We start from the raw sequence: 144,179 nt of genomic DNA, 5'->3' as shown, positions 1-144,179 counted from the left end.
TGCACGTCCAGCACGAACGCTGGTCCAACTGAGGCGCCAGGTGGAAATGGCATGGCAAGCCGTTCCACAGGACTACATCCAGCATCTCTACGATCGTCTCCGTGGGAGAATAGCAGCCTGCATTGCTGCGAAAGGTGGATATACACTGTACTAGTGCCGGCATTGTGCATGCTCTGTTGCCTGTGTCTATGTGCCTGTGGTTCTGTCAGTGTGATCATGTGATGTATCTGACCCCAGGAATGTGTCAATAAAGTTTCCCCTTCCTGGGACAATGAATTCACGGTGTTCTTATTTCAATTTCCAGGAGTGTATGTTTATTCAAAAATGGTTCAAATTGCTCTGAGCACTATGGGACTTAACTGCTGAGGTCATCAGTCCTCTAGAACTTAGAACTACTTAAACCTAACTATCCTAAGGACATCACACACATCCATGGCCGAGGCAGGATTCGAACCTGCGACCGTATTGGTCGCGCGGTTCCAGACTGAAGCGCCTACAACCGCCCTGCCACAGGTACGAATGTAATGGGCTATCTACCGAGATTTGCGACTGGATTGAGGTTGTTTTTTGTAAGGAGAATGCAGCACGTTATCTTGGGGGAAAGTCATCGACAGATGAAGTAACTACGGGAGTTCGGGTGGACTATTGCTATTCATGTTGTATATTAATGACCTTGCGGACAATATTAATAGTGACCTCAGACTTTTGACAGTTATATATAATTAAGTACTGTTTGGAAGACAACAATGTGATGCGAAGATCTCCAACTTGCTTTAAAAGTTCAGAAATGTAAAATTGTTCGCTTCACAAAACGAAAAAAACTTAGTATTCGACGATTTTAAAATCAGTGAGTCGCAGTTGGAATCGGCCAGCTCATATAATACCTGGGTGTAACACTTTGTAGGAATATGCTTAACGCTGGTGGCAGGCTTCGGTTTATTCGTAGAATAGCGAGGAAATGCAGTAAGTCTATAAAGGATATAGCTTACGCATCACTCGTATGACCTATCTTAGCACATTGCTCAAGTGGGTGGGACCCGTACCTAATATGACTTACAGAGGATGTTGAACGAACACAAAGAAGGGCAGCACGAATGGGCACAGGTTTGTTTGATCCATGGGTGAGTGTCACAGTGATGATGAAGAAATTGAAATGGCAGAATATTGAAGACAGGCGTAATTTATCTCACGGAAGCCTACTAAGAAAGTTTCAAAAACTGACTTTTAATCATGACTCCAGCAATATACAACAACCCCGTCCGTATCGCTCCCATGGAGATCGTGAGGACGAGGTTAGATTAATTACAGCACGCAGGGAGGTACTTAAGCAATCAATTTTCACGTGCTCCATACGTGAATGAAACGGAGAAAGGGAGTCGAAGAACTGGTGCGGTGCAACGGGACGTATCCCATTCCATGTACTTCGCAGTGGTTTGCAGAGTATGGGTGTAGATGCAGATTCAATTTGTTTTTCATGAGATACGTCTGCGCTTATTGCAATAGAGGACACGCATACCGTTCTTTTACTCTGGTAATGCATTGCTTCTCATGGTCTAATACAACATGCACCTTTTCTATCACTAGTCAAATTGCTACCGCCCCAGGATGAGTGCCTCACTGATAATGAAGTTCACTAATAATAATTTGTAAGCTAAAGTGCAACCAGGAGTACTTCGGCACAATTATTTAAAACCCATTAAATACTTTTTTCGCCTACGACAGAGTAAAAATCTGCTCCTCTTGTGGCGTAATACAGAATGATAATGGATATTTTCAGCAATAACTGCTTTAAAACACAAATTTTGAGAAATTTAGCCAGTATGGCTTCACATGTTAAGTTCAGGGTCAGTTTATTGTGTAATCACACCAGTTCTGCTAACTTCTGTATCTGCAGTTGTGGATGCACCAGTAAAATGTGTAGGAAGAAAGACATTACTCTAGAGACGTTTCGGTGTATGACATTAATAAAACAATAGAACAACATCAATAAAAATTGCAGTGCTGCTCAGTTAAATGTATATATTGAATGTAGTTGTTTAATTCAGAGTGAAGTTGCTAGCTAAAAAGAAGCAGTCAATCTTTTCAAAATATGTCACAAAAGCGTCCGGATTGACAACCAACGAGAAGCTATTCGGCTTGAGTGCAAACATTGTTCACTTACTGTGACAGTGAGTCTGACCTTAAATCAAGACGAGTTGGTATCATTGATCACTTACATTTATATCTACAACTACATAAACTGCAAAAGCACTGTAAAATAGCTAACAGAAGGTACTTAATATTCCTTGTAACAACATTCTTCATTACAGTGATCGCTTTCGTCAACTACAAGATTAAAATAGAGTTGTAACTTTATTTAGGAAACTGTTTAACACTGATCTACCCTTTCATCGTCATTTGTCGAAATCAGTATCTTGCACTCAGTTAGTGGCCTCATAGTGCCAGCTTAACAAATGATGCCACGCCACAAAAAGAGCAAGTTTTTTCTCTCTCGCACGCGGAAAAGGTATTCGAAGACTTTTAAACAACCATGTTCGCATTTTGTGCCATGTTTTGTTATCACTATCTCATTCTTTAACAGAGTGAAGTCGAAATAATTGTGTGACGTACATTGTGTTAGGTATTACACTGTGCAGTAGACGGAACCGTAAATCTAGGGATTTCACTATGCAATACAATGACTTAAGAAGCATAATGAGCTTATTCCGCAAATATTAACTAAGAACCGCAATTAGCATGTTCCTCACTGTACACACCCACAGCTGACCTCGTTATAGCTTTCACCACAGGTAGTTCACTTTACACTGAGGGTGTAGTTCTGTAATTAGGTTGTTCCCTACTATTGAGACCCACAGTTGTTACGTCAACCAAAGTGGCCGTGCTGTTCTAGGCGCTTCAGTCTGTAACCGCGCGACCTTTACGGTCGCAGGTCCGAATCCTGCCTCGGGCATGGATGTGTGTGATGTCCTTAGGTTAGTTAGGTTTAAGTAGTTCTAGGGGACTGATGACCTCAGCAGTTAAGTCCCATAGTGCTCAGAGCCATTTGAACCGAAAGTGTAAACACCCAGACTAGGGTCATCAACTTGATGGCAAACAACAATCATCTGAAGGTACTTGATCTTATACGAAACGCTTAAAGAAATTTTTAATGCGCGAGACCTTATCGTTTGTTTATGGAATGCTAATGAAATTACCCTAAAAAATACGAAATTTTTAGATTTTTTTTAGAAGACACAAGATGGACGCACCGCTTATAACGGAAACTTCTCAGAGGTCAACGCAAAAATTTAGATTAAGGAATGTATTATAGGACAGATAGGCCAAACATACAATGAGTTGGAACTGCAGTGTTCTTGTTGAATCACGCTTACAAATCACCGAAAAACCGTACCAGAATGAACGAACTTAGAAGCAACAGTGGCATTGACTGAAACAGCACATAGACGAACAACGTTCGTTGCAGCATATTTCAGCACCAATCAACAATTATTTTTACAGTTCCGTCTTGATCACACAGATTTTTTACACTTTATTACCGGTTTCTGTATACTGCGGTCCTACCATTTACACATATTTCAGCTAAAGTACTAGACCAACTGTTGCTCACTGCGAGTCAGTCTTTCTGACAAAAAATCTTGTTAAATTTAAAATAGTTAAATGACAATATATATATATACACACTAAGATGGTATCTCTCCTTTCGGACATGTCCGAAAGAACAGATATCATCGGTGACCATGCAGCTCGTTAGAATGAAATTACAATGAAATAAACACCCTTAGCTTCTTACAGGCGTTGACATAGGTCAACGGGGACAGATGAAAATGTGTGCCCCGACCGGGTACTACGAAAGTAGTGCGTGACAATACTTTGAGAATGTGGGTTTCGCGGGAGGCGTGCGAGAGATAAATCCTTGCAGTCGCGCTATCCTCTGTGTTCTCGGTGGCTCAGATGGATAGAGGTGTGTGTGGTTTGAGGTTTTCGGGCGCTAAACACCTTGGTCATCAGCGCCCAAACGCATTGAAACAGGAACACATGCAGTGAAGAGACGAAGACGGACAGCGAACAAGGAGAGCGGCTAAAAGACACAGAACTGACGCAGTTACAAATCCTCACATACAGAGGCAAAACAAGAGGAGAAGAAACGCACTAAAAAGGAGAGGAAACACAAGGAAAAGAGAACAGAAATCGAAGTGAAACAAGTAGGTAATCGTGACTGGCGGACCTCTTACTTAAAGCCTGGGTGAGCCAGTCACCCAGCAGCACATTAAAATCCTCTCCCTAAAATCCGAGGCAACAAATTGGACAGGACACAAAACCGAAAGACCTTAACCAGAGTCGTTGCGTCGTCTTGCAAAATAGAGGGCAAATCCGGTGGCAAGGAAACCACCGCCCTCTGGTCAGAGAATAAAGGACAGTCAAGTAAAAGTGGCGGACAGGAATCTGGACGCCACAAGCACTGCAGATTGGGGGGTCCTCCCGCCGGAGTAAAAAACCGTGCGTTAAGGGACTGTGCCCGATGCGGAGGCGAGTGAGGAGAACTTCATCCCCCCTGCATGACTGGTAGGACGTAAGCCATGGCCGCGTGGTGGAATTGACCAGACGCAGCTTATTTTCACTGACTGCCAGCCACTCCTCTCCCCATTAACGCATAACACGAAAACGCAATAGGGAGGTAACAGCATGGAGAGGGACGGCACATTCAACAACGTGAGGGAGGGAACATGCATCTCTGGCAGGGATAGAGCGTCTGCCATATAAGCAGGAGATCCCGTTTCCGAGTCCCGTTCGGGGCACACATTTTCATCTGTCCACGTTGTATGTCAACGCCTGTAAGCAGCTAAGGGTGTTCATTTCATTGTAATAGTTAAATGACAACACAAGTTCTAAAACTTCCACAAGTTCTACTATTTCACCCTGACTAAACATGTACATACTTCTCTCACTTTCCTTATGTCTGACAAATTTGTTCACAGTATTTCTCTTGACCTCAACTATGTTATTATCTGCATGAATCTTTTCGGTTTTATGAATGTTTTAGCTGAAATATTTGTAAATGAGCTAGAAAATAAGTTTTTGAAGAAAATCCTGACGTCTGAGAGAAAATTGTCTATTATAGGCGATATGTAGACGATATACTACTGTACGAAGGTGGCGAAAGTGAAATACGCGAGATGGCGGAAAGATGGGTGAGATGTACGATAATTTAAAACGCAGTGGAATTTTAAGAAGGAAGTAGAAGATTTTTGGATCTAAGATTAATTAAAAGAGATGGAAGACATAAGGTTAGCATATTTAGGAAGGCAACGGCCACAGACACTATTACAAATGCGAAATCCTGTCACCCAAAGAAGCATAAATGGGCATACTTCAGAAGTTTGATCAACAGGATGCTAAAACTACCACTTACCCCTAATGACGAGGTGGCAGAATTAAGCGTGATTAGATAAGTAGCTAAGGCAAACGGATATAAAGATCGTGTTGTAATGAAACTTTGTTACAAACTAAAATAAAAAATATGTGACAGGAAGGAGTCAGTAGAACCAGAGGACAAAAAGTTAGTTGCTATGACGTACAATGGTGCGTTTTCCGACAGAATTCCGCAGACCTTCAGAAAAACGAAAATAAAAATTGGATTCAAACGAAACGAACAATTGGTTGTAAGCTACGACACAAAGTCGACGACAGCAATAAATATATTGGGCTCTGTTGTTTATAAGATCAGCTGCCAAGACTGCGACAATTTTCATACCGGTCAGAGAGGAAGGAACATACGTGTAATCAGAACGAGTGCTTTCGGTACACATTTAGACAGAGAAAGATATTTAGTAGGAAGCATACACAATATGAAAGTGTAGCGTAGCGCGCCAAAGAGGCGATTACTGAACCTACTCGAAGAAATAGAGATTTAAGTGCACTGAAAGCGACAACCGCAATTACTGCTGAATGAACAGAATGAGTTCAGTCTAAATGCTGATTTTGATACATTCAGAGACGTACTAGTTTGAGTAGCGCAGCGCACTCCAGCGGACTGACGTGTGTCGGCCGCCCACGACGAGAAGACTGGGCCTTCCTCCGTAAGCTCCGCCACAGGAAAACAAGGATACGACGACATGTCGCCATTGTGACCACGCGCTTGGTATAATATCGACTATCGATCGACTATCAGGCTGGAATATTTTTTAGATATTTTATTTTTACACGTTTTATACTAGCTTATACAAGTTGAATGTTTTACAGTCAGGCTACTGGCTGTATTATATTAGTATTTGTATTTCTTACGGTATTTTAAATATGAATCCAATTTCACATCTGTAACGGTTTATTGCAGACACTCGTTTTGCCATGGGAGGTAATTTAAAAAAAAAAAAATTAACTGATGACTGTGAATGCCGCAATTTAATAATAAGATTGGCGACACTCGTTTAATATGCGCTCTAGCTAAAGTGTCTCGGCTGGCATTATTCTAAATACCAGGTGCAATCTGAGTATTACCAGCACGTACCATGTACTCACATGACGATGAGTTACATCAGAATATTTTAATTGTATGTATGGCTGCTATACGTAGCTATAAACATTTTATAATGTTATGTTTTATGTGTCACTAAGGCTTGTTACATTTAGCGTTAACTCATTCAACCAGTCGCTTACACAATATTTATCTTTGTAACAGGTCTGATGATGGCAGCATGACGAACTCGGTATTAAAGTGTAAAAAATATTTGTGATCAAGACGGACTTGTAAAAATAAAGTGCAGACTCATTTACAGACTTTATGTCTTCAATTAATAAATCAACAATCGAAGAGGAGTTATCGAATTACGACAATTATCTCGAGAATTAAACCGTCGCGCCGTCGAGTGGAGAATCGAAAAGTGGGAAGACAAATGGACCAGTTTCTCCCACAAAACAAAAGAGGAGTGGACCATTGAAGAAGTTTTTACTGACAAAAAGCATCAAAGCCTGCTATCCAAGGCCCAGCCAGCTGAGTCTTTGACCTGTTATTAAAGTGGAAATATTTGCAGACGCTTACGAAGCACCGAGCGAACAATCGCCTCTACTGGCGACCCCGACTGAGATCCGAAAAAAAATTAGGAACTTGAACATAAAATGAGCCACAGGCCCAGAAGCTGTAACAAAGAAACAGTTAAAACGGCTAGCAAGAAAACCGATAGATGTCTCAAACATAAATATCTCTCGACGCAATGGAAAAATCTGGAACTGTATTAGTATCAAAGTCGAGTAAAGACTCAAAACTGTCCCGGAATCATTGACCTATTTATCTCCTTGCAGCCTTTCCCAAGTTTTCGAGTGAGTAATCCTACAAAGGCTACAACTTCCACAACATGAAAATGAGATTATTCGACCAGAGCAGTTTGCATTTCAGACCACAATATCGGTAGAGACGTAACTACTACGCATATCCCAAAACATCGCATCCAACACGAACAGGAAGTACTACCTGGTAGCAGCTTTCCTAGACGTAGAAAAAGCTTATGATATCGCCTTACCGTAAAGTTACAAGATCCAAATTGCATCCCAGACTCCTAAAGACGAATCATAGATGACTTTCTCTCAAACAGGAAATTCTTTGTAAAAATTGACAAACAACATTCAAGCATAAAATCATTGGAACAAGGAATCCCTCAAGGTTCGGTATTATCGCAGACACTTTTCATAATTTATGTAAACGACATATCTCTGATACCCAACGCAGTATTGTCTGAATTTGCATACAACACAGATGTACTTGCAATAGCAGCTGCGATGGCAAGCATGCAAAGACAGCTAAACACTATATAAGAATGGGCACGTGAAAACCATGTCAAATTAAACTCGAAAAAAACGCAAGGAATAACATTTACGAGGAAGAGACCAGAACTATGCCACATATTAGTAATATGTTGTTGTTGTTGTGGTCTTCAGTCCTGAGACTGGTTTGATGCAGCTCTCCATGCTAATCTATCCTGTGCAAGTTCCTTCATCTCCCAGTACCTACTGCAACCTACATCCTTCTGAATCTGCTTAGTGTATCCATTTCTTGGTCTCCCTCTACGATTTTTACCCTCCACGCTGCCCTAAAAATGCTAAATTTGTGATCCCTTGATGCCTCAGGACATGTCCTACCAGCCGATCACTTCTTCTAGTCAAGTTGTGCCACAAACTTCTCTTCTCCCCAATCCTATTCAGTACCTCCTCATTAGTTGCGTAATCTACCCACCTAAGCTTCAACATTCTTCTGTAGCACCACATTTCGAAAGCTTCTATTCTCTTCTTGTCCAAACTATTTATCGTCCATGTTTCACTTCCATACATGGCTCCACTCCATACAAATACTTTCAGACACGACTTTCTGACACTTAAATCTATACTCGATGTTAACAAATTTCTCTTCTTCAGAAACGCTTTCCTTGCCATTGCCAGTCTACATTTTATATCCTCTCTACTTCGACCATCATCAGTTATTTTGCTCCCCAAATAGCAAAATGCCTTTACTACTTTAAGTGTCTCATTTCCTAATCTAATTCCCTCAGCAACACCCGACTTAATTCGACTACATTCCATTATCCTTGTTTAGCTTTTGTTGATGTTCATCTTATATCCTCCTTTCAAGACACTGTCCATTCCATTCAACTGCTCTTCCAAGTCCTTTGCTGTCTCCGACAGAATTACAGTGTCATCGGCTAACCTCAAAGTTTTTATTTCTTCTCCCTGGATTTTAATACCTACTCCGAATTTTTCTTCTGTTTCCTTTACTGCTTGCTCAATACACAGATTGAATAACATCGGGGAGAGGCTACAACCCTGTCTCACTGCCTTCCCAACCACTGCTTCCCTTTCATGCCCCTCGACTCTTATAACTGCCATCTGGTTTCTGTACAAATTGTAAATAGCCTTTCGCTTCCTGTATTTTACCCCTGCCACCTTTAGAATTTGAAAGAGAGTATTCCACTCAACATTGTCAAAAGCTTTCTCTAAGTCTGAAAATGCTAAAAACGTAGGTTGGCCTCTCCTTAATCCTTCTTCTAAGATAAGTCGTAAGGTCAGTATTGCCTCACGTATTCCAACATTTCTACGGAATCCAAACTGATCTTCTCCGAGGTCGGCTTCTATCAGTTTTTCCATTCGTCTGTAAATAATTCGTGTTAGTATTTTGCAGCTGTGACTTATTAAACTGATAGTTCGATAATTTTCACATCAACACCTGCTTTCTTTGGGATTGGAATTATTATATTCTTCTTGAAGTCTGAGGGTATTTCGCCTGTCTCGTACATCTTGCTCACCAGATGGACGAGTTTTGTCAGGACTGGCTCTCCCAAGGCCGTCAGTAGTTCTAATTGAATGTTGTCTACTCCCGGGGCCTTGTTTCGACTCAGATCTTTCAGTGCTCTGTCAAACTCTTCACGCAGTATCATATCTCCCAATTCATCTTCATCTACATCCTCTTCCATTTCCATAATATTGTCCTCAAGTACATCGCCCTTGTACAGACCATCTATATACTCCTTCCACCTTTCTGCTTTCCCCCCTTTGCTTAGAACCGGGTTTCCATCTGAGCTCTTGATATTCATAGAAGTGGCTCTCTTTTCTCCAAAGGTCTCTTTAATTTTCCTGTAGGCTGTGTCTATCTTACCCCTAGTGAGATAAGCACCCACATCCTTACATTTCTCCTCTAGCCATCCCTGCTTAGCCTTTTTGCACTTCCTGTCGATATCATTTTTGAGACGTTTGTATTCCTCTTGCCTGCTTCATTTACTGCATTTTTATATTTTCTCCTTTCATCAATTAAATTCAATATTTCTTCTGTTACCCAAGGATTTCTACTAGCCCACGTCTTTTTACCTACTTGATCCTCTGCTGCCTTCACTACTTCATCCCTCAGAGCTACCCATTCGTCTTCTACTGTATTTCTTTCTCCCATTCCTGTCAATTGTTCCCTTATGCTCTCCCTGAAACTCTGTACAATCTCTGGTTCTTTCAGTTTATCCAGGTCCCATCTCTTTAAATTCCCACCTTTTTGCAATTTCTTCAGTTTTAATCTACAGTTCATAACCAATAGATTGTGGTCAGAGTCCACATCTGCCCCTGGAAATGTCCTACAATTTAAATCCTGGTTCCTAAATCTCTGTCTCACCATTATATAATCTATCTCTAGGATTCTGCCATGTATACAACCTTCTTTTATGATTCTTGAACCAAGTGTTAGCTATGGTTAAGTTATGCTCTGTGCAAAATTCTAACAGACGGCTTCCTCTTTCATTTCTTAACCCCAATCCATATTCACCTACTATGTTTCCTTGTCTCCCTTTTCCTACTGTCGAATTCCACTCACCCATGACTATTAAATTTTCGTCTCCCTTCACTACCTGAATAATTTCTTTGTTATTATACGAACACATAAATTAGACGAATCAGGTTAAATATCTTGGAGTCACGTTGGACAACAAGCTGATCTTTAAAACACATATCGTACATAAAAGAGGGAAAAATGATAAAAAAACTATTGCATACACCATTCCCACTTATGGCCAGCACTGAGATGGGAGTCCGAACAAGATTAATACTCTGTAAAACAACAATATTACAAGTTCTATTACACGGTTGTTCAACTTCTGGGGGAACAACTTGCAAGGCAATCCGACAAGTGCTGCAAGGAGAACAGCACCGATGTTTCAGAATAATGATCGAAGCCCCTCGGTGGACTAGAATAACGGCTTACATGGTGAAATCAGTGTGCCAACAGTAACACAAAAATACAGGAAAAAACTCGTAAAATGTTAGAAGAAACGGATGGGTTAAGAAATACAAGACACCTAGACTATGCTGGAAAAGTAGAACCACGAGAATGGCACAGAGTGAGAGTTCCCAGAGGCTTAATAAGGAATAGACTAAAAAAACTTGTAGCAATCACCGTATTAGGTTCAAAGGGGGACAAAAGCACAAATGTCCTAACTAAGCGAAATTAAATATAATTATGTCAAAAACAATAAATGAACGAATTCCAGCCGCCAAAGGCGAGAAGAGAAAGAAAAATTTACACTGAGAGAGATGATGTATGGTTGTTCGCTACTATTGAGAACAACGATTATAGACGTTACACTTTTAACAATAGGTAGTTCTTTGTGCGATATAATAAACACTTGTTGTTCGCTGCTATTGAGATCTACGAATACACTAGCTACATTTTTCAGAACAGGAAATTTGCTGTGAGTTATAATACATTCAACAGATTGTAGTATTACTCAATCATGTTGTTTGCACTTGCACTTGTGCGTTGTGAACTGTGAGGTCATTTTGGAAAGCGCTGCAACCTCTGAAGAGGGTAGGGTGTTGTTCTTACAAGGGAACCTCCCCATCGCACCCCCCTCAGATTTAGTTATAAGTTGGCACAGTGGATAGGCCTTGGAAAACTGAACACAGATCAATCGAGAAAACAGGAAGAAGTTGTGTGGAACTATGAAAAAAATAAGCAAAATATACAAACTGAGTAGTCCATACGCAAGATAGGCAACATCAAGGATAGGGTGAGCTCAGGAGCGCCGTGGTCTCGTGGTTAGCGTGAGCAGCTGCGGAACAAGAGGTCGTTGGTTTAAGTCTTGAATTTGGTCCTCTTGGCATCTGACATTTATCTGAAGCGTGGTGTCCTGCACATTCAATGCAGCGTGCTGGTAAGGAAAAGTAATTAGCGATATGAAAAACCTATAGTCACCATTTGCATTGTTCCATTATATCTCTACCGTTATTCTACTATTACAATTATATGTACGTTAAATTTATCGCAGTAGGTTGTTCGCTGTGTAATACAATAAATTGAGAACATAATTACAGAAAATATAAATTTTTCACAGTCTGCTATTCGGACAAAGTTATTTAAAACCCTTCAAATACATTTATCACCTGGTAAGGAGGAAAAACTTGCTCTTCTTGTGCCGTGACATTAAATGTTTGTAGTTTTACGATAACGCGATCTTTCCAAATTTTACTATAAGCTTTCTCTACATCTAGGAAAGTTTATGCCCTGTAATGGCCTCCCTAGCGGCGCTGTTTCAGTATTTGGAAGTCTATGCCAAGATTCAGGTTCGGTCGTCCACCATCGCATGATTCTCGGGCAAACAGTACTCTGCATCCACTGACTTGTTGAGATATATCAGTCGAGTGTTCCTCTGGTGTTCACGGCAACGATCTTCAACGGTGCGCACTGTGTGTCCAATACAGGTGTTATCACACAGACATGGAATCTGGTATATGCTGGCACTCCGCAAGCCGAGATCATCGTTGACACTTCCTAATACTGCTCATCTTTTATTGGGCAAGCGAAAGAAGGTTTTTACTCGATGCTGCTTTAATATGCGTACCAATGACGAACTCATAAACCGAGATTGCGGCCTTACTCTTAGCAAGCCTTAGAAACCAGTACTGACTTATTTAAGAAGACTCTCAGCAAACAAAACGATCTGGCGAGCAGAGCGCATAGAGAGTTTCCATCACCGTAATCACAGACTCTGACGCTAGGGTTTTCGCGAAGGCGAACGTGTGACGATGGGCGCGGAATGCGAACGGAGCCGCTAGAGAGGGTAGAGGATATTAATCGTCCGCGAGCCCTTAGGAGCTCAGTTAGACAGGACATTGGTCGATGGTGACATATTTGATCGCCGAAATATTTTCTTTGGACTACATGAATCGGCAGTCCACATGGACTGTTCGATCGCCGGCTGTTGTGGCCGAGCGGTTCTAGGCGCTTCAGTCTGGAACCGCACTACCACTACGGTCGCAGGTTCGAATCCTGCCTCGGGCGTGGATGTTTGGGATGTCCTTAGGTAAGGTTTAAGTAGGTCCAAGTTCTAGGGGACTGATCACCTCAGATGTTAAGTCCCATAGTGCTCAGAGCCATTTGAACCATTTTTTTTTTTTTTTTTACTGTTCGATCAATAAATACGCCATCAGAAATCGAAGAATCACATCGTATACCTTTACGGCGAGAAGATGCATTGCGGTATGAAGAAATTCGACAAGCTGCGCCAACGAAGATGCCATTTGCCGAGTGCCCTTGCGTTTCTGAAGAGAGGTCGTGCCCAGCATGTTGTACTGAACTTAACTTATCTCACACATCACACCGATTCTGCAGCAGCCACGAGAATTAAGAAGCAGAGAAGCCTTGCTTTGGTACTTGACAGAGTGCCTTGAGTACAATTCCCAACAATTGTTTAGCCTACATTTACAACTGGCCAAACGCTTTAGCTCCTGGATCTGGGATTGGGTTGATGGTGTTAAATGAGTGGCAGACGTTCCCACCAACAGAAAGGCCGCAGGACGTCAAATATCAAAATTCTCACGTCTGTCTGACAAACCGTCACTGTAGGCCCCGTGCCAGATTGTCATCAATCTGACTGACACGGAGGTGAATGACGCTGCGCCTTCAGTTCTGAATAGGGACATAACTTTTCACCCTCCCCTAAGTGCACATCGGTTGTGGACATCTTCAGCACAGTTGAACAAGTTGCGGCGCGACTACTGCCTGAAGCAGAGGAAGAAGTATGGCGTGAAACGTGGCGTGCTCTGAGAGAGCTATGCCCACCCGCAGAGAACGGGCGGCTATTCGGGACCTGAGAGAGTGCCATGAGATTACCTGCCGACAGAGGCAACGCTAGTGTTGTTCTTTCCCACAAGGACTACATTGTGGAGATGTAGAGCCTAATAAATGACGATCCTGCGGGGAGATCAATGCCGACCCCACAAAGAAGGTGAAGAACAATGTCAGAGCTCAAGGACACCTTGAAACTGTTACCTCCAGGGCCTGTATCGCGAAGACTTCATGGAGTCCCTAAAGTTCAAAAAGATAGGGTGCTGTTGCGCTCCATTTTCAGCAACTTTAGCGCACCTACACATTTGCTGGAGAAATACCTGACCGAAAAACTAAGCAGTTATGTGGATAAAAGCACTTATCAGTATGTAATTATGTGGATTTTGTAAAACGCTTATGCAACTTCAGGGCGAAAGACAAAGATACCTTGTCGAGTTTTGACGTCGTTTCGTTATTCGCCAGGGTACGTCTACGAGAGTCACTAGAGCTTATTGGTCAGAAATTTGACGAGAACACCACCGACCTATTCAGCCATATACTGACCTCCACGTACTTTCTGTTTAATTGAGAATACTACGAACGTCCCTGAAGGAGTCACAGTAGCTAGCCGACTTTGGCCTGTGGTAGCCAATTTGTAAGAGTAGAATGTTTGCCGTCCAAGTGGACACCCACGTCTTTTTTCCACACGTTCGTCATGTGGCCACACGGAATAGACAAACTCCTTGAGTTCCTTACACATTTGAACTCCATACACCCCAACATCAAATTCATTACTGAGACCGAAGCAGGAGGAAGATTACCATTCCTGGACGTCATGGTGAAGGGAAGAGCTGATGGTGCCCTGGGCCACGGTGTGTACAGGAGAAAACGCGCACTGACGTGCATTTGCGTCCAGAGAGCTGCCACCACACTTCGCAGAGGAATGGTGTACTAAGAACGCTAGTCCACATGGCACGCACTATGTCAGACGTAGAGAGTCTGCCCCAGGAGCTGGAAAACCTCAGAACTGTATCCCGGAATAAACTGGTACCCAGAATCGCAGATTAGGCGCGCTCTCCGGCCCACCCACCTATGGAAACGGAAGAAGAGATGGAGAAAGATGCAGCCGCTGCCTTTTGTGCCGTACACTGGAGCACTATCGGGAAAAATCGGGCGCATATTGAACAAGAACCTAGTAAAAACCGTCCCTTGCCCGCGCAGCAAAATACGAGCATTATTGGGAAGTGTCAAGGATGATCTCTGTTCGCGTACGGGCAGCATAAACCAATGTGCGGAGTGTCGACGTCACTGGGAACACAAGAGGAACACTCGACCGACGTACCCCAACAAGTCATCAGTCGCAGAGCACTGTTTGTTGGAGAATCATGTGATGGAGTGCGACTGTACCAGGATCTTGGCACAGACTTCCAAGTACTGGGATAGTGTCGCTACAGAGGCCATCACACGACAGCAGCTTTCCTAGATCTAGAGAAAACATAACAATAAAATCTGGAAAGATAACACTAACGTAAAACTACAGACATTTGATGACACGCCACAAGAAGGCAATTTTTTTCTCTCTAGCAAGCCAAACATGTATTTGAAGAGTTTTAAATAACTTTGTCCGTTCTACCATTGAGATCCGCAATTATAGCTGTTACAGTTTTCACAGCAGATACTTCACTATGCAGTATAATAAATTCAGTATCTTAACATGTTTCACAATCAAGCAAAATTATAGGTAACGTGTTTAACTGAATTTATAACACTACACAACGAACAAACAATTGAGAAATATATGACTTGCATAATTACAGTACCCCATATATTATTTGGACAGCGAACAACCAATTGCCAAAAATTTAACGTATATGTATATATAAACATATATATAATAGTTTAATAATAGAAAAATAGTTGCAACGTAACAGAACAAAGCAAAGAATACCAACAATTTTTTCATTCTGCTAATTATTGTCTCTTACCAGTAGGCTGCGGTAAATTTAGAGGACACCAAACTTCAAATAAATATCCGATGACATGAGGTCAAAATCCAACATATGCAAATTGCTAAGAACAACACCCTGCCTCCTTAAGAGACTGTAAAAAAATGGTTCAAATGGTTCTGAGCACTATGGAACATCTATGGTCATCAGTCCCCTAGAACTTAGAACTACTTAAACCTAACTAACCTAAGGACAGCACACAACACCCAGCCATCACGAGGCAGAGAAAATCCCTGACCCCGCCGGGAATCGAACCCGGGAACCCGGGCGTGGGAAGCGAGAACGCTACCGCACGACCACGAGATGCGGGCTAAGAGACTGTACTGTTTTCCAAAATGCTCTCACCATTCTCAACGCACAAGTACTAACTATCAGTAACAGAACAGCCCAAGTAATGCCTGCAACAAGACCTGTGATCATAAAAAGCCCATGTGCGTTTCTCGGACTGTCAAGAAGAAAACTGCGCTTCCACGACAACAAAACACACACCCACAGCACCAGATGTATGGACATGAAGATACCTACAAATCCAAACCCAGAGCCTACAATCAGCTCCAGTATCCCTCTTCGCAAAATTTCTGAACAACCTGACTGGAGTAATGGTAAACAACCAACATTTGAACGAACTGGGGAATATCCGAATCTTTTAAACAATTATTAATGGGTCAGTCATAACACCAAAAATTAAGGCCATACTATGGGGAATATTAAAATTTTTCGCACCTCGAAATGGCCAATAGCCACGTCACGCGCCTAGACCGTATATTTTGCAATGGATCGCAAACGGAGTTACCAATCAAAAAATGGAACATGGCGATTTTATTATAAGACACAAGAGCGACATACAGTTCGTACCGGAAACCCATCAGAGGTCAATGCAAAGATATAGATTAAGGAACGTGACAGCTTACAGGACTGATAGGGCAAACACGCGTGGCGGGGGAACTGGAGTTTTCTTACGAAACACTCTCACACTCACACACACACACACACACAATAGAGTAACCCTGTCGCAATTAACGAACTTAGCAGCAACAGCCCTCGGGATTCAAACAGAATATGGAAAAATTGTAGTTGCCTACCTCAGAACTAGACTAAAAATCATCGAAGGAGGCTTATCGAGAACTACACCAATGCACGATCAAGTGAAGAATCGAAAAGGGCGAAAACCGGATGGACGACGATTATCTCGATAACTACAGAACTCGCGCATCGAGTGGAGATTCGAATAGTTCTTCCTACAAGGCAAAGACAATTGGAACATTGCAAGATGTTTTCGTGAACAAAAACCACCAAAAACTGTTATCCAGGGACCTTCTGGCGTAGTCTTTGATCTGTTATTTAAATTGGAAAATTTTGCAGAGCCCTCCGAAACGAATAATTCTATCTATAAAACGAGAAATTTGACGTATATACTGTATAATCACATTTCAAATCATAATAACGTAATAATAGAATAACAGTAAAAACATAACGAAAGACAGAGGGTTCTCCAAAATACAAAAGATGCCAACAATGTTTTCATACCGCTAATTATTACCAGCACGCTTCGTTCAATGTGCTGGACACCACACTACAGATAAATGCAGATGACAAGAGGCAAAAATCCGAATATGAAAACTCCAAAGAACAACACCCTGCCTCCTACAGAGACTGCACTGTTTTGCAAATGCCCTCAGAATTTACAATGCACAAGTGCCAACTGTCTGTAACAGAACAACCCAAGCAACGGTATCATCAAGACCTGTGAACATAAAATACCCATTAGAGTTTGCCGGGCTGCCAATGGGAAATACAGTGCTTCCACTTCAACAAAACGTGTCTCCAGCATCAAATTGTATCGACACGAAGACACTTACAGACCCAAACTCAAAATCAACGCCAAAATTTGACTTAGCGAATATTCTGAACACCATGACTGGTGTAACCAACTTCGTGGAAAACAACTATTATCAGAACGCTCAAATGGTTCAAATGGCTCTGAGCACTATGGGACTCAACTTCTCAGGTCATTAGTCCCGTAGAACTTAGAACTAGTTAAACCTAACTAATCTAAGGACATCACACACATCCATGCCCTCAGAACCCTCATCACGCAAACTTTCAAAAAAGTTATTAGTGCGCCAGACTTAAAACTAAAAATAATGGCCATACTAGAGGGAATATTAAAATTTATCTCACCTAGATATAGCCCATAGGCGTGTAACGTGGAACACCTTATATTTTGCATATGGGTCGCACACGGAATTACCAATCAAAAAACGGAATTTAGAGATTTTATTACAAGACACACGATCGACACATTTCTTGTATCGGAAACCCATTGGAGGCCATCGCAGAGATTTAGATTAAGGAACATGACAGCTTATAGGACTGATAGGTCAAACAGACGGGGAGAGGGAACTGCAGTGTTCTTACGAAGCAACCTTCCACACAACCGAGAAACTCTGTCACAATTAACTAACTTAGATGTAACAGCAGAACTGATTGAAACAGTACTTGTAAGAATAACATTTGTTGGTGTATATCTCAGCCCCAGTCCACAAATAATCGAAGAGGGCTTTTTGGGACTTACAACAACCAGCGATCGAGCGAAGAATCGAAAAGTGGGAAGTCCGAATGGACGACGATTATCTCGATAAATACACAACACGCGCATCGTATTGAGAATCGAAAAGTTTGGATGACCGAATGAACTAGCAAAAAGAACATTGGCAGATGTTTTCGTGAAGACTGTTATCCAGGGACTTGCTGGCTTACGAAGCACATAATACTGTTGTTATACTGAATAACGATATCCCAGTTGCCGAAGACAATAGAATAAGGCAAAGAGCAGAAATCTTCATAAACATACCGAGCAAACAAGCGCCACTACCATAGGCCATAGATAACGTAGACTGTGCTCGACGTCATTACACTGAAACCAACATCTGAACCACGGAGCAGGACTGAGTATGCCGAGTTTCGGTTGTTATGCACTGTGTGGAATAGGGGTGACAGTTATAGCTTTTCTCATTTAAAGTTGAAATCAAGCACTGATATTAACAAGAAAACCGTTTGACTTACTGTTATTACACAAGCAGTAGCGCAATTCCTAAAATTAATGCGATGATTATCGTTTTTACACGTCGCCAGGTGAAACGTACTGACAGTTCTGTTTACAAGCAACAAAAATACAGTTCTTCAGTGAATACTGTTTTTGTTGCACTGTGAGTCTTTTAGTACACCGTTTCCACAGGAGTGGAGCACAAAATATTTTCTGACTGTTCCTCAACAAAAGTGTGAAATGTTTAGTTACAAGGGTCAATCCAAGACAAATACACAGTTTTCATTTTGCATGTGTGAAAGTTTTACAGTGTGTAGATACATCCTTCCCGCTTGTTTTCAAATTTAGTTCAACCTGTTCCCCTGAACGGCGCCGGCACAACATCTCTTCAAGATGGCTGCTACACTTGACGTTCGTCAGAAGCGACGTGCTGTCATAGAATTCCTGTGCTGTGAAAACGAAATAGTGGGAAACATCCACAAGACGTTGAAAAAGGTGTACGGAGATGCTGCTGTCGATCGCAGTACAGTTAGTCGCTGGGCAAGCAGGTTATGTGATGAAAGCGCGCACGGAAATATTGAGGGCTGTCCTCCAGACAATGTGCAGAGAGTTAACGAATTGGTGACTGCTGACAGATGCATCACAATGAACGAATTGTCACGCTACGTTGGGATAGGGGAAGCAAGTGTTTGGAAAATACTGAAAGTGTAGGCGTTAAAAATGTTTGTGCTAGGTGGGTTCCCAGGACGTTGACAGTGGTTCACAAAGAAACAAGAAAAACGGTATGCAGCGAACTTTTGGTACAGTACAAGAATAGTGGAGATGAATTTCTTGAAAGAATTGTGACAAGTTATGAAACATGGCTCCATCATTTTTCGCCAGAGACGAAGAGGCAATCAATGGAGTGGCATCATGCAAATTCACCCAAGGAAAAAAAAATCAAAACCACACCTTTTGCTGGAAAAGTTATGGCTACGGTCTTTTTCGATTCCGAAGGACTCTTGCTTATGGACATCGTGCCAAGTGGAACCACCACGAGTTCTGATGCATATGTGAAGACACTGAAGAAACCTCAAGCTCGACTGAGTCGTGTTGGACCACATCGGGAAAAGCAGGATATTTTGCTGTTGCACGACAATGCACGGCCACATGTCAGTCAAAAAAACCATGTAAGCGATCACAAAACTCGGATGCACAACACTGAAACACCCGCCTTACAGCCCTGACCTGGCTTCATATGACTATCATCTCTTTGAAAGACTGTCTTCGTGGAACAAGGTTTGAAGACGATGACGCCCTTGTGCACGCTGCCAAACAGTGGCTCCAACAGGTTGGTCCAGTGCGGGTATACAGGCGCTGGTTCCAAGAGGGCGTAAGGCAGTTGAGATGGATGGAAATTATGTGGAGAAATGAAAATATTGTTCCTAAAGGATGTATCTACACACTGTAAAACTTTCAGACATGTAGAATAAAAGATGGATTTCAAAAAAATAGTGTGCATTTCTTTTGGTGTGACCCTCGTACGTTTTTATAAGAAAGGAAAACCTTTTATAACCAAAGCGTCCAGTTTTTAAAGCGTTTATATTTTATGACATTTGCCACTTAGTGATTCTGGTATGTTAAGCAAGAGGAAGGTGCCAGTTTATATTAAAAGAATCTCCTGAGGGAACTTAACTGGTTCAGTCAACAAAAACAGATGTTGTACATATAATTAACAGTCTACATTCATCTTTAGTTGCGTATGACGGTGTCAGAAGCAGATCTGCACCATGAAGGACTTTCGTACTGGCTTATAAACTCACTCAATACCCTATGAAAGTGTTTAGTAATGCTGTGATAAGTCGTCGAGGAGCAGAATATCAACTCACCAGTCTGAAGATATTCTTGGTACACATTCAGATTGGTACACTTACTAGCGCTGATTCCTCTGACATTTTAATAAACAACGACTATGTTTACACATCTCATCCAGTTTCTTACGCTTTGCATTTGGCTGCTAAACTGAGCAAAAGACGGGAGTACCACACCTGGCAAATTTCACCATGTTCTAAAATTTCTAGTACCAGGAAATACAGAGGTGGCTTATCTATTATATTTTTATTTGTGCAAAAGAGGCCAGAAATGTCAGACAAATGTCTATTTTTAATGTGAAAACCCCTATTTTAACAGATCAGTTACCTTGGCTTACCAGAACATAAGGGATGATGTTTTCCTTCAGCTTGTTTCAAACGGTCCTACCCTCATAATCGTATTCATTTTTAAGATGACTGAACTACCTCTTTTTGTCTTCCCCCACAAGCAGAGTTTCCACTGCAGCAAGAATTGTGTTACATAAAGTTGGTTCTAGAAGATCTGTCTTCAGTGATACAGTAATAAATTCCCACAGTACAAGGATACAAATCACGTATATGTGCCGTTTTTCAGTAACAATTTAAGAACTTGTATTATTACAATCAGCAGTTTCATTATTATTTTGTGTTAACTGCTAACTTTAGAATTCAGTTCAGCTTTTTGACACAAGGTCAGGAAGTGAAAATGTTGTCATCAGAAATGTACTCCCCCTGACAGTTTACCAGAAAAAGCTGCACCCTTAACACACACTACTAGCATATTAGAGATCCTAAAGAAGTTATGAAACTGATAATGACCCTATTAAAAAAAGGGCTTTTTACCTTATTCTTCCGAGAGGGCAGTTCATCCATAGCACATTTTTTTTTTGGAGGCGAGGGGATGGGAGGTATTGGGCGTTCGTGTTGGCACATTTCTACTCAACTGCATATGAAGTTTCTGGGGCAGGGCACTTTAAGTAAATAAAGTGTTTTGTCATGAGTCGTAAATTGTCTCTATTCATCAGAAGTGAGCAGCAAGATTATTGTGTAAAGCAGATAATCACACATTTTGCAGAACTCTTCTGAGGCTCTCGGCTCTTGGAATTCTTGCTTCACAATACCTGCACTCCTTAACGGTTTTCTTGCTGCCAAAAAGAGGTAGTTTCAGCTGAACTATGATGTACTTAAAACAATACAAGGCAATCAAAATCATTTTCATGTGCACTTTGCATTCTTGCCCAGTGGTATAAGAGAAGTAATGGATTCTGGTACAAAGATGTGGTATTCAGAAAGCTCCCATCTAACATAAAGTCGGAAATTGGGAATTTCTACTAATTCAAATGGAAAGTATACTTAAATTAGCCACTCTTTTCGTTACTTGAAGATCTGGAGTAAATAATTAAAAAGTTTTGTTGTCTACTTTGTAGCTATGGATGTGTGTTATAAAGCTATATGTTAAATAGTAATGCATTGCAAGCAAGACTTTGCAGATATGATTATTATTTTGTTTGAAAAATACAAGTTTAACCAAGTTAGTATTAAGTTACCAGTGGGAAGCAAACAACAAGTATTTAGTAACTGTGGATGCAGTAGCTTTTTCGAAGTAGCAACTTTCTTGTTACTTTGATTAATTAGCTGCTGTATGTATGAGCACAACTATGCTGCATAGAGACAGGTACATAAATGTTAATACAGATTATCAGCAATTTGCTTTTTGTTACTGTACATCTTGACTCATTCTGCATCCCTGAGAGTTCTCCATCTGCAGCGTAATTTTGTTACAGGTTAAACTTTGTGCTTTGTATTGGTAACGTAATTAATGACCTGCATATATGGTCAGAGATGCCTTCTTTTGACCCTACACACTTCACAAATGAATGAAAATTTCAATTGTGAAAAGGAACTGTTTCAAAATCCTTGCAGAAGAATTTCCATAAGTTGAAAAGTTACGTTGAATGTTGGTCCTTGGACGTGAATCTTGACAGATGACTAAGATTTTGAGACGACTAATTGTTAACATCTAGCTCACTACACAAGTATAATAAATATATTGCGCTTCCTATCTTGATATCGTTTGGGTATCTGTACTGCGCTAATTTTGTGTAAATACTCGACTTTATGCACATAAACGAATTTCCTGTCTTACAAAATCATACTAAAACATTTCACACACATTCTTGAGGAATCATTGGAAAACTAAAGCTGGATGGGAAATTGTTATTTTGTCTTCCACTCCTGTTAACTACAAGAACTCACAGTGGGGAACAAAAAAAGAACTACTGCCGCTAGTCACGTGACTTAGATTTTAATTTCAAACCCAAATACGGCAGAGACAGGGACATGTTCGGTCTATGTTAAATACGGCCTATAACTATTACTAACGACACCGACGGAGATCTGAAAAATAATTATGAATTTTGGCATAAAGTGAGCAACAAGCCCAGACGGCGCAAGAAATGAACAATTAAAACAGCTGCCATGGAAACCGATAGTGCTGCTAACACGAATTTACAGTTTATATTTCAGACACGGATATTTCAACACACAGTGGAAAACATCTAGAATAATTGTACCAATACCAAAGCCGAGTAAAGACTTAAAAACTGCCCTAAAACCATCGACCTATTAGCCTCATTCCAATCTTATCCAAATTTTTTAAGCGAGTAATCCTATAAAGGCGAAAACAACCACTACTTGAAAATGAGATCATTCGACCAGAACAGTTTACATTTCAGACCACAGTATCGGCAGAGATGCAACTACTACGCACACCCCAAAACATTGCAACAACATGAACAGGGGGTATTACGCGGCAGCAGCTTTGCTAGATGTAGAAGAAGCTTACACTTCTGTCGCAGGCGGAAAAGATATTTCTAATAACTGCATCCATGTTCATTCAGTCATACCTCGCAGAGAGAAGCAAAGCGAGAGTAGCGTATGTAGTTGCATGTCGCAAAGGTCAAAGATCGTCAGTAATTGTTCGAAAATACAACAACAAAGCGAAAGTAGCGTATATAGTTGCAAGTGCCAAAAGTCAATGATCGTCAGCAATCGTTGGACAATATATCATCAATTAAACTCGCAATTCTACCAGTGCACATGACAGCGACAATCTGCCAGCTCCGCCCCCTCCCCCCTCCAAGACCCGAGGTGCACAATGCATCAGCACAACGTAAATTACCCAAATCGTCAGAGCATAAGGGCAAAGAAATTAACAACTCAGAAGAAGACAAAAATTACACGGACTCTCCCCGAAGATGTTACCAATGAATCTCAGTCTGGCATCCGCTTTACCGACGATCATTCCATTTTAAATCACTCCTAATGCCTACTCCGAGATAATTTATGGAATTTACTGCCATACACTACACTACATACACTACGGCGCGACATGTATACAACAGGGTGTACCCCAGAACAAGAACATTGACTTTCAAGTAGTCACTCCGAAAAGAACCTGAACAAAACGGAAAAACACAAAGGCCCAATACGACAAAATGAAAAAAAATAGCTACAGAACTCGTCAATAAATTAAAATCACTAGTAGTGGCACTAGAGCAAAAGGAAACAGGCGAGAACCAAATCCAAGACAGAAATGACATACATCAAGAGGAGACGAGAGCAAACTAAAACCAAAAGGAACTAATAACAAGAGTTCCACCAATAACGATTGCGTACACCGGTCACTGCCTAACCACTAACACAGAAATTTAAAAAAGCAAAAAAGGTCTAATTAAGTCATGTAAAATGTCATTTTGAAACAGTTGCAGATCAAAAACACGCTCTTTAGTTGTATTTTTTTCAAACAAATAAAATTCGGTTTTACACCCACCAGCCTCCAGCTGACAGAACCTTAAAAGTTGTGTTCCAATATCTGCCAGCTGAAACCCCGAGACAAACATCGAACAAGAACTCGAGACACTTGGTTCAAATGGCTCTAAGCACTACGGGACTTTACATCTGAGGTCGTCAGTCCCCCTGGAACTTAGAACGACTTAAGCCTAACCAACCTAAGGACATCACACACATTCATGCCCGAGGCAAGATTCGAACCTGCGACCGTAGCAGTCACGCGGTTCCGGACTGAAGCGCCTAGAACCGCTCGCCACCGCGGCCGCCCTCAAGACACTCGGATTTCAAAATGCTTCAGTGTACCAGTCTACAACACGAGACATAAACACGAGCAAGTTAATACCACAATCGGTATACAGTGTATCGCAGCCACCACCACCAGGCAACGAAACCATCTACGATATAAACCACATTATGGATACGAGAATAACAGTAGAAACATACCGAAACACAGAGGGTGTCCCCCCCTCCCACGCCTCCCCCCCCCCCTCCCCCCTCCACCCCTCACGCTCCACCAGTGGAAAAAATGCCAACAATTTTTTCATACCGCTAATTATTGTTTATTACCAGCAGGCTGCGTTAAATGTGCAGGACACCACAATTCAGATAAATGTCAGATGAAAAGAGGCCAAAATCCAACATGTACAAACTGCAAAGAACAACACCCTGGCTCCTTCAGAAGTTGCCGTGCTTTCCAAAATGCCCTAAGAATTTATAATGCATGAGCACAAACTATCAGAAGCAGACCTGTGAACACACAAAACCCACGTGAGTTTCCCGGACTACCAAGAAGAAATACAAAACTTCCACAACAACAAAACATTCGCCCCCAGAACCGAAATGTATGGACAGGAAGACATCTACAAACCCAACCCAGAACCAACAATCAACTGCAACATTTGACTTTGCAAAAATTCTAAACACCCTGACTGGGGTTTCTAATTTAATGGCAATTAACTAACAATTGAACATACTGGAACTTATCTTGAAAACCTTTGAAAAATTTATTAATACGCCAGGCGTAACTTCAAAAATTAAGGTCATACTAGAGGGAATATTAAAATTTTTCACACCTCCAAATGGCCAATAGGCATGAAATGCGGCAAGATCTTATATTTTGCTTAATTATCGCAAACTGAATTACCAATAAATAAACGGAACTTGAAGATATTATAATACGACACAAGATCGACATACTGCTTGTAACGGAAACCTATCTGAGGCCATCTTGAAGAACATGACAGCTCATACGACAGGTATGGCAAACAGAGGGCGAGAAAACTGCTGTGTTTTTATGAAAAACACTCATACACCATAGAGAAATACCACAGCAGACTTAGAAATAACAGCAACAGGGATTAAAACAGCGCACGGAAATACATTATTTGTGGTTACATATGTCACCCCAAATCAACAGCTAGTGGAAGAGGACTGTTTCACATTTTTAATGCGTATGACGATATTGTATAGGGGGCAAGGGGAGGGGGTAACTGCTAAACATTTTGCTAGGAACTCGCGGAAAACCAAACCCAGAGACAAATTACATAAATTGGAAGACCAACTCTAATGCATTAGCTTTGGCCCGGAAGAACTGACTCACTTCCTGGTAGAACACAAACGTATACCGGATGTCCCTCAAATAATTATGATAAAGAACCTATGCATAAACCCAGGACAAACTACAATCAATGATTTAACGCCAGACAACGATCCAATTAAAGGTGTACTGGCGGAAGCATTTGAACCACAATTCCAGCACCAAAAACCACATAATATGGTGCCAATACAGATACTATCTCAATAATAATAATGTGACACCAACACTGGCACTAAACAATAGACAAGAGATAGAAGAAGCGATAACCACACACACAAATAAAATTCAAACAATGTGCAGACGAGCCACGATAACATGGACAAGTGAAAACCTGCACTATGAAAACTTTCCCCCTCTCCTTCAAGAGCTGAAGACCTTAAAAAAAATGTGCAAAAAAAGTGGCACAAATTTCAAAACACTATCGATTCGTTATTTAAAGTGGAAATATTTGTAGAGACTTACGAAGGTGCAAAATACTATCGATATACCCAACAACGATAACTCAGACGCCGAAGGCAATAGAAGAAGGCGAATAGCGGAAAATATTAGAAACACGCCAAGCGAACAAGCGCCACTAGTGACGACCCCGACTGCTATCCGAAAAGTAATGAGGAGTTTGGGCATAAAGCGAGCCACATGCCCAGATGGCGTAACAGATGAACAATTAAAACAGCTACCAAGAAAACCAATAGTACTGCTAACACGAATTTTCAATGGATGTCTCACACACGAATATTTCCCGAAAAAATGGTAAACATCTAGCATTATACCAATACCAAAACCTGGTAAATCTTTAAAACTGCCCCAGAACCACAGACATAGTTGCATCTTTCCAACCGTATCCAAATTTTTCGAACGAGTACTGCCGCCGATACTGTTCATAATTTATATTAACGACATACCTCTTTTATCCAATGTAGTATTGGCTCATTTTGCAGACGACACCGACTTACTTGCAAATAGAAGTAGAACGACCGCTGCGGTAACAAAGATGAAAAGACAGCTGAAACACTATAGAAGAATGGGCACGTGAAAACCATGTCAAATTAAACGAGGAAAAAAAACGCAAGGAATAACATTTTCGAGGGAGAGGCCGGAACTACGCGACTTTTAAGTAATTAACGGAACACACTTACATTGGACTAATCAGGTTAAATATCTTAGAGTCATTTTGGACAGAAAGCTTATCTTTAAAACACATGTCGTACATAAAAAATGGAAAATGATAAACCTAATACATACACTATTCCCACTTTTAGCCAGCGCTGAGATGGGAATCCAAAAAAATGATACTGTGTAAAACAACAATATTCCCAGTTCTATTATACGGCTGTTCAACTTGGGGGACAACTTGCAAAGCAAACCAACAAGTGCTGCGGAGACTCGAGGACCGATATTTCAGAATAATGCTCAAAGCCCCTAGGTGGATCAGAATAAACCATTATATGCTGAACTCAACATGCCAACATTCACACAACAAATACAGGAAAATACTCGAAAACTGCTAGAAAAAATGTACCGATTAAGAAATGCAACCCGACACCTAGAATATCCTGGAACAGTCGAACCCTGAGAATGGCACAGAGTGAGAGAGCCATAATAAGGAACTAAATAGACCAAAGAAAAACCAGTAGCAATCACCATATTAGGCCCAAAGGGTGACAAAAGCCCATATGTCATAATAAATCGAATTGAAATAAAGTTATGTTAAAAACTATAAATGAAGGAAGTCCGGTTGCCAAAGGTGCAATCACTGCTAAGCAACCAGAAAAGAAAAGAAAAAAAAACACGCTTGTTCACTATTGTTGTGAACTGTAAATATGCACGTTACATTTTTGACAATATATAAATCACTGTGTAATATAATAAACTGAGAACTGTACTTAGTTTGTGCACTGCTATTCAGAACTACAATTACACACGTTATAGTTTTCACAAAGGTCTTTCACTGATAGTAAATTTTGAACTGTAATTATACAAGTTACAATTTTCACAATCTGCTTTTCACTGTGTAACATAATAAATTTTGTTAAAACGTTATACATAATTTTGCTTGATGATTGACATAATAAATGTGTAAATATTGTTGAAAGCTGATAATGTGCTTGAATAAATGCTTCGTGGACTACTTGCTGCGTCATATCTATCGTTTAGGAGCTATTGTCAGTATCTTCCGTCCCCATCATCAGATTAGATTTCAGTAAGACCGTTAGGTACTTTACTTGCCCGAATTACATATGGAGATATCACTAGTCTTCCATATGCTACCAGGAATTGTGCCGATGTCTAAGACTGAATAACGGTAGTGATGCTGATTTCACTATATAGTAGCTGGTCAACTAGATTTCTCTCTTCCCTTTCAACATCAAGATTCCACTTCCATGCAATACTAAAGGTGTAACCATCGCCTCAGTTACAGTTTTTGTTACACATTGTGATCTCAATGCCTTCTTTGACTACAGAATCGGAGTAAGTATATGCATGGGATGCTATTCCTATATTATAATACATTATCGTGTTTATTCATGGGCTTTGCTCAGCAACAGCAACTCTGTCGAAATTTCCATATGTGATGTGGTATCAGTGCTCTGAGACGCTTTCTGAAGTTCTTAGTATTAGCTACTATTTTCACACAGCATTCTATAAATTTCGGGTACGCTGTTCCAAAGACTATCTTTAACTGGATGCGGCATTTCGGTAAGTTTCTTGGGTGGTTGGAAAATGGACTGAACAACCCATGTAAGAAAGACTGCCTACTTTATTTGTTTTAACTCCAAACATAAGAAGGAATGCTACGGGCTGATCATCTTGTGATGACTGAGTATCTCTTGAGTTTTTGTTTCTTAGAGTTGATTAACTTAATACCTCGCTCACTACCGATATTCTGCCAGAATATGTTTCTTAGACATCTGATTTCGGAATCCAGGTGTTCCTTGCCATACAGATCATTTTTCAGTATGAATCAGCATATTTAAAGCTTGTGGGCATAATGATGAAAACTTTGTGCATTGAGATGTAGATTAAACGTGTGCTACCTGTCTGAAAGTATCACGTTTGTATTTAGTATGAGGCCGTGAGAAGAGCAAGTGTCTCCCATCTCACAGCTGAAAACAGTATTTCAAAAATATAAAATAACTGTGTATGCTGTTAACACTTACATTAATAAATGATATGATGGGCTAATCATTCATAATTCATAATTATGAAACTGTTGTAAGCTTCTCCTTATTGACATAATGAACAAACTATTCATCTGGCATATGTCAAGATCCTTCTAGAAGTTCTTTAAACTCACAGAAGCTGTTTGTGAACCCTGAAGTATGTTTAAGAGGTACATGGATGGTGATGGCATTAATAAAATATTCATTAGCTCACAGAAGCTGTTCGGAAACCTTTTAGTATGTTTGTGAGGTACAAACTACGTGGATGGTGTTGTGACAGCCGAAAGAGAAGTAGTTTTACATTTGTTCCTGTTTACCTCACGCGATATCGTCGAAAATGATGAGATTTTGCCTTTCGAAAACACATAAGCATTTTAAAACCACAGCCTTTCGTTATGTGGGAAGAATATCATTCCTAGATTTGTTGTACCACAATGGTACAACGTACTGAATCAGGTAATATTATGCCATTGTGCATTGCTCCCAGGGGCTTCAACACTGATGATAGTGAATGGTTTGCAGTTTGGTCGTTTAACTTACTTCATTATCACTGTGGTGTCACCGCCAGACACTACACTTGCTAGGTGGTAGCCTTTAAATCGGCCGCGGTCCGTTACTACGTCGGACCCGCGTGTCGCCACTATCAGTGATTGCAGACCGAGCGCCGCCACACGGCAGGTCTAGAGAGACTTACTTGCATTCGCCCCAGTTGTACAGCCGAACTCGCTAGCGATGGTTCACTGACAAATTACGCTCTCATTTGCCGAGACGATAGTTAGCATAGCCTTCAGCTACGTCATTTGCTACGACCTAGCAAGGCGCCATTATCACATGCTATTTATCTTGTGATGCATGTACCGTCAGACCGATGTTTTCATCTTCAGCTGTAGACATTGAAGGAAATAGTATACAATTATCTGCCATAAATAGATATGAAATCTTTTCATTAATGTGCCTTCAATAGTTTTACGTTTTACTTGACAAATTTTGGTGTGCAAATTTAAAACAAATGCTTAGAGTGAAATATTTAGAAAACACTTTTGAGGGACCGTCAAACTATAGTAAAACTGATCTCTTAATGATATTGCTCATACATGTTGAGAGGTTTTCAGCATGTATGGGTTTATTGAAAACATTTTTCAACCAAAATATCAACTCCTGCAGAAGATTTTAACAGGTATTGATGATCTGAAATACAGAACATTTAATGATAGTATGTCGTCGTCACTTCCTTACAAAGTGAAACAACATTCAGTATTCTTCTTTGGGGATATCATGCATGATAAATAGGAACATATACTTTTACTGTGACTGCTAAACCCCAACAACATACTTTACATCTCACTGACATACCCAAGGTTCTAGAACCGTTAATGTCACAGGGCCTGCAGCATATTATATGTCAAATAATCAAAACTGTTCTCCACCTAGAAGACCGTCAACACATGGCACATATAATTTAACATGTACTGCAGGTACTTCATAAAATTCCATATGGTCCTACCATGGCCATTCTGGAGGAACTTGAAATTTATGTACAATAAGAAGACAACCACAAGATATATTGAATAAATAGATGGATCTTAAAGATCAGCATTATTTTCAAAAAAGTTATTGACATATTAGGAGAAGAAAAAGAATAAATTCAAAATGCTGTCTGCAGCCAATGACGATGAACACCATTAAAAAACGTTAAAACAATTGCTCGTATAAATACAATGCAAACCTATGTCAAAGTGTCAATACAACATATACGAAAATGTCATAATTTACGAAAAATTAACAATAACAAAAATTAACCGATGTATGAATGTCAAATGTAAACGCCTACCCGGTAGATACCTGTAAATTATTTGCATCTACGATCGCTAGAAACACAGACTACTACGAAATTACAGCAGTCATCGACATATTATGTGCAATCAAATAATGTATATATCAACTGTATAACAATGCTTATAGTTTGTAAAAATGTGACTGTAGCTGCAGAACCGTTACATTACTGTCATAACATTAATTACCACCTTAATTCAGCAAATATATAACGGCGGTTAATATACAGATGCCAACGATGTTATATGTATGTCAGTCCAACTAGAAAATATGCACTACTTAACTAACGATCCATGCTAACTGTTCTAGTTAAAAATTGAAATGTATAATGAAAATAATGTCATCCACATTGTACCACAGGTCACTCGATAATGACACTTTAGCCGAACCACTTCTGTAGCGAAAGGGAATGAATAAATAAATATAAATAAAAATTAATATCACACAGCAGCGGATCTGCACATTCCTTATAAATGGTTTCGAAACAACATGTGCGTTAGAACGCAAACTTTATTAATGCATTTAGATAAGATAACAAAACCTTCAAACATGTAAATGAGGGACGTGTAGATAAAGACTTGGATTTCAATTAAATAAACAAACATAGTTCAGGAAGTTGGAATCTTGGTATATGTGGATTTCTTACTATAAATACAGCACAAGATCGATACAGATATGAGTTTTAATGAATACCTAATCATTTGTTAACATATGTCAGACCAGAATTTCCTTCATTGTTTTACTATAGATACATGTGGTCACACACATGGTAATTATATCCATGATCGATCTCGTTTCATACCTACATGGCCTTTCAGAATGATTGACTTGGGTAAGAAAATTGGTTCTGACAGGTTGAAACACGTATGTAACGTAGCAGCGATAGTGAGGCATGATAAAATCTTTGACCAGAGAGCCTTTTATCGTGGTTAGTCTGCGCTTGACCGCGCGAGAGTTGCGAGCAGCACTCTGTCGGTAGCAGTAGCTCAGTTCAGTCGTCGGTAGTAGTCGGTCGGTAGTAGTCGTGCAGTACAGTTGCGAGCAGTCTGTCAGTGGGCAGTCTGTGAGCAGTGCAGTATGTCGGTAGTAGTAGTCGAGTACAGTTGTGTGTGAGGAGTCGGCGGGCGTCGACATGGCATTCTGGTCAAGATACAGGACGAGGTATATTATATTTTAAACAAGGTAATGAATCAGCAATGCTCAGCTAGTAATGTAATTTAACTGTAACTAATTTGTGCAATAATCGCCCCAATAATAATTTTGATTTCAAAGCAATTTTCAACAAAAGAACCAGTTAATTGAACCAACGATTTCCTTCCATTTCCTTTAAAGTAAAGTTTCAGTTAAATTTCAAAAAAAAAAAAAAAATATTATTTGCAATGCATTTCCTCCAAGCCGTGGCTAACAATAAGAGCAGAAATTTGACATGCAGTTTCACTGAGGTAAGAAATTAATTCTGTTTTTTTTTTTTTGCACAGGGCCAAAGACTGATATTTCGGATTAATTGAATTTTCATTGTCACTGAAGTTTCATTAGCACTGAATTATTTTATTATATTTTTTGTGGGAGCTTACACCAGAGTCAGATTGCGAATTTCACATTTTTATTGCCTCTGTCATTAAATTCAATTGCTAGGGAGGTTACACTTGGCTCCCATTTCTATTAAATATTCTCTTTTAAATTTTTGTGGGGAGGTTACACTTTCAACACCCAGTCCACGATCGTATTTCGTTGAGAATCTTTTGAACAACAGTCAGATATCTGCTCTTATTTGCTTAGATATAATTAGGATTTAGCGCAACGCTTTTACTAATTTTGTGACTTTCTTTCCACAGATCAACGGCAATTCGTTGCTCTGTTGTATTTGTTTTGTGAATAATTGTGACTATTGTAAAAATGCCGCGAAAGACTGAATAGTGTATCGCGAAGTATTGTGAATGAAATTACCGACTTAAACAACGTGACCGATAGTAATTGTGACACGCAGTGTAATGATGGCAATCCTGCATTCACTAACAATCAGTGCATTCCAACCATTAATGATGACTTTTATCTTAATGATGAACAAACGAACTCGGTTATGTCCTCTGTTGATTTGACGACAATGGATGACGCGGGACGCTCTATTGTAATGAGCGCTGCCCAGCCTAACACAACCGGTTTACTAAATTTACGTGATGAACACACAAATTTGTCTAATGAAAATGAACAGGATACACAAAGTATGACGGATTTATTTAATTCCGAAATAGGGACTGACAGTGTATGTTTAACTGGCAAACCTTTTTGTAAATCTCAGAATAACCAAATGGTTACAGAAAACGAGACAATTCCAGATCCACCACTAAACAGCACAGAGAATATAAACGCTAATTTTGACTTGGTACGAATTATGACAAGTTTGCTACAACAGCAAAGTGAGAAAATAGACAACAATTTCAAACAATGGAGTGAAAAACAAGACAAACTTAGTGAACAGGTCAAACAACAGAACGAAAAACAAGACAAACTTTGTGAACAGGTCAAACACTTAAATGAAAAACTTGACAATAATGGCGAAAATCTCAAACAACTTAGTGAACAGAACAAACAGTTAAATAAAAAATTAGACAACCATTTCAAACAACTTAGCGAAGCAATTGATAAAAGTTTCGAACTCACAAACGAAAAACAAGACGACCTTAAAGAATAGAACAAACAAGTTAGTGAGCAGATTACAGCTGTTACCGTGCAATGTCAGGACAGTAAAGAACAATTACGTGAGGATACTAAGGCTTGTGCTAATAACAGTAATGAAGAAGTTGGCACTGTTGCACAAGAATTAAATAGCACACGTGTAGGCACAACAGAATCACATAAAGATGACATTAATGCAGTCACTGAACAATGTTCAACAAACGCAACACTGATACACGAAATTAATGCAGTCACCGAACAATGCCCTAAAAACGCAGCACAGATTCGCGACGAAGTTAATTTAGAGTCACTGGAAGTTTCACACACTGTGAATACGGAAGTTGTTAATAAAAGTGAACGATACAACAACCAAATTGACGAAAGTATTAAAGTAACAGAATTAACAATTATTTCAGCCACCAATACGTCACAGAATCCGCTACTTTGCTAACATTTGTCAGACTTACGCAGCGCGTATAATGTGAGCAATTTACAGAGACTACGAGACGTAAAATCCGAAAAGCCACGCGACTTAAAATCTGAAAAGCTATGCAACTTGAAATCCGAAATGACACAGACAAACAGACTTTCACACAAACCTGAACGTATTCTCAAATTCAGTGACGAGAACGTAGATTACGAGCAATTTTTTTCCGCCAGAAAATGTAAGGAATTTAATAATGGCAGAACACAGATACACGATTTGCACTGTATACGACAATTTGTTTTTGTGCTTTCACCGCTATTGCCTGTAATGCAGAAGCTAGCTTTGAACCAGATGCGACAATTTATTTTTGTATTTGCAACAGCATTGCCTATAATGCAGAAATTTGAATTAGCACAGATACAACAATTTGCCTTTGGAATTTTACCGCTATTGCCTGCAACGCAAAAGCTGAAATTTATTTGCAGTGCGTAAAAGACCTCAGGGGATTCATTACGCTTTAATGAATATGTGCCGTAGTGTGCATAGGGCCCCGAGCTGTAGTAGTGCTGTTTCATCTTTAGTTTTCTGCACTGCTGCCTTCTCTTCTACTATCCTTTATATCTATCAAAACAGCTCTTTATCTATTGCTCTATCTAGAATTAAGAAAAATGACTAAAGAAAACTCGATAAGACAAATTTTTACGGAATGTGACAATTTTCATTAGGCACTCGAGGAACGACAACTACCAAAACTTTAATAACAGCCAAAATTCTAATTATCGATACCGTCAAAATTTTCAGCAACAGGAACCACACTTTAGTAACAATAGAGGTGTTTCACAACAACAACATCAAAACCAGCCGGTTAGCATACTTAATCAACAATGCAGTCTACAAGGTCAACCAAACTTTAATGTTTCGCCGCGTGCATGTACAGTCCCAGATCCAACAAATAGTAACGCACAGCAGCAAGGAAATAACTACGTATAGAAAACACAGTATTTGAATTCCTATCGCAATGCACCGTATAGAAGTGACTATCATGACTAACGTAAAAATAATGAGCACAATTTTCAGCGTACATTTAATAACAGTCGATCTTTTCAGCAGCAAGAACATCAGCAACAACACATTATCATGAATGATCCACACAATAGGAGTCATCCATAGCGTAATACGTCAGGAAGAGTTAACAGAACAGTTCAAATAGTGGATATGCCACAGCATCCTCCCGTGAAATAAATAACAGCACGTACGATACATTTTGACCACGTACAGTACAGGTTGCATATTCCAGTAACGTAAGCAATAATTTTCACACGCAGAATCTTGTTCACGAGAATGTTATTTGAAACATGCTTTGTTGAATGCACCACTTTTATCGCACCCAGATCTTACTAGAAATTTTTCCATTGCCAACGACAGTTCTAACACGGCTTTAGGCGTACATATTTTCCAGGAAATTGAAGAAGATGGCTCAACAGTAATTAAAAACATCGCATTTGCAAGCCGCATTCTGTCACCTGCTGAACGAAATTATTCTGTTACAGAACTTGAAACACTATGTGTTGTATGGGCTTTTACGAGATTTCGGCACTTTCTTTATGGCAAACATACCACCGTTTACACAGACCACAGAGCGATACAATTTTTACTTTCAGCTAAATTCACTCACGACAGATTAAGCAGATGGAAACTTTATTTACAGGAATTTAATTTTACAATAGTTCACATTCCCGGCACACAAAATGTTATAGCAGACGCACTATCGCGTTCTCTGAGCAACAATCAGCAAGACGTAGCAACCAACTTCTGCAAAGCAAATTTCAGTGTCATGTACATTCAGCAAGTTGCATTTGAAAACTTTATTTCATCGTCATTACAGGACATAGCACAAGAACAAAATAAAGGCAACGTGTGGAAAGAAATTAAACACCTTTGGCAAGATAAGAATAATGTTACGATTAGAAACCATTACACTGTACGCAATGACATTCTGTTTCGCCGCTCTCATCCTGACAGCAACAATTGGTTATTATGCATTCCTGACGAACTGGTTAACAAATTAATCTGGTACACTCATTTAAGTTACGCACATTACTGAGCAAGAAAATGTTTTCTTATACTGAGACAGAACTGTTATTTTTACCGACATGGAGAAACGTATACGACGAGTTTTAGCGTCTTGTAAAATTTGCCAGAAAGCTAAATCAGACACCACTTCACATATTCCTCCTTTATATCCCATTGTACCTGTTAAATTAAGACATATTGCCGCAGTAGACATTTTTGGTCCGATTCCGAGAAATAACAGAGGTTTTTGCTACATCTTTGTCGCTGTTGAGCTCACTTCAAAATTTGTTACTTTCACTCCGTTACGCAAAGCTACTGCTAAAACTGTTTCGAAAGCATTTGTAAAACATTTTCTATTTCATGTAGGGCATGTGATGAAAGTAATTTCTGACAATGGATCTCAATTTCGTTCTGGCATATGGACACGCATGTTACGAGCTAGAAACATTTCTCCGATTTATATATCCAAGTACCATGCTTCTTCGAACCCTTGTGAACGGTTAATGAAAGAAATTGGTAAGCTGTGCCGAATATACTGCCACAAAAGACATATAGATTGGGATACACACATACTCTCATTCCAAGATGTAATTAATTCCATTCCAAATGAATCCACTATGCTATCTCCGTCTGTTACACTGAAAAACGTTGAACCACCAAACAAAATTAAAGAATTAGTAAACTTCCCTAAATGTCGTCGACTAAGACACCACGAAATAATTGACATTGCGCTGAACAACATCAAACGTGCCGCAGAGCGCCGGAGAAGACAGCAAAAACAGGTTTGTACACGCCGCGACTTTCACGTTGGACAGAAGATATTAGTGCGTACACACTATTTATCCAGCAAATTAAAAGGTAAGTGCAGTAAATTTGAACTTCTATACGCAGGTCCATATCGGATTCGCAGCATTCCTCATCCCAATGTTGTACACGTCGAAACATTGAGAACCAGAAAATCGAAAGGCAACCACCATTGGTCAAATATTAAACCCTTTAGTGAATGAAGACACTGTATGATTCAACACACTATGATACCATTTACTAATGCAATTATATTCACATGACTAATTACTGATGATTATCGTATTTTTTCTTGGCAAGTGCCCGACAAGGTAAGGTTAGCAGGTCGCTTTTCTTGTCGTTACACATCAGACCGTGCACATTTCCCATTTTTTTGTGTGTATGATTGTATTCCAGTTTTGTTTATATGCACTGTGAAATAGTTAAGATATAACACACACCAGTTGACTTTGACATTTTTTTGCCCTATGATATCTCAACATCGTGACTGTTTTACATTTTTCTTTTTGCTGCTGCATTGTGATATTCTCTGTACATTTTGCCTCTGAACACTGTCAATGTCTTTGACATATTACGTTTTCTGTCATGTTATGCTGTATGGTTAACTATGTCACCATAAACCAGTTATTATTTAGTGGGTATATGATTTAAATGCAAGACATTAATCTTTGTTCATCAATTTCAGAAAGAAATGATGCGTGTAAGAAATAAATTCAACATAAATGGGAATTTCACCTATGGAATAAACGAAAGAAGATGCAATAACTTTATGAAGAAGAGTAAATGGATCAGGATTAACAAGCATTAACAAGAATATACTATACTCATCATAGAATAGCAGTCTTAACAAATTTTTTCTTTCAGAATACAAGGCGATTTATGCAGGCTGTCAGACAGAACTACACATCTTAGTTTTAGTGATGAAATATGCTAGAGATAAGGTATAGTTGTGTAATGAGTAATGAAGTGATATTTTTTTGCAGATGATAATGAATGCTGATGAATAATGATGAAGGATATGCTGTTATGAATAATGAAGTTTTTTCTTTATAGGTGATGATAATAATGAAGTTATGATAATATGGATAATGAAGTGGTTGATAATGAAGTTTTTTTCTTTGCAGATGAGGATAATGTTGAAGTTATATTTATGCTATGTAGTTATTTAAGTATTGTTGCAGTTTGCTTTGACAGCAGGTGTTATATTGCATAGTAGGATGACGGAAAGTTTTGGAAAGGACAGCTATGGAACACATTTTTATACACATTTCACTACCTGTTAATTCGAAGTTCACTACTTTTCAGCATAGTATGTGTTTCTTCTTTCAGGTCAATAATTCATTTTGTATTTTTTTCCAGGAGAAGCTTTTCATGATACTTACTAAACCTGTTAGTTATTATACCTGTTCTAGTACTTGCATTTTATTTTTTACCCATTTCTGTCTATCATTTATAAATGTGATCACATATACTGCCTTGATACATAACCTTGCTACAGCTGACTCATGACGAATGACGTTACCTATCCTCATTTGCAGCAATAGGTCAAAAGCAAATAGTGTTATGCCTCAGCAATTAATTATCGATCCCAACGCAATGCATTGCTAGCACACAAAAAATATATATATAAAATAATGCTTTGTAACTGGCTAATAACTGCCATTGTTTATTGTAATGAGACTACTTATAATGCCCATGATTATTAATGCTATGACTGTAATTAACTGATTTTTAATAATGACTTCTTAATGATCTGAATAATACTGAATGATGAACAATGTTTTATTCTATTCAATACTTGCTGGCCACTGAGTGCCAATAATTAATGTCACTAAATGAATTGCGTTATTAATTATGCCATTAATTAGCTCCTGTTTTCAATGATGATTTTTCATGTTCTATTACTGGCCACTGAGTGCCAATAATTAATGTCACTAAATGAATTATGTTATTAGTTATGCGATTAATTAGCTCCTGTTTTCAATGATGATTTTTCATGTTCTATTACTGGCCACTGAGTGCCAATAATTAATGTCACTAAATGAATTATGTTATTAATTATGCCATTAATTAGCTCTTGTTTTCAATGTTGACTTTTCATGTTTTGGTAAATGGCCAATGAGTGCCAATAATTTGTATCACTCAATGTATTATGTTAATGCTAGGCCAATAATTGACTCTCCTTTTCAATTAAGACGTCTGATGAACATTATTCTGTCATACTAAATATGCTTTGTAACTGGCCAAGGACTGCCACTGTTTATTGTAATACGATTACCCATGATGCCAATAATTTAATTTTATGAACATTATTCTGTAATACTAAATACATGGTACAGAAATGTTCAATAACTAGGCTATGAATGCCGCAAACTACTACTGTAATTCTCAATATTATGTGACTTAATGTCCTTCACCTTATGAGCTAACTACCCTGAATTACTGGAATGTCGATTTGTCCTGTCCATCCTCAATGATCATGGAGCACTATATTTGGTTTTTGCACTAATTCTACATTGGTGTGCCTTGTAAGAGCGTGGTGTTGACACGACGTGCTGTCCACCACCGTGAGCGATGAAGACGTTATTATAGTCGTACTGTTTGGTGTACCTAGTGTACTGCCAAAATGAAAACATGGAACATTACTACGACAGTTCAGTGTCTTGGGTACGCTGATAAATTCTGATGAGAAAAGAACTTCCAATTGTGTCACTTGGTGTTGTACTTCTGTGGAAAGATATGGACTTTCAGAACAGCTGTGTGCAATCTAAAGTGCTACAACCATGATGCAATCCTTCCCTTTCCTATCCTAATAGTGAAAATCATTTTTTTGCTAACATCATTTATGTTCATGGGTTATACATTTTTTTTCGATTTGCTGAACTCCAGTGCGAGTACACTTATGTCACTTGTCAACATGATTTTTTTGCCATTATGTTTATTTGTTGTGAAAATGCTAAAGACATTTTTTCGATTTGTTCTGAAATACAGTATATGTGCACTCTTGTCTTTTGTATTGTATATACATTTTTATTTTGATGATATGTTCTGAACTACAGTGCATGTGCACTTAGGTTATGTGTTAATATGTTTTCTACTGAACTTCAGTGCCTGTGCACTTTTCTCATTTTTCAATATGATTTGTACTCATTCTGTATGTTCAATACTTCAGTCATTTGTTACTCATTGTATATACGTTTCCTCATTTGCTGATATGTTCTCAACTGCAGTGCATGTGCACTCATGTCACTTATCAACATGATTTTTGGCCATTCTGTTTATTTGTTCTGAAAATGCTAAAGAACTTTTTCAGTGCGTGTGCACTTTGTTATTTGTCAAAAAATTTGTATATACATTTCTCTGATTTGCTACTATGTTTTGTACTCACATTTTGTCTTTGTCTGATATATTTTGTACTCGGTGCATGTGCACCATATTTAATTTATGTACTACATTTGAATATTCTGTAAATTGTAAAAATTTCTTGCGATGGCAAGTCCAAATGACTCACCATCGCTGCCTAATTTTTGCCCCCCCCCCCCACCCCCCCCCCCCAGTGGAGGGTTATGAAACACGTATGTAACGTAGCAGCGATGGTGAGGCATGATAAAATCTTTGACCAGAGAGCCTTTTATCGTGGTTAGTCTGCGCTTGACCGCGCGAGAGTTGCGAGCAGCACTCTGTCGGTAGCAGTAGCTCAGTTCAGTCGTCGGTAGTAGTCGGTCGGTAGTAGTCGTGCAGTACAGTTGCGAGCAGTCTGTCAGTGGGCAGTCTGTGAGCAGTGCAGTATGTCGGTAGTAGTAGTCGAGTACAGTTGTGTGTGAGGAGTCGGCGGGCGTCGACATGGCATTCTGGTCAAGATACAGGACGAGGTATATTATATTTTAAACAAGGTAATGAATCAGCAATGCTCAGCTAGTAATGTAATTTAACTGTAACTAATTTGTGCAATAATCGCCCCAATAATAATTTTGATTTCAAAGCAATTTTCAACAAAAGAACCAGTTAATTGAACCAACGATTTCCTTCCATTTCCTTTAAAGTAAAGTTTCAGTTAAATTTCAAAAAAAAAAATATTATTTGCAATGCATTTCCTCCAAGCCGTGGCCAACAATAAGAGCAGAAATTTGACATGCAGTTTCACTGAGGTAAGAAATTAATTCTGTTTTTTTTTTTGCACAGGGCCAAAGACCGATATTTCGGATTAATTGAATTTTCATTGTCACTGAAGTTTCATTAGCACTGAATTATTTTATTATATTTTTTGTGGGAGCTTACACCAGAGTCAGATTGCGAATTTCACATTTTTATTGCCTCTGTCAGTAATTTCAATTGCTAGGGAGGTTACACTTGGCTCCCATTTCTATTAAATACTCTCTTTTAAATTTTTGTGGGGAGGTTACAAGGTATCACCTTGCATCAACTGACGCTGTATTGGGCGATTGCGTGAGGGAGTGGGGAGGGGGCGAGGGCGTATATGCGATGGGTTCTTGGGGGGGGGGGGACTGGACTTGGGGTGGGTGGCCGTGGTAGGGCTGTCCGCCATTGCTTCTGGGGGTGGGCGTGTTGTGTAAATTAATAACATGACATCCGAAAAATGTGGCTGTATCCACATATCATGGAAGTAGCATTACTCAAACTATGTTATGACCATTTTAGTGCACGTGACATTAATGAACGATGAGGTTGATACTCTTTTCTCCCCTCAACAGACTATTTTTTTTTTCCTTGAAGTGCTTCTGCCTTTGACAGCTGGACTTCCTACATTTAAAGTTTTTAACATAATATCATTTCATTTCTCTTTATTAGAACATTTGGGCTCTTGTCGCCCTTTTAGCCTAGTATGGTGATTGCTACTAGTTTTTATTTAGTCTATTAAATTCTTATGATGGCTCTGGGAAATCTTGCTGTGTGCCATTGTCGAGGTTCGACTATTCAAGCATATTCTAGGTGTCTGGGTGCATTTCTTAATCGTTCCATTTTTTCTACATCAACATATCTACACATATACTCCGCTAGCCACCTAGCGGTGTTTGGCGGAGGGCACTAGTCGCGCCAACGTTATATTTCACCCCCCTGTGTTCCACTCGCGGATCGCGCGAGGGGAAAACTACTGTCTGAACGCCTCAGTACGAACTCTAATTTTCCTTTGAATGGTGAACTTTGCGCGATTTGAAAGTTGGTGGTAATAATATATGCTCTACATCCTTGGCGAAGATCGGATTTTGGAATTTAGTGAGCAGCCCCTTCGGTATAGCGCATCGTCTATCTGCAAGTGTGTCCCACTTCAAACTTTCTATGAGATTCGTAACGCTCTCGCGATGGCTAAATGTACCAGTCACGAATCTTGCCGCTCTTCTTTGGACCTTCTCAATTTCTTGAATCAAACCCAACTGGTAAGTGTTCATTACTGACGAACTATACTCTAAGACTGGACGAACTAACGCATTGTAAGTAATTTTCTTTGTTGTAGGACTGCATCGCTTCAGGATTCTACCAATAAACCGAAATCTAGAGTTCGCCTTACCCGTTAATTGTATAATCTGATCATTCCATTTGAGATCATTTCGAATAGTCACACTCTGATACTTGACGGGTGTTACTGCTTCCAAACGCTGGGCATCTATTTTGTACTCTTACATTAATGGGGATTTTCGCTTTGTTATACGCAGTAGGTTACACTTGCTAATATTGAGAGATAACTGCCAGACCTTACACCACGCATTTATTTTCTGCAAATCCTCGATAGTTTGTTCACAACTTTCGTGTGTTACTACTTTCTTATAGACTACAGCATCATCAGCAAACAGTCTGATGCCGTTGAAAATACCATCTACCAGATCGTTTATGTAAACTGTTGCATTTCTTTCGATGAGGGGCATTAAAATGATACCCGGTCACTAATGTAAAGTAAGGGTATCGATTTTATTAATTCAAAAAATGTAGTTGTACACAGTACACATACTGAAAAATAGTCGCCAAAACTGTTGGCACATTTATCCCATTGCGACCCTAGCCGGTCGATTCCATCCTTGAAGAAACTGGTAGGCTGCTTTCGAATCCAGGCCTGGACTCAGTCACACATTTCGTCTGCCGTTGTTAATCGATGTCCGCGAATAGCTTGATTCTGAGGTCCAGACACATGAAAGTCATACGGTGCTAGGTCGGGACTGCACGGTGGGTGTTCCAACGTTGCCCAGCGAAACTGCTGCAATGTCGTCTTCACCGCTTGGCCATGTGTGGGCGGGCATTATCATGCAGGAGGATATCGCCATAGAACAACATTACTCGGCGTTTCGACTTAATGGCTCGTCTAAGGTCCTGTAAAGTGGCTTGATTACGCTGGGCATCGATGGTCGTTCCCTGTTCCAGGAACTCGACAAGTAGTGGACCCTTGTGGTCAAAAAAGAAGGACACCATGACCTTACCAGAACTGGTATGCACGGCGTTTGATTTCGTTGGAGGTGGTGAAGTCGCATGTTTCCACTGCTTGTTCTGACGCTTGATTTCCGGTTCAAAATGGTGACACCATGTTTAGTCACCTGTGACAATACGCGACAGAAAGCCGTGTTATTTCTCATGATAACGTTGGAGATGACTCAAAGACGGTTCCATTCGAGTATTGCGCTGTTCGGCGGTCAGTTGATGGGAAACCCATTGCCCACAGATTTTTCGGAAGTTCGTTGATGCATTATGGTGTGGGCGATGCCCACGCTAATACCCAGTAACCGATGGATCTCGTCCACGGTGATTCTGCGGTTGTCCAAGACTAAAGCATTCACTTCCGAAACAATTTTCGATGTGGTGACACGATGAACCTGTCCAGGACGAGCATCGTCTTCCAGTGACTCGCGCCCTTCAGGGAATCGTTTGCACCATTCCACAACACTTGAACGACTCAGAATGTACTCACCGTACACAGCCTTCATCCATCGATACATTTCACGGCCACCAGCTCCCTAAGCTGCCAAAAATCTTATCACTCCTCGTTGTTCCTGCGTACTCCCCTGCATGTTCGATAGTGGACAATGACTTGTGTGACCACCTTCTCTCCGGCGTGAAAACACACTGGCGCTATGCCACATCAGACGGTGCGCACGCGTCAGTCTCTCTGTCAACAGATGGCGCCACCATACCCGCAGTTACATGGTGCCACCTTACGTGTAAGGCAAAGGTTTCATTTGAATGAACCTCATATATTGTAGTGACTGCTCCCACAACCTCGGAACTCATAACAGACTTTTACCTAACTTTAAATGCGAACATTTTAGGTTAGGCTTTACCGTGATTGTCACTGACATTAAATGAAACAACAAGTTTACTGTTATCAGTCAGCGTTTTATTTATTTCCACGACTCGTTTCAAAGGTTTAAACCTACATCATCGGGTGGATTTACATTAGTTTGTATGACATTTGTTAGTGTGTTGTGTTACGATTTTTTGGAGCAACTTGTGGCATTTCCTACCTAATTTTACTCCAGTCATCCGGGTATCTTCATTCTCTTCGTCTGTTTTATCTTTGTCACAAATATTGGCATCTTTGACATCCTCAAAAGACCTTAGCGTCACTTACAGTAATTGAAGAGAAATTTTCGTTTGTTTGACGTCTATGGTGAGCGTTCATAGCTAATTTCCACAGACTTTTTCTGGCTCTCGTGGACTAATAAAACAAAAGAAATCTTCTCTGATCGCATCTTGGCAAATGTATCTAAGAAAAATTTTCATCTGAGTCTTTAATATCCCGTCGAATCCAGTACTGTAGAATTTGTTTTCTTTGATTTCGTGTTATACTTGTGACTTAATTTCTTCCCCATAGCAGTTAATCAAATCGTTTTATAGACTTTTACTAGGAAACGCATCTCTTTTGTTGTCAGAGCTATACTGTGCAGGTAATTCAGTATCCCCACATTCTTCGATATCAAATTTCACCAATTCTTTAAAGCTTCCTTCATTTGATAGCCTACAGTCTTTTGAGAAAACAGCCATCATCACGATAGCCTCTGAAAGATGTTTTCTGCCTGCCAACGTTTGGAAATATAATGAAAGTTTTTTTCGGTTTCGCTTTGAGCTTTTCATCCTGTATGTGGCCACTTGATTTTCAATCGATTTCTCTGAGTTTTTGTAAGAAATCATATACTCGTTAGCACCTTCTTAGACTCTGATGATAAACCATTTTGCTGTGGCATTCCAAATAACCATTTCTTCCTAGTAACTTAGAGAATTTGGTTAGGGATATCATCACTAGTGTGTCTAACTTCATTCCTCCTTGATTACTACCCTTACAACAGGTGCAATAAAAGTACACACTTTGAAAAAATAGGCCATGTTTTGATGACGACAAAGATGGCCATGAATTGTATCCATCTAAGCGCTCTTATTTCAATTATCGCTTTTCAACCTGAACCGTAACTTGTAGGTAATGAAAGTGAAGAGCAGCTGGTCTGACCACCTTGGACATACGAAGTGTTGTTCATTTAAGGGTTTGAATCCTCAACATGTTCTCTGGTCTGCAACCTGAAAAGCATACGTAGCAGTAAAATCATAAACACTATGTGTTGACGTTTCCACCATACATGTAAGAGTGGCGTTCAGTAACTAATGTAACAATTCCTTCCTGAAAGCACATTAGTTTTATTCATATTTCCAATACACAGTATTTTGGCTACAAAACCCTATTTTTCAACACAATCTCCGTCCAACGCGATGGCCTTGCGCCACCTTACTGGGAAGACCTGTATACCTGCATGGTACCACTCTATTGGTTGACGTCGGAACCAACATATTGCTGCATCAGTAATCCCACCATCATCCATGTACTGTTTCACACGGAGCGTATTCTCCATTGGGCCAAACAGATGGAAGTTGGAAGGTGTGATATCAGAGCTGTACAGTGGATGGGGTAGAGTAGTCCAATGAAGTTGTGTGAACTCCTCTCAAGGGTGCAGACTTGCGAGAGGCCTTGCGTTTTCATGAAGGAGCAGTTCGTTCACATTTTTATGTCGCCAAACATGCTGTACAGGATGGGCGGATGGGACAGTGGTGGGCGTTTTGTAAAGGTAAAGACAAAGTTTCTTTTGTAATGCCATTTATTGGCAAAAGCTAAGCTATAGGGAATACATTGTCGGGCCGAGGGAGGTGAGGGCGAGCCAGAAGGTAAAGTATGACGAAGGTTGGTGTCTGCGAAAACTAAGTTCACAGTGCTACAGCACGGGGAGAAGCGAGAAGATCTGCACTGCTACAGGGCGCGTGTCAAACTTGCAGGAGAGCAAGAAAACAGAGCGGGCCGGACTTCCGCTACCCTGATTGGTCTGGATCGAGAAAACCGTGGGGACGGCATGGAACTTTCAAGAGCACTTCTTGGTCAGCGATGCCTGGGACGGCATTACTTTATCAGCTCACGAGGGAGGCGTGTGATCGAGATTGCCTGCCTTGATGCTGACTTCCTATTGCTAGACCGCGGGACAAATGGTTCAAATGGCTCTGAGCACTATGCGACTTAACTCTGAGGTCATCAGTCGGCTAGAACTTAGAACTAATTAAACCTAACTAACCGCAGGACATCACACACAGCCACGCCCGAGGCAGGATTTGAACCTGCTACCGTAGCAGTCGCGCGGTTCCAGACTGTAGCGCCTAGAACCGCTCAGCCACAGCGGCCGGCTTCGTTGCCTTTATAGTATTCTGTTAGGCAGTCAGGAACCCAGTGAGCACATGCCCTTGTGTATCCCAGCTGGTGGACGAGCGTATCAGCACTACAAGCAAAGATGTCGAGTTGCGCAGCGAGCCGTTTGATTGTGATCCGTCGATCACCTCGAATGAGAGTGACCACTCGGTCCAACTTTCCAGGAGTCAACAGCGGTGTGCGGCCGGCCGGCACAAGGGATATCGGATAAGTCTGCCAGTTTTTGCGTGACCTTGTTGCGGTGATCACTGATGCCTCGCTCAACGACTGACCTTGCTTGTGTTCATTTTCGGGTGTCCGTAGATATTCTGCAAACGCCTATGAATATCTGCGATGCTCTGGATTTCCGCCAAAAGAAACTCAGTGACAGCTCTCTGCTTGGAACGCACCTCCGTTACTGACACCACTTAGAAGGCTCCGTATAGCTTCGCCACCTATAGAAACTTCATGAAACTGTAGGGGCTGAAGCGTGAACATTCCAAAAGTCCTACAATAAATTATGTATTTTTTCAACCGAAATAGGCAGAGAAAAAAATGTGTTGCGTTACTTATTCAACTTCCCTTGTAAACAACAGTTAGCACGCCGAAATTGCTCTTGGTATAAATGAAAGCTAAGATGGTAGCCCTGTTGGCGTACATGAATTGCCAAGGAGGCACTTAGAATTTCTTACTGTGTTGGAGTTTAAAGGAACTACTTTCTACACTTGCGCCTTTTGAGAATATTGGACTTTCTGTAAGAAGTAACTCGCTGCTTAAATTTCCTATTTATAAAAGGTACGCCACGGCGTAATTGTACTTTGCAGTTTGAATTCTAATTAAAATTGTGTCTAATCTGGTTATTCAAGGCCAATAGTAAAAATTGTAATGTTTATCCAATAAAACGACAACAGAATTAATCAGTGTTCATGTCAAAAACTGTATCCGAATTTATTATACGGGGTGAAAAGTATTTAAACCGACAAACTCTGGGAGGTTGTAGGGGACATCAAAACAAATATTTTTCTTTAATGTTGGTTGGTTGGCTTGGGGAAGGAGACCAGACAGCGAGGTCATCGGTCTCATCGGATTAGGGAAGGAAGTCGGCCGTGCCCTTTGAAAGGAACCATCCCGGCATTTGCCTGGAGCGATTTAGGGAAATCACGGAAAACCTAAATCAGGATGGCCGGACGCGTTTCTTTAATGTCATTTTTACCTACGAGAAGTATTTAAACCGGTAGAGGAAGATTCCTCTGGCGGCAAATTAATTAAACCAATAAGCACTTTTCCATTTTTTGTCACCAAGAGACAACACATTAACGCAACCCAATTTCAATTAAGCTAAAGTAGATTTTCAAAAACGCCTCTATTGACACGTAAACAAAGTTTACACCAAATGGTTCAAATGGCTCTGAGCACCATGGGACTTGACATCTGAGGTCATCAGTCCCCTAGAACTTAAACCTAACTAGCCTAAGGACATCACTCACGTCCATGCCCGAGGCAGGATTCGAACCTGCGACCGTAGCGGTCGCGCGGTTCAGAACTGCAGCGCCTAGAACCTCTCGGCCACTAAGGCCGGCCAAAGGTTACATCGTCAGATCATGTTCTCTCTGACACGGGCAAAAGCCCCAGGAGTATCCTGAATTGTTCCTGCTGCTGCTATCCAGGCAACCAGATCCTCCTCTCTCCCCACAGAAAAAAGTCCAGAGGGGACATATCTGGGGATCGAGCAGGCCATGGTACAGACCACTAGTAAACAGAGACAATGCATTACTACACTGGTGGATAGCAGTTTCCTACAACTGAAGAGCGTAATACGGCCTCCACCGGTTTAAATAATCCTCATAGGAAAAAATGACATTAGGGAAAAATATTTGCTTTGATGTCCCCTACAACCTCCCAGAGTTTGTCGGTTTAAATACTTGTCACCCTGTATAAGCAGTTATTGTCCATGAATGAAATTGGCGGAAGTTGGAGTTCCTGATGACCAATCGTTCAGAAAAAAATAGCATTTTTGACGAGCCCGGGAGAGACGTGAGCCACTGGTATTAGCGTAGTTTCGAGGCTGCGTTTGGCGAGTACAGAATGGTAATCCGGCTGTTTTAGACTTTCTTTCGGTCTCTACTTAAGCGAAATAATGCTCAATATCCTGTATTTAATAATATTTTCATAGAAGGCATGAATAGGCAAAGGCTAAGGAAAATTTAGAGTTGCAAGTTAATTTCCAAGAAAGGACTGTACTTACAGCATCCTCAAGTACTCTGAAAATAAATTTCCAAAAATGTACCTTAACTAAAGTGTTAAGAACTTCGAATTCCGTTAGTTTTATTTTGATCTTCAAACAGCCATCGGCAGCTGAAGCGACACTGCGAAGTAAATTTTTATTATTATGTAATGAATTTGATTAAGAAACTTTGAAACTGTTCTTATCTCGTCGAGAGAGAAAAAGACATCGCATCCCGAGAAGATTGCATTGAAATACTCGTACGTTCCACTGTACATCACCGGCTATCCTCACCAGTATTTGGCATATGATGCGTTACTTGTGGTTCGATGCCAAACTGTACGATGACAGAGAGCGTTTTATGTATGTAAACCAAGTTTGTCTCTCTGTAGAAACTTTAAAACAACCACATAATTGTCAAAATTCGGCTCTTATAAGGTGTGCAAGATGCCGAGGAAACTACTGCTGCCCCTACTTTCATTACATTTCGGGTGCGCAGCCGTATAAATTCAATTTCTTCTTCTAAAACTTCGGTCGCATATCGTTCAGCCGACTTCAGAGTGAACCAAAAGACTGACACTCCAGCACTCACTCCATCCTTTCAAACTCCTGGACCTCACCATCGCGCGTGCGGCCACATACACATAGGCGCCGGAGACGTTGATCGGTGGCAAAGAAGAACAATGTGGATGAATTATGCCTGTGGCTGTGCAGTCGACGTAACCATGTCGCCACGTCTTTGTAGGCTCACTACAAAAAAATGTCCGATTCCATGAGTTAGCCAACCTGAACAATATGCAGATGAAATATTAGAAGAAGAAGCTAAATTTTGCGGCCGCACACCCGAAATTTAATGAAGCAGTCATTGCACCGCGAAAATACACTGAAGCGCCAAAGAAACTAGTACAGGCATGCGTAATCAAATATAGAGATATGTAAACAGGCCGACTACAGCGCTGCGGTCGGCAACGCCTATATAAGACAATAAGTGTCTGGGGCAGTTGTTAGATCGCTTACTGCTGCTACAGTGGCAGGATATCAAAATTTAAGTGAGTTCGAACGTAGTGTTACAGTCGGCGCACGAGTGATGGGACACAGCATCTCCGAGGTAGCGATGAAGTCGGTATTTTCCCGTACGACCATTTCACGAGTGTACCGTGAATATCAGGAATCCGGCAAAACATCAAATCTCCGAGATCGTTGTGGCCAGAAAAATATCCTGCAAGCACGGGACCAACGAAATCTAAAGAGAATCTTTCAAAGTCACTGAAGTGCAGCCCTTCCACAAATTGCTGCAGAGTTCAACCCTGGGCCATCAACAAGTGTCAGCGTGCAAACCACTCAACGAAACATCGTCGATATTGGCTTTCGGAGTCGAAGGTCCAGTCCTGTATCCTTGATGACTGCACTACACAAAGCTTTACGCTCGCCTGGACCCGTCAACACCGACACTAGACTGTTGATGATTGCAAACATGTTGCCTGGTCGGAATGGTCTCGTATCAAAATGTATCAAGGGGATGGACGAGTACGTATATGGAGACAATCTCACGAAGCCATGGAATCTGCATGTCAGCAGGGGACTGTTGAAGTTGGTGGAGGTTCTGTAATAGTGTGCGGCGCATGCAATTGGAGTAAAATATGACGTCTAGATACAACTAACAGGTGACACGTACGTAAGCATCCTCTTTGGTCACCTGCATCTATTCATGTCCTTCTGACAGACTTAGGCGATTCCACCACGACAGTGCGATACCCCACACGTGGCTCCAGGAACACTCTTCTGAGTTTAAACACTTTCGCTGGCCACCAGACTCCACAGACACGAACATTATTCAGCATATCTGGGATGTCTTGCAACGTGCTGCTCAGAAAAGATGTCCACCCGCAACCCCCCCCCCCCCCCCGCACTCTTACGGATTTATGACAGCTCTGCAGCATTTCTGGTGTCAGTTCTCTCCAGGACTACTTCAGACAATAGTCGAGTTCGTACCACATCGTGATGCGGTACTTCTGCTTGCTGACGGGGGACTTACACGATATTAGGCAGGTGTACGAATTTCTTTGGCTCTTCAGAGTATATAGATATACATACTGCTTCTCATGTTTTTATGTTGAACGTCACTCCAGACCGTGTAAAATAATATAAAAATCTAATTTCACGTGCGATGTGTAGGTCTCACCATCTCTTCCTGAAAATATATTTGCAATTTCAAATTTTATTTGCCTTTCCTTTTCATGCATTTCATGAAATTATTAATAAATACAATATGTGTTTTGATTTATTTGCAAATACTGCATAGACCATAAATGTGGAAGAAATTTATGATCACGAGTAGGCACGATCCCCTTGCAAGTCACTGTCCAGAGACCTAATACCAGTTTCGGGTTGTCTCTCCAACTTCCTAACCTACACATTAACGGGTACGATATTATGTTAAAAGCTTACACAATTTTTTTAGATCATCAGTCTTTGACTGGTTTGATGCGGCTGGCCACGAATTACTCTTTTGTACCAGCCTCTTCGTCTCAGAGCAATATTTGCAACCAACGTCTTCACTTATTTGGTGGATGTATTCCGATCTCTGTCTTCCTTACAGCTCTCGCCCTCTGCAGTTCCTTCTAGTAGCATGGAAGACACCCTCTCACGTCTTAACAGATGTTCTATCATCCTGTGCTTTCTTCTTATCAGTGTTTTCCCATATTTCTTTACTCTCATTATGCGAAGAACCTCCTCACTCCTTAACTTATCCGTCCATCTAACATTCGTCTATAGCACCACATCTCAAATGATTCGATTCTCTTCTGTTCCGGTTTTCCCACAGTCCATGTTTCACTAACATGTAATACCGTACTCCAGACGTAAGGTCTCAGAAAATTCATCCTCAAATTAAGGCCTTTGTTTGATACTAGTAGACTTCTCTTGTCCGGGAATGCCCTTTTCGCCATTGCTAGTATGCTTTTGATGTCCTCCTTGCTCCGTCCGTCATTAGTCATATTACTGACTATCAACCCTGATGTTATGTTTCTCGTTGTTCTCATTTCTGCAACTTCTCATTAATTCGTCTTTCATCGATTTACTCTCAATCCATATTTTGTACTCATTAGATTGTCCATTCCGTTCAGCAGATCATGTAATCCTTCTTCACTCTCACTCGGGATAGCAATGCCATCAGCAGTCGTATCATTGATATTCTTTCACTCCCGAACTTTTCTTTTATTCCCATCATTGCTTCCTCGATGTAGAGATTGAACATTAGGGGAGAAGGGCTACATCCTTGTCTTACTCCCTTTACAATACGAGCACTTCGTTCTTGTTGGTTCCACTCTTATTATTCCCTCTTGACTGTTGTGCATATTGTATGTGATCTGTCTCTCCCTGTAGCTTACCCCTACTTTACTCAAAATTTCGAACAACTTGCACCATTTTACATTGTCGAAGGCTTTTTTCAGGTCGAAAAATCCTATGAACGTGTCTTGATTTTTCTTTAGTCTTGGTTCCATTATCAGCCGCAACGTCAGAACTGCCTCCACGTGCCTTTACCTTTTCTAAAGCCAAACTGATCGTCAACTAGCACATCCTCTATTTTCTTTTCCGTTCTTCTGTAGATTATTCTTGTTAGCAACTTGGATGCATGAGCTGTTAAGTTGGCTGTGTGATAATTCTCGCACTTGTCAGCTCTTGCAGTCTTCAGAATCGCGTGGACGATATTTTTCCAAAAGCCAGGTGGTATGTCACCAGACTCATACATTCCACACACCAACATGAGTAGTCGTTTTGTTGCCACTTCGACCATTGAATTTAGAAATTCTGAGGGAATGTTATCTATCCCTTCTACCATATTTGATCTGAAGTCCTCCAAAGTTATTTATTCTGATTCTGATACTGAATCCCCTATCTCTTCTAAATCTTATCACATCATACGAATCTTCCCCCCATAGAGGCTTTCAGTGTACTCTTTCCACCCATCCGCCCTCTCGTCTGCATTTAACAGTGGAATTCCCGTTGCACTCTTAATATTACCACCCTTGCTTTTAATGTCACCGGAGGTTGTTTTGACTTTCCTGTATGGTGAATCTGTTCTTCCGACAATCATTTCTTTTTCGATTTCTTCACATTTTTCATGCATCCATTTCGTCTTAGCTTCCCTGCACTTCCTATTTATCTAATTCCTCAGCGATTTGTAGTTCTGTATTCCTGAATTTCCCGGAACATTTTTATACTTCCTCCTTTCATCGATGGACTGAAGCCTTTCTTCTGTTACCCATGGTTTCCTCGCAGTTACCTTCTTTGTACCTATGTTTTTCTTTCCAACTTCTGTCATGCCCCTTATTAGAAATGTCCATTCCTCTTCAACTGTAGTGGCTACTGAGGTATTCCTTATTCCTCTATCTATAATCTTAGAGAACTTCAAGCGTATCTCATCATTCCTTAGTACTTCTGTTTCCCATTTCTTTGCGTCTTAAATTTCAGTCTACTCTTCATCACTACTATGTTGTGATCTGAGTCTATATCTGCACCTGGGTACGCCTTACAATCCAGTATCTGGTTTCGGAATCTCTGTCTGACTATGCTGTAATCTAATTGAAATCTTCCCGTATCACCCGGCCTTTCCCAAGTATACCTCCTCCTCTTGTGATTCTTGAACGGAGTATTCGCTATTACTCACTGAAACTTGTTACAGAACTCAATTAGTCTTTCTCCCTCTCATTCATTGTCCCAAGCCCATATTCTCCTGTAATCTTTTCTTCTAGTCCTTCCTCAATTCCAGTCTCTTATGGCTATTAGATTTTCGTCTCTCGTTATGTAGCGTGCCGGCCATGGTGGTCGAGCGGTTCTAGGTGCTTCAGTCCGGAACCGCGCGACTACTACGGTCGCAGGTTCGAATCCTGCCTCGGGCATGGGTGTGTGTGATGCCCTTAGGTTAGTTAGGTTTAAGTAGTTCTAAGTTCTAGGGGACTGATGACCTCAGATGTTAAGTCTCATAGTGCTCAGAGCCATCTTTAAGTAGTGTATTACCCTTTCAGTATCCTCATACACTTCCTTTATCTCTTCAGCTTGCGACGTCGGCGTATATATCTGAACTATCATTGTCGGTGGTGGTTTGCTTTAGATTCTGATAAGAATAACCCTATCACTGAATTGTTCACAGTAACACACTCTCTGCTCTACCTTCCTATTCATAACGAGTCCTGCTGTTGATTTTACCTTATACTCATCCGACCGAAATCCTTGTCTTCTTTCCATTTCAATTCACTGATACCAACTATATCTAGATTGAGCCTTTGCGTTTCCCAATTCAGACTTTCTAGTTTCCCTACCTCGTTCAAGCTTCTGACATTCCGCGCCCCAATTCGTAGAAAGTTATCCTTCCGGTGATAATTCAGTCCTTTTATAATGGTCATCTCCCCCTTGGCAGTCCCATAACGCAGATCCGATTGGGGAACAATTCCGGAATCTTTTGCCAATGAAGAGATGATCATGACCCTTTTCAAATATCTCGTGGATACACTTTACCTGTCTTTAATGCAGTGGTTTCCATTGCCTTCTGCATCCTCATGCGGTTGATCACCGTTGATTCTTCCGCCTTGAGCAGCAGTTTCCCACACCTAGGACAAGAGAGGGTCATGAGTCCGCTCCTTCGCCCTCTTTGACAAGGTCGTTGGCAGAAAGAAAGTGATTTCTTATACCGGAAGTCTTGGCCACCAATGCTTATTATTAATCAAAATTTAAGCACTGATGGGATTCGAACCTGGGACCGAGAACGTTTTGATTACTAATTAAAGGCACTGCCCCTACCTTAAGTGCTGGCTTAACACAATAGTACAAGTGTTCTAGGTACATACTGTACACTGATGAGACAAAACATCATGACCACTACCCACCGCGACGTTTGGTGCTGCCTGGTGGCGATCGGGCACCCGGTGCGGTACCAAAAGTATGTAAACGGAGCAAACACAGACAGGGGACCACCCTAGCGAAGATAAGTGCTGCGGAAATCCATTAAGATAAACGACTTTGACAAATGGCAGATTATTATTAAGCAGAGCCTGTGAACGAGTATCTTGAAAACAAAGAAGCTGGTGAAACGTTCACGTGCTACTGTTGTGAGCGTCTACGGAAACACGTAGGACAGTGTTAACTACCACTAGGCCTTAAATGGTTGGAGATCCATGACTCTTCACAGAACATGGGGTTCGGACGCTTGTCTGCTCTGTAAAGCAGGATAGATGGTTATCTGTGGCATCTCTGCCGAAAGAGTACAGTTCTGCTCGCCTCTTCGGGTGAATCACATTTTCTGTACTAGGTCGACGGTCGTCAGCGCAAACGCCGTCATAGAGGTGAACAGTGGCTCGAAATGAGCAGCGCGCCACGAAGACAGGCTCGTCGGAGTAGTATTATGATATGGGAGACATTCTCCTGTGCTTGCAAGGGACCTGTGGTAATAATCGAAGACATGCTGACAGCTGCGAACACCTCCATTTCTACATACTTGATACCTTCCCCGACGGCGATGTCATTTTACAACAGTATAATTGTCCGTGTTTCGGAGCCAGAACCTGATACAGTGGTTTGTGGAGCATTATAGTGAACTCTTATTGATGTCTCACCTACCAAATTCGCCTGATGTATATCCTATGGAACCCATCTCGGTCGCTATCGGGCGCCGTCACCGCGTACGCGAGTCAGCAGCCCATTAGCTACGCGAATTTCGTGACCTGTGCGTAGACATGTAACGTCACATACCTTCACAAACCTACCAACGAAGTGTCATCCCTGATACTGAGGATCAGTGATTTATTTCGTTCAAAAGACGGCAAACAATCTATTAAATACGCGGTAATAACATTTTGACTCATAAGTGTACGGTTTTCTTGTAGCGGCATTACCGACGGTGCGCATATATCCTGACTTTATTCGCACAGTTTCCTCAGCGAATTCCAACAAACATTGCACATAAATTCACACTTTTATGAAACGTTTCCTCGCCGACAGTCCCCACAAAATGATGAAAGGAAAGCTTATCGCTTAGTACGTTTTCGCTCTTCATGCAGTAAGACTTCAGCATTAGACATCGCGTGTTAATGTATTCCTCCTTCAGTACCGACTCTCTTCGCAACACAGTTTGTAGACACTATACACATATTCCATTCAATGAACCTGCAAAATTATACCATTGGGCAACATATAGTTCAAGAGAGATAACGTCATGGGTTTTTAGACGTGTTACAAATATGCTTTTGATTAAAATGGGGCGAAAATTACCCACACTATTGTCACACAGTGTTTCATGATGAGAACGCTTGGCGACTTCCAACAAACTTTAAGCGCAGTTTCAAACATTTTCAAAGATTTTTCTCGCTTACATGCTTAACGCCAAATATTTAACAAATTAACTCATTTGTAAAGTAAAACCTTAATCTAACGTCTGAAGCTATTTTATACATAGGAGCTTGATTCTGTAAAGATTCCAGGTCACTAATATGAATGTAAAAGTGTATGTGCTCTGTTGTACATTGACATGTCAAATGGAAGTACGGGTAATCCGACGCAAGTGGCCCACAAACCTTCCGGATCTGACATGGAAGAAAAGGAAATTATCAGAAGAATGGAAACATTCGTGGAAGGCAAATGTGTTTTGCCTAAGTATGTGCAGCTATACGCGTGACGGTTATGTAACAAAAAAGCATACACACGTCACACTAAGCGATGCTCTGTCATATAGACGTTCGGGCAAATTCAGAGAACGATAATTATGCTCTTTTGGCTCATATCCGTAAGTAACGTTACTTTACTACCCTATAATCCGAAATAGTTCTGACAAAAAATAAAAACACCTACAGCCGTCCATATGATTTTATTTTATTTTGTGGCTACTACTTTCGACGCTTCATTGTGTCATCTTCAGGCTTGTATGCACAAAACATTAAAGATAGCACTATCAACTTATCGGTCAAGTTACATATGAACAGATTAAAATAGTATGAGAACAAAGGCAAGACTCTGTAAATGAATTTAAACCGAAGATCTGACAGAAAGAACAGATGCATCCATTGTAACATATCTAAAATGTACCTTCACGAATTTCCACTTAATACATTATACAATTATACTATCTATTAAAACTTCTTTAAATACTATTCCCGATTTTTATTTGACAGTCGGACACGCATTAACTGCACAACCTTGAAATAACTTACTTTAAGACAAAACAGCTGTGAAAGGTGTAGAATGGAAGGAAACAATACCTCACAAAGAAGTAAAAAGGAACATGACCTGAACTGAAGATGACACAATGAAGCGTCGAAACTGGTAGTGACAAAATAAAATCATAAGGACGGCTGTAGGTGTTTTCATTTTTTGTCACGATATTAAACAGCCCTCGTCCCAGAGACCTCCTGCTAAAAAGATTGACACTAAAAAAACACTTGTCCCGTAACACTCAAGGAGCCACTCACACCTCACACATTGTCTTCTGCGCTTTAGAGAGCAAAGATCTTATTTTTGAAACTCGTTTCATGTCGCACAAAACTGGAAGACTGGACTTTGTGAAGATAAACTATTCGATAGGCTACTGAATTCTAGGCGAGCAGTCTAACAATTGTAGCAATGATAACAATGAGGGCAAAGCAGATTGATTGTGCTCTACAAGCGACGCGATGCGCGCGCTTCTGTGGCGGATCTGGAAGCCCCTTTAATATTTGGCGCGCACAGGTCGAACAGGATGAGGAGCACAAGACACTGGTAGAGGTATTATATTCTCCCGGACACACAAAGTTAGATGATACGGGGAATGGAGGAGTAAACAACTAAATCTACGGATCAGGGCTCTAAAAATTTGAGTAATTAACTTGGGCGAAGATTACAAAAAAGACCGTCTGATTTTAACTAATTTCACCTCTGGGGAGAAGGGAGGTGTTTATAACCCCCCGCGCCCCCTTCTTTAGTTCTAACTGATGCGAGTGACATGTGGACTTCTGACTGGTCTATAGATCGGACACCTCTCCACACTTCCGCCTGAAAGACTTCTGAACACACTAATAATTTGTATTTGGCTCTGATCGTCAGTTTCACTGCAGGCAGGGTGGAGTAATTCTCATCAAACAGAATACCACGATTACCATCGTGACATAGAATAAGAAATGATTTTTCTAATTACGTAGCTAAATGTTACCGATAGTTGAAGTATTTTTGTGGGCATGTGCACAGAACTCAAACATAATGAGGTATCTCGAACGGAATGGCCTTTTCGTGCCAACCAGCTTGGACTCGACAGCGATCACCTTGAAACCAAGTCACACATTTTGTGACTGTCATACTTAATGCGTTGGATCAATGGAAACAGATGTAATATTTCTCAATCTAAGAAAAGCATTTGCCTCTGCATCACATCTATGTTTATTCAAAAATGGTTCAAATGGCTCTGAGCACTATGGGACTTAACATCTGAGGTCATCAGTCCCCTAGAACTTAGAACTACTTAAACCTAACTATCCTAAGGACATCACAAACATCCATGCCCGAGGCAGGATTCGAACCTGCGACCCTATCGGTCGCGCGGTTCCAGACTGAAGCGCCTACAACCGCTGTGCCACAGGTACGAATGCAAGGGCTATCTAGCGAGATTTGCGACTGGATTGAGGTTGTTTTTTGTAAGGAGAATGCAGCACGTTATCTTGGGGGAGAGTCATCGACAGATGCAGTAACTTCGGGAGGACTATTGCTATTCATGTTGTATATTAATGACCTTGCGGACAATATTAATAGTGACCTCAGACTTTTAGCAGATACAGTTATCTACAATGAAGTACTGTTTGGAAGACAACAGTGTGATGCGAAGATCTCCAACTTGCTTTAAAAGTTCAGAAATGTAAAATTGTTCGCTTCATGAAACGAAAAAAACTTAGTATCCGGCGATTTTAATATCAGTGAGTCGCAGTTGGAATCGGCGAGCTCATATAATACCTGGGTGTAACACTTTGTAGGAATATGCTTAACGCAAGTGGTAGGCTTCCGTTTATTCGTAGAATAGCGAGGAAATGCAGTAAGTCTATAAAGGATATAGCTTACGCATCACTCGTGTGACCTATCTTAGCACATTGCTCAAGTGTGTGGGACCCGTACCAAATATGACTTACAGAGGATGTTGAACGAACACAGAGAAGGGCAGCACGAATGGACACAGGTTTGTTTGATCCATGGGCGTCACAGTGATGATGAAGAAATTGAAATGGCAGAATATTGAAGACATGCGTAATTTATCTCACGAAAGTTTCAAGAACCGACTTTTAATCATGACTCCAGCAATATATAACAACCCCGTCCGTATCGCTCCCATGGAGATCGTGAGGACGAGGTTGGATTAATTACAGCACGCAAGGGGGGTACTTAAATGATCAATTTTCACGTTTTCTATACGTGAATGAAACGGAGAAAGGGAGTCGAGGGACTGATGCGGTGCAACGGGACGTATCCTTAAATAATGAATTCTCACGTTCTCCATACGTGAATGAAACGGAGTGAGGGTGTCGAGGAACTGATGCGGTGCAACGGGAGGTATCCCAAACCATGAACTTCGCAGTGGTAAGGAAATTATGCGTGTTTTTTTTTTTTTTTTTTTAACTTTATTGTTATTTTAAAACCTGTACAACTCAGGTAGGCTGGCAGCGGCACACTACGCCGCTCTTCAGCCATAGCGTTTTACAAGAGTATAAAACATGGTGAATGACAAAGAACAAAGTGACGGGCAAAAGAGAGAGGTCACAGAGACATAAAAAACACGGAGTCGTTCACATGTGACGATAACAACACGGAAAACACGTGTCGGCACAATTATTTAAAATTCATTAAATACTTTTTTCGCCTACGAGAGAGTAAAAATTTGCTCCTCTTGTGGCGTAATACTGAATGATAATGGATATTTTCAACAATAACTGCTTTAAAATACAAATTTTGAGAAATTTAGCCAGTGTGGCTTCACATGTTAAGTTCAGGGTCAGTTGTTTGTGTAATCACACCAGTTCTGCTAACTTCTGTATCTGCAGTTGTCGATGCACCAGTAAAATGTGTAACAAGAAAGACATTACTCTAGAGACGTTTCGGTGTATAACATTAATAAAACAAGAGAAAAACGTCAATAAAAAGTTGTAATACTGCTCAGTTAAATGTATATATTGAATGCAGTTGTTTAATTCCGAGTGAAGCTTCTAGAAAAAGGAAGCAATCAATCTTTTCAAAATATGTCTCAAAAGCGTCCGGATTGACAACCAACGAGAAGCTACTCGGCTTGAGTGCAAACATTGTTCACTTACTGTAACAGTGAGTCTGACCTTAAATCAAGACGAGTTGGTATCATTGATCACTTACATTTATACCTACAACTACCAAACTGCAAAACCACTGTGAAATAGCTAACAGAGGGTACTTAATATTCCTTGAAAGAACATTCTTCATTACAGTGAACACTTTCGTCAACTACAATATTAAAATATAGTTGTAATTTTATTTAGGAAACTGTTGAGCACTGATCTACCCTTTCATCGTCATTTGTCGAAATCAGTATCTTGCACTCAGTTAGTGGCCTCATAGTGCCAGCTTAACAAAGGATGCCACGCCACAAAAAGAGCAAGTTTCTCTCTCGCACGCGGAAAGGGAATTTGAAGACTTTTAAACAACCATGTTCTGATTTAACGGCATGTTTTGTTATCAACATTTCATTGAGTAGCAGAGAGAAGTCAAAATCAAGCGTTACATGTATTGTGTTAGGTATTTCACTGTGCAGTAGAAGGAACCGTTAATCTAGGGAGTTCACTATGCAATACAATGACTTATGAACCATAATGCGCTTATTCCGCAAATATTAAGTATGAACCGCAATTAGCATGTTCCTCATTGTACACACCAAGAGCTGACCTCGTTATAGCTTTCACCACAGGTAGTTCACTTTACACTGAGGGTGTAGTTCTGTAATTCGGTTGTTCCCTACTATTGAGACCCACAGTTATACTCGTTAGCCGACCGAAGTGGCCGAGCGGTTCTAGGCACTTCAGTCTGGAACCGCGCGACCGTTACGATCGCAGGTTTGAATCCTGCCTCGGGCATGGATGTGTGTAATGTCCTTAGGTTAGTTAGGTTTAATTAGTTCTAAGCGACTGATGACCTCAGAAGTTAAGTCGCATAGTGCTCAGAGCCATTTGAACCATATACTCGTTACAGTTTTCACAACAGGTTGCTCTTACACAGAGAAGTCATCAACTGGTTGTTCATTTTACTGTTTAGTTAAACACGTTATATATCGTAATTGTATTTCTCTATAGTAGTGAACAAGGAATCGGTCACTTCATTCAATATATTATTATATCACTATATTACACAATCAACTAAAATTATAATGTGTTCAATTGAATTTATTAGCATAGAGAACAACTGATTGTAAAAAAAAAAATGTAACTTTTTTCATTACAGTTCTCAGTTTTATATTACACAGTGAATAACCTATTGGGAACAATTTAACGGACACGATGCCGATAATTTTTTTCATGCCACTAATTATTGGTCCTTACCATCACGCTGCGTTAAATGTGCAGAACACCACTCTTCGTGTAAATGTCAGATAACAAGAGACCAAACTGCGAAGATCAGAACCCCGTCCCCTTCAGAGTTAGAAGTGCTTTCCAAAACGCCCTCAGAATTTACAGTGCACAAGCGCAAACTATCATTAACATGACAACCCAGTCAACGGCAGCACCAAGACCGGTGGACATACAAAACCCAGGTGACTTTCCCGGATTATCAAGAAGAAATACAGCGGTTCCACAACACCAAAATATACACCTCCATTACCAAATGGTACGGACACGAAGACATCCACAAACCCAAATCCAGGCCACAACTACAACTTTTGACTTTGCGAAAAGTGTGAACGCCGGCCGGAGTGGCCGAGCGGTCCTAGGAGCTTCAATCTGGAACTGCGCGACCGCTACGGTCGCAGGTTCGAATCCTGCATCGGGCATTGATGTGTGTGATGTCCTTAGGTTAGTTAGGTTTAAGTAGTTCTAAATTCTAGGGGACTGATGACCTCAGCAGTTAAGTCCCATAGTGCTCAGAGCCATTTGAACCATTTGAACCAAAAGTGTAAACACCCAGACTAGGGTCTTCAACTTAATGACACACAACAATCATCTGAAGGTACTTGATCTTATACGAAACGTTTAAAGAAATTATTAATGCGCGAGATGTAACACCAAAACAAAATGGTCATGTTAGAGGGTGTGTTAAAAGTTTTCGCACCTCTAAATGGCCGACAGGCATCTAACGCGCCAAGACCTTATCGTTTGTTTATGGAATGCTAATGAAATTACCCTAAAAAATACGAAATTTTTAAATTTTTTTTAGAAGACAAGATGGGACGGATCGCTTATAACTGAAACTTATCAGAGGTCAACGCAAAAATTTAGATTAAGGAATATATTATAGAACACATAGGCCAAACAGACAATGAGATGGAACTGCAGTGTTCTTGCTGAATCACGCTTACAAATCACCGATAAACCCTACCAGAATTAACGAACTTAGAAGCAACAGTGGTATTGACTGAAACAGCACATGGACGAATAACGTTCTTTGCAGCATATTTCAGCACCAATCAACAATTATTTTTACCAGTCCGTCTTCATCACACAGATTTCTTACACTTTATTACCGGTTTCGGCATACTGTCGTCCTTCCATTTACACATATTTCAGCTAAAATAGCAGAAAAACTGTTGCCCATTGCGAGACCGTCCTTCTGACAAAAAATCTTGTTAAATTTAAAATAGTTAAAAGACAACACAAGTTCGAAAACTTCCACAAGTTGTTCTATTTCACCCTGACTAAACATATACATAGTTATCTCACTTTCCTTATATCTGGCAAATTTGTTCACAGTATTTCTCTTGACGTCAACTATGTTGTTATCTGCAAGAAACTTTTCGGTTTTATGAATGTTTTAGCTGAAATATTTGTAATTGCGCTAGAAAATAAGTTTTTGAACAAAATCCTGACGTCTGAGAGAAAATTTGAGTAGCGCAGCGCACTCCAGCGGATTGACGTGCGTCGGCCGCCCACGACGAGAAGACTGGACCTTCCTCCGTAAGTTCCGCCACAGGAAAACAAGGATACGACGACATGTCGCCATTGTGACCACACGCTTGGTATAATATCGACTATCAGGCTCGAATCTTTTTTAGATATTTTATTTTTACACGTTTTATACTAGCTTATACAAGTTGAATGTTTTACAGTCAGGCTACTGGCTGTATTATATTAGTATTTGTATTTTTTATGATATTTTAAGTATGAATCCAATTTCACATCAGTTACGGTTTATTGCAGACACTCGTTTTGCCATGGGAGGTAATTTAAAAAAAATTTAACTGATGACTGTGAATGCCGCAATTTAATAATAAGATTGGCGACACTCGTTTAATATGCCCTCTAGCTAAAGTGCCCTCGGCTGGCATTATTCTAAATACCAGATGCAATCTGAGTATTACCAGCACGTACCATGTACTCACATGATGATGATTAACATCAGAATATTTTAATTGTATGTATGGCTGCTATACGTAACTACAAACATTTTATAATGTTATGTTTTATGTATCACTAGGACTTGTTAGTTTTAGCGTTAACTCATTGAACCTGTCGCTTACGCAATATTTATCTTTGTAACAGGTCTTATGATGGCAGCATGTCGAAACCGCTAATAAAGTGTAAGAAATATTTGTGATCAAGACGGACTTGTAAAAATAAAGTGCCAAAAATGATTGCGGACTCATTTACAGACTTTATGTCTTCAGTTAATAAATCAGCAATTAGTCGAAGAGGAGTTATCGAATTACGACAATTATCTCGAGAACTACACCGTCGCCCCGTCGAGTGGAGAATCGAAAAGTGGGAAGACAAATGGACCAGTTTCTCCCACAAAGAAAAAGAGGACTGGAAAATTGAAGACGTTTTTACTGACAAAAAGCACCAAAGCCTGCTATCCAGGGCCGAGCCAGCTGAGACTTTGACCTGTTATTAAAGTGGAAATATTTGTAGACGCTTACGAAGTGCAATATACTATCGATATACCCAGATGACGAAGACAGTAGAATAACGCAAAGAGCGGAAAACATCAGAAACACACCGAGCGAACAAGCACCACTACTGACGACCCCGACTGAGTTCCGAAAAATAATTAGGAAAAAGTTAAAACGGCTACCAAGAAAACCGATAGATGTCTCAAAAATAAATATCTCTCGACGCAATGGAAAAATCTGGAATTGTATTAATATCAAAGTCAAGTAAAGACTCAAAACTGCCCCGGAATCATTGACCTATTCGTCTCCTTGCAGCCTTTTCGAAAGTTTTCCGGTGAGTAATCCTACAAAGGCTAAAACTTCCAGAACTTGAAAATGAGATCATTCGACCACAACAGTTTGCATTTCAGACCACAATATCGGCAGAGATGTAACTACTACGCATATCCCCAAACATCGCATATAACATGAACAGGAAGTACTACCACGGCAGCAGCTTCCCTAGCTGTAGAAAAAGCTTATAATAAAGTCTGAAAATATCGCCTCATCGTAAAGCTACAAGATCAAAATTGCATCCCAGGCTCCTACAGACGAATCATTGGTGACTTTCTCTCAAACAGGAAATTCTTTGTAAAAATTGACAAACAACATTCAAACATAAAATCATTCGAACAAGGAATCCCTCAAGGTTCGGTATTATCGAAGACACTGTTCATAATCTATCTTAGCGACATGCCTCTGATACCAAACATAGTATTGTCTCAATTTCCAGACGATACCGCAGTACTTGCAAGTAGCATTAGAACGGCAGCTGCGATAACAAGGATGCAAATAGAGCTAAACACTATACAGGGTGTTACAAAAAGGTACGGCCAAACTTTCAGGAAACATTCATCACACACAAATAAAGAAAAGATGTTATGTGGACATGCGTCCGGAAACGCTTAATTTCCATGTTAGAGCTCATTTTAGTTTCGTCAGTATGTACGCTCAATGGAGCACGTTATCATGATTTCATGCGGGATACTCTACCTGTGCTGCTAGAGCATGTGCCTTTACAAGTACGACGCAACATGTGGTTCATGCACGATGGAGCTACTGCACGTTTCAGTCGAAGTGTTCGTACGCTTCTCAACAACAGATTCGGTGACGGATGGATTGGTAGAGGCGGACCAATTCCATGGCCTCCACGCTCTCCTGACCTCAACCCTCTCGACTTTCATTTATGGGGGCATTTGAAAGCTCTTGTCTACGCAACCCCGGTACCAAATGTAGAGACTCTTCGTGCTCGTATTGTGGACGGCTGTGATACAATACGCCATCCTCCAGGGCTGCATTAGCGCAACAGGGATTCCATGCGACGGAGGGTGGATGCATGTATCCTCTCTAACGGAGGACATTTTGAACATTTCCTGTAACAAAGTGTTTGAAGTCACGCTGGTACGTTCTGTTGGTGTGTGTTTCCATTCCATGATTAATGTGATTTGAAGAGAAGTAATAAAATGAGCTCCAACATGGAAAGTAAGCCTTTCCGGACACATGTCCACATAACATATTTTCTTTCTTTGTGTGTGAGGAATGTTTCCTGAAAGTTTGGCCGTACCTTTTTGTAACACCGAGTATAAGAATGGACACGTGAAAACCACGTCAAACTAAACGCGGAAAAAGCACAAGGAATAACATTTACGAGGAAGAGGCCAGAACTACACGACGGATTAGTAGTATACGGAACACATATAAATTAGACAAATCAGGTTAAATATCTTGGAGTCATGTTGGACAACAAGCTGATCTTTAAAAGACATGGCGTCCATAAAAAAGGGAAAATGATAAAGCTAATGCACACTCTATGCCCACTTTTGGGCAGTACTGACATGGGAATCCGAACAAAATTAATACTCTATAAAACAACAATATTACCAGCTCTATTATACGGTTGTTCAACTTCTGGGGGAACAAATTGCAACGCAAACCAAAAAGTGCTGCAAACAGACCAGCACCGATGTTTCAGAATAATGCTCGGCGGCTCACATGCTGAAATCAGTATGCCAACAGTCACACAAGAAATACAGGAAAAAACTCGTAAAATGTTAGAAGAAACGGTCCGATTAAGAAATACAACAAGATATCTAGACAACGCTGGAACAGTAGAACCACGAGACTGGCACAGACTGAGATCTCCCAGAGCCATATACAGGAGTTTAACAGACTAAAGAAAAATCAGTAGCAGTCACCGTATTAGGTTCACAGGGCGATAAAATCACAAATGTCTTAATAAAGCGAAATGAAATAGAATGTTCTTAAAAACTGTAAATGAAACAATTCCAGCTGCCAAAGGCGAAAGCACTGAGAGAGATGATATATGGTTGTTCGCTACTATTGAGAACTACGATCATACACTTTACATTTTTCACGATAGGTAGTTCACTCTGTGATATTATAAATACTTGTTGTTCGCTGCTGTTGGGATCTACGAATACACAAGCTACATTTTTTAACATTGGTAATATGCTGTGAGTTATAATACGTTCAATAGATTATTATATTACTCAATCACTGTTATGTTGCTTAGGTTGTTCTGTTACTGATAGTTTGCACTTGTGCGTTGTGAATTGTAACGGCATCTTGGAAAGCGCTGCAACCTCAGAAGAGGGTGGGGTGTTGTTCTTACAAGGGAACCTCCCCATCGCACCTCCCTCAGATTTAGTTATAAGTTGGCACAGTGGATAGGCCTTGAAAAACTGAACACAGATCAATCGAGAAAACAGAAAGAAGTTGTGTGGAACTATGAAAAAAAAAGTAAAATATACAAACTGAGTAGTCCATGCGCAAGATAGGCAATATTAAGGAGAGTATTAGCTCAGGAGCGCTGTCGTCCCGTGGTTAGCGTGAGCAGCTGCAGAACGAGAGGTCTTTGATTCAAGTCTTCCCTCGGGTGACAAGTTTATTTTCTTTATTTTCGTTCATTGACGTCTCTGTTCACTGTAATAAGTTTAGTGTCTGTGTTTTGCGACCGCACCGCAAAACCGTGCGATTAGTAGACGAAAGGACGTGGCGCTCAAATGGGAACCGGAAACATCTGATCGCAAGGTCATAGATCAACCGATTCCTCCACAGGAAAACACGTCTGATATATTCTATACGACACTGGTGACGGCATGTGCGTCATATGACCGGAATATGTTGTCGACCCACCTAACTTGTACACTTGGCGAATGGGTAAAAAGATTCTTCGACTTTGCCCGATTTAGGTTTTCTTGTGGATGCGATAATCACTCCCAAAAAAGTGATGAAAACATACGAGTTTGTCACATAAACTGCAACAAATGAATACAACAGTTTCACAGCCGCACAGTTTTCCCTGTGCTCTGTCAAAACATATGTTTTTAACGTTTTCAAATTTTCCGTGTGTAGACCATCAAATCCTGCAATCCAAGCAAATCTGAACATGTCCTGGAATTTTGGAGAGCGAAGTTGATAATGTGTGAGTGCCTGAACTTTGATAATTGTTTGAAAATAAAAAATTAAACTTTTCACTCGAGGGAAGACTTGAACCAAGGACCTCTCGTTCCGCAGCTGCTCACGCTAACCACGAGACCACAGAGCTCCTGAGCTCACACTCTCCTTGATGTTGCTTATCTTTCACATGGACTACTCAGTTTGTATATTTTGCTTATTTTTTCATACTTCCACACAACTTCTTCCTGTTTTCTCTATTGATCTGTGTTCAGTTTTTCAAGGCCTATCCACTGTGCCAACTTATAACTAAATCTAAGGGGGTGTGCGATGGGGAGGTTCCCTTCTTAGCAGTTTGCACGTTTTGGATTTTGTCCTCTTGGTATCTGACATTTATCTGAAGTGTGGTGTCCTGCACATTCAATGCAGCGTGCTGGTAAGGAAAAGTAATTAGCGATATGAAAAATCTATAGTCACCATTTGCATTGTTCCATTATATCTCTACCGTTATTCTACTATTACAATTATATGTGTGTCAAATTTTTCGCAGTAGGTTGTTCACTGTGTAATACAATAAACTGAGAACATAATTACAGAAATTATATTTATCACAGTCCTCTATACGGACAAAGTTATTTAAAACCCTTCAAATACATTTTTCGCCTGGTAGGGAGGGAAAACTTGCTCTTCTTGTGCCGTGACATGAAATGTTTGTAGTTTTACGATAACGCGATCTTTCCAAATTTTGCTATAAGCTTCCTCTACATCTAGGAAAGATTCTGCCCTGTAATGGCCTCCCTAGCGGCGCTGTTCCAGTATTTGGAAGTCTATGCCAAGATTCAGGTTCGGTCGTGCACCATCGCATGATTCTCGGGCAAACAGTGCTCTGCATCCGCTGACTTGTTGAGATACATCAGTCGAGTATTCCTCTGGTGTTCAACGATCTTCAACGGCGCACACTGTGTGTCCAATACAGGTGTTAACACACTGACATGGAATATGGAATATGCCGGCCTTCCGCAAGCCAAGATCACCGAGGTCATCGTTGACACTTCCTAATAATGCTCATCTTTTATTGGGCAAGCGAAAGAAGGTTTTTGCTCGATGCTTCTTCAATATGCGTACCAGGGACGAACTCATAAACCGAGACTGCTGCCTTACTCTTAGCCGGCCGCGGTGGTCTCGCGGTTCTAGGCGCGCAGTCCGGAACCGTGCGACTGCTACGGTCGCAGGTTCGAATCCTACCTCGGGCATGGATGTGTGTGATGTCCTTAGGTTAGCTAGGTTTAAGTAGTTCTAAGTTCTAGGGGACTGATAACCACAGCAGTTGAGTCCCATAGTGCTCAGAGCCATTTTGAACCTTACTCTTAGCAAGCCTTGGAAACCAGTACTGACTTAATTAAGAAGACTCTCAGCAAACAAAACGATCTGGCGAGCAGAGTGCATAGAGAGCTTACATCAATGCAATCACAGACTCTGACGCTGGGGTCTCCGCGAACGCGCACGTGCGACCATGGGTGCGGAACGCGAACGGAGCCGCTTGAGGGGGTAGGGGATATTAATCGTCCGCGCGCCATTAGGAGCTCAGTTCGACAGAACATTTGTCGATGGTGACATGTTTGATCGCCGAAATATTGTGGCCTTTGGACTATATGAATCGGCAGTACACCTGTGGACTGTTCGATCAATAAATACGCCATCAGAAATCGAAGAATCACATCGTATACCTTTACGGCGAAAAGATGCATCGCAGTATGAAGAAATACGACAAGCTGCGCCACAGAAGATGCCGTTTGCCGAGTGCTCTTGCACTTCTGAAGAGATGTCGTGCCCAGCATGTTGTACCCAACTTTGTTAATGTCACGCATAACATCGATTATACAGCAGCCAGGAGATTTAAGAAGCAGAGCAGCCTTGCTTTGGTACATGACAGAGTGCTTTGAGTACTGTGGTGTCACTGCCAGACACCACACTTGCTAGGTGGTTGCCTTTAAATCGGCCGCGGTCCGTTAGTATACGTCGGACCCGCGTGTCGCCACTATCAGTGATTGCAGACCGAGCGTCGCCACACGGCAGGTCTAGTCTAGAGAGACTCCCTAGCACTCGCCCCAGTTGTACATCCGACTTTGCTAGCGATGGTTCACTGTCTACATACGCTCTCATTTGCAGAGACGACAGTTTAGCATAGCCTTCAGCTACGTCATTTGCTACGACCTAGCAATTATAATTACTTCAAGAATGTATTCTGAACAGATAATATTGTGAATGATGTACCGTCAAGAGCGACGTTCATCATTAATGGATTAAAGTTAAGTATCAAACTAATTATGTCCGCTTTCTGAATTCTCATTCCTCGTCATGTTCCAGATCTCACGCCAGTATAGTTCTTCCCTTCTCACGCCAGCCTGCGTGAGCTAAAACGTGTGGATTTCGGCCTCCACTCAAAACACGGTGTTGGCTCTTCTGCTAATACAAAAAGTACCATTCCCAACAATTGTTTAGCCGAAATTTACAAATGGCCAATCGCTTTAACTCCTGGACCTGGGATTGGGTTAATGGTGTTATATAAGTGGCAGCCCTTTCCGCCAACAGAAAGGCCACAGGACGTCAAATATCTAAATTCTCACGTCTGACAAACCGTCACTGTGTAAGTAGGCTGTTTAGGTTTTTTATTGGTAACGCCACCTCTGTATGAAAATCACTGGCTGTGCTGTGTGCAGTCTGTGGCTGCTTTGCATTGTTGTAATACTCGCCATTGTAGTGTTAGGCAGCTGGATGTGAACAGCGCGTAGCGTTGCGCAGTTGGAGGTGAGCCACCAGCAGTGGTGGATGTGGGGAGAGAGATGGCGGAGTTTAGAAATTTGTCATGAACTGCTATATTTATATATGATGATATCAAGGTAAATACATTGTTTGTTCTCTATTAATGTCTTTCATTTGCTAACTATCCCTATCAGTAGTTAGTGCCTTCCATAGTTTGAATCTTTTATTTAGCTGGCAGTAGTGGCGCTCGCTGTATTGCAGTAGCTTGAGCAGCGAAGATTTTTGTGAGGTAAGTGATTTGTGAAAGGTATAGTTTAATGTTAGTCAGGGCCATTCTTTTGTAGGGAATTTTGAAAGTCAGATTGCGTTGCGGTAACAAAATATTGTGTGTCAGTTTAAGCACAGTCATGTATAATTGTTCAAAGGGGACGTTTCAACTGTAGGCCCCGTGCCAAATTGTTATCAATCTGACTGACACAAAGCTGAGTGACGCTGCGCCTTCAGTTCTGGGAAACGGACATAACTTTTCTCCCCTCTCTAAGTGCACGTCGGTTGCGGATATATTCAGTACAGTTGAACAAGTTGCGCCGCGACTACTGCCTGAAGCAGAGGAAGAAGTACGTCGTGGAACTTGTCGTGCTCTGACGAGAACGAAGCCTACAAAGTCAAACGTTACCAGCAAGGAGCGGGCGGCTACTCTGGACCTGAGAGAGCGCCCTGCGATTGTTGCCTTACTTGCCGACAGAGGCAACGCTGATGTTGTTCTTTCCCACAAGGACTACATTGAGAAGATGTAGAGCCTGCTAGATGACGACTCCTGCGAGGAGATCATCGCCGACCCCTCAAAGAAGGTGGAGAACAAGATTAATGCTCTTCTCAAAGACGCCGATTTACCAGGGCGTGTCGCCAAGAAACTGTTATCTCGAGGACCTGTACCGCTAATACTTCATGGAAACCCTAAAGCTCAAGAAGATGGGGTGCCGTTGCGCGCCATTTTCAGTAACTTTAGCGCACCTACATATTTGCTCGAAAAATACCTGACCGAAAAACTAAGCAATTATGTGGATAAAAGAACTCATCAATATGTAATTCTGTGGATTTCGTAAAACGCCTCTGCTATTTAAGGGTGGAAGACAAAGATACCTTGGCGAGTTTTGACGTTTCGTTATTCGCCAGGGTACCTCTGCGGGAGTCACTAGAGCTTATTGGTCAGAAATTTGACGAGAAGACCACCGTTTTCGCGTCTGCGACGGCTAACCTGAAGATGACTGGCAGGAGCCCAGTTGAAATATCGTGCGAAGTATTGAACGACGACCGGCTGCAAGCCCGAAATTTGTTTTAACAGTCAATTCGCCGGGAAAATTTTAAAATTCACGTTATAAATGATTTACATAATTGTGTAACGTAATACTTTTTGATTTATTACATTATATTGTTTACAGCTGGTTGTGAAAATTATTCTCAGTGTGGTAATTTATACTGTGAGCTACCTAAGATTAAAGCTGATACGAGAAATGTTGGGCAGCTCAATTGCTAAGAACGACGACCGGCTGCAAGCCCGAAATTTGTTTGAACATTTATAACGTGTTGAACTGCATTGACTTGTAAATTACAGTTTTCTGTTTACTACATTTCAGAGCGAACAACCTATTGTGAGAAATTTGACGTATATATAATACACATTTCAAATCATAATAACGTAATAATAGAATAACAGTAAAAACATAACGAAAGACGGAGGGTTCTCCAAAATGCAAAAGATGCCAACAATGTTTTCGTACCGCTATTTATTACCAGCAAGCTTCGTTCAGTGTGTTAGACACCGCACGACAGATAAATGCAGATGGCAAGAGGCAAAAATCCGAATGTGAAAACTCCAAAGAACAACACCCTGCCTCCTACAGAGATTGCACCGTTTTGCAAATGCCCTCAGAATTTACAGTGCACAAGTGCAAACTGTCTGTAACTGAATAACCCAAGCAACGGTATCATCAAGACCTGTGAACATAAAATACCCATTAGAGTTTGCCGGGCTGTCAATGACAAATACAGTGCTTCCACTTCAACAAAACACTTACAGACCCAAACTCAGAATCAGCGCCAAAATTTGACTTAGCGAATATTCTGAACACCATGACTGGGGTAACCAACTTCGTGGAAAACAACCAATATCAGAACGCTTATCACGCAAACTTTCAAAAAAGGTATTAGTGCGCCAGACTTAAAACTAAAAATAATGGCCTTACTAGAGGGAATATTAAAATTTATTTCAACTAGAAATGGCCCATAGGCGTGTAACGAGGAACACCTTATATTTTGCATATGGGTCGCACACGGAATTACCAATCAAAAAACGGAATTTTAGAGATTTTATTACAAGACACAAGATCGACACACTTCTTGTATCGGAAACCCATTGGAGGCCGACGCAGGATTTAGATTAAGGAATATGACAGCTTATAGGAGTGATAGGTCAAACAGACGGGGAGAGGGAACTGCAGTGTTCTTACGAAGCACCCTTCCACACCACCGAGAAACTTTGTCATATCAACTAACTTAGAAGTAACAGCAGTACTGATTGAAACAGTACTTGTAAGAATAACATTTGTTGCAGTATATCTCAGCCCCAGTCCACAAATAATCGAAGAGGGCTTTTCGGGACCTACAACAACGAGCGATCGAGCGAAGAATCGAAAAGTGGGAAGTCCGAATGGACGACGATTATCTCGATAAATACACAATGGAGAATCGAAAAGTTTGGAAGACCGAATGAACTAGTTCTTCCTACAAAGCAAAAAGAACATTGGAAGATGTTTTCGTGAAGACTGTTATCCAGGGACTTGCTGGCTTAGTGTTTCACCTGTTATTTAAATTGGAAATATTTGCAGAGAGTTACGAAGCGCATAATACTGTTGATATACTGAATAACGATATCCCAGTTGCCGAAGACAATAGAATAAGGTAAAGAGCAGGAATCTTCATAAACATACCGAGCGAACAAGCGCCACTACCATAGGCCATACATAACGTAGACTGTGCACGACGTCATTACACTGAAACCAACATCTGAACCACGGAGCAGGACTGAGTATGCCGAGTTTCTGTTGTTATGCACTGTGTGGAATAGAGGTGACAGTTCTTTTCTCATTTAAAGTTGAAATCAAGCACTGATTTTAACAAGAAAACCGTTTGACTTACTGTTATTACACATGCAGTAGTGCAATTCCTAATATTAATGCGATGATTATCGTTTTTACATGTCGCCAGGTGAAACGTACTGACAGTTCTCTTTACAAGCAACAAAAATACAGTTCTTCAGTGAATACTGTTTTTGTTGCACTGTGAGTCTTTTAGCACACCGTTTCCACACGAGTGGAGCACAAAATATTTTCTGACTGTTCCTCAACAAAAGTGTGAAATGTTTAGTTACAAGGGTCACTCCAAAACAAATGCACACTATTTTTGTAAAAACACAGTTTTCGTTCTGCATGTGTGAAAGTTTTACAGTGTGTAGATACATCCTTCCCGCTTGTTTTAAAACTTAGTTCAACCTGTTCCCCCGAGTGGCACCGTCACAGCATCTCTTCAAGATGGCTGCTACACTTGACGTTCATCAGAAGCAACGTGATGTCATAGAATTCCTGTGCTGTGAAAACGAAACAGTGGGAAACATCCTCAAGAGGTTGAAAAAGGTATACGGAGATGCTGCTGTCGATCGCAGTACAGTTAGTCAGTGGGAAAGCAGGTTACGTGATGAAAGCGCGCACGGCAATATTGAGGATTGTCCTCCAGACAATGTGCAGAGACTTAACGAATTGCTGACTGCTGACAGATGCATCACAATGAACGAATTGTCACGCTGCGTTGGGATAGGGGAAGGAAGTGTTTGTAAAATACTGAAAGTGTTGGCGTTAAAAAATGTTTGTGCTAGGTGGGTTCCCAGGACGTTGACAGTGGCTCACAAAGAAACAAGAAAAACGGTATGCAGCGAACATTTGGTACAACACAAGAATGGCGGAGATGAATTTCTTGGAAGAATTGTGACAAGTGATGAAACATGGCTCATCATTTTTCACCAGAGACGAAGAGGCAATCAATGGAGTGGCATCATGCAAATTCACCCAAGGAAAAAAAAATTCAAAACCACACCTTCTGCTGGAAAAGTTATGGCTACGGTCTTTTTCGAATTCGAAGGACTCTTGCTTATGGACATCGTGCCAAGTGGAACCACCATGAATTCTGATGCATATGTGAAGACACTGAAGAAACCTCAAGCCCGACTGAGTCCTGTTGGACCACATCGGTAAAAGCAGGATGTTTTGCTGTTGCACGACAATGCACGGCCACATGTCAGTCAAAAAACCATGGAAGCGATCACAAAACTCGGATGCACAACACTGAAACACCCGCCTTACAGCCCTGACCTGGCTCCATGTGACTATCATCTCTTTGGGAAATTGAAAGACTCTCTTCGTGGAACAAGGTTTGAAGATGATGACTCCCATGTGCATGTTGCCAATCAGTGGCTCCAACAGGTTGGTCCAGAATTTTACCGTGCGGGTATACAGGCGCTGGTTCAAGAGTGCGTAAGGCAGTTGAGAGGGATGGAAATTATGTGGAGAAATGAAAATATTGTTCCTAAAGGGTGTATCTACACACAATAAACCTTTCAAACATGTAGAATGAAAGATGGATTTAAAAAAAAAGTGTGCTTTTTTTTGGTGTGACCCTCGTACGTTTTTATAAGAAATGAATCCTTTTATAACCAAAACGTCCAGTTTTTAAAGCGTTTATATTTTATGACTTTTGCCACTTAGTGATTCTGGTATGTTAAGCAAGAGGAAGGTGCCAGTTTATATTAAAAGAATCTCCTGAGGGAACTTAACTGGTTCAGTCAACAAAAACAGATGCTGTACATATAATTAAAAGTCTACATTTATCTTTAGTTGCGTATGACGCTGTCCGAAGCAGGTCTACTCCATGAAGGACTTTTGTACTGGCTTATAAACTTACTCAATACCCTATGAAAGTGTTTACCAATGCTGGGATATGCCGTAGAGGAGTAGAATATCAACTCACCAGTCTGAAGCTGATTCCAAGGTATTCTTGGTACACATTCAGATTGGTACATTTACTAGCGCTGATTCCTTTACCATTTTAATAAACAACGACTATGTTTACACATCTCATCCAGCTTCTTAGGCTTTGTATTTGGCTGCTAAACTGAGCAAAAGACTGGAATGTCACACCTGGCAAATTTCACCATGTTCTAAAATTTCTAGTACCAGGAATAACAGGAGACTTATCTATTATATTTTATTTTTATCTGTGCAAAAGAGGCCAGAAATGTCAGACAAATGTCTGTTTTTGAAGTGAAAGCCCCTTTTTAAGAAATTAGTTATCTTGGCTTAGCAGGACATAAAGCCTGTTTCAAACTTCCTACCCTCGATAATCACATGCATCAACTGCTCTGTATTTTTCTTAAACTCTATTTCTGACAGGTGAGAGATTAATGCCTTGTATTTGTTTCAGTGTGTAAGTCAGAATATCATTTTCAAAATTTATGTGCCTTAAAACTGTTATGCTATTGACAAGGGATTTCAGATCGATTCCGTATTTCTGGTTTTCCGGAAGGCTTTTGACACTGTACCACACAAGCGGCTCGTATTGAAATTGCGTGCTTATGGAATATCGTCTCAGTTATGTGACTGGATTTGTGATTTCCTGTCAGAGAGGTCACAGTTCGTAGTAAGTCACCGAAAGTCATCGTGCAAAACAGGAGTGATTTCTGGCTTCCCCAAGGTAGTGTTTTAGGCCCTTTGCTGTTCTTTATATATTTAAACGATTTGGGAGACAATCTGAGCAGCCGTCTTCGGTTGTTTGCAGATGACGCTGTCGTTTATCGACTAATAAAGTCATCAGAAGATCAAAACAAACTGCAAAACGATTTAGAAAAAAATATCTGAATTGTGCGAAAGGTGGCAGTTGACCCTGAATAACGAAAAGTGTGAGATTATCCACATGAGTGCTAAAAGGAACTCATTAAACTTCGGTTACACGATAAATCAGTCTCATCTAAAAGCAGTAAATTCAACTAAACACCTAGGTGTTAAATTACGAACAACTTAAATTGGAAGGAACACATAGAAAATGCTGTGGGGAAGGCTTACAGAAGACTGCGTTTTATTGGCAGCACACTTAGAAAATGTAACAGACCAACTAAGGAGACTGCCTACGCTACGCTTGTCCGTCCTCTTTTAAAATACTGCTGCGCGGTATGGGATCCTTACCAGATAGGACTGACGGAGTATATCGAAAAAGTTCAAAGAAAGGTGGCACGTTTTGTATTATCGCGAAATATGGGGGAAGGTGTCACAGAAATGATACGGGATTTGGGCAGGAAATCGTTAAAAGAAAGGCGTTTTTCGTTGCGACGGAATCTTCTCACGAAATTCCAATCAACAACTTTCTCCTCCGAATGCGAAAATATTTTGTTGATACCGACCTATATAGGGAGGAACGATTACCACGATAAAATAAGGGAAATAAGAGCTGGTACGGAAAGATAGAGGTGTTCATTCTTTCCGCGCGCTATACGATAATGGAATAATAGAGAATTGTGAAGGTGTTTCGACGAACCCTTTGCCAGGCACTTAAATGTGATTTGCAGAGTATCCATGTAGATGTAGATGTTATCGTTTTAATTTTTAAGGTGACTGAACTATTTCTTTTTTTCTTCCCCCTCATGCAAAGTTTCCATTGCAGCAAAAATTGTGTTAGCGTTCTAGAAGATCTGTCGTAAGTGATACAGTAATAACTTCCCACAGTACAAGGATACAAATCACATACAAGTGCCGTTTTTCTGTAATAAATTAAGAACTTGTGTTATTACCATCAGGCGTTTCATTATTCTTTTGTGTTAACTGCTAACTTTAGGATTCTGTTCAAGTTTTTGACAAAAGGCCAGGAAGTGAAAATGTTGTCATCAGAAATGTACTCCCCCTGACAGTTTACCAGAAGAACCTGCACCCTTAACACACACAGCGTACCATACTGCAGACCCTAAAGAAGTTATGAAACTGATAATGACCCTATTAAAAAAGGGCTTTTTACCTTATCCTTCCGAGAGAGAAGTTCATCCATAGGAAATATGCAACAATATGATGAGGAACACAGTGGTATCAAGCTCTATTAATGTCTGTATAAAGTAATTAGGGTGTATATTGTTGTCCATGTAAGTGATGTTTTTTTGGAGGCGAGGGGGTGGACAATGGTGTTGACACATTATTACTCAACTGCATATGAAGCCTCTGGGGCAGGGCACTTTAAGCAAATAAAGTGTTTTGTCATGAGTAGTAATTTGTTTCTGTTCACCAGAAGTGAGCAGCAAGATTATTGTGTAAAGCAGATAAACACACATTTTGCAGAACGCTTTTGAGGCTCTTGGCTCTTGGAATTCTTACTTCACAGTACCTGCACTCCTTAACGGTTTTTTTGCTGCCGAAAAGAGGAAGTTTCAGGTGAACTATGATGTACTTAAAACAATACAGGCAAATCAAAATCAGTTTCATGTGCACTTTGCATTCTTGCTCAGTGGTCTGAGAAAAGTAATGGATTCTGCTGCAAAGGTGTGGTATTAATCAAGCTCCTATCTAACATAAACCAAGAAATTGGGAATTTCTACTAATTAAAATGAAAACTATACTTAAATTAGCCACTATTTTCGTTACTTGAAGATCTAGAGTAAATAATTAAACAGTACTGTTGTCTACTTGGTAGGTATGGATGTGTGTTGTAAAGCTATATGTTAAATAGTAATGTAGTGCAAGCAAGACTTAGTTTTTGCAGATATGATTGTTATTTTGTTTGAAAAATACTAGTGTAACCAAGTTAGTATTAAGTTACCAGTGGGAGGCAAATAGCAAGTTTTTAGTAACTGTGGATGCAGCATTTTTTTCGAAGTAGCAACTTTCTTGTTACTTTAATCAATTAGATGCTGTATGTATAACTATGTTGTACAGAGACAGGTACATGAATGTTAATACAGATTATCTACAATTTTCTTGTTGTTACTGTAGATCTTGACTCATTTTGCATCCCTGAGAGTTCTCCATATGCAGCTTAATTTTGTTACAGATTAAACTTTGTGCTTTGTATTAGTAACGTAATTATTGACCTGCATATATGGTCATAGATGTCTTCTTTTAACCCTACACACTTCACAAATGGAAGAAAATACCAACTGTGAAAGGGAACTGTTTCAGAATCCTTGCATAAATATTTCCATGAGTTGAAATTTACGTTGAATATTGCTCCTTGGATGTGAATCTTCGTAGATGACTAACATTTTGAGACGACGAGTTGTTAATATCTAGCTCACTACACGGGTATATAACAAATATATTGCGCTTCCTGTCTTGATATCGTTTGGGTATCTGTACTGGATTAAGGAAAAGTCAGAAAATATATGCGCTTATTTTGTGTAAATACCTGAATTTATGCACATAAACGAATTTCCTTTCTTACAAAAGCATACTATAACTTTTTACACACATTCTTGACGGATCTTTAGAAAACTAATGCTGGATGGGAAACTGTTATTTAGTCTTCCACTCCCGCTAACTAGAAGAATTCACAGTGGGAAAAAAAAGAACTACTGCCGCTAGTCACGTGACTTAGATGTTGATTTCAAACCCAAACAGGGAAGAGATAGTGACATGCTCGGTCTTGTTTAAATACAGTCTACGGTCACTACTAACGACCCCGACTGAGATACGAAAAATAAGGTGAGCCACAAGCCCAGACGGCGTAGGAAATGAACAATTAAAACAGCTGCCAAGACTACCTATAGTGCTGCTAACACCAATTTACAATTTGTATTTCAGACACGAATATTTCGCCACACAGTGGAAAACATCTAGAATTATTGTACCAATACCAAAGCCGAGTAAAGACTTAAAAACTGCCCTAAAACCATCGACCTATTAGACTCATTCCAATCTTATCCAAAGGTTTCAAGCGAGTAATCCTGTAAAGGCGAAAACAACCACTACTTGAAAATGAGATCATTCGACCAGAGACGCTTCGGCAGAGATGCAACTACTACGCACACGACAAAACATCGCATACAACATGAACAGGGGGTATTACGCGGGAGCAGCTTTGCTAGATGTAGCTTACGGTAAAGTCTGGAAAGATCGTCTTATTGGAAAACTAGAAACATTTAACGTCACACGACAAGTAGAGCAAGTTTTACCTCTTTCGCAGGCGAAAAAATATATTCGAAAGGTTTTTAATAACTGCATCCATGTTCATTGAGTCATACCTTGCAGGAAGATGCAAAGCGAGAGTTTGAAGTTGCATGTCGCAAAAGTCAATGATCGTCAGTAATAGGTCGACATTACATCAACAAAGCGAAAGTAGCGTGTATAGTTGCAAGTGCCAAGTCAATAATCGTCAGTAATCATTGGACAATACATCACCAATTAAACTCTCAATTCTACCAGTGCACATGACGGCGACAATCAGCCAGCACCGCAACCCCCCCCCCTCCCCCCCCCCTCCAAGACACGAGGCGTACAATACATCAGCACAACGTAAATTACTCAAATCGTCAGAGTGTAAGGACAAAGAAATTAGTAACTCAGAAGAAGACAAAAATTAGACGGACTCTGACTCCGTAGATGTTACCATACACTACCGCGCGACATGTATACAGTCACTCCGAAAAGAACCTGAACAAAATGGAAAAACGGCCCAATACGCCAAAATGAAACCAAAAAAAGCAACTACAGATCTCGTCAACATATTAGAACCACTAGTATTGGCACTAGAGCAAATGGAAACAGGCGAAAACCAAATCCAAGACAGAAATGACATACATCAAGAGGAGACGAGAGCAAACTAAAACCAAAAAGAACCAATAACTAGAGTTCCACCAACAACGATTGCATACACTGGTCACTACCTACCCAACAACACATAAATTTAAAAAAGCAAAAAAGGTCCAATGAAGACCATTTTTATACGTGCTCATGTAAAATGTCATTTTGAAACAGTTACAGATCAAAAACCCTTGAGTTTTTTTTTAATACAAATAAAATTCCGTGTTACACCCACCAGCCTCCAGCTGACAGAGCCTTAAAAGTTGTGTTCCAATATTTACCAGTTGAAACCCCGAGACAAACATCGAACAAGAACTCGAGACACTTCGTTCAAATGGCTCTGAGCACTATGGGACTTAACATCTTAGGTCATCAGTCCTCTAGAACTTAGAATACTTAAACCTAACTAACCTAAGGACAACACACATCCATGCCCGAGGCAGGATTCGAACCTGCGACCGTAACAGTCCCGCGGTTCCGGACTGCAGCGCCTAGAACCGCACGGCCACCGCGGCCGGCCTCAAGACACTCGGATTTCAAAATGCTTCAGTGTACCAGTATAAATCACGAGACATAAACACGAACAAGTTAATACCACAATCGGTATACAGTGTGTCGCAGCCACCAGGACCAGGCAGCGAAACAATCTACGATGTAAACCACATTATGGATACGAGAATAACAGTAAAAACATACCGAAACACAGGGGTCCTCCCCAGTGGACAAAATCCCAACAAATTTTTCATACCGCTAATTATTGTTAATTACCAGCAGGCTGCGTTAAATGTGCAGGACACCACACTTCAGATAAATGTCAGATGAAAAGAGGCCCAAAACCAACATGTACAAACTGCAAAGAACAACACCCTGGCTCCTTCAAAAGTTGCAGTGCTTTCCAAAATGCCCTAATAATTTATAACGCACGACCACAAACTATCAGAAGCAGAACAACCGAAGCAAGACCTGTGAACACACAAAACCCACGTGAGTTTCCCGGACTGCCAAGACGAAATACAAAGCTTCTGTTGTGTCTAGACAATACAGCCTAGACACAATGAGAGGAAGCCGAAAGGCACGCGCTACGCTCACGCAGATGGGCGTGAGGTCTGAAACAGGATACATAATGAATGCTATAAAGAAAAGTACGTAGCTTCTGTAATACTTAACTTTAATCCATCCTTTTGGTACATCTGGAGATTGTGGCGATACAAGTGAGACTCTTTAGATACATGCAATGTTACTAATGGCGCCTTGCTAGGTCGTGGCCATTGACTTAGCTGAAGGCTATTCTAACTCTCTGCTCTGCAAATGAGCGAGGCTTCGACAGTGTGCATCGCTAGCTACGTCGTCCGTACAACTGGGGCGAGTCTATTCCGTATCTCGAGACCTGCCTTGTGGTGGCGCTCGGTCTGCGATCCCTGACAGTGGCGACACGCGGGTCCGACATGTACTAATGGACCGCGGCCGATTTAAAGCTACCACCTAGCAAGTGTGGTGTCTGGCGGTGACACCACATTCCCCCCCCCCCTCCCCCCCGCAAAACGGCGAACGGTCGTGTGATAAGGCTTCCGCCCGCCGTGGGGAGACCCCATGTTGACGTATGCGATGAGGTGGGGAGCCTAACAACAGGCGAGGCTGTGCCACCCGCACCCGGCCATTCGGTCCGAGGGGATCTAGGAAACGCCTGAAAACCTAGTCCAGGGTGCACGTCAACATGCGGTGTATGCGCCCGTAAAGAGACAGGAGGGGCCGAAGGGTCGACCTCCATTGCGTCGGGGTACCCGACGCGCGATGACGCCATGTGGTCCGGAGCGGGCAAGAGTTCCATGGCGGAGGACGACTGGTCACGGGAAGCGATCGGCGGCGCGTGACCCAGGGAGGCGCTTGGCGGTTGCAGCGAAGCGTCCACTGCGGGCGGCGCCGGCGGGAGACCAAGCGGCGGCGGCGGCGGCGGCGGCGGCGGCGGCGGCGGCGGCGCGTCGCCATGGGGCAAAATGGAAGGCAGCGTCGGTAACACCTGGGGATGAGGCGAGCCAGTAGATGGGTCCCCAGGGCGCTGACCGGACGGCACCGTCGCTGAAAGCAGACGGGGAGCGGCAGAACCCGTGCGACGACAGAGGCGCAGCTGATTGAGATGCCGACGCACCTCACCAGAGGCCCCCAAAACCAAATACAGCGCGCGGCCGAGGCAGCGAAGAATGCGCCCTGCGAGCCAACGCCGTGAACCTCGATAGTTGCGATAGAATACAACGTCGCCTGGAGCAAAGGCAGGAGTCTGCCGCTGCACAGGAACCTGATGCGGCGGATGCAGCAAAGACATCAAGGTTCGATGAGGACGACCGTGAAGCAACTCAGCCGGCGAGCGACCATCTCGGGGCTGAGAGCGATACGAAGACAAAAAGAGCAACAACGCATCCTCCCGAGAATGCGACTCTTTTAGCTTCAACATCTGTGACTTGAAAGTCCGGACCAATCTTTCAGCGGCACCGTTTGACTGAGGCGAAAACGGCGCGGATGTCAGATGTTGAATACCATCGGCCTTGCAGAATGACTGAAATTCTGCGGACATGAATTGTGGGCCATTGTCGGAAACAATAGACTGTGGAAGACCTTCAATGCAAAAGATAGCAGATAACGCTCGGATGGTGGCAGAGGACGTTGTGGAAGACATCCGGACAACAAAAGGAAAATTACTGAAGGCATCTACCAGAACCAACCATCGGGCATTCCAGAATGGACCAGCAAAATCGATGTGCAAGCGTTGCCAAGGGGAAGTGGCTTTTGGCCATGCAAAGACTTTCCGCGGGGGTGTGGATTGTTGTTCGGCACACGCCATGCAAGAAGAACACATATTCGTAATCGCAGCATCGATTCCGAACCAAGTACAGTGCTGAAGAGCAAGTTGTTTCGTTCGCACTATACCCCAATGTCCTTGGTGAAGAAGCCGTAAAACAGAGGACTGTAACGAACGTGGGACCACGACTCTGGACTGATCATTATCAGAACGCAACAACAAAACACCACGTCGTACAAAAAGTCTCTCCTTGTGAGCAAAAAATCGGCGAACCAACGGATCCTCGATCCGAGACGTTGCAAAGGCCATTGCGTAGCAACAAAACGCAAAACGGTAGCAAGGACCGGGTCAGCAGCTGTGGCTGTAGCTACACGACGAAAATCAATCGGAAACGATTCGACCACTTCATCGGTTTCCGAATCAATGAACATGCAAGCAAGTTCGGAAGAATCGAATGCTCTATCCTCAGCAACAGGCAAACGGGACAACGAATCGGCGTTTCCGTGCTTAGCAGTGGACCGATACAAGATATCGTAGCGGTACTGCGAAAGGAAAATACACCAGCGAATGAATTTCTGCGCTGTACGTGGAGGTACAGGCTTGTTCGGATGAAAAAGTGACGTCAAAGGTTTGTGGTCTGTGATGATGGTAAAGTGACGACCATACAAGAAATCATGGAACTTAGTAACACCAAACACGAGAGCCAAAGCTTCTTTCTCTATCTGTGAATAATGTCTTTGCGCAAACGAGAGCAATTTGGACGCAAAGGCAATAGGGCGACCATGCGACCCATCTCTGTGCGCAAGCACAGCACCGATCCCGAAATCCGATGCATCTACCATCAACAAAAGGGGTTTCTGGGGATCGAATGGCGTAAGGCAAGTATTAGAAAGCAACGCCGATTTCAGCTGGCGAAAGGCGCGTTCGCATTCCGTCGTCCAGACGAACGGAACACCCTTACGGCGTAAGCGATGAAGCGGAGCTGAAATGAAAGAGGCATTGCGCAGAAAGCGATGATAATAGTTAATTTTACCCAACACACTCTGTAGCTGCTTCAAATTCTGCGGCGAAGGCAAGTCTTGTATGGCACGGAGGTGCTCTGGACTCGGATGTATGCCGTGTGCATTTATGACATGTCCCAGATATGGTAAGTCACGAGCAAAAAACACACATTTGTCCTTCCGCAAGCGAAGACCATTTTGTCGCAACACTTGAAGTAATGTTCGTAGGTGTGCTAAATGCTCATCTGCTGTCTTTTTTGTCGGAGATTACAATATCGTCCAGATAGTTCGCAGCAGTAGGGACCGACGCACAAACAGTTTGTAAATATTGCTGAAACAATGCAGGGGCGGATGCACACCTGAATGGCAGTCTTTTGAATCGGTACAAACCAGATGCGTGTTAACCACCAAGACGCGCTGGGAATCCTCGTCCACTGGTATTTGCAAGTACGCATCTGCTAGGTCCAACTTCGAAAAGTATTTACCCGGGCACAGTTTATCAAAAAGATCTTCCGGGCGGGGTAAAGGATAAGTATAAGTTGCAACCACTAATTGTGGATTCACCGTTGCCTTAAAGTCCACACAAAGTCTCAATTTTCCGGAAGGTTTCGGCAAAATTACTAAGGGTGAGGCCCAGAGAGAAGCTTGCACACGTTCAATTACACCTTGTGATTCTAAATCGTGTAATGTTCTTGCGACCTCTTCATGCAATGCGTGAGGAACATTGCGCGCTCTAAAAAATTTCGGTTGCGGGTTGACTTTCAGTTCCAAATGTGCTTCATAGTTTTTAGCGCAACCTAAGCCCGGTGCAAAAATGTCTGCAAATTCTTCTCACAGACGAGAAACACTGTCTGAAGGCACAGTCTGATTCACAGATAGGACCTGATTTACTATAGACATGTTAAACAACTGAAATAAATCTAAACCAAACAAGTTCACTGCAGAAGAAGAATGAAGAACGTAAAATGACACAAGTTTTGTTTGTCCCTTGTATGTTGCAAGAAGAGTGCACTGTCCTAACACAGGGATATTCTGACCTGAATAACTATTTAACTTAACATTTGCGGCACGCAACGGAGGTTTGCCCAGTTGTTTGTACGTGTCGTGATTGATCAATGAAACAGCAGCTCCGGTATCGAGCTGGAATGCTATCACGTGGCCATGAATGTCCAAATCTACAAAAAGTTTATCGTCCTGCTGACGACAAGAGTGACTGTCTCGTGCAATTTGAACTGATACAGGTACAGCATCACATGCTAAGTGACGTGATTTCCGGCGACGTCGACGCACAGTATTTGTGGGACGAACACAGTCACTGTTAGAGACAGTGGCACTGGACAAAGTGGAATTAACTACATGAATGTCCATGGGTGAAGGTCCACGAGCCTGAGTGTCCTTGGTTCGATTCTGGCGCGAAGCAAAGGGCCTGGAATGGTTGTGATTGTCTGATCTGAGCTTTTTCTGGCAAGCACTTTGAACATGTCCTTTCTTATTACAGAAAAAGCAAATAGCTTGGCGTGACGGGCAATTTTCATGCAAATGTCTAGTAGCACACCGCGGGCATGATTTCACTGCATTTGTATGCTGGCGCGGCACACCTGGTTTAGAGCGTGGCGACAGCTGCGTGGACGTGCGCGAGGGCAGGTTACTGGTCCAAGCAGCGCGCCCAGCGGGCCGGTTAATGTTACACACGGCTGACGAAGTTGCAAATGATTCCTGAGCAAAGTCAAGCGTGTCTTGTCTATCCAATATGTCTATCACTTGTTGAAGGGAGGGATTGACGAGTTTCAAAATCTGTTCCCGTATGCGAACATCAGAAACGTTCTGTGGTATTGCATCACGTACCATAGTATCTGAATAAGGGAGTCCACATTCACACTCAAAAGCACAATCCCGTGTAAGGCCTTGCAATGTTGCAACCCACTCCCTATTAGTTTGACCGGCCATACGTTTTGTACGAAAGAACGTATACCTTTTTGCAACGACATTGACTGTTTCTTTGAAACTGGCGTCCAATGCCGACAAAATTTCTTCGTAGGACAGAGTTGCTATGTCGCGTCGGGGAAACAATTTCACTATCACACGGTAGGTGGACACACCGACACAGGATAAGAAGTGAGGCTGCCGCTCATTACCTTGAATTCTGTAGGCGGCGAGATGAAATCCAAACTGGCGTGACCACTCCGTCCATGTTTCCTTAGCTGGGTCAAACGGCCTAAAAGGTGGTGCAACTGCGAGTTGTGGCTGCGGTAGCGGTGGAGCGGCGGCTGCCGCATCGTTTTGAAGTGCACGTTGACCCTGGACGAGCTGTCCAAGAGCATCCAATAACGCCTGCGTCTGCTGATTCTGCAAGCGATAAAATTCGGACAGTACATCTGGCGAAGCCATGACACAAGTAAATGTAAGCAATTAGAAAGAACAAGACCCTTTCCATTGACTCGTCACCAAAGATGTTGTGTCTAGGCAAGACAGCCTAGACACAATGATATGAAGCCGAAAGGCACGCGCTACGGTCACGCAGATGGGCGTGAGGTCTGAAACAGGATACGTAATGAATGCTATAAAGAAAAGTATGTAGCTTCTGTAATACTTAACTTTAATCCATCCTTTTGGCACACCTGGAGATTGTGGCGATACACGTGAGACTCTTTAGATACATGCAATGTTACTAATGGCGCCTTGCTAGGTCGTGGCCATTGACTTAGCTGAAGGCTATTCTAACTATCTGCTCTGCAAATGAGCGAGGCTTTGACAGTGTGCATCGCTAGCTACGTCGTCCGTACAACTGGGGCGAGTCTATCCCGTATCTCGAGACCTGCCTTGCGGTGGCGCTCGGTCTGCGATCCCTGACAGTGGCGACACGCGGGTCCGACATGTACTAATGGACCGCGGCCGATTTAAAGCTACCACCTAGCAAGTGTGGTGTCTGGCGGTGACACCACAGCTTCCACAACAACAAAACATATGCCCCCAGCAGCGAAATGTATGGACAGGAAGACATCTACAAACCCAAGTCGGAGCCAACAATTAACTGCACCATTTGACCTTGCAAACATTCTAAACACCCTGACTGGGGTCTCTAATTTAATGGCAAACACCTAACAACTGAACATACTGGAACTTATCTTGAAAACCTTTGAAAAATTTATTAATACGCCAGACTTAACATCAAAAATTAAGGTCATACCAGAAGGAATACTAAAACTTTTCAGACCTCCAAATGGCCAATGGCATGAAATGCGGCAAGACCTTATATTTTGCTTATTGATCGCAAACTGAATTACCAATCAAAAAACGGAACTTGAAGATCGACATACTGCTTGTAACGGAAACCTATATGAGGCCATCTTAAAGCTTTAGCTTGAAGAACATGACTGCTTATACGACAGGTAGGGCAAGCAGAGGGGCGAGGGAAATGCTGTGTTTTTATGAAAGACCCCATAGAGAAACGCTACAACAAACTTAGAAACAACTGCAATAGGGATTAAAACAGCGCACGGAAAAATATTATTTGTGGTTACATAACTCAGTCCAAATCAACACTTAGTCGAATAGGACTATTTCACATATTTAATGCATATGACGATATTGTATGGGGGGTTGTACATGTTAAACATTATGATGCTAGGAACTCGCGGAGAACCAAACCCAGGGGAAAAGTTACATAAAGTGGAAGAACAACTCCAATGCATTAACCTTGGCCCGGAATAACCGATTCACTTCCCGGTAGCACACAAACGTATACCAGATGTCCATGAAATAATTATGATAAAGAACCTATCCATAAACCCAAGACTAACTACACTCAACGATTTAACGCCAGACCACGATCCAGTTAAAGGTGCACTGGCGGATGCATTTGAATCACAATTCCAGCACCAAAAACTACACAAACTAGTGCCAATATAAATACTATCTCAATAATAATAATAATACTAATACTGTACCACCAACACTGGCACTAAACAATAGACAAGAGATAGAAGAAGCCATAACCACACTCACAAATAAAATTCAAAAAATGTGAAGACGAGCCACGACAACATGGACAAGTGAAACATGCAAAATGAAAACTTTCCTCCTCCACTTCAAGAGCTGAAGGCTTTAAAAAATAGACTGCGAAAAATATGGCACAAATTTCAAAACACTTTCGATTCGTTATTTAAAGCGGAAATAATAAATGAAAAGCACCAGTTTGCTTTTGTTCTACAATATTACTTTTATTGCTAACCGGTTTTCGGCTTACAAGGCCTTCTCCAAATATAAGCCGAAAACCAGATAGCAAGAAAAGTAATATTGTAGAACAAAAGCAAACTGGTGCTTTTCATTTACTATTATAATGTGTTTCTACCAAGAACCGACGGAAGATTCTGTTAATATAAAGCGGAAATAGTTGTAGAGACTTACGGAAGTGCAAGATACTATCGATATACCCAACAACGATAACCCAGACGCCGAAAACAATAGAACAAGGCGAATAGCAGAAAATATTAGAAACACACCAAGCGAACAAGCGCCACTAGTGACGCGCCCGACTGTTATCCGAAAAGTAATAAGGAGTTTGGGCACAAAGTGAGCCACATGCCCAGATGGCGTAACAGATGAACAATTAAAACAGCTACCAAGAAAACCAATAGTACTGCTAACACGAATGTTCAGTGGATGTCTCAGACACGAATGTTTCGCGACAAAATGGAAAACATCTAGAATTATACCGATACCAAATCCTGGTAAACCTTTAAATCTGCCCTTTAGCATAGTAGCATCCTTCCAATCGTATCCAAATTTTTCGAACGAGTATTGCCGCCGATACTGTTCATAATTTATATTAACGACATACCTCTTTTACTCAATGTAGTATTGGCTCATTTTGCAGACGACACCGCCTTACCTGCAAATAGAAGTAGAAAGACCGCTGCGGTAACAAGGATGAAAAGACAGCTAAACACTATTGAAGAATGGGCACGTGAAAACAATGTCAAATTATACAAGGAAAAAACACAAGGAATAACATTTACGAGGAAGAGGCCAAAACTACGCGACTGATTAGTAATTAACGGAACACACATAAATTGGACCAATCAGGTTAAATATCTTGGAGTCATTTTGGGCAACAAGCTTATCTTTAAAACACATGTCGTACATAAAAAATGGAAAACGATAAAACTAGTACATACACTATTCCCACGTTTGGCCACCACTGAGCTGGCAATATGAAAAAAATTAATACTCCGTAAAACAACAATATTACCACTTCTATTATACGGTTGCTCAACTTGGGGGACAATTTGCTACGCAAACCAACAAGTGATGCGAAGAGTCGAGATCCGATGTTTCAGAATAATGCTCAAAGCCCCTCAGTCGACCAGAATAAACCATTATATGCTGAACTCAATATGCCAACATTCACACAATAAATACAGGACGAAACTCGAAAACTGCTAGAAAAAATGGATCGATTAAGAAATACAACCAGACGCCTAGAATATCCTGGAACATTTGAACCTCGAGAATGGCACAGAGTGAGAGTTCTCAGAGCCATGATAAGGAATTAAATAGACCGAAGAAAAACTAGTAGCAATCACCATATTAGGCTCCAAGGGCGACAAAAGCTCATATGTCATACTTCTACATCTACATCTACATTCATACCCCGCAAGCCACCCAACGGAGTGCGGCGGAGGGCACTTTACGTGCCACTGTCATTACCTCCCTTTCCTGTTCCAGTCGTGTACGGTTCGCGGGAAGAACGACCGTCTGAAAGCCTCCGAACGCGCTCTAATCTCTCTAATTTTACATTCGTGATATCCTCGGGAGGTATAAGTAGGGGGAAGCAATATATTCGATACCTCATCCAGAAACGCACCCTCTCGAAACCTGGCGAGCAAGCTACACCGCGATGCAGAGCGCCTCTCTTGCAGAGTCTGCCACTTGAGTTTGTTAAACATCTCCGTAACGCTATCACGGTTACCAAATAACACTGTGACGAAACGCGCCGCTCTTCTTTGGATCTTCTCTATCTCCTCCGTCAACCCGATCTGGTACGGATCCCACACTGATGAGCAATACTCAAGTATAGGTCGAACGAGTGTTTTGTAAGCCACCTCCTTTGTTGATGGACTAGATTTTCTAAGGACTCTCCCAATGAATCTCAACCTGGTACCTGCCTTACCAACAATTAATTTTATATGATCATTCCACTTCAAATAGTTCCGCACGCATACTCCCAGATATTTTGCAGAAGTAACTGCTACCAGTGTTTGTTCCGCTATCATATAATCATACAATAAAGGATCCTTCTTTCTATGTATTCGCAATACATTACATTTGTCTATGTTAAGGGTCAGTTGCCACTCCCTGCACCAAGTGCCTATCCGCTGCAGATCTTCCTGCATTTCGCTACAATTTTCTAATGCTGCAACTTCTCTGTATACTACAGCATCATCCGCGAAAAGCCGCATGGGACTTCCGACACTATCTACTAGGTCATTTATATATATTGTGAAAAGCAATGGTCCCATAACACTCCCCTGTGGCACGCCAGAGGTTGCTTTAACGTCTGTAGACGTCTCTCCATTGATAACAACATGCTGTGTTCTGTTTGCTAAAAACTCTTCAATCCAGCCACACAGCTGGTCTGATATTCCGTAGGCTCTTACTTAGTTTATCAGGCGACAGTGCGGAACTGTATCGAACGCCTTCCGGAAGTCAAGAAAAATAGCATCTACCTGGGAGCCTGTATCTAATATTTTCTGGGTCTCATGAACAAATAAAGCGAGTTGGGTCTCACACGATCGCTGTTTCCGGAATCCATGTTGATTCCTACATAGTAGATTCTGGGTTTCCAAAAACGACATGATACTCGAGCAAAAAACATGTTCTAATATTCTACAACAGATCGACGTCAGAGATATAGGTCTATAGTTTTGCGCATCTGCTCGAAGACCCTTCTTGAAGACTGGGACTACCTGTGCTCTTTTCCAATAATTTGGAACCTTCCGTTCGTCTAGAGACTTGCGGTACACGGCTGTTAGAAGGGGGGCAAGTTCTTTCGCGTACTCTGTGTAGAATCGAATTGGTATCCCGTCAGGTCCAGTGGACTTTCCTCTGTTGAGTGATTCCAGTTGCTTTTCTATTCCTTGGACACTTATTTCGATGTCAGCCATTTTTTCGTTTGTGCGAGGATTTAGAGAAGGAACTGCAGTGCGGTCTTCCTCTGTGAAACAGCTTTGGGAAAAGGTGTTTAGTATTTCAGCTTTACGCGTGTCATCCTCTGTTTCAATGCCATCATCATCCCGGAGTGTCTGGATATGGTGTTTCGAGCCACTTACTGATTTAACGTAAGACCAGAACTTCCTAGGATTTTCTGTCAAGTCGGTACATAGAATTTTACTTTCGAATTCACTGAACGCTTCACGCATAGCCCTCCTTACGCTAACTTTGACACCGTTTAGCTTCTGTTTGTCTGAGAGGTTTTGGCTGCGTTTAAACTTGGAATGACGCTCTCTTTGCTTTCGCAGTAGTTTCCTAACTTTGTTGCTGTACCATGGTGGGTTTTTCCCGTCCCTCACAGTTTTACTCGGCACGTACCTGTCTAAAACGCATTTTACAATTGCCTTGAACTTTTTCCATAAACACTCAACATTGTCAGTGTCGGAACAGAAATTTTCGTTTTGATCTGTTAGGTAGTCTGAAATCTGCCTTCTATTACTCTTGCTAAACAGATAAAACTTCCTCCCTTTTTATATATTTCTACTAACTTCCATATTCAGGGATGCTGCAACGGCCTTATGATCACTGATTCCCTGTTCTGTACATACAGAGTCGAAAAGTTCGGGTCTGTTTGTTATCAGTTGGTCCAAGATGTTATCTCCACGAGTCGGTTCTCTGTTTAATTGCTCGAGGTAATTTTCGGATAGTGCACTCAGTATGATGTCACTCGATGCTCTGTCCCTACCACCCTTCCTAAACATCTGAGTGTCCCAGTCTATATCTGGTAAATTTAAATCTCCACCTAAGGCTATAACATGCTGAGAAAATTTATGTGAAATGTATTCCACATTTTCTCTCAGTTGTTCTGCCACTAATGCTGCTGAGTCGGGAGGTCGGTAAAAGGAGCCAATTATTAACCTAGTTCGGTTGTTGAGTGTAACATAATAAAGGGAAATGAAATAAAGTTATGTTAAAAACTATAAATGAAAGCAGTCCAGTTGCCAAAGGTGCAAGCACTTCTAAGCAACCAAAAAGAAAAAAAAGCACATTTGTTCACTATTGTTGTGAACTGTAAATATGCACGTTATATTTTGACAATATATGAGTCACTGTGTAATATAATAATCTGAGAACTGTACTTAGTTTGTGCACTGCTATTCAGAACTACAGCTACACACGTTATAATTTTCACAAAGGTATTTCACTGAGTAGTTTAGTAAATTGAGAACTGTAATTATACAAGTTACATTTTTCACAATCGGCTGTTCATTGTGTAACATAATAAATTTTGTTAAACACGTTATATACCATTTTGCTTGATAATGTGACATAATAAATTTGCAAATATTGTTGAAAGCTGTTAACGTGCTTGAATAAATGCTTCATGGACTACTTGCTGCGTCAAATTTATCGTTTTAGAGCTATTGTCAGTATCTTCCGTCCCCATCATCAGATTAGATTTCAGTAAGACCGTTAGGGACTTTACTTGCCCGTATTACATATGGAAATGTAACTAGTCTCCCATATGCTACCAGGGATTATGCCGATGTCTATGACTGAAGAACGCTAGTGATGCTGATTTCACTATATAGTAGCTGGTCAACCAGATTTCTCTCTTCCCTTTCAGCATCAAGCTTCCACTTCCATGCAATACTAAAGGTGTAACCATCGTCTAATGTAAAGTTTTTGTTACACATTGTGATCTCAATGCCTTCTTTGACTACAGAATCGGAGTGGGGATGATATTTCTGTATTATCATACGTTATCGTGTTTATTCAAGGGCTGTGCTCAGCAACAGAAAATTTGTCGAAATTTCCATATGTGATGTATCAGTGCTCTGAGGTGCCTTCTGAAGTTCTTAGTATTAGCTACTATTTTCACACAGCATTCTATAAATTACGGGTACACTGTTCTAAAGACTATCTTTTACTGGATGCAGCATTTCTGTAAGTTTCTTGGGTGGTTGGGAAATGGACTGAACAACCCATGTAAGAAAGCCCACCTACTTTAATTTTAACTCCACTACTTTATTTGTTTTAACTCCAAGCATAAGAAGGAATGCTATGGGCTGATCACCTTATGCTGGCTGAGTATCTCTGAGTTTTTGTTTCTTACAAGGGAACCTCCCCATCGCACCCCCCTCAGATTTAGTTATAAGTTGCCACAGTGGATAGGCCTTAAAAAGCTGAACACAGATCAATTGAGAAAACAAGAAGAAGTTGTGTGGAACTGTGAAAAAATAAGCAAAATATACAAACTGAGTAGTTCATGGCAAGATATGCAACATCAAGAGCGGTAAGAGGGTAAGAGCGCCGTGGTCTCGTGGTAACGTGAGCAGCTGCGGTACGAAAGGTCCTTGGTTCAAATCCTCCATTGAGTGAAAAGTTTAATTTTCAGTTTATGTGACAAACTCTTATGTTTTCATCACTTTTTTGGGAATGATTATCACATCCACAAGCAAAACTAAATGGGGCAAGATAGAAGAATCTTTTTACCCATTCGCAAAGTGTACAAGTTAGGTGGGTCGACAACATATTCCTGTCATGTGACGCACATGCCGTCACTAGTGTCGTATAGAATATATCAGATGTGTTTTCCTGTGGAGGAATCGGTTGACCTATGACCTTGCGATCAAATGTTTTCGGTTCCGATTGGAGAGGCACGTCCTTTCATCTACTAATCGCACGGTTTTGCGATGCGGTCGCAAAACACAGACACTAAACTTATTACAGTGAACAGAGACGTCAATGAATGAACGGACAGATAATAACTATGCAAAAATAAAGAAACTAAAATTTTCACTCGTGTGACTACTAGAACCAAGGACCTCTCCTTCTGCAGTTGCTCATGCTACCACGGGACCACGGTGCTCCTGAGCTCACAGTCTTCTTGATGTTGCCTATATGGCCCATGGATTACTCAATTTGTATATTTTGCTTATTTTTTCACAGTTCCACATAACTTCTTCCTGATTTCTCAATTGATCTGTGTTCAGTTTATCAAGGCCTATCCACTGTGCCAAGTTATAACTAAATCAGAGGGGGGTGCAATGGGGAGGTTCCCTTGTTAGAGTTGGTTAACTTAATACCTCGCTCATTACCGATGTTCTGCCAGAATATGTTTCTTAGAGATCTGATTTCAGAATCCAGGAGTTCGCTGTCAGACAGACAATTTTTCACTATGAATCAGCATATTTAAAACTGCAGTCTTGTGGGCATAATGATGAAAAATTTGTGCACTGAGATGTGGGTTATACCTGTGTTGCTTCCTTTTAACTGTCTGAAAGTATCACGTTTGTATTTAGTGTGAGGCCATGAGAAGAGCACTTTTCTTCCTTCTCACACGTGAAAATAGTATTTCAAAAATATAAAATAACTGTGAATGCTGTTAATACTTACATCTATAAATGATGTGATAGGCTAATCAATATTAATAATTCTCCTTAATGAACTATTGTAAGCTTCTCCTTATTGACATAATGAACAAATGGTTCATCTGTCACATGTCAAGATCTTTCTAGGAGTTCTTTAAACTCACATCTGTATTGGACATTTTATAGTCCCCATGTTTCATCAGTAAGAAGAAATACATCTATTGTCGAGATTCGAACGTTCTCAACATACATGTGTAAATTCATTGAAATCCAACTTCATACTTAAATGTTCCTTGTATATGTGGTTTGGTTTATCATCATCTTGCATTAGCTCACAGAAGCTGTTTGTGAACCCTTTAGTGTATTTGTGACATGCAACGTACCTAGATGGTGTTGGCATTAATAAGGTATGCATTTGTTCACAGAAGCTGTTTGGGAACCCTTAAGCATGTTTGTGAGGTGCAAGGTACATGGATGGTGTTGTGACGGCCGAAAGAGAAGTAATTAATTTTCTTCCTGTTTATCTCACGCGGTATCGTCCAAAATGATGAGATTTTGCTTTTCGTAAACACATAATCATTTTAAAACCGCAGCCCTTCGTTATGTGTGAAGAATATCATTCCTAGATTTGTTTTACCACATTTTTAGGGTACCACAATGGTACAACGTACTGAATCAGGTAATATTATGTCATTGTGCATTGCTCCCAGGGGCTTCAACACTGATAAAAGTTGAGTCATTTACTATGAAGGGTTTGCATTTTGGTTGTTTAACTTACTTCGTTATCACAACTTAAAATATATATACACTTAAAAATTATTGTTGTTATTGGGTGACAGCAATTGAAAGCACTATATTTCTTGAAGTTCGCTTTCAATGTGATGCAGTTCGTTAGAGATATGTACATATTTTGATACCCTCTGCATTTTCCCGATATAGTTCTTATGGTGCGTTGAGGGCCATGATATGTAACAAAATGTCGTTCTGTGGAGGTTCCTGTCGGTTGTGATATCATATGTGTAGTTGTCCTTACAAGATTTCCTAATGTTCTCGTATTGTATGTGTACATAAACCTACTAATTGACTCACTCATACATCACATCTCTTACCGCTTTACCTCATATTTTCTTTTTTAACCATGGATTAAAAAGTGACACTCTGAGGCACAACTCCTCAACATGTTTATCACTAACATTCAGCTTCTGCACAGAAGCAAACAGCAGCAATTTATTTGTCGTCTTGAACTTTTTTAGAATAACATGTTTGAACCATGCATATCTGCTGAAGCGGTGGACACATAAGACTTTAAGCTCATCTGTGATAGTGATGGTGTTTGTGTTAAAGATTGTATGCTCTGATACATAACACAGTTATGAGTGTAATTCTTGAAATAAACATACTGCAGCTGGAACAGATCAAAGGGCCTAATCCCTGAAAGGGTGATAATAGTAAACATGTTGAAGACTTCAACAACTGTATAGTGGAAATGGAGCCATATGACTGACAGTTGCGTGCTTCTCAGAACCTTCTAGGTGTAAATGCATGGCAGCCTGTGTTGAATGTATGTGTGTGTGTGTGTGTGTGTGTGTGTGTGTGTGTGTGTGTGTGTGCAGATGAGTGGTTGTTTCTTGCTACTTTTGTGGGACAATTAAAATTTAACATCATAAATATGACAAACATTGAATCCAGAACCTTTCAACATCACAAATACCTTACTAGCGCTGTTGCTTGCAGAATTGCGGCTACTGCATTTTTATGGTACCTCAGATGGATTATTAGCAGTACAATCATTAAAAGTTAACAAATTAAACAGAGTGGGAATCAAACCCATGGCCTTTTAAGTGTAAAGGGAGTCTACATATGCTATTCATTTGTTGCAAAATAATTATATAGCCCAACTGTGCTATTAGCAACGATCTTGGGAAGGGCTTTTGTAGTCATTAGCAGTGCCTTCTTTTTGATGCCATAGAAACGCCAAATTACCGCTACCCCAAGATGCTATCTGCGTTGTGGCCATTCATCTTCAGCTGTAGACATTGAAGGAAATAGTATACAATTATCTGTCATAAATTGATATGAAGTCTTGTCATTAATGTGCCTTCAATAGTTTTACGTCTTACTCGACGAATTTTGGTGCATAAATTTAAAACAAATGCTTACAGTCAAATACTTAGAAAACATTTTTGAGGGACCGTCAAACTATTGTAAAACTGATCTCGTAATGATATTGCTCATACATGTTGAGAGGTTTTCAGCATGTATGGGTTTTTTGAAAACATTTTTCAACCAAAATATCAACTTCTGCAGAAGATTTTTAACAGATATTGATGATCTGAAATAGAAAACATTTAATGATAGTGTGTCGTCGTCACTTCCCTACAAAGTGAAACAAAATTCAGTATTCTTCTTTGGGGATATCATGCATAATAAATAGGAACATATACTTTTACTGTGACCGCTAAACCCCAACAACATAGTTTACATCTCACTGACATACCCAAGGTTCTGGAACCGTTAATGTCACAGGGCCTGCAGCATATTATATGTCAAATAATCAAAATTGTTCTCCACCTAGAAGACCGTCAACATATAATTTAACACATACTGCAGCTACTATATAAAATTTCAATGGCCATTCTGGAGAAACTTGATATTTATGTACACATAAAAAGACTGCCACAAGAAATATTGAATGAACAGATGGATCTTAAAGATCAACATTATTTTCAAAAAAGTTATTGACATATTAGGAGAAGAAAAAGAATAAATTCAAAATGCTGTCTGCAGCCAACGACGACGAACACCATTATAAAACCTTAAAACCATTGCTCGTATACATACAATGCAAACCTATGTCTGAGAGTCAATACAATATATACGAAAATGTCATAATTTACGAAAAATTATGGAAAACAAAAATTAACAAATGTATGAATGTCAAATATAAACGCCTACCCAGTAGATACCTGTAAATTAATAGCATCTACGATCGCTAGAAACACAGACTACTACGAAATTACAGCAGCCATCGACATATTATGTGCAATCAAATAATGTATATATCATCTGTATAACAATGCTTATAGTTTGCAAACATGTGACTGTAGGTGCAGAACCGTTACATTACTGTGATAACATTAATTACCACCTTAATTCAGCAAATATAGAACGGCAGTTAAAATACAGATGCCAACGATATTATATGTATGTCAGTTAATCTAGAAAACATGTACTACTTAATTAACAATCCATGCTCACTGTTCTAGTTAAAAATTAAAATGTATAATGAAAATAATGTCATCCACATTGTACCACAGGTCACTCGATAATGACACTTTAGCCGAACCACATCTGTAGTTAAAGGGAATAAATAAATATAAATAAAAATTAATATCACACAGCAGCGAATCTGGACACTCCTTATAAATGGTTTCGAAACAATATGTGCGTGATAACGCAAACTATTAATGCATTTAGATACGATAACAAAGCCTTCAAACATGTAAATGAGGTACTTGTAGATAAAGAATTGGATTTCAATTAAATAAACAAACATAGTTCACGAAGTAGGAATCTTGGTATATGTGGATTTCTTACTATAAGTACAGCACGAGGTCGATACAGATATGAGTTTTAATGAATACCTAAACATTTGTTAACATATGTCAGACCAGAAGTTCCTTCATTGTTTTACTATAAACACACGTGGTCACACACATGGTAATTATATCCATGATCGATCTCATTTCATACCAACACGGCCTTTCAGAATGATTGACTTGGGTAAGAAAATTAGTTCTGACAGGCATAACCTTGCATCAACTGACGCTGTATTGGGCGATTGCGTGAGGGAGTGGGGAGGGGACGAGGGCGTCTATGCGATGGTTTCTTGGGGGGGGGGGGGGGGGGCTGGACTTGGCGTGGGCGGCCGTGGTAGGGCGGTCCGCCATTGCTTCTGGGGATGGGCGCGTTGTGTAAATTAATAACATGACATCCGAAAAATGAGGCTGTACCCACATATCATGGAACTAGCGCTAATCAAACTATGTTATGACCATTTTAGTGCACGTGACATTAATGAACGATGAGGTTAATACCCTTCTCTCCCCTCAACAGACTATTTTTTTTTCTTTTTTGCTTGAAGTGCTTCTGCCTTCTGCCTTTGACAGCTGGACTTTCTACATTTATAGTTTTTAACATAATTTTATTTCATTTCATTTCTCTTTATTACACATTTGGGCTCTTGTCGCCCTTTTAGCCTAATATGGTGATTGCTACTAGTTTTTATTTAGTCTATTAAATTCTTATGATGGCTCTGGGAAATCTTGCTGTGTGTCATTGTCGAGGTTCGACTATTCCAGCATATTTTAGGTGTCTGGTTGCATTTCTTAATCGGTCAATTTTTTCTACATCAACATATCTACATATATACTCTGCTAGCCACCAAGCGGTGTTTGGCGGAGGGCACTATTCGCACCAACGTCACATTTCACCCCCCTCTGTTCCACTCGCGGATCTCGTGAGGGAAAAACGACTGTCTGAACGCCTCAGTACGAACTCTAATTTTCCTTTGAACGGTGAACATTGTGCGATTTGAAAGTTGATGGTAGTAATATATGCTCTACATCCTCGGCGAAGATCGTATTTTGGAATTTAGTGAGCAGCCCCATCCGTTTAGCTCGTCGTCTATCTGCAAGTGTGTCCCACTTCAGACTTTCTATGGGATTTGTAACGCTCTCGTGATGGCTAAATGTACCAGTCACGAATCTTGCCGCTCTTCTTTGGACCTTCTCAGTCTCTTGAATCAGACCCAACTGGTAAGGGTCCCATTCAGACCAACCATACTCTAAGACTGGAGGAACTAACTTATTGTAAGCAATTTCCTTTGTAGAAGTATTGCATCGCTTCAGGATTCTACCAATAAACCGCAATCTAGAATTCGCCTTACTTGCGTAATCTGATCATTCCATTTGAGATCATTTCGAATAGTCACACCCAGATACCTGACGGAAGTTACCGCTTCCAAAGACTGGGCATTTATTTTGCATTCGTACATTAATGGGGATTTTCACTTTGTTATGCGCAGTAGGTTACACTTGCTAATATTGAGAGATAACTGCCAGTCCTTACACCATGCATTTATTTTCTGCAAATCCTCGTTGATTTGTTCACAGCTTTCGTGTGATACTACTTTCCTGTAGACTACAATATCATCAGCAAACAGTCTAATGCCGTTGACAATACCATCTACCAGACCGTTTATGTAAACCGTAAAAAGCAGCGTACCTATTACGCTGCCCTGGGGCACACCTGATGTTACGCATGTTTTTGTTGAAGTCTCCCCATTCAGGACGATATACTGCCCTCTGTCAGTTAGAAAACATTCTATCCAACCGCATATGTCATCGGATAGACCGTAAGCGCGCAATTTTTGGAGCAAGCGAGTGGAACTGAGTCGAACGCCTTCCTAAAGTCGAGGAATATGGCATCAACCTGGGAGCCGGAATCTAGAGCCTGTTGAACAGCATGCACAAAGAGGGTCAGCTGTGTCTCGCATGACCGCTAATTCCCAAAACCGTGCTGGTTTCTGCAGATGAGCTTCTCAGAGTCTAGAAAGGTCATTATGTCTGAACACAAAATACGTTCCATGATTCTGCAAGAAGTCGATGTCAGTGAAATTGGCCGGTAATTATGTGCATCCGATTTTCTATTATATTTATAAATTGCTATCATCTGGGCCTTCTTCCAGTCCCGTGGAACTTCCCGCCGTTCCAATGATCTCTGATAGATGATGAATAAGAATGATGCTATATTTGTAGCATAGTCGACATAAAATCTTACGGGAATGCGGAGCTTAACTATTTTACAATCCCAGTTACACTAAACACTATGTCAGCCATCCTTGCATATGTTCGATAATTGAAAGGGGGAATGGTGCTGCAGTCCTCTAGCGTAAACGAGTTCTTGAAAGCTAGGTTCAGAATTTCGGCCTTCTGTTTATCATCATCCGTTCCATTACCCGTACTGTCAGCAAGAGAAGGTATTGAATTATTTGTAGCTTTCATAGGTTATACGTGCGACCAAAATATTTCGCGTTATTTTTAGAATATGCACATAAAATGTTGCTTTCAAATTCTTTAAAATAATCTCTCACAGATGTTTTGAAAGCTGCTTTCTTTTCGCGTAATTTCTCTTTGTCAGCGGGGCAGTAACTACGTTTCAAAGGACTGTGCAAAACTCTCTGCTTTCTCAGCAACTTCCTAATATGTTTGTTGAAACAAGGTGGATCCTTTCCCTCCCCTACATTTTTGCTAGGCACCTACTTCTGTAGTACGTTGTGGACAATACCTTTAAATTCCGACCAAAGACCGAGTTGTTCCCGTGTTTTTTGTGTGACTGTTGGCATGTTGAGTTCAATATTAAAGTCGTTTATTCTAGTCCACAGAAAGCTTTGAGCATTATTCTGAAGCATCGGTTTGGACTCTTTGCAGCAATTGATGGTTTGCGTTGCAAGTTGTCCCCCAAGTTGAACAACCTTATAATAGAGCTGGTAATATTGTATTACACAGTATCAATTTTGTTCGGATTTCCGTGTCTGTGCCGGCTAAAAGTGTGTGTATTAGTTTTATCATTTTCTCTTCTTTATATAGGACATGTGTTTTAAATATCAGCTTATTTCCAGCACGAATACAAGACTTTTGATTTGATTTGTCCAATTTATGTGTGTTCCGTTCATTCCTAATCTGTTGCATAGTCCTGGCCTCTTCATGGTATACATTACTGATTGTGTTTTCTCCGCGTTTAATTTGAAATGGTGTCGGCGGCAATGCCGATCCTTGAGGGATTTCTCGTTCCATTAATAATGTGCTTGATTGTTGGATGTATGTCATTAGCATTTATCGTGAGCAGCGTCGGCGGCTATATTGGCACATTAGGGATTGTTCGCACAAATTATATTATCCTTGTTCGAATCATATTTTTGTTTAATCTTTCGCGCTGTCCTGGCCTCTTCATCGTATACGTTATTGCTTGTGTTTTCTCCGTGTTTAATTTGACTTGGTGTCAGCGACGATGCCAATTCTTGAGGGATTTCTCGTTCCATTGATAATGTGCTTGATTCTTGTATGTATGTCATTAGCATTTATCGTGAGCGGCGTCGGCGGTTATATTGGCACATTGGGGAGTGTTCACACAAATTATATTATACATTTACAAATCATATTATTTTTGTTTAATCTTCATCATACACCCAATTTCTTACGGACACAGATGGTTAAAACTATTCAAATGCCATTTTCGCCTGGGAGAGAGAGAAGAACTGCTCTTCTTCAGGTGTAATATTAATTGCACTGGTACTTCAAATGAACCATGGACCTTGACGTTGGTGGGGAGGCTTGCTTGCCTCAACGATACAGATAGCCGTACCGTAGGTGTAACCACAATGGAGGGGTTTCTGTTGATAGGCCAGACAAACGTGTGGTTCCTGAAGAGGAGCAGCAGCCTTTTCAGTAGTTGCAGGGGCAACAGTCTGGAAGATTGACTGATCTGGCCTTGTAACACTAACCAAAAAGGCCTTGCTGTTCTGGTACTGCGAACATCTGAAAGCAAGGGGAAACTACAGCCGTAATTTTTCCCGAGGGCATGCAGCTTTACTGTATGATTAAATGATGATGGCATCCTCTTGGGTAAAATATTCTGGAGGTAAAATAGTCCCCCATTCGGTTCTCCGGGCGGAGACTACTCAAGAGGACGTTGTTATCAGGAGAAAGAAAACTGGCGTTCTACGGATTGGAGCGTGGAATGTCAGATCCCTTAATCGGGCAGGTAGGTTAGAAAATTTAAAAAGGGAAATGGATAGGTTAAAGTTAGATATAGTGGGACTTAGTGAAGTTCGGTGGCAGGAGGAACAAGACTTTTGGTCAGGTGAATACAGGGTTATAATTACAAAATCAGATAGGGGTAATGCAGGAGTAGGTTTAATAATGAATAAAAAAAATAGGAGTACGGGTAAGCTACTACAAACAACATAGTGAACACATTATTGTGGCCAAGATAGACACGAAGCCCACACCTACTACAGTAGTACAAGTTTATATGCCAACTAGCTCTGCAGATGACGAAGAAATTGATGAAATGTATGATGAGATAAAAGAAATTATTCAGGTAGTGAAGGGAGATGAAAATTTAGAGTCATGGGTGACTGGAATTCGACAGTAGGAAAAGGGAGACAAGGAAACATAGTAGGTGAATATGGATTGGGGCTAAGAAATGAAAGAGGAAGCCGTCTGTTAGAATTCTGCACAGAGCATAACTTAATCATAGCTAACACTTGGTTCAAGAATCATAAAAGAAGGTTGTATACATGGAAGAATCCTAGAGATACTAAAAGGTATCAGATAGATTATATAATGGTGAGACAGAGATTTAGGAACCAGGATTTAAATTGTAGGACATTTCCAGGGGCAGATGTGGACTCTGACCACAATCTATTGGTTATGAACTGTAGATTAAAACTGAAGAAATTGCAAAAAGGTGGGAATTTAAGGAGATGGGACCTGGATAAACTGACTAAACCAGAGGTTGTACAGAGTTTCAGGGAGAGCATAAGAGAACAATTGACAGGAATGGGGGAAAGAAATACAATGGAAGAAGAATGGGTAGCTCTGAGGGATCAAATAGTGAAGGCAGCAGAGGATCAAATAGGTAAAAAGACGAGGGCTAGCAGAAACCCTTGGGTAACAGAAGAAATATTGAATTTAATTGATGAAAGGAGAAATAAAAATGCAGTAAATGAAGCAGGCATAAAGGAATAGAAACGTCTCAAAAATGAGATCGACAGGAAGTGCAAAATTGGTAAGTAGGGATGGCTACAGGACAAATGTAAGGATGTAGAGGCTTATCTCACTAGAGATAACATAGATACTGCCTAAAGGAAAATTAAAGAGACCTTTGGAGAAGGAGAACCACTTGCATGAATATCAAGAGCTCAGATGGAAACCCAGTTCTAAGCAAAGAAGGGAAAGCAGAAAGGTGGAAGGAGTATATAGAGGGTTTATACAAGGGCGATGTACTTGAGGACAATATTATGGAAATGGAAGAGGGTGTAGCTGAAGATGAAATGGGAGATATGATATTGCGTGAAGAGTTTGACAGAGCACTCAAAGACCTGAGACGAAACAAGGACCCGGAGTAGACAACATTCCATTAGAACTACTGTCGGCCTTGGGAGAGCCAGTCCTGACAAAACTCTACCATCTGGTGAGCAAGATGTATGAGACAGGCAAAATACCCTCAGACTTCAAGAAGAATATAATAATTCCAGTCCCAAAGAAATCAGGTGTTGACAGATGTGAAAATTACCGAACTCTCAGTTTAATAAGTCACAGCTGCAAAATACTATCGCGAATTCTTCACAGACGAATGGAAAAACTGGTAGAAGCCGACCTCGGGGAAGATCAGTTTGGATTCCGTAGAAATGTTGGAACACGTGAGGCAATACTGATCCTACGACTTATTTTAGAAGAAAGGTTAAGGAAAGGCAAACCGACGTTTCTAGCATTTGTAGACTTAGAGAAAGCTTTTGACAATGTCGATTGGAATACTCTATTTCAAATTCTGAAGGTGGAAGGGGTAAAATACAGGGAGCGAAAGGCTATTCACAATTTGTACAGGAACCAGATGGCAGTTATATGAGTCGAGGGGTATGAAAGGGAAGCTGTGGTTGGGAAGGGAGTGAGACAGAGTTGTAGCCTATCCCTGATGTTATTCAATCTGTATATTGAGCAAGCAATAAAGGAAACAAAAGAAAAATTTGGAGTAGGCATTAAAATCCATGGAGAAGAAATAAAAACTTTGAGGTTCGCCGTTGACATTGTAATTCTGTCAGAGACAGCAAAGGACTTGGAAGAGCAGTTGAACGGATTGGACAGTGTCTTGAAAGGAGGGTATAAGATGAACATCAACAAAAGCAAAACGAGGATAATGGAATGTAGTCGAATTAAATCAGGTGATGCTGAGGGAATTAGATTAGGAAATGAGACACTTAAAGTGGTAAAGGAGTTTTGCTATTGGGGGAGCAAAATAACTGATGGTGGTCGAAGTAGAGAGGATATAAAATGTAGACTGGCAGTGGCAACGAAAGCGTTTCTGAAGAAGAAAAATTTGTTAACATCGAGTATAGATTTAAATGTCAGGAAGTCGTTTCTGAAAGTATTTGTATGGAGTGTAGCCATGTATGGAAGTGAAATATGGACGATAAATAGTTTGGACAAGAAGAGAATAGAAGCATTTGAAATGTGGTGTTACAGAAGAATGCTGAAGATTAGATGGATAGATCACATAACTAATGAGGAAGTATTGAATATGATTGGGGAGAAGAGAAGTTTGTGGCACAACTTGACTAGAAGAAGGGATCGGTTGGTAGGACATGTTCTGAGACATCGAGGGATCACCAATTTAGTATTGGAGGGCAGCGAGGAGGGTAAAAATCGTAGAGGGAGACCAAGAGATGAATACACTAAGGAGATTCAGAAGGATATAGGCTGCAGTAGGTACTGGGAGATGAAGAAGCTTGCACACGATAGAGTAGCATGGAGAGCTGCATCAAACCAGTCTCAGGACTGAAGACCACAACAACAACAACAACTTTCAGACGATTTAGTGAATCCAAGATACTGATTCCTGCAAATGACCAGGAGGTAGAAGATTAGTATTAACAGTTTCCCAAATAAAGTTATTGAATGTTATTTTAACGTTTTAGTCAATATTCTTGTTCAGTAGAAAGACAAAAACTGTTCCTTAACATACCGTTAAATGCCCTCCGTCATCCGCCTGACAGTACTTTGCAGAGTTTGTACTGTACATGAACTTGTTGACATAAATGATCAACGATACTAATACGTACGTCGTGATTTAATATCAGGCTCAATGTTACAGTAAATGAACGTTGCAAGCATGTTTTACTAGAAGCTTATTACTGTCTATTTGGTTTTTAATCTGGGAGCTTTTGAAATAGATTTTGAACTGATTTTTGCTTCCTTCTCGATCGCATTAGTAGCCTAACCAGCAACCTCGCTCGAAATTAAACGATTATGTCAAATAAGTGCCGGCATTTGGTCACTACTGTTTTTACCTACGTCGCTCTCTAATTTTATTAACGCTATGTGACGAAACGTATTTAGAGCAATTTATTCCTCACTGTACATTATATTGCCGCGTTTACAGCAACAAATAAGAAACTTAGTAGAACTACATGACAGCATTACACACTCTACGTTAATTCACATTGACATTAACACGAGACGCCAAAACGGAAATCAGTACCTCATATTTTGCTTTTAAAAGCATGCATGTTAGTCCACACAATTATGTGCCTGTTTAAGTGACTGTCTAATAAATCAAATCGCAGGAAAACATGATAAGCACATTGAACACAGGAAACATTGTGCTAATACCGTGTAACATCACCTGTGGTCTTGATATTTGCCTTCATTCATGGAGCAGGAGAGCCCAGGGGTTTCTGTAGGTTCGTCGTATGCAGATGGAGTAATTCGTCAGTGATTAGATCCCAAGACTGCTACGTTTAATACGCTATTCCAAATAGTCACGATCATTTTCTTTGTGGTTGTGTTTGGGTGTTTGATGGACCTGTCGATTTGCAGTAGCGTACCTGAGTGTGTGTCACACCAGGGACGTTACCATGACATGCGATTTACTTCTAGACTGCTTTATGAATCGGTATTAGGAGAAATACAACTATTTCGGAAAAAAAATTGCCCCTTCTCTTATACCAGTCAGCAGCTTACGTTATTTCATAGTTAACAACTCACGAGGGCAGTCAACCAGTTCCTAGGAAATCGGGCACCGTATCCTGCTCGAGCTGTAACGCGTGCCATCGGCTCAGGTATGCACAAGCAGACAGTGCTTAGCTTCATGGATCCAAGAAGTGTCGTGATGCTACTCATGGTGTATGGTGTGGTCTTCGGCTACGACGGTTAAAGGAGGTTGTGCCAGTTGTGTTCAGTGCAATCATCTGTCTTGTACATGATTGTCTGGTTGGAGCATTTCAAATTATGCAATAAGGTGAGGTCACTATACATCCTAGTGCTTTTAACCCCGAGAATTATATTCGATGAAATATTAATGTTTTACTGCTGTTATTGATTGAATTGCTCTCACATTTGTTATGGTCAGCAGTGGATAACTTGGTTGGTGTGTTGGTGTGTTTTGTTAATTATGCTCGGTCCTCTTGCTATCAGGGTAAGTCCGGGAGGGTTGGACCAGTGGATGAGACGGACCAATGGCGTAGATCACCGATACGCCGCTAGTGAGTCGCTCCACCTCCTTGTGGGGAGGCTCATTTGTGAACGAATTTGGTGCAAAACGGTTGCTTTTATTTCCGTGTTAGTTCTAGAGATAAATCTCGTTCCGGCTGGTCCCGGCGGAGGTTCGAGTCCTCCCTCGGGCACGGGTGTGTGTGTTTGTCCTTAGGATAATTTAAGTTAAGTAGTGTGTAAGCTTAGGGACTGATGAACTTAGCAGTTAAGTCCCATAGGATTTCACACACATTTTTTTTTAAAATCTCGTTCTCTGTCCTGGTAAACCGGAAAGCATTATAGTGTGGTTACGTAATTTAATTTTTAGTGTTAGTTTACACAATTTTTACTGTGAGCTTGACAAATGTGTAGCCTTTAATTAATGTAAAATGACCGGTAAGTTCTGAAAAAGTCAGGGTGTTCCATCTCTCCCTGACAATCGGGAGAAAGTGGACCACGTGATTTAAACTGTGAGAGAAGGTCCACAATTAAATTTAGGTGACGATGGAAGTTTAATTAATTTTTTGAAAAAGGACCCAATATCATGTGTTTTTTAGTAGTTGGTATTGGTTAAAAACCCATTTCACGCCCAGGAAACTAGTTGGGAAAGTATTGCTTGTAATTGATGGATATAGTCTTACACGAGCTGCTTGAAAATATTAGAGTTGCAAAGGAATAAAGGATTATTTTAATGAGTCCACATACATCCATCCCACTGGTTGCAGCCCCTGGGCCGCTCATTTTTCAAATAATTGAAAAGCTTCTTTACATCGCCTGCACTACTTCCATGATGAATAATCCACCTAGGAAAATTAACTGTCTTCAGTTTGGAAAACTGATCAACTCACCGAGGGCTACATCAGCCAACGTTGAAAATGGTACAAGTGGAAAAATACCACCCCCTTCTTAAGCCTTATTTGCCGGAAGATGCAAATGTACCAACAAATGGAATAGCTGAATGTCACACACAGTTCAGCCAACTACTTCAAAGCTAATTAAAAGACCTAATGAATTCAAGCACATCAAAAGATCAGAATTATCTGCACATGCCAAATTCCTTCACTGACTGAACTTCGGACTCCACTCCTACTAAACCTAAAACTTATAATATTATCGATTCAAAACCGACTACCCCTAAGCCAATACCTACAAAATGTTTGGAAGAAATATCACCCATTCCTTCTGTTGATACAATCACGAATTTTATGATGAAAGTAACAATGTGCTCAACTTTGCTGTAAATGTTGAAACTGTAAAGAAAAAGATGTATGAGGAAAGTAAGGAAACAGAAAATAGAAACAAAAAAATTACCGGTTAAGAGAAAATGAGACTCAAGAATCTAAAAAAAGAAAAATACTGCAAATAAATCATGGTGTTCATCTGATGCAGAACATTAAAGACACCGTAGAAGATTACGAAAATAGCTTTGATGGATGGCGCAAAGATGAATTTGTTAGGTGTGGTGAAACCTATTACGAAACTAACATAAAAAGACGACTGGATTCAGTGTGTGTCCTGTTTACAATGGTCCTATGAGTGTTGTTCAACATTCGGTAATAAGTGCAATTGCTGTTGTAAGGGAAACACAGGCCAATGCTTGAAAAAAAAAAAAAAAAAAACAATTCATTAGAAAAGCCAGTGTTCAATCAAGCTTCATAATAAACTGATAAAATTGTTTTGTTGTAAGACATATAATAGCATAGTTCTGTACTCATTACAACATTCCAAATACAAATATATAATTCTAATTAACTCTTTCCTTCATGTATAGCCAGTTTCTATATGGACTATCTCACCCTATACACTAATCCATCTCACCCATACACATATAATGGGCCAAACATGTATATTTTCATTTTATCAGATCTGTCGTATTTTAAGCGAATGTGCCTCAGTAATATACTGTATATTATATTACACTCTATATGAACATGCTGCCAGAAGTAAAAATAAATTCAAAAACACAAAAAAAAAATTATGCTGAAGAAAAAAAGTGGTCCAACTCTCCCGGGCTTATCCTAACGGTTTTACTTTAGGGTGTCGGCTTTTGACTGGTTATATTTTGGGATATTGTGTCTGGGGTTCAGATTTGGTTATTGTGGTTTTTCTTGTCGTCAATCTACAGTTGCTCTATTGCACTTTTATGGTCTACCGTATCGTACCTTCTTATTGTAAGGCTAAGTAGCCTACATTCTCAGATGCAGAAGATTTTATTGTAGTTTATAGTGTGCTAGACAGTAAACTGGTATCTGTAAACTGAGCACTGGATTATTTGCTTACTATCATATTGTGCACGAACTCGGAGTTTTAGAGATTTATTAATGGACGTATATACAGGGTGCGACAATAATGAGACTGATTTTCTTTGCAAGATGTGGCAACCCTGCGGGCTTCCGTAGGCACAATATCTTCGACCTTGGTCTATAAGCTGCTTCTAGTCCAAGCGGCGCATCAATGCAACTGCTCAGTCGTGAGTTGTGCTCTATTAAGTTAACACGTGTTTGTGTCTCTCGTCACGAAAATGGAACCGCATAATATTGCGCAACGGTATGCCATTTGTTTTTGTGTTTAATTGGGTGAAAACTCGACGACAACTTACGGTAAGCTTCATAAGGCTTCTGGAGAGGAGGTTATGTCAAGAGCTCAAGTTTCTCGTTAGCATAAAATGTTTAGTGAAGGCAGAACGAATGTTGAAGATGAAGACTGCAGTGGACGACCATCAACCTCATGAACGGATGTCAACTCGGCCAGAGTGCATGAACCCGTACGATCTGATCGAAGATTATCCGTGAAAATGATTGCAGAAGAACTGAACATCAATCGAGAAACGGTTCGTCTAATAATAACTGAAGATCTTGGTATGAGAAAGATTTGTGCAAAAAATGGTCCCTAAAAATTTCACACCACAACAGCGAGAAACACAGAAAAATGTGGCAGCCGATCTGTTAGAGCAAATGGAAATCAATCCAGAATTGTTGAGCCGTGTTATCACTGGTGATGAAAGTTGGTTTTTTCAGTACGATCCCGAGACAAAACGCCAAAGTTCGCAGTGGTGCTCTAAGGGATCACCCATACCAAAAAAAGCTCACATGTCAAAGTGAAAAGTGAACTGCATGCTTGTGTGCTTCTTTGATTCCAAGGGAATTGTTTATAAAGAGTGGGTGGTGCCTTCTGGACAAACAGTTAACCCATATTACTACAAAGAAATTTTAGAGACTTCGCAAAACATTGCTGATAACTGGATTCTGCATCACGATAATGCGCCATCCCATACTGCTCTGTCAATACAGCAATTTTTAACCTCAAAACAAATTGCAGTACCACCACAGCCACTTTGTTCACCAGATATCGCTCCGTGCGATTTTTTTCTATTTCCAAGAGTCAAAACCACGGTCAAGGGATACCAAATGGTTCAAATGGCTCTGAGCACTATGGGACATCTGAGGTCATGAGTCCTCCAGAACTTAGAACTACTTAAACCTAACTTACCTAAAGAGATCACACACATCGGTGCCCGAGGCAGGATTCGAACCTGCGACCGTAGCGGTCACGCGGTTCCGGACTGAAGCGCCTAGAGCCACTCGGCCACACCGGCCGGCAAGGGACACCATTTTCAAACAACACAAGATGTCCAAAAAGCTGTGACGAGTGTCTTGCATGATATTACAGAAGATGAGTCCAGAAATGTTACCATGAATGGCAGAAGCGCTGGAAAAAGTGTGTGCAATCAGAAGGAAACTACTTTGAAGGAGACAAAATTAGACTTGACTAAAACGGAAAGCGACATTTTTTTCCCACATCAGTCTCATTGCTTTATTGTCACACCTTGTAAAACTTATTATGTAGTTACGCCAACACAAACCCTAACCACATTTCACTGTAACAGGTCCCCGCGCCACAATGTGGACACTGCTAGCAGTGATTTAAAACTCATCCTTCCTAGCAATAAGATTTAATTGTATTGGAAACCGTATTTCATTATCAACGAGTTGCGTACGAAACAGTCAAAAGGACTATGAATGTTAGACCAAGGGAAGTCCAGCATCAAACGCTTGAACGACATCTGTGATATTTCTATTATATAACAAAACCGTTTCCTTTATAACCTCCTCTAATAACTTAACAAATTTGTATACGTAGATTATTTGTCCTCTATATAGGCACCATATTAGCGCCTGCTGCTTCACTCTTGTAGACTGTAAGATATGCACGATTTTTTTTTCTTTGATCGAATTTGTATACTGTTACGCCCACTGCTCATGTGTAAAATATACACACTGTATAAGAGTTGTATAAAAGTTGGTCTTTGTATAATTAAAATTTTCCAACGGCTTTAATATAATTTCGTACAGAGTCATATCGGAAATTGGTTCCACAGTTATTACTGCCAGTCTTATACCATGTACTGAATTCTCTCACCTGAAACACACAGTCATGAATTTGGAATTGTATTTAATTATGGTATCCATTATGTCATCAGTAATGATTAGTTTGCCTTGTAATTACAACAAAAATAATTTTATAAACGTCATAAATTAGGCATACTGCAAAATTAATGCATTAAAGGTCCGTCTCATTTGCTATGCAATTCTGACAAAGCCAGTTTTTCGTGGTGATTGTTCTACATCTACATCTACATCGATACTCTGTAAATCACATTTAAGTGCCTGGCATAGGGTTCAACGAACTACATACACAATTCTCTATTATTCCAATCACATACACCGCGCAGAAAGAACGAACATCTGTATGTTTCCGTACGAGCTCTAATTTCCTTATTTTATCATTGTGATCGTTTCTCTCTATGTAGGTCGGCGTCATCAAAATGTTTTCGCATTCGGAGGAGGAAGTTGGTGATTGAAATTTCGTGAGAAGATTCCTCCGCAACGAAAAACGCCTTTGTTTTAATTATGTCCATCCCAATTCCTGCGTCGTTTCAGTGTGAATCTGCACCCTGGTTCGCGATAGTACAAAACGTGCTGCCCTTCTCTGAACTTTTTCGATGTAGTCCGTCAATCCTAGCTGGTAAGGATCCCACACCGCACAGCAGTATTTTAAAAGAGGACGGACAAGTGTAGTGTAGGCAGTCAAAGGTAGTAGATCTGTTACATTTTCTAAGTGTCCTCGTAATAAAGCGAAATCCTTGATTTGCCTTCCCAGCAATGTTTTCTATGTGTTCTTTCCAATTTAAGTTGTTCGTAATTATAGTTTCTAGGTATTTAGTTGAATTTACGGCCTTTAGATTTGACTGCTTTAGCGTGTAACCAAAGTTTAACAGATTCGTTTTAGCACTCATGTGGATGACCTCACTCTTTTCATTATTTAGGGTCAATTGCCAATTTTTGCGCCAAACAGATATCTTTCTAAATCGTTTTGCAATTTGTTTTCATCTTGCCATTACTTTAATAGTCGATAAACGACAGCGTCATCTGCAAACAGCCTAAGATGACTGCTCAGATTGTCTCCCAAATCGTTAATAAGATAAGGAACAGCTAAGGGCCTATACACTATCTCAGAGAACGCCAGAAATCACGTTTTACTCGATGACTTTCTGGCAATTATTACGAACTGTGACATCTCTGACAGGAAATCATGAATCCAGTCACCTAATTGAGATGGTATTCCATAAGCAAGCAATTTCACTACATGCCGCTTGTGTGGTACAGTGTCAAAAGCCTTCTGGAAATCCAGGAATACGGAATCCATTTGAAATCCCTTGTCAGTAGCACTCAAAACTTCATGCGAATAAAGAGCTAGTTGTGTTTCACAAGAACAATGTTTCCTAAATCCGTGTTGACTGTGTGCCAATAGATCGTTTTCTTCGAGGTAATTCATAATGTTCGAACACAATATATGTTCCAGAATCCTGTTGCATATCGACGTTAATGATATGGGCCTTTAATTTAGTGGATTACTCCTACTATCTCTCTTGAATATTGGTGTGACCTGTGCAACTTTCCAGTCTTTGGGTACGGATATTTCGTCGAATGAACGGTTGTATATGATTGTTAAGCATGAAGCTAATGCATCAGCATACTCTGAAAGGAATCTAATTGGTATACAATCTGGTCAAAAAGATTTACTTCTCCGAGGATCTTTACTTCTGTGTTACTCATGTTGCCAGCTGTTTTTTATTCGAATTTTGGAATACTTTTTTTTTTGTTAAAGAATTTCGGAAGGCTGTGTTTAGTAACTCTGCTTTGGTAGCACTGTCTTCGATAGTATCTATCTCCATTGCTATCGCGCAGAGAAGGCATTGATTGTGTCTTGCTGCTCGCATACTTCACATACGATCAGAATCTCTTTGGGTTTTTTACCAGGTTCAGGTGGCTCTGAGCACTACGGGACGTAACAGCTGAGGTCATCAGTCCCCTAGAACTTAGAACTACTTAAACCTAACTAACCGAACGGCATCACACACATCCATACCCGAGGCAGGATTCGAACCTGCGACCGAAGCGGTCGCGCGGTTTCAGACTGAAGCGCTTAGAACCGCTCGGCCACACAGGACACAGGCCGGCTTCTGCCAGGTTTAGATATAAAGTTTCGTTGTGTAAACTATTAGAAGCATATCGTATTGAAGTCCGCGCTAAATTTCGAGCTTCTGTAAAAGATCGCCAGTCTTGGATATTTCGCGAGTGATTAAATTTGGCATGTGTTTTTTCGTTGTTTCTACAACAGTCTTCTAACCCGTTTTATGTACCAAGGAGGATCAGCTCCATCGTTTGTTAATTTATTTAGTATAAATCTCTAAATTGCTTCCGATACTGTTTCTTTGAATTTAGGCCACATCTGGTCTAGACTTACATTGTTAATTTGGAAGGAGTGGAGGTTGTCCCTCAGGAAGGCGTCGAGTGAATTTTTATCTGCTTTTATGAATAGGTGTATTTTTCATTTAGTTTTGGAGGATTGAGAGGTTACGGTGTTCAATGTCGCTACGACAACCCTGTGTTCACTAATCCCTGTACCCATTTTGCTGTTCGTTATTAACTCAGGATTATTTGTTACTAAGAGGTCAAGTGTGTTTTCACAACCGTTTTCTATTCGCATGGGCTCATGAACTAACTGCTCGAATTAATTTTCAGAGAAGTCGTTTAGGACAATTTCGGATGATGTTTTATGCGTACCTCCTGAATTAAACATGTATTTTCGCCAACACATCGAGGGTAAATTAAAGTCACCACCAAATATAATTGTGTGGGCCGGGTACGTGCTTGAAATCAAACTTAAGTTGTCTTTGAACCTTCCAGCAATTGTATCATTTGAATTGAGGGGTCGGTAAAAGGATGCAATTATTATTTTATTCCGCTCGCCAAAAATTGCCCCTGCCCATACTAACAGAAACAATCTACTTCAATTTCGTGACAAAATAAACTACTTCTAACAGCAACAAACACGCCACCGCCAACTTTGTTTATCCTCTCCTTTCGGAACACCGTTGCGTTCTTCGCAAAAATTCGGCTCTGGCTTTAGCCAGCTTTCAGTGCCTATAATGATTTGACCATCAGTGCTTTCTATTAGCGCTTGCAGCTCTGGTACTTTCACAACACAGCTATGACAATTTACAACTGTTATACCGATGGTTCCTGTATCAACGTTCTTCCTTTGTTCGGCCTGCACCCTTTGTGACTGAAGCCCTTTTTGTGTTTTCCCAAGACCCTCTAACCTAAAAAAACGCCCAGTTCACGCCACACAGTCCCTGCTACCGGTGTAGCTGCCTGCGTGTGGTGGATTCCTGACCTATTCAGTGGAACCCGAAACCCAACTACCCTATGGCGCAAGCCGAGGAATCTGAAACCTACTCGGTCGCAGAACTGTCTGAGCGTCTGATTGAGATCTCCCATTCGGCTCTGTGCCAGAGTTCCGCAGTCGGTCCTGTCCCTATGCTGCAAATGGTCAGCTGTGCTTTCATCTTGCAAGTAAGACTGGAAACCTGTACCACTGCTGTTAGCCACTCGAAACCAGAGACAATCTCTTCCAATCCAAAGTGACACACATCATTGATACCGTCGTGAGCCACCGCCTGCAGTCCACCCACAGTTGGCTGCATCCTGTACTCTTCATGGCATCCACAAGGACTTGTTCCACATCTGGAATGACTCCATCTGGTGTGCGCACGGAGTGCACATTGCCTTTCTTCGTCTTCTTGGCAGCCATTGTCCCTAATGGGCACCATAACACGCCTAACGTTGGAGCTCCCAATTATCAATAATCCCACCCTCTGTGATTACCCAGATCTTACAGGCTGAGAGGTTTCCCTTGAAACAGGGCAGGAGATTGCATCTGGCTGAGCAACATTGTCAGCCACAGACAGCAGCTGGAACACGTTTGTCTGACTAACTGGGGAGTCCTTACATGCAGGCTCCTGTGAAGTCTTTCGCCACCTGCCACGCCCCGGGGTGACCTACCAATCGACCACAGGTAAGAGGTCAACCTCAGTGCAAGCAGTAACTGGGCTGGCCACTGGTGAGGACCAATCAGAGGACTCTGACGTGCTGGTCATCCGTAGGATTCCCACAGTCGGCCCACTACAGTGGTATATCTACTGCAGCTTCAAGCTGTGTAACCAAAGCCATCACTGCCTGGAGCTGAGAGTGAACTGTCACAAACTCGACTCGGATCTGCACATGGCAGTCGCAGTCCCTGTCCATACTAAAGACCTTGGAAAACTAAACTACTGAGACAAACAGGCTATCGGCACATACTGTGGAACTCAACTATACACCCTGACGAAAACGCAGGAACTGTCTCTAATAAATTAGATTAATACGCAGATATTCAAAAACCTAACCACTGAAGCGCTCGGGTGAAACTAAATAATTCGCGCCTGAATAGGAACTTGTAATATGTCACAAAATCGGTTTACTTTCTGACGTAAAGAAAACGTGGGAACTGTTTCTATTAGGTATAAAATTAGCACGCAGACCCTCCAGAAACTAAACTATCAAAGCACATAGATGAAATTATACAAATCGCTCCTGGTTAGGAACTCGTAGAAATCACAAAATCGGTTACTTCCCTGTTGTTGCATCTGTCTTGGGCGGTCGCTGCTGACTGATGGTTAAATAGCGATAATTAAATAGTTTTTATTTATTTAGTTCACAAATTTCAGCACCTTCTAAAATTTACGCTAATTTACGCTATAGAAACATTGGCTTTTCTGAATGTACTTCTGATCAAAAAGCGATTCTACTTTCATAATGAAATACTTTCATAAAACCTGTCATCCACTTTATCGCCCCTGTAGGGGTTGAATTTCGTAAAACGTTGGAACATTATTATTTTTTGTAACGAATTTTCATAGATATAACCTTAAAAATGCTCCAGTAATTCTTCAATCCTACAAGACCCTCGTAAAACTTACAATTGCACTCGGACATAAAACAGGACATTTTATACTTAATTTGGTATGTAACATACTATGAAGATCTAATAATTGTAATTGTTCAGTGGATAACCTATGAATAGTAACTTTCTTTGAATAAAATATGGAGTAGTAAACTTTACGATGGTTCAGTTCCAATGTAACATACTCCCCCTCCCCCCCATTCGTACTTTACGGTTAGCGAGTGTTTCCTTAAAAGAAAAAGACTTACAACAACTATCTCATCTCCTTAGGGGTTGAATTTTCAAAAATCCTGGAACACAGATTTTTTCTGACCGAAAAAGCAAGCTCTTGGGGTGGAATTCAGAAAATTTCCTTCTTATGAGACGCACTCTCTCAGCATTTCAAGTTACTATCATTAGCGGCTTGGGCTGGTCTATAATGAGTCAGTCAATCAGTCAGGACATTTCCTTTTATTTACACACTTGCAGGTCTACGTTGCCAAGGAGGGGATTGTTAGTTGACTGCGCTCTTATTAAAAATGATCACGAAATTTGCCTGACGTGATTGTACCTCGATCGGAGTAACAAAGTGATTGACAGCTAGTTGGTTAAAAGACAGTTGCCACAGCCGCAACCAATTAATTCATGGTTGACACATCGTTCCCTCAGGTTCCATCTGCCAGTCAGCTGGTGGCGACGCTCGTGGTCGGTAACGTAACAGTCGTGGTTAGTTTTCGTGCGGTACATTGCCGTGCGTGCGGCGCGTTTCCTTTACGCGAAATGAAATCCTAAACTAGTTGCGAAAGCGTGCAGAGACGTACAAAGGCTATTAACACCCTGATAAATTCGAATACGTTGAAGGGCAGGATGTGAATGTTTAGAGATTCGAAACGCCCAGCTTTTGCTGCCCCAGCCACAGTTCTGCCCTCCCCCCATGCTCGACTGCCCATTTCTTTGTTATTTTGATAGCAGTGCAAGGGAAACCAGGGAAAACTTGACTCAGGATGGCCATAAGAGGAATTAATGCTTCCGTCCACCATATACACTACCGGAAAAAGTCCAAGAAGGTGTTGTGCGAGATAAACGAAAGTTGGTAGTCATATTTCTATATCTGAAAGATGTCGTCGTGCCAGTCGCATTGTAAGTAGGCTGTTTAGGTTTTTATGTTGGTAACGCCACGTAGCGCTCTGTATGAAAATCACTGACTGTGCTGTGTGCAGTCTGTGGCTGGTTGGCATTCTTGGAATATTCGCTTGTGTAGTGTCGGGCAGTTGGATGTGAACAGCGCGTAGGGTTGCGCAGTTGGAGGTGAGCCGCCAGCAGTGGTGCATGTGGAGAGAGAAATGCCAGAGTTTTGAGAGGTCACTATAAGCGGACGATCTGGACGAGTGTCCGCCACAAAGAGGAACTTTGTAAAGATGGATGTCATGAATTGACAGATATATATTGATGACTTTTGAAGATTATTAAGGTAAATACATTTTTTGTTCTCTATCAAAAACTCATTTGCTAACTATGCATATCAGTAGTTAGTGCTTTCAGTAGTTAGAATCTTTTATTTAGCTGGCAGTATTGGCACTCTAAAATCATTGGGGAAGTGGCAACAAAACGACTATTCACGTTGGTGTGTAGAATATATGAGTCTGGCGATATACCAACTGACTTTCGGAAAAGCATCATCCACACAATTCCGAAGACGGCAAGAGCTGACAAGTGCGAGAATTTTCGCACAATCAGCTTAACAGCTCATGCATCGAAGCTGCTTACAAGAATAATATACAGAAGAATGGAAAAGAAAATTGAGAATGCGTTAGGTGACGATCAGTTTGGCTTTAGGAAAAGTAAAGGGACGAGAGAGGTAATTCTGACGTTACGGCTAGTAATAGAAGCAAGGCTAAAGAAAAATCAAGACACTTTCATAGGATTTGTCGACCTGGAAAAAGCGTCCGACAATATAAAATGGCGCAAGCTGTTCGAGATTCTGAAAAAAGTAGGGGTAAGCTATAGGGAGAGACGGGTCATATACAATATGTACAACAACCAAGAGGGAATAATAAGAGTGGACGATCAAGAACGAAGTGCTCGTATTAAGAAGGGTGTAAGACAAGGCTGTAGCCTTTCGCCCCTACTCTTCAATCTGTACATCGAGGAAGCCATGATGGAAATAGAAGAAAGTTTCAGGAGTGGAATTAAAATACAAGGTGAAAGGATATCAATGATACGATTCGCTGGTGACATTGCTATCCTGAGTGAAAGTGAAGAAGAATTAAATGATCTGCTGAACGGAATTAACAGTCTAGTGAGTACACAGTATGGTTTGAGATTGGAATAAGTCAAGCAAATAATTGAGGACGTAGGTTGCAAGTGCTACTCTGAGATGAAGAGGTTAGCACAGGAAAGGAATTAGTGGCGGGCCGCATCAAACCAGTCAGTAGACTGATGACCAAAAAAATTTGGCGCTCGCTGTATTGCAGTAGTTCGAGTAACGAAGATTTTGTGAGGTAAGTGATTCATGAAAGGTATAGGTTATTGTTAGTCAGGGCCATTCTTTTGTACGGTTTATTGAAAGTCAGATTGCGTTGCGGTAAAAATATTGTGTGTCAGTTTAGTGATTTCTAAGGGGACGTTACAACATAAGACTGACGCTAGTAGCGCACTATCAGGATGCAAATCGTGTTTGCCTTAAATACTCGCTGTAACGGTCGTGAGCGTTAGTTACTTTTGAGACTGGACCTAGTGAGTAGGTGTTAGTCAAGAACGGCTCTAAGACGACGGAGACGACATTATCAACAGCTCCCTGATTTTGAACGAATCTGTTAATAGGGCTACGAAAAGCTGATTTCGGAGAAAGACTTGGCAGGAATGCAGCCACTGTACATGATAGCTGACAGCGGTGATCACGAGAATGTAAGGTCGCATGAAGATCGGGCTCCGGAAGCCGGACGGCCACGTGGCACTACCGAGAGAGAAGACCGCCTTATTCGGGGTACGGCTCTGTCGCATCGCACTGCCTGCATCTGCAGCAGCAATATGAGCAGTAGCTGGCGCCACTGTGACACCCCCAGAACTGTTATAAATCGGTTGCTTCCAGTACAGTTCCGAGCCAGACTCACTGTAGCGTGCATTCCAATGACCCCAAACTAACGCCACTAGCGACTTCAGCATGGTCAAGCGATAGCTCACTGGAGGGCGGAGCTAGAGGTCTTTTGTTAGCCGGTCCTACCTCGGTGCCACTGATGGTCGTTTGTTGGTTAGGAGGCCTTCAGTCAGTCTGTCTACAGCCTGGACACACTGGACCTATACTTCGAGTTATGGTCTGGAGTGCAATTTCGCATGACAGCAGGAACACTCTCGTGGTTATCCCAGACGCCCTGACTGCAAATTTGTATGTCAGTCTGTTAGTTCGACCTATTGTGCTGCCATACATTAACAGTATCGGTTCGTTGGGTTGGGTTGTTTGGGGGAAGAGACCAAAGAGCGAGGTCATCAGTCTCATCGGATTAGGGAAGGATGGAGAAAGAAGTCGGCCGTGCCCTTTCAAGGAACCATCCCAGCATTTGCCTGGAGCGATTTAGGGAAATCACGGGAAGCCTAAATACGGATGGCCGGACGCTGGGTTGAACCGTCGTCCTTCCGAATGCGAGTCCAGTGTGCTAACCACTGCGCCACCTCGCTCGGTCATTAACAGTATTCAAGGGCGTGTTTTTCAACAGAATAACGCTCACCCACATATCGTTGTTGTAATCCAACATGTTCTACTGAGTATCGATATGTCGTCTTGGCCTGCTAGATCACCAGATCCGTCTCCAATCGAGCGTGTACGGGACATAATCAGACGACAACTCCAGTATCATCCATAACCAGCATTAACCGTCTTTTACTGACCGACCAAGTGCAACAGGCATGGATCTCCAGCCCATAAACTGACATCCGGCACGTTTACGAAATAATGCTTGCATGTTTCATTCAATATTATGACGGCTGCACTGGTTATTAATGTACCAGCATTTCACATCTCGAATGGCTTATCTGGTACTTACATTAACCCATAAACTTGCAACATCAATCATTAAAATATGCTACCTAGACAAGGGTATTCCCGAGATTTCATTACTTTACATTAATCACTTCTTGATGTTGGGATTTTTTGCGTCAGTAAGTAAGGCCAGCGGAAACACGTTCAGTTTATCCCTAGCATATAATGCTTTTTTGTTTTCACGTGGTTTCAAAGATGTTATTTCATAATATTGACTACTTTCTAACCACAGTTCACTGGACGCAGTGTAAATTCACACACAGACACTAACAGCTAACGAAAGGAAACAAGGATTGTGGTGTCACCGCCAGACACCACACCTGCTAGGTGGTAGCCTTTAAATCGGCCGCGGTCCTTTAGTATACGTCGGACCCGCGTGTCGCCAATATCAGGAATGCAGACCGAGCGCCGCCACACGGCAGGTCTAAGAGAGACTCCCTAGCACTCGCCCCAGTTGGACAGGCGACTTTGCTAGCGATGGTTCACTGTCTACATACGCTCTCATTTGCAGAGACGACAGTTTAGCATAGCCTTCACCTACGTCATTTGCTACGACCTAGCAAGGCGCCATATCCAGTAACTATGAATGTATTCTGAACAGATAATATTGTGAATCATGTACCGTCAAGAGCTACGTTCATCATTAATGGATTAAAGTTAAGTATCAAACTAATTACGTCCGCTTTCTGAATTCTAATTCCTTGTCATGTTCCAGACCTCACGTCAGTATAGTCCTTCCCTCCTCACGCCAGCCTGCGTGAGCTAAAACGCGTGCATTTCGGCCTCCTCTAGTAACACGGTGTTGACCCTTCTGCCAACACGACAAGGATGATGTCTTGTTTTCATGTTGTGCATCGTGGTTTTCCTTTTGCTTGTCTCGAAAGTGAAGGTAAGAATGGAAAGTGCATTAGTTTTACTATTATGCACTGTATATGTCTGGTCCAAAGTGCAAAAGTGTTTTATGAAATAACAAAGACGTTTTGTCATTAACTGCATGTTTCTCGTTCTGTTTTACTTCTGCTGTCTTGTATTATACTCTGAGGTCCAATATTGTGCTTCGATATGGCTGAATGGCACATATGTGAAAACGATTTACGTCCAAGTGAATCACAGAATACGTTTAACGATGGGCACGACTAGATCTTCACTAACCCACTCGCTACCAGGACGAAGCAGTTTCCCACTTCCTGCAATACGAAAATCCACTGCACTTATCGGAGAGTACAACATGGTTCTTCAAAACCCACGAATACCAGTCATAGCGGATATCAGTGAAAAGAAAAGATCCAAAGCTGACAGTCGCTGATTTTAGCAGAATGAATGACTGGAGGCAGGTATGGAACGAAGCAGAGTAATCTGAACTTGGCACCCATGGCGTGCGACTCGACTCGAATTATCAAGTAAGACATGGTCATCCCCTAAGCAGATCAGGATTAGGTGTGCTGATGCTTCACAAGTGGCGCCAAAATCAGTCGATCCGTCGTATCACGCAACTCTTAACCTGAGGGCAAGTGGAGGACATCGAAATGATTCTCTGACGGTCACACCGAGTTCAAGTAATATTAAAAACTTCGATGTTCAGTTCAGAATTTATTCCTATCAAATGTGAATTACAGAAAGGCAATAGGTTACGCCATGAATCACCAGCACGATATTTATCCTGCTTCGTGTTTTGCATCACATAGTGTGTATTAAATTGCTGTACTTTCATTCCATTCGAAAACAATGACCATCATCAGCGTGAAATGTGACACCTGCAAGATCTACTGCACTCTTACGTCGTTGTGGCATAGAATCAATCACCCGCCGAGAATCATCTTGCTTAGTTTCTTGCCATACCCGAAATGCATGATGTTTTAGCTCAGAGCTCGCTAGAGACTGGTATGTAAGTGTACATCTTCCCACTGCATCCCAGACGTCTTCTATGATTCACACATTAGTGAACTTGGCAGGACAGCCAATGATCTGTAAACTCCGCAAGGCGTTTGACGCCTGAAGTGTAGTTTGTGGTCTTTCGTTATCCTACTGGAATAAGCTATTTGTTACAGTGGTGACGAAGGCCGTGATGACATTGTATGCTTGCAACATCACGACGAGCATTCAAATTACCTTCAACGATTGGGGCGTCCAGTGCACAAGGGAATCAAGTCACAATAAGGGAATTTTGAGAAAAACAGACGTAAAGTTTTTCCTTAATAATTAATTATAGCAAACAGTTTACGCCATTTTATAATGTTTGAATGATAGAAGACATTTGGTAAATTGCATATATATACAGAATAAGATAAATTTAAGGAATATTATATGGTACCTTGAATAGAAAAGTGAAATTTTGGACTTTATTCTTTTGTCCACTCAATATATTGTATTTTCCTCGTTATTCTACTGTACAGGGTTTATTAAGAAAACGGTAAAGCAAATACGTTTCTTGATTATATAACTATAATTTTATTCGCTCTATCTGCTTATAAGTAATGTATCCAAACAAGAACTTGTGCACTTTAGATTAAAACAAAAATATTTTCACTTTCGTCTGCTTGCTGTTGCAAAGCTGATGAAGTTTTGGTAGTGTCACATGTTAGGTTCTTGAAAAAATGGTGATGTACTGGTGGAATACATAGTAGTAAATCCTTCATGTCCGTTTATTCGACTTCTGTTAGTAGTTGGCCTCCTGTATAAAGGGAGCGCTGCTTGGTGTTACAAAGCATGTCATCAGATGGGCCGGCCTTATTTCATAAGTCAGCTTCGTCAAATTGCACATCAGGGTTCAGAGTCTCCTTCAAGGAGATTCTATTTTATAATTTCAGAATAAAAATAGTCTCGCTTGCGAAATTTTATTTCAGTGGCGCATTTCATCCTTTTGTGCCATCATCTGATTGTCTATAAAAGCACGAGACCAATCAATTAGAAACTAATAGAGGAACGGGCGTGGTCCTATATTGTACGACTACGCAGGTAAAATGAACTTGAAGCTATAAAAACACAGTAAATGTTGCAGGTTGTGTAACCCATCCGTCACAAACCCATATGAAATGGAAAATGGACGCAAAAGTAACTGGTTATGTAATCCATTCGTCATAAACACGTATAAAATGCAAAGTGGACTTCGTTAATACAAAAGAAAACTGTTAATAAATCATGAAGAAGGTTCAAGAAGATGGTGAAAAAGTTTCAAAGACTGTCTGTTTACTTTAAGAACACCAACTGACTCCACCACAGCAGTACAAAATAGGGCCATGCTTACAAAATTAACACGGTATGGGTCCCACACAGCAAAATGTCCGTTTGGATCATACAGATCAAGATGCAAACCTCGCGTATAGTACGGCAAAAGTTTCATTTAGTAGTTTGTGTATTTCTTAAATGTGCCTTATGACGAGCCTATGCGCCACCTCGGTACCTTTTGCACCTTGACCTGTGAGTGACAAACGGACAGTGTGCTGGGTGCGGCTCACACCGCGTTTATTTTGTAAGCGTGGCCCTATTTTGCACTCTATGGTGAAGTCAGCTGTTGTGCTTAAGTAACATCAGATAGGCTCTGTAATTTTTTTGCCACCTTCTTGTACCTTGTTGGTGACATACTGGTTGTTTTCTTTTCTGGTAATTACGTCCACTTTGCGTTTTGTATGTATTTATGACATATGGATAACATATGCATTTACTGTTGCGTCCGTTTTCCTTTGTAGATGCCTTTATGACAGATGGTTTACATATCCATATACTTTTACGTTAGTTCCTATTGCTTCTAGTTTATTTTACGTGCGTAGTCGCGATCTGGCCTTGTAACATTAACCAAAACGGCCTTGCTGTTGTGGTACTGCGAACGGCTAAAAGCAAGGGGAAACTACAGCCTCTTGGGTAAAATATTCCGCAGGTAAAATAGTCCCCCATTCGGATCTCCGGGCGGGGACTACTCAAGAGGACGTCATTATCAGGAGAAAGAAAACTGGCGTTCTACGGATCGGAGCGTGGAATGTCAGATCCCTTAATCGGGCAGTTAGGTTAGAAAATTTATAAAAGGGAAATGGATAGGTTAAAGTTAGATATAGTGGGAATTAGTGAAGTTCGGTGGCAGGAGGAACAAGCCTTCTGGTCAGGTGAATACAGGGTTATAAATACAAAATCAAATAGGGGTAATGCAGGAGTAGGTTTAATAATGAATAAAAAAATTAGGAGTGCGGGTAAGCTACGACAAACAGCCTAGTGAACGTATTATAGTGGCCAAGATAGACACGAAGGCCATGCCTACTACAGTAGTACAAGTTTATATGTCAACTAGCTCTGCAGATGACGAAGAAATTGAAGAATTGTATGATGAGATAAAAGAAATTATTCAGGTAGTGAAGGGAGAGGAAAATTTAATAGTCATGGGTGACTGGAATTCGAGAGCAGGAAAAGGGAGAGAAGGAAACATAGTAGGTGAATATGGATTGGGGCTAATAAATGAAAGAGGAAGCCGTCTGTTAGAATTTTGCACAGAGCATAACTTAATCATAGCTAACACTTGGTTCAAGAATCATAAAAGAAGGCTGTATACATGGAAGAATCCTGGAGATACTAAAAGCTTTCAGATAGATTATATAATGGTAAGACAGAGATTTAGGAACCAGGTTTTAAATTGGAAGACATTTCCAGGGGCAGATGTGGACTCTGACCACAATCTATTGGTTATGAACTGTAGATTAAAACTGAAGAAACTGCAAAAAGGTGGGAATTTAATGAGATGGGACCTGTATAAACTGAAAGAACCAGAGGTTGTACAGAGTTGCAGGGAGAGCATAAGGGAACAACTGACAGGAATGGGGGAAAGAAATACAGTAGAAGACGAATGGGTAGCTCTGAGGGATGAAGTAGTGAAGGCAGCAGACGATCAAGAAGGTAAAAAGACGAGGGCTAGTAGAAATCCTTGGGTAACAGAAGAAATATTGAATTTAATTGATGAAAAGAGAAAATATAAAAATGCAGTAAATGAAGCAGGCATAAAGGAATACAAACGTCTCAAAAATGAGATCGACAGGAAGTGCAAAATGGCTAAGCAGGCATGGCTAGAGGACAAATGTAAGGATGTGGAGGCTTATCTCACTAGGGGTACGATAGATACAGCCTACAGGAAAATTAGAGAGACCTTTGGAGAAAAGAGAGCCACTTGTATGAATATCAAGAGCTCAGATGGAAACCCAGTTCTAAGCAAAGAGGGGAAAGCAGAAAGGTGGAAGGAGTATATAGAGGGTCTATATAAAGGCGATGTACTTTAGGACATTATTATGGAAATGGAAGAGGATGTAGATGAAGATGAAATGGGAGATACGATACTGCGTGAAGAGTTTGACAGAGCACTGAAGACCTGAGTCGAAACAAGGCCCCCGGAGTAGACAACATTCCATTAGAACTACTGACGGCCTTGGGAGAGCCAGTCCTGACAAAACTCTACCATCTGGTGAGCAAGATGTATGAGACAGGTGAAATACCCTCAGACTTCAAGAAGAATATAATAACTCCAATTTCAAAGAAAGCAGGTGTTGACAGATGTGAAAATTACCGAACTATCAGTTTAATAAGTCACAGCTGCAAAATACTAACGCGAATTATTTAGAGAGGAATGGAAAAACTGGTAGAAGCCGACCTCGGGGAAGATCAGTTTGGATTCCGTAGAAATGTTGGAACACGTGAGGCAATTGCAGTGTCACCGCCAGACACCACACTTGCTAGGTGGTAGCCTTTAAATCGGCCGCGGTCCATTACTATACGTCGGACCCGCGTGTCGCCACTGTCAGTGATTGCAGACCGAGCGCCGCCACACGGCAGGTCTAGAGAGTCGTCCTAGCACTCGCCCCAGTTGTACAGCAGACTTTGCCAGAGATGGACCACTGACAAATACGCTCTCATTTGTCGAGACGATAGTTAACATGGCCTTCAGCTACGTCATTTGCTACGACCTATCAAGGCGCCATTACCAGTTTATATTGAGATTGTAATTATGTATCATCAAGAGCGATGTTCTCCAATTATGGATTAAAGTTAAGTATTCCAGAAGCTATGTACTATTTTTGGCTACTATAATTACTTTACCTTGTTCCAGACATCACGCCAGTCTGCGTGAGCTTAAACGCGTGCCTTTCGGCCTCCTCTAGCAACACGGTGTTGGCTCTTCTGCCAACACATCAGCAACACTGACCTTACGACTTATCTTAGAACAAATATTAAGGAAAGGCAAACCTACGTTTCTAGCATATGTAGACCTAGAGAAAGCTTTTGACAATGTTGACTGAAATACTCTCTTTCAAATTGTAAAGGTGGCAGGGATAAAATACAGCGAAAGGCTATTTACAATTTGTACAGAAACCAGATGGCAGTTATAAGAGTCGAGGGGCATGAAAGGGAAGCAGTGGTTGAGAAGGGAGCGAGACAGGGTTGTAGCCTACCCCGATGTTATTCAATCTGTATATTGAGCAAGCAGTAAATGAAACAAAAGAAAAACTTGGAATAAGTATTAAAATCTAGGGAGAAGAAATAAAAACTTTCAGGTTCGCCGATGACATTGTAATTCTGTCAGAGACAGCAAAGAACTTGGAAGAGCAGTTGAATGGAATGGACAGTGTCATGAAAGGAGGATATAAGATCAACCTCAACAAAAGCAAAACAAGGATAATGGAATGTAGTCGAATTAAGTCGGGTGATGCTGAGGGAATTAGATTAGGAAATGAGACACTTAAAGTAGTAAAGGAGTTTTCTATTTGGGGAGCAAAATAACTGATGATGGTTAAGTAGAGAGGATATAAAATGTAGACTGGCAATGGCAACGAAAGCGTTTCTGAAGAAGAGAAATTTGTTAACATCGAGTATAGATTTAAGTGTCAGGAAGTTTCTGAAAGTATTTGTATGGAGTGTAGCCATGTATGGAAGTGAAACATGGGTAATAAATAGTTTGGACAAGAAGAGAATAGAAGCTTTCGAAATGTGGTGCTACAGAAGAATGTTGAATATTAGGTAGGTAGATCACTTAACTAATGAGGAGGTATTGAATAGGATTGGGGAGAAAAGAAGTTTGTGGCACAACTTGACTAGAAGAAGGGATCGGTTGGTAGAACATGTCCTGAGGCATCAAGGCATCACAAATTTAGCATTGGAGGGCACTGTGGAGGGTAAAAATCGTAGAGGGAGACCAAGAGATGAATACACTGAGCAGATTCAGAAGGATGTATGCTGCAGTAGGTACTGGGAGATGAAGGAGCTTGCACAGGATAGATTAGCATGGAGAGCTGCATCAAACCAGTCTCAGGACTGAAGACCACAACAACAACAACAGTCGTAGAAGATAGGACCATGTCCATTCTTCTGTTTGTTTCTAATTTATTATTTTTTTGTTTTTATAGAGAATCTGATGATGCATTGATATTAAATAAGTTCGGTACCAAGACTGGTTTTATTCTTAAACAGTTAGAAACTGCTTGCCACATGGAACCGGACAATTTCTATTTTGTAATATAACAATCTCACAGTCCTCCACTTGCTGCCACAACCAACAACCATCTTTTCTGTTCATACCGAATTCTCCAAGTTTCTGGTGGATAACACGACTAAGAATTTCATTTCAATCATCTCTCATCTGGGGGGATGTTTCATTTGTTTCTCTGTGTCCAACCAATCATTTTGTATGTAAATGTGCGAAATTTTTCTACTAGCTTTCTCCACTAAACCAAAATCACTGTCAATAGGTAAACAAGAATGCCCTGGTATCAAGAATTTGTGTTTAATGGCTAAGACTTTACGCTAGGATGTTGACGTAACTCAGAAAGAGACAGCGATACTTTAATGTCTCCGTTTTGGCCGGTGCAAGAGTCTGAATATAAGATTATTTTATTACGTTTAGAGGTTACACACACTTATAGATCGCACTCCAATACTTAAGAAATATTTGAAGCTAATACGTTGAACAAGACCCCGAAGAAACACGTTTAGCCGACTATAAACACTAAGTTTCCAGAGGCAATGAATTTGTTTCCTGTATCTTGCTCTTTGTTTTGGTTATCACATTTCAGTATGCAGAGGGGAGGGGGTGGGGGGTTTGGGGGACTGAAGCAGTAAGGCTTTTAGCTGGAGCTCTTACAGCCTTTCTTATACTAGGCTCCTGCCCACAGTTTCACTGCCAGGGTCTAACAATCCTCTTCAACTTCTCGGAATTTCGAGAACTTATTCTTCTTCTGCTCTCTACTCCAGCTTCATAGCGGACATTATTTTCAGCTGCCCCAGAAGCTCAACCCTCCTAGCAGCTATGTCCTCTCCTGCATTAAAATAAAGGTCCTAATATAACATTCAATTACTGTGAAAATACCATAAAATATATCGTACATTTAAGTTCAACAGCCCGTTCTGGTTATTAACCCCTTAGTAAGTCTCACCGACCATATTTACAAAGTAATTATTAGCTTACCTGAACTAGAATGTAGCCGAGCGGTCTAAGGCGCTGCAGTCATGGACTGTGCGGCTGATCCTGGCGGAGGTTCGAGTCTTCCCTCGGGCATGGGTGTGTGTGTTTGTTCTTAGTATAATTTAGGTTAAGTAGTTTGTACGCTTAGGGACTGAACACCTTATCAGTTAAGTCCCCTTAAGATGTCACACACATTTGAACATTTCTTTTTTTTTTTTTTTTTACTAGAATGTTGATATTCCGATGCGTTATCTTCCACATCTTCAGACGAATCACTCATAATTACCACTCTACTTCAACCAGAGTCCACACACGGACCAAAGAAACCATGTAAACTGTGGCAGTGAACATGTTGCCACTGTGCTCTGCACAAGAGTCTGCTTCCCTCCATGCTCATCGAATTACCAGTCCCAAGTCGTTATGAATCTTTCATGCTCTGAAAGCAGCTTCTTAAATAGACTTAAAAGAGGGATAAGCCCAAAATGGCCAAAAATGGACTTTCTTCTCTTGAACATTGGAAGTCCCAATTACCAGATTGGCCCTTTTGTCACATCCAATTGCTCTCCACATCATGACCCCGAGGGTTGGAGACGTATGGGTCTCGTAAATTGCTGCTTCGTGTGACCTTTCAGCAGATTGTCTACAGATATGTTGTCATTGATCTTTCCTCCGCAAATGGAAGCAATAGACATCGCTTAACATCACAGAATAAAGTTCCAGGTCACACCGTCTCTACCCATCCAACTCCCTATTATCTGTGGTGTGATGTAAGCTGTAGACGAGGCACACCAACACAAGATCTCAACCCAGGCACTAGTAATATGCTCCGACGTTTCGTAATAGCGCTGCTCGTGACTTTTTCGCAGGTTTAAACAGTTCTCAACCGTCTCTCCTTCAGAGCCAGTGAAAGGTGGCTACACTGAGCCACTGCGCCAGAGATTGCGCCAAAGAGTATTATTCTGCCGCCTCCACAGTGCTTGTCGAGAGCTCGTACTAGTCAGTGCCTGTTAAGAGCTCGTAGTAGAGTGCCTGTTAAGAACTCGTAGAAGTCAGTGTGTGGGCAGAGCTCGTAGAAGACAGTTCGTGTTGAGATGTGCGAGTGGGCAAGGCTTGTCGAGATGTTGTAGTAAGGAGTGCTTGTTCCATGTTTTATCCAGTTATTTGATGGGAGAGATAGCAGATGTTATTCTAATGAAGATATTGTAACGATCAGAGTGCTTTTCGTCAATATATATGAAGGTAAAATATTGCGTGTTTTTTCATTATTTCCATGTTTTAAATAATGCGTCATGACAGGTTCAGTCAACAAAGCATCTGGCTTGTGTTCTTGTATTAGAGTGTAATTCTGATTTTCTTGAGTAATTATGGTATTTTTATTTCCTTTAGTTACTTCTGTATAAATGGTATTTACAATTTCTTGTCTTGTTGAAGAAGAACATTGCCAGATGTGTACGTTGAGTCACACTCCCACACACTGAACAGTTACATTTGTGTTTGGGTTTTGTAGGTTTTATAGTTGCTGGGGACTTAATTAATTAACTGTGTTTATGAACATTTTCATTTCATTCTTTGTTGTTCTTTGCAGTCAGATAACGTAATAATACTAGTCAGGGCCAACCGTTTACGAGAATAGCGTAATCGGACATACAGCTACGAAAAACAAAAAGTATTTTCAATCATATTTAATTAAGCCCCCATGCACGTGGCGACCCTGCCAGGATCGTCCCTTGGAATTCTTCTGATTGTAAAAATAGTAGACAGTAGTATTGTTGTAGTTTATTAATTGTAGTTTATATTGCATGTGTAGATTTGGTAATTGGCATTCTTCTAATGGCATTTTTCAAAATTTAATTTTTATTGTCTTGTCTATGGGTTTGACAATTTAGTGCAATTATTTCAATTGTTCGATTAATCGTGTTTGAGGGAAACATTTCATGTAAATGGTATTGTTGGAGATAAAGAGTCATTGTGTAATTTTCGAACATTGACGAATTTTTTATGTTTTGTAAATGATTACACGGTTGATGAAAAAGGCGAAAATGATGAATAGTGAGAATGACGAAATTGTTGACATGGCGAACTCGCCAACACAGGACAACAGTATGATGAATAATGGAGTTGAAAACAATTTAATAAGTCGGGAAGACAGTCCGGAACCATTTCAAAATTTTTCTCAATTAGAAAATTCACAGAATACGAGATTAACGATCGAAGATTCTGAAATAGTATCTAACACAGATAGCTTTACAGCTAAGACGAAGGAAACTGGTTTTGCGGGAAATGTTCGGGGCGAAAAGAATTTTGAACCATTTAATATGGAGCAGTTGATGGGTGCAATATTAAATTTGGGATCTGAATTAAAAACAGTGGGATCACAAATAGGAACAATTAAAACAGAGATAGGAACAATTAGAACTGAAATGAAAGCAATGACAACACGGTTATGCTCAAAAATAGGAACAATTAAAACCGAGATGAAAGCAGTGGGATCACAGTTACGATCTGAATTAGAAACTGATATGGGAACAATGGAAACACAGTTAGGCTCACGAACAGGGACATGTTTCAAAAACATGAAAGACGAATCAAATAAAGAAATTAGAGAAGAAGTACAACCGATTTTGAAGGCTCACAATAATAGCTTAATTTCAACAGAAATCAGACAAGAGGAACAGGGCAGGGAACAGGAAGAAAAAGATCGCGTGATAGTACAGAAATTTTCAGAGTTAAATTTACAATGTGCACACGATAAGGAAGAAATAATTGAAAGAATCGAGGAATCCGTACCAAATGACAGAATAAATAACTTAACGCAACAGTGTGAACAGTTAACTACTAAATGTGACAACACCGAAACCCGAGTCGCGACATTTACAGAAGACGTAAATAAACAGAAAGAACAATTAAGTGACTCATCGGAAAGAGTTGAGGAGATCTCAGATAAATTGACAAGTCTTAGTTTAGCAGAGGGGTTTGAAGAAAATAATTTGTTTCATTTACGGGAGGCAACAAGAGAGCGCCAGGCGCGTGAACTTGACAATAATCGTCATTGGGACTGGGACAGACGCGGTAGGTCTTTGTCGCCACGAGGCGAAAACTTTGACTATAAACACTTTTTGACTGTTCGGAAATTTAAGATCTTCCGTAATTCTAAGAATGACATACATCCATGTGCATGGTTAGATCAATTTATGTAGGCACTTCCACCAAATTGGCCACTAAGTCACAAACTGGAAATTATGTGCAGCTATTAAAGTCCTCAGGGGATTCACTACTCTAAGTGAATATGTGCCGTAGCGAGCATAGGGCCCCGAGCTGTAGTGGTGCTATTTCTCTTTTAGTTTTCTGTACCGCTGCCTACTCTTTTACTATTCTTTGCATCTGTCAAAACAACTCTTCGATTATCAATCTATCAAGTGAGTAAGTACACAATAACCGGATATGACTATGTTACCCAAAAGTGACTTCGGAAATTACCGTTTGGACTTAATGTATCTTCATCAGCATTCATTCCTAGTTTAAACGAAATTTTACCTGTTTATCTTCGTGACAATATTACTTCATATGTTGACGATATTCTTATTGCTAAACATTCTTGGAGTGAGCACAACAAAATTTTGGACTCATTATTACGTATTTTTGCAAGAGTTGGCATTACTGTGAACTTAGAAAAATCTAAATTTGGTCTTTCACAGGTGAAATTTCTCGGTCACATTATTTGTACAGAAGGTATTCTTCCTGATCAAAAAAAAAAAAAGACGCTATTCGTAATTATGCTGTTCCTACCACAAAACGAGAGGTTCGTAGTTTCCAAAATTTTTGTGGAATGATTTACTTTTAAAAAAATTTTTTGTGGAATGACATACTTGTGAAAAACTAACAGCTACATGTAAACATGCGGAGAGTACAAGGATACCGCGCTGTGTTTTGGCGGCGGCACATACTCAAAGCAACAGTCAAGTCTGCGCGCCGCACAAGGCAGTCGTTGACCGCGAACAATTGCTCCCTACGTCACGCGCCTACAGCTGATCGAGCGCTCAGTGCGAATGCACTGACAGCCGTAAACAAATACACAGTTTAATTTCTCCGATTAAATTCAGTACAAAGCTATAGTGACTTGATGAATTCTGTTATTAACATTCAGTATTTTTCAGGATACGGTTCTATAAAATATTTAAGAACTTCAGGTAAATTCTGTGTGTCTCCGACGTTAAGAGGGCTTGCTATCGAGAAATTTTCAGGAAAAATGTAATTTCGAAGAAGAAACTAATGAACTAAAAAGGGTAACTATTAATTGAGTTTATTTTTCAGGTAACATATTTCCACTTAGGTACGTACTTTAGACGTAATTTGCTGCTCGCGATTACGTGATTCATACTTTGTGCTAATTTCATGTTCTATGAATTTACTAGTGAAGCGACGTGCTTGCGTACGTTAACTGATTTTGACAATGATTATTAATGAACTGGGTTGTGACTTGTGTATATTATGCATCACTTGGCTGCACTGCTTTTTCACTGATGTCATATTTTTTAATTATGTGCCTGCTGTGCTTATTTATTTAAATTATAATTGTCACCTGATTAATTGTGCTGATGTGGTTAGGTATGTAAGTTATACTTTGTGATTTATCTGCTTGCGCCTTCATGTTTACTTATTAGGATGACATATGAACATTTATTTGCTTATGCTGATATGATGCTAATGACATGTTTACTGCTTTGCGTATGGATTGCATATTTATACATATCTGTTGTTGTCATAACTACTCTTTAATTTGGTATATATAAATGCTAATATACTGTGTATGAACATAGAGTTTAGGTCACGCTATTGGATTAATTATAGATTGTTCGCTTGGCAGAGCCTCGTTGTAAGGATTGTGCTGCATCCACTTTTTGACATTCTATTCTCTGCTGGTATATTTACTCGCTATTGCTTGTTTTGCTTACGCTCAGTGCCTTATATTTTTAAGATAAGAAAATGAACTGCTATAATTCGACGAACAACATTGGTACAAGAAACTTCATAGAAGTCACATGAGCTGAGGTTCTATGGAAGCTGTATAAATTTATGCTAATAGGAAGGAAGCTAACGACATGACATACCATTACTAGGTTTAGACCATTGACAGTTATTACACTGCATTTTTCGTGAGCAATTGAAATAGGAAGTGACACTTGATACAAGAAATACTCCACATGTTTGCTTCTGCCATAATTCTTGAAGTGGTGTACACACTGTGAAATATTGTGATCATTCACATTCCGTAATCGTACTTAATTACTGAGAGTTATTCGAACTAAGGCTGTTAGAGGTCATGTATGCTTTTCTTTGTTTATAATTCATAATGAGCAGAAGATTTGGGTCAGATGGATTACACAGAGGTTGTGTGTTGACAATGTGTCTTCAGATTGTATGGGATGATGAACTGAAGTTTGCACTATGATTTTATCTGTACTTGTTCGGGGAGACTGACTAGAGGAAAGAGTTGTGTTGGAAGTGAGATGATATTGGCAATAAGGTTCATATGTATCGACGTATTGAAGAGGTATTATTGAGGTATTATTGAGGTATAGAGATTATATGAAGTTGATGATTATTGGAGTTTTTGTGGACAAGAGGTAAGGTAAATGCTATTAATGATAAGGTTTATATGTATCGATGTATTGAAGAGGTATTATTGAAGCACTGAGATTGTGTGATGCTAATGATTATTGGAGTTTTGGTGTGTAAGAGGTAAAGTAAGTGAGATGCATATTTTTTTTGTTGGTCTTATGGAACAAGGAGGATGAAGATAGCAGACTAGAACACTAAAGTAGATGGAAGATAGTCTATACACACACTTTGTTAAATCACTAAGCAGTATATACTTTTTTTTGAAGAGAGGAAGTAATTGCATATCTTGGCTCACTGACAGTTGTTCAACAACAGTACATTTTGATCTGGCTTGGCAAACATTGGTCTTGACATGATGACTATGACGTTGACTAACTATTATTGACTATTATACATTGCTGCCAGTACTACTTGATACACATGATGAACATCAGATTTAGACAGAATTTCATTTACACAATTAACACTATTCAGTTACACAGTAGTACTTAATGTGGATGAGAGATGAGTGAGTGTGTTCTGTGCGTTTTCCTTTACTAATCCTACCCACCTATCTCCTAAATATTATTTTATTTGTTTGTAGTGGCTTGCACTGACACTCATAAATATTATAGGTTTACTGATATTTGAGTATTTGTAATAGTTAATATGAAAATTATCTGACATCATTTGTGTGTTTGTTATGATTTGTATGTTTAGTGTAAAAGCATTTGTATGTGTATTCAAACTATTGTTCATGCCTGAACTGTCTGATTAGTGATGGTAAATATTATGAGCTGTTACCTGCACTTTTTCAACGTAATGTGTGACACTTAGGAATGATTAATTTCTGCTGATGAACTGTGTGATCAGTGATAGTGAATATTATGGACTGTTACTTGTACTTCTTCTACATGATTGGTGCCACTAGGACATGTTTAATTTCTGCTGATGAACTGTGTGATCAATGATAGTGAATATCATGGACTGCTCTCTGCACCTGCTCAACATTGCTGGGTGCAACTGATGGACTGCTTCTACTGAAATGATGTCACTTGTTGGTGTCTGCACCTGCTCAACATTGCTGGGTGCAACTGATGAACTGTTTCTACTGAAATGAAGTCACTTGTTGCTGTCTGCACCTACTCAATATTGCTGGGTGCCTCTGATGGATTGCTTCTACTGAACTAATGTGACTTGTTGTTGGGTGTACCTGCTAAACTTTACTGGGTGCCACTGATGGACTGCTTTTACTGAAAAGATGTTACCTGTTGGTGTCCTTTTTTTGTATAAACTAATCATTGAAAGCATTTTATGTGAACATTTGTATAAACTGATTTTTTGTGTATTGTGCAAACTATTATGTAAAGCCACATGTATGAAAGGAATTTGTATTGCCTACTGTATTTTATATATTAGGTTATTGAAAGGTCAGTGCAAAGCCAAAATTTTAACTACACTCCTGGAAATGGAAAAAAGAACACATTGACACCGGTGTGTCAGACCCACCATACTTGCTCCGGACACTGCGAGAGGGCTGTACAAGCAATGATCACACGCACGGCACAGCGGACACACCAGGAACCGCGGTGTTGGCCGTCGAATGGCGCTAGCTGCGCAGCATTTGTGCACCGCCGCCGTCAGTGTCAGCCAGTTTGCCGTGGCATACGGAGCTCCATCGCAGTCTTTAACACTGGTAGCATGCCGCGACAGCGTGGACGTGAACCGTATGTGCAGTTGACGGACTTTGAGCGAGGGCGTATAGTGGGCATGCGGGAGGCCGGGTGGACGTACCGCCGAATTGCTCAACACGTGGGGCGTGAGGTCTCCACAGTACATCGATGTTGTCGCCAGTGGTCGGCGGAAGGTGCACGTGCCCGTCGACCTGGGACCGGACCGCAGCGACGCACGGATGCACGCCAAGACCGTTGGATCCTACGCAGTGCCGTAGGGGACCGCACCGCCACTTCCCAGCAAATTAGGGACACTGTTGCTCCTGGGGTATCGGCAAGGACATCTCGCAACTGTCTCCATGAAGCTGGGCTACGGTCCCACACACCGTTAGGCCGTCTTCCGCTCACGCCCCAACATCGTGCAGTCCGCCTCCAGTGGTGTCGCGACAGGCGTCAGTGGAGGGACGAATGGAGACGTGTCGTCTTCAGCGATGAGAGTCGCTTCTGCCTTGGTGCCAATGATGGTCGTATGCGTGTTTGGCGCCGTGCAGGTGAGCGCCACAATCAGGACTGCATACGACCGAGGCACACAGGGCCAACACCCGGCATCATGGTGTGGGGAGCGATCTCCTACACTGGCCGTACACCACGGGTGATCGTCGAGGGGACACTGAATAGTGCACGGTACATCCAAACCGTCATCGAACCCATCGTTCTACCATTCCTAGACCGGCAAGGGAACTTGCTGTTCCAACAGGACAATGCACGTCCGCATGTATCCCGTGCCACCCAACGTGCTCTAGAAGGTGTAAGTCAACTACCCTGGCCAGCAAGATCTCCGGATCTGTCCCCCATTGAGCATGTTTGGGACTGGATGAAGCGTCGTCTCACGCGGTCTGCACGTCCAGCACGAACGCTGGTCCAACTGAGGCGCCAGGTGGAAATGGCATGGCAAGCCGTTCCACAGGACTACATCCAGCATCTCTACGATCGTCTCCATGGGAGAATAGCAGCCTGCATTGCTGCGAAAGGTGGATATACACTGTACTAGTGCCGACATTGTGCATGCTCTGTTGCCTGTGTCTATGTGCCTGTGGTTCTGTCAGTGTGATCATGTGATGTATCTGACCCCAGGAATGTGTCAATAAAGTTTCCCCTTCCTGGGACAATGAATTCACGGTGTTCTTATTTCAATTTCCAGGAGTGTATTTATGTGATATTTAGGTATTAATATTATCTTTATTTTTGTCTGTATTTTTTCTGGTCGAATTTGGTGGTATTTTCACCACCAATGCTGGCAAAAATACCATCAAATTCTGGCCTGTGGAGGAGGAGCATATGAAAGGTGGCTACACTGAGCCACTGCGCCAGAGATTGCGCCAAAGAGTATTATTCTGCCGCCTCCACAGTGCTTGTCGAGAGCTCGTACTAGTCAGTGCCTGTTAAGAGCTCGTAGTAGAGTGCCTGTTAAGAACTCGTAGAAGTCAGTGTGTGGGCAGAGCTCGTAGAAGACAGTTCGTGTTGAGATGTGCGAGTGGGCAAGGCTTGTCGAGATGATGTAGTAAGGAGTGCTTGTTCCATGTTTTATCCAGTTATTTGATGGGAGAGATAGCAGATGTTATTCTAATGAAGATATTGTAACGATCAGAGTGCTTTTCGTCAATATATATGAAGGTAAAATATTGCGTGTTTTTTCATTATTTCCATGTTTTAAATAATGCGTCATGACAGGTTCAGTCAACAAAGCATCTGGCTTGTGTTCTTGTATTAGAGTGTAATTCTGATTTTCTTGAGTAATTATGGTATTTTTATTTCCTTTAGTTACTTCTGTATAAATGGTATTTACAATTTCTTGTCTTGTTGAAGAAGAACCGTGCCAGATGTGTACGTTGAGTCACACTCCCACACACTGAACAGTTACATTTGTGTTTGGGTTTTGTAGGTTTTATAGTTGCTGGGGACTTAATTAATTAACTGTGTTTATGAAAATTTTCATTTCATTCTTTGTTGTTCTTTGCAGTCAGATAGCGTAATAATACTAGTCAGGGCCAACCGTTTACGAGAATAGCGTAATCGGACATACAGCTACGAAAAACAAAAAGTATTTTCAATCACATTTAATTAAGCCCCCATGCACCAGTCGAACAACTCTAGCATCCTCTAGTGGTGTAGTCCTTATGAAAGTACCCGTGCCAACTGCTATTACCACCCTGTTGTCATGAGTCCACCTCGTCACTATATGCTCTGCGGTTATTGAATTATAGCCAACTGTCTGTGCGATTGGTAAATATGACGCCCTGATGATCGTCATCTAATTGACTCGACCCTTCTCATATTCTGAAAGATGGCGACGAATTGTTTATGCATGTCCTCTTGTAATGCAATGTTGTGACCACCATCTGACAAGTTCCAGAAGCGTTAGACACACCGAACTGCCACAATGAATTCTCACCTTCCTCCATCTGTACGACTGGTGTTTTCTGAAAATAAGCTTGCAATAGGATAATTTTTAATGTCCATATCCACAGGCTTGACAGTTCTGGGGTATCAATCGGATACATTTGGTCAAAGCGTTAACAGTGTAACTCTTTCCATTTCCACCAGTTTAAACTTGTTGTATTTTTCTTACAAAGCGCCTACTTTGTTTTATCTAAGTACCCTTTCACTGTGTAGCATGTATTGCCCACTAGGTACTTTTAGGCTGCCTATTTTAAATACATTTCATTAAGAAGCGATGAAATAGTGAATGTGGGGGAAAAGCTTTATGTGAAATCGTGAGTTGCGCATGTTCTTCTGCGGAAAATGGTACACTGCCTGGCAAAGACAGTAAAGCACACGGAAAACATGGTCGGATGTCAGTGTAACTTCATACATGTTGCTGCCATCGGACGGTATGTAAGTGATTAGAGTCGCAATTCGCTGTGAAAGGTACACTATTTGATCAAAAGTTTCCGGACACCTGGCTGAGAAAGACTTACAAGTTCGTGGCGTCCTCCGTCGGTAATGCTGGAATTCAGTACGGCGTTGGTCCACTCTTAGCCTTGATGACAGCTTCCACTCTCGCAGGCATACGTTCAAACAGGTGCTGGAAGGTTTCTTGGGGAATGGCAGCCCGTTTTTGACGGAGTGCTGCACTGAGGAGAGGTATCGATGTCGGTCAGTGAGGCCTGGCACGAAGTCGGCGTTCCAAAACATCCCAAAGGTTTTCTATAGGATTCAGGTCAGAACTCTATGCAGGACAGTCCATTACAGGGATGTTATTGTCGTGTTACCACTGCCACAAGCCTTGCATTACGAACAGATGCTCGATCGTGTTGAAAGATGCAGTCACTATCCCAGAATTGCTCTTCAACAGTGGGAAGCAAGAAGGTGCTTAAAACATCAATGTAGGCCGGTACTGTGATAGTACCACGCAAAACAACAATGGGTGAAAACCCCCTCCATGAAAAACACGACCACACTATAACACTACTGCCTCCGAATTTTACTGTTGGCGCTACACACGCTGGCATGTGACGTTCACCGAGCATTCGCCATACCCAGACCCTGCCATCGGATCGCCACATTGTGTGTCGTGATTCGTCACTCTGCACAACATTTTTCCACTGTTCAATCGTCCAATGTTTACGCTGCTTACACCAAGCGAGACGTTGTTTGGCATTTACCGGGGTGATGTGTGGTTTATGAGCAGCCACTCGACCATGAAAGCCAAGTTTTCTCACCTCCCGCCTGCCATTGTACTTGCAGTGGATGTTGATGCAGTTTGCAATTCCTGTGTGTTGGTCTGGATAGATGTGTGCCTATTACACATTGCGACCCTCTTCAACTGTCGGCGGTCTCTGTTAGTCAACAGACGAGGTCGGCCTGTACGCTTTTGTGCTGTCCGTGTCTCTTCACGTTTCCACTTCACTACCACATCGGAAACAGTGAACCTAGGGAAGTATAGGAGTGTGGAAATCTCGCGCACATATTTATGACACAAGTGACATCCAACCATGATGGAAGACAGTGAGTTCCGCGGAGCGTCCCATTCTGCTCTCTCACGATGTCTAATAACTACTGAGGTCGCTGATATGGAGTACCTGGCAGTTGGTAGCAGTACAATGCACCTAATATGAAAAACGTATGTTTTTGGTGGTGTCCGGATACTTTTGATCACATAGTGTAGTATTTTTTGCTTGTTTTGTTTTGGTTTTAGGGCGCAAAACTGCTATGGTCATTAGCGCCCGGTCCGTGACTTAGGAAACAGTAAAAAACCGAAATTGAAAACCAGCAGCAATAGGAACGAAAGTCATAAAATTGGAGAAACTAAAAGCAGAAGGAAGGCTTAAAAATCCACTACAGAAAGGGGTTGGTTGTCCCCAAAAAAAGCTTCAAATGACTGACGTCATTTCACTGGCACTAATAAACTGCTAAAATCGACGATATATCAGGCGATAGCTGTAGACGGGAGCGTAACGGATTAAAATAGGGGCACTCAATTAAAAGGTGTCTTACCGTCCACAGCTGAGAGCAGTGGGGACAGAGTGGGGGAGGATCGCCGCTTAAAAGATGTCGATGGCTAAAAAGACAGTGCCCTATCCGGAGTCTAGTTAAAATTACCTCCTCCCGACGACGCGTTCGGGAGGAAGAGGTCCAAGCACAAGGAAGAGCTTTCACGTCCCGCAATTTATTATGGGTAAGTGTCGACCAATGCGTGTGCCATAAATGAACAACACATCGACATAAAACGCTCCGTAGATCGGCGAAGGGAATCGATTGAATAGCTGGCCGAGGAAGAGAGACTGCAGCCTTGGCTGCAATATCGGCCGCCTCATTTCCACAGATACCAACGTGTCCCGAGAGCCAGAGGAACGCCACCGAGACGCCCCCCATGTGGAGCTAGCGCAGACAGTCCTGAATCCGGTGGACCAGAGGGTGCACCAGATAAAGAGCTTGGAGACTGAGGAGAGAGCTGAGAGAATCTGAGCAGATAACGTACTATATCCGCTGATAACGGCGGATGTAGTGGACAGCCTGGAGAACAGCGTAAAACTCCGCGGTATAAACAGAACACTGGTTGGGAAGCCGAAAGTGATTTGGGGTGTCGCCAACAATATAGGCACTCCCTACACCTAACGATGTTTTCGAGCCGTCGGTGTAAATAAATGTGGCGTCCGTCATTTGTGCACATAGAGCAGCAAATGCCCGACGATAAACAAGTGAAGGGGTACCATCCTTGGGAAATCGACAAAGGTCACGGAGCAGGCAGATGCGGGGACGGAGCCAAGGCGGTGCTGTACCCCAAGTTGTCAAGAAGATTTTAGGAAAGTGAAAGGAAAGAGAATGGAGCAATTGACGGAAGCGGACTCCCGGTGGTAGTAGGGAGGAGGGACGACCTGCATACCCTACATCAAAGGAGGCGTCGAAAAAAAGGTCATGGGCTGGATTAGCAGGCATGGAAGACAGATGGCTAGCATAACGACTCAGAAGGACTGCTCGCCGATTGGACAGCGGAGGTTCAGCAGTCTCAGCATAAAGGCTTTCCACAGGGCTGGTGTAAAAAGCTCCAGACACTAAACGTAATCCACGGTGGTGGATAGAGTCGAGACGACGAAGAATAGACGGCCGAGCAGAGGAGTACACTATGCTTCCATAGTCCAATTTCGAGCGCACTAAGGCGCGATAGAGGCGGAGAAGGACCACTCGGTCCGCTCCCCAGGAGGTACCATTCAGGACACGGAGGGTGTTAAGGGATCGCAGACAGCGAGCCGAAAGATAGGAAACGTGGGAGGACCAGCACAGTTTTCTGTCAAACATAGGACCCAAGAATTTAGCGACGTTTGAAAACGGAAGGTTGAGAGGACCTAGATGTAAGGAGGGCGGAAGAAACTCCTTACGTCGCCAAAAATTAACACAAACGGTCTTACTGGGAACAAAACGGAAGCCGGTTTCGATGCTCCAAGAGTGGAGGGGATCGAGACATCCTTGAAGACGTCGTTCAAGAAGGCTGGTCCGTTGAGAGCTGTAGTAGATCGCAAAATCGTCCACAAAGAGGGAGCCCGAGACATCAGGAAGGAGACAATCCATAATTGGATTGATGGCAATGGCAAACAGTACAACACTCAGCACAGAGCCCTGGGGTACCCCGTTTTCTTGGGAGAAAGTACGGGAGAGAGTAGTGTTCACCCGCACCCTAAATGTGCGCTCTGCCATAAATTCGCGAAGAAAAAGGGGCAGCCGACCTCGAAAGCCCCAAGAGAACAGTGTGCGGAGGATGCCTGTCCTCCAACAGGTATCGTATGCTCTCTCCAGATCAAAAAATATTGCTACTGTTTAGCGTTTCCGGAGAAAATTGTTCATGATATAAGTGGAGAGAGCAACAAGATGGTCAACTGCAGAACGATGCTTTCGGAATCCGCATTGGGCAGGTGTTAAAAGACTGCGGGATTCCAGCCACCACGCTAAACGGTAATTCACCATACGCTCCAAAACCTTACAGACACTACTCGTGAGAGAAATGGGGCGATAGCTAGAGGGGAGATGTTTGTCCTTTCCAGGTTTCGGAACAGGAACGACGATAGCTTCCCGCCATCGTCTGGGAAAAGTACTGTCGGTCCAAATTCGATTATAAAGGCGAAGGAGGTAACGCAGACTATGGGTTGATAAATGCAGCAACATTTGGACGTGGATACCATCCGGTCCTGGGGCGGAGGAGCGAGAAGAAGAGAGTGCATGTTGGAGTTCCCGCATGGAGAAAACAGTATTGTAGCTTTCGCGATTTTGAGAGGAGAAAGCAAGAGGTCGCACTTCCGCTGCACGTTTCTTCGGGAGAAACGCTGGCGGGTAATTTGAAGAGCTCGAAATCTCAGCAAAGTGCTGACCCAACGAGTTAGAAATTGCAACGGGGTCCACTAATGTGTCATGCGCGACAGTGAGCCCAGAGACCGGAGAGAAACTAGGCGCGCCTGAGAACCGTCGAAGCCGACTCCAAACTTCCGAGGAGGGAGTGAAGTTGTTAAATGAGCTAATAAAGAATTTCCAGCTTGCCTTCGTGCTATCGCGGATGACACGACGGCATCGCGCTCGGAACTGCTTATAGCGGATACAGTTGGCCAAAGTAGGATGGTGGCGGAAAACGCGGAGAGCACGTCGCCCCTCACGTATTGCGTCACGGCATGCCTCGTTCCACCAAGGAACTGGGGGGAGCCGGGGCAATTCGGAGGTGCGTGGTATTGAATGTTCCGCAGCTGTAAGATAACGTCGGTAATATGTGTGACCTCATCGTCGACGCTGGGAAAGTGACGGTCATCGAACGTTGCTAGAGACGAAAAAAGTGTCCAATCAGCTTGGGCAAATTTCCAGCGTCGCGGGCGCATTTAGGGCAGTTGAGGCTGCAGTCTGAGGACACACGACAAGTGGTCACTCGAGTGTGTATCATCAAGGGCGAACCATTCGAAGCGCCGAGCTAGCGGAACAGTACCGACCGCAAGGTCCAAATGGGATACATTTGTCGTGGAGGCAGACAAAAATGTAGGGACCCCAGTGTTGAGGGAAACTAGATCTGCTTGGTGGAAGACGTCTAGCAATAGTGAGCCACGTGGACAAGGATGTCGAGATCCCCAAAGCGGGTGGTGGGCATTGAAGTCCCCAACCAGCAAATATGGGGGTGGAAGCTGACCAAGAAGATGAAGGAGATCAGCTCGTGCCATTGGTGTGGACGATGGAATGTATACAGTACAAAGAGAGAACGTGTATCTGGAAAGGGAAAGACGGATGGCGACAGCTTGGAAGGAAGTGTTTAAATGGATTGGGTGATAATGGAGAGTTTCATGGAGAAGAATCATGAGTCCTCCATGTGCTGGAGTGCCTTCAACAGAGGGGAGATCATATCGGATGGACTAAAAATGAGGGAGAACAAAGCGGTCATGGGGACGCAGCTTTGTTTCCTGAAGACAGAAGATGACCGGCGAGTAGGATCGTAAGAGGATCGACAATTCATCCCGATTGGCTCGAATACCGCGGATATTCCAGTGGATAATAGACATAGGGTGAACAGAAAATGGAGGAATGTGACCAAGGTCGCTGTCAACTCAACGACTGCTCTGAGCTTGCGACCGACAGCATGGAATGGCATTCAGCCGAAGGCAGAAGATCCTGATCCATAGGTTGGTCAGGAGCAGCTCCTGCCACCAGCGATCGGCCGGTTGATCGGCCGCCAGCAGTGCGCCTCGGCGACACAGAAGACGGCCGAGGGCGACTTCCGCCAGGTGGTGCTGTAGATGGGACACGCCTTGGCGGAGAAGGAGAGGAACTGGGTTTCTTTGTAGCCTTCTTGGAAGTATGATGTTTAGAGGAAGGAGGAACCGATGGTTGGGAAGTTGCGGTACGTAAAAACTCTTCACGAGTATGCTCTTTTTTCGAAGTCTTGGTGTCTGACTTTTGGGATCGAGATTTAGCAGAACTCGACGAAGGGTGAGCCAGAGAGTGGGCAGGCGAAAGTGGTGAGGTTGAACGGGC

The sequence above is a fragment of the Schistocerca americana genome, chromosome 3 (genome assembly GCF_021461395.2).
Source record: "Schistocerca americana isolate TAMUIC-IGC-003095 chromosome 3, iqSchAmer2.1, whole genome shotgun sequence".
NCBI lineage: Eukaryota > Metazoa > Arthropoda > Insecta > Orthoptera > Acrididae > Schistocerca > Schistocerca americana.
This window is presented reverse-complemented; position numbering follows the sequence as displayed.